The sequence below is a fragment of the Eublepharis macularius genome, chromosome 15 (assembly GCF_028583425.1).
Source record: "Eublepharis macularius isolate TG4126 chromosome 15, MPM_Emac_v1.0, whole genome shotgun sequence".
Lineage (NCBI taxonomy): Eukaryota > Metazoa > Chordata > Lepidosauria > Squamata > Eublepharidae > Eublepharis > Eublepharis macularius.
This window is the reverse complement of record NC_072804.1, coordinates 46,089,353-46,232,863: the sequence shown is the minus strand read 5'-3', so window position 1 is coordinate 46,232,863 and position 143,511 is coordinate 46,089,353. Positions and strand designations below refer to the sequence as shown.

Here is a 143,511-nt window from a genome sequence, read left to right as displayed (position 1 = left end):
TGTGAAAGAGCACCTGAACCACAGACACCCTCCCTCAAATTCCCCCACCACCTACAGAGATGGCTGGCCAGCCAGCCCCATTGTTCCCTATGATGGGAACCAACTGCACAACAAAGAATAAAACAAGAACAACACAAAATAAAGTTTTAAATTTTTTTCTCCCTTCCAAAGTACAAGTAGGCAAAGCATTATGACACATTACACCAGCAGTCCCCCATACAGAAAAATAACACAACTCACTTAACATCAGAGAATCACAAAGCATGATTCCTGTCAAAAACACTTTATTTCTTGAACAGCTTTAGGTTACACAGCAGGGGGAACACCAAAGGGCATGGCAGCACTATCTTACACAAAAATAACACAACTCACTTAACATCAGAGAATCACAAAAACACAATTCCTGGCAAAAACACTTTATTTCTTGAACAGCTTTAGGTTACACAGTAGGAGGGCACAACAGGGCATGATAGCAATGTACTACAAAAAATAATACAACCCACTTCACCGTTTTTGACAGCAATTGTGTTTGTGTGATTCTCTGAGGTGAAGTGAGTTGTATTATTTTTGTGTAGTACACTGCTTTCCTGCTCTGTGGTGCCTTCCTACTGTGTAACCTAAAGCAGTTACAGAAATAAAGTGCTTTTGACAGCAATTTTTTGGGGTGATTCTTTAATGTGAAGTGAGTTGTGTTATTTTTGTGTAAGATACTGCTTCCATGCCCTTTGGTGTTCCCCCCCCCTGCTGTGTAGCCTAAAGCTGTTCAAGAAATAAAGTGTTTTTGACAGGAATTGTGCTTTTGTGATTCTCTGATGTTAAGTGAGTTGTGTTATTTTTGTGTAAGATAGTGCTGCCATGCCCTTTGGTGTTCCCCCCTGCTGTGTAACCTAAAGCTGTTCAAGGAATAAAGTGTTTTTGACAGGAATCGTGTTTTGTGATTCTCTGATGTTAAGTGAGTTTTGTTTTAATTTTTCTGTGTGGGGGACTGCTGGTGTAATGTGTCATAATGCTTTGCCTACTTGTACTTTGGAAGGGAGAAAATAATTTTTTTAAAACTTTATTTTGTGTTGTTCTTGTTTTATTCTTTGTTGTGCAGTTGGTTCCCATCATAGGGAACAATGGGGCTGGCTGGCCAGCCATCTCTGTAGGTGGTGGGGGAATTTGAGGGAGGGTGTCTGTGGTTCAGGTGCTCTTTCACAGGGACCAGCTGGCACTCAGAAGTGTGCCCACCATTGTGGCACCCCTGGGCTGTGCAGAATTGCCCAGGGAAAGAGAGTTTAGAAGTTCCCAGCATAGGGAACAAAGGGAGAGGGCTGGCCTTTGCCAGCCTGTTCCTGGGCTTATGGGTGTGGGGCAGGTGGGGGTGGATTTGGGTCTGTGAGGGGCTAATGTGGGGATTTGGGTCTGTGTGTGGCAGCTGGGGGGGAATTGGGTTTGTGTGGGGCTGTAAGGGGTGGACTTTAGGGGCTGAGAGGACCTACTTGGGGAGGCCATGAAATGGCCCCCCCAAGTGGGAGCAGTCTGAGCCTGGGTGGGGGGTGGGGGGAAGGGTGGGAGAAGGGTCCCTGAGGGCTGGGGGGCATTTTGCATGCAAAATGCCACCCCTGGCAACACAAGCCTCCCCCAGCTGTCAGTGGTAGAGATTAGAGCACCTACTTGGGGAGGCCATGAAATGGCCCCCCCAAGTGGGAGCAGGCTGAGCCTTGGTGGGGGGTGGGAGGAGGGGTGGGAGAAGGGCCCCTGAGGGCTGGGGGGCATTTTGCATGCAAAATGCCACCCCTGGCAAAGGAAGCCTGCCTCTTCATTTTTTCCCCATAGGAAATAATGAAGAAGATGAGTAGCAGCATGCTAACAATATGCTGCTCCTTCGCTTTCTTATGGGAGGATGGGGGGACCTGCTTTGGGGGGCCATAACATGGCCCCCCAAAGTCCAATCTGTCTGAAACTTGGGTGGTTGTTAGAGAAGGGTTAGAGGAAGGTCTCCACCAATGTTGGGCTTATTCGGTGGGAAAATGCCTCCTCCAGGCGTCCTGGAAGACGGAGGCATTTTCCCATAGAAAAAAGCCGAAAGAATGCCGAAATAATGCCGAAAGAATCCCGAAAGCCGAAAGAGATTCTTGTTTCGGCTTTCGGCTTTAACGATAGAGAATCTTCTTTCGGCTTTCTACTTTCGGCTATAGCCGAAAATTTTTGGCTTGCACACCCCTACTCATGAATAATGTTTCAAGTTTTGTGTGATCTGCTATAGGGGAACAACTACTTTCTCCTCAATTTACGAGTGGGTTTTCTTTTTATGTATCATTTGAGAACTTTGGTAGCAAGCTGGGAAATCTCCAGTTCAAATCTTACCCCAGTAAATAACTTACCAAACGTCTTTCGTTAAGCCAACTGTTGCTTTGCGTTGGCGCACTGGGGTTGGCACGAGGAATCCGATATGGGCAAATTCCACCCCCTCTTCCAATATTTGAGAAACTTAATTCTGTTTATAATGGAAGGTGCATCTACAACATTTTGTCCAGATCTTAGGTTTGTTTACTCAGATCTTTTTGTACATTCCACCCAAGAACATGCTGTAAATTCTGTTTGTTTTTTTTGTGGTCCGGGAACCCTTATTCCCCAGGATTTTAAACTGATGCTCCATTTCTGTCTAGTTTCACTCACTTCACCTTTTAATATGTTATCTACTGGGGTGCATGTGTGTGCTCTTTTAAATTTTTTCACATCTAGGTCCAGGCATATTTTAGAAGAAGTCTTTTAGGCTACGAAGAGCCTGAGCCCTGACTAGGATAGCCCAGACTAGCCTGATCTCGTTAGATCTCATAAGCTAAGCAGGGTCAGACCTGGATAGTATTTGGCTAGGAGACCACCTAGGGTTGCTACGTAGAGGCAGGTAATGGCAAACCACCTCTGAACGTCCTTGCTTTGAAAACGAGGGTTGCCGTAAGTTAGCTGTGACATAAGAGCCAAACTACAAGTAATGCCTTACACAGGTTGGACACTTGTCAGCTTCCCTCAAGTTTTGATGGGAAATGTAGGCAGCTTGGTCTTGCAGCTGTAATGGAGAGCCAAGCTGTAAAACCAGGATGCCTACATTTCCCATCAAAACCTGAGGGAAGCTGACAAGTGTCCAACCTGTGTAAGGCGTCACTTGTAGCTTGGCTCTAAGTTGCCTTGGAAAGAATAAATAAAAACAAAGCCGGGAATATAATATATATCTCTATTCTATTAAAGTGCATATAAGTGCAAATAGCAAAAGTGTTATAAACAGTGTACAAAAGGCAATAAATATATCAATCACAATCCGTCAATATTCATATATATATTCCACAATGGGAGACCAGGATGCCTACATTTCCCATCAAAACCTGAGGGAAGCTGACAAGTGTCCAACCTGTGTAAGGCATCACTTGTAGCTTGGCTCTAAGTTGCCTTGGAAAGAATAAATAGCAAGGACAAGTAAACTGCTGTGAATCTGGGCCTTGTAGGAATAATCTCTTCCTGACTTATATCCTGCGCTCATCCCCTAAAGTTAGACCCATTCCAAGATTCCTGAGCATGTCTCAGTATTTTATGTGGAACAGGAGGCATCCTTTGAAGACTGGCGGTGTAAATATCTACTGCTTGGTTCAGAAAGTAATGAAGCTAATTCCCTGCTGTATGTCTATTATAAAATCGGAAGGGTGGGGGGGGAGTGCAAAGAGATTCCATAGAGGGATGCAATGAGTGTTGCTCTTAAGACATTTTATTACGGTAGTTATGATCACTACTAGTGTTTTTACTGTATGTTTTTATTATATGTATTTATTATGTTGTTTATCTGCTCTGAACCCACTTGTGAGGAAAGTGGACAACCAACCAACCAACCAACCAACCAACCAACCAACCAACCAACCAACCAACCAACCAACCAACCAACCAACCAACCAACCAACCAACCAACCAACCAACCAACCAACCAACCAACCAACCAACCAACCAACCAACCAACCAACCAACCAACCAACCAACCAACCAAGAGATGACTGACAGTTTGTCACCCAAACATTCATCCTTGAAGCTGCTATAGCAATCTAAACTACAAAAGCTTGAGGGCAGGGGCAGTCTTAGCCACAGGGCATCCAGGGCAGCTCTCTTGGATCCCAGGCTGGGATGTCTTGACTGCCTATAGCTCCCAGAAAGAAAAGGAAGAGCTGCTTACTAGGGCACCCCAGTGCCTGGGGCCCCAGTTAGCATTGGCACCGTGGTGCAGGGGGTGGGGGGGAGGTGATGGGGGTGGCTTCACCCTTCCCACTGTGCTATTTTCTTAACTGAAAATGGCCCATGGGAGAGATCAGCCCCATTGGGGGGACTCTACGTAGCCCATCAGTATGTACAAAACCCACAGTGGGGCAAATGGCACCCACCGTGCTCTTTCAGGTAGGGAAGCTTTCAAGGAGGAAGCTGAAGCCTCCTGGGTCACAGTTAGGGTTGCCAGCCTCCAGGTAGTGGCTGGAGATCTCCCAGAATTACAACCGGTCTCCAGGCCACAGAGATCAGTTCACCTGGAGAAAATGGCTACTTTGGGGGGGGGTGGACTTTATGGAATTATGCCATGCCAAGGTCCTTTCCCTCCCCAAACCACACTTTCTCCAGGTTTCTCCAGGGTTCACCCCTCAGATCTCCAGGAATTTCCTAACTTGGAGCTGGCAACCCTAGTCACAGTTCCAGTCTGTATCAGGGCACAGGCATTTGGCAAACAAGTTCCCTTGCTCCTGATATCCACCTGCCTGCATCAAAGTCCGGTCAAGGGAACCTTACAAATTGTCAGGTGTAGTTTTGGCTTTTGGCTCAGATTTCTTTATACTCGTTCGGGGGATTATGCAAACTGGTTAAACCAGCAAACATGGAAAGGACTGTGGATTGTAAGAGTAAAGGTAAACCCTATGCTGTGCTGTGTGAGACACTGCCAGCTATGAAATGCTGCCAAGAATGCAGAGCTGAGAATGTTATTGCTTGCAAGACGGGCCATTGATGGATGATTTGTACTGTTTTAGCAATACTTCCCCCCCATTTTATTATGTATACGTGTTTATCACCCATGACTCAGCAACAGAATAGATTCTGATTAAGCTTTGCCTGCTCTTATGCCCTTCAGAGAGAGAGACAGAGTGCACAAAGGCCATACAGGGAAAGGAACAAAGATCGGCAGCAGCTGGAAAGAGAGAGAGACTCCATATTCTAAAGTAAGTGGGAAATCCACTTTGGAGATTAATGTTAAATGTTTATTCTGGGATTTGGGGCAGTTAGAGGACCCTTATTTAGCAGGGTTGTTTTGTATTATCCAAACTTCCATAAAACCTGGGTGAGATCTAGATGATCAAACGAACAACTGCTTTGGCTATGGTGAAACTTTTGGGGAATAACTTTCTGACTCGTCGTGATTCAAAAGAAATAGTGTGACGTGTGTGCGTGTGGTATGCATCACAGGGAGAATAAATGTGGTTTTGCTGCGTTTTCATTTATTCTGATTCCCTCTCTCCATTTTACATGTGTTGATCCTGATCAATAGCAAGCGGGGATAAGCCCGTGGATCAGTGGCAGTCCCTGGGATCAGGAAGCAAGAGATGTGAAAGACCTTGACCTGAGACCCCGGAGACCTGTTACCATACAGAGTTTGCAATAGTGATCTTGATAACCAGTGGTGTTTTCTTGTTAAGGTCCTGGCTGAGCGGTAGAGCATCCACCTTGCTCACACAAGGTCCCTGGTTCTATCCACAGCATTTCCAGTTTTAAAAAAACTCGGATAGCAAGAGATGTGAATGACCTCTGTCTCTGACCCTGAAGAGCCCCTGCCAGGCAGAGAAGGCAATACTGACCTTGATAGACTGAGGATTTGACTCAGCGTAAGGCAGCCTCATGAGTTTTCAAGCTAGTTTGTGTTTCAGCCCCAAATGGAAAAAAGGGAATTGAAATTGCACTAGTAACAACACATCTCTTTGATTCCAGTAGGATGCTAAAGCCCAGTCTTATGCGTATTTTATTCAAAAGTCAGGTCAACCTATTCAGTGTGGGGCTTACTCCCTGGAAATGATTAGATGATGTTGTGTGTCTGCAAACATAATGATCAAAAAGACCTCCATTTTTGGACACAAAAATAGAACAAAATGCCAGTGTAGAATCACCTTGGGTTTATAATGATGGATTACTTCCTGCTATTTGCCAACCTCCACTCATTTATCCCTTCCGCTTGACCACTGCCTAAATGTTTAAGCAACAGGATACTTTAATGTTACTGCTCATACAGTTAATTCGGCTCCGAACAGTATCACAGTAGAATTAAAATAAGAAAATTTATTAATACATAGATCTATATAATATAGAAATTTAATAGATTTTAATCTTAATCAACTGAAAGAGGAACTTGACAACTGCCGATGTAATGTTAAAACCCACCCCTGCTAAAAGAAACGTCAAATTGTCCGCTACACAGCTAGAGTCCTGGATACACAGTTTTATCCAAATATCGCTTGCCACATTGAGCATGTCACAGCCAAATAGACAATATTGAAGAGTGTATATTTGGCCAGAGCCCCATTGGCACAGTTGCTCAGAATAAAGTACCTTATTTAGACAACGGGACATATTTCCCCATATCCTTTTTTTGAAGGAAAAAAGCGCCAAAATCTGCCTTAGCAAATTGCTGGAGAGAACGTGCAGAGGGAGGGGATTTAACCTTCTCTCCTTTGGGCTTTTTCAGTTAAAAAAAAATTACATGTCCCAAACTACCTTTTCTAGATTCCGTATATATTTTCTATTAAGCCCTGAGATTTAATGAGCATCTTTCTTATCTATTTCTCATTAAGCCCTGAGGCTTAAGCAGGTCTACTCAGAAGTGAGACCCATGTGACTCAGAGCTCAAGAGCCCAAGAGCAAATTAACATCTTTGTAATCAGCCTTAAGTCACAGTGAGATAGTTGGAGTATAAATGAATATTAATTATTAACAACAACAATAATAATAGCCTCTCTTTGCGAAATGCCATATGATCTTGAACCTATACACGTGCATTTTACATTGTGTATAAGAGCACACTCACTCCTCCAGGCAATGTATCCCAATAAATGGAAGAAATGGGAGAACCTGAAAGATTAACAGCTAGAAATGTTTGTTCAGAGGGAAGGAATGAGGGTGTACTAGGAGCCAAACCCTTTTCACCTACAACACAAGGCCATAATCATCTCGTTAACATACTACCCAACCTCTGAGAGGAAAAAGTGATAATTTTCACAGTGAACTTAAGAGAAGGAAGAAACATAGGCATAGGGTTAGGAGCGCATGTTCTTGTAAATCTCTGGATACAGTTAGCCCTACCCACCATACTGAGCAGGAAGGAAGAGCACATGGATTTTTGTTTTCAACCCTTTCTTCCACTGCCTTTTCCATCCCCAACTGAATCTTCTGAAGAGAGACAGGGGAAAAAAAAGGTTTCTCCCAATTTATTTATTTATTTATTTATTTATTATTAAATACAGAGATTAAAATCTCATTGAAGGGAAATTATATGAGAAGAAAAATGAGAGAAAAGAAGCAGGAAATAATAAGTAAAGAAGAGAAAATAATACTTATACAATAGATCATTTTCAGTTTTCTCTATGACAAGTATAACATCATTATACACAGTATAACCTTCTCTATGCCCCCCTTTTATTTAATTTCCCCAAATTTTCTTTTTAAAACTCAGATCCACAAATCATTAGCTCATTTTTTCCATTGCCTGCAAAAAGTCAATAAGGAGTTGCCAATTCATTATAACTGAAGATAGTGTTCAAGCTCTAATCAGCGCTGTCAGTTTAACCATCTCGGCTAATTCCATGGTTTTCACAACCCAGTCATCTATTGAAGGCAACGCTGTACTTTTCCATTTTTGTGCATATAAAAGCCTTGCTGCCGTAATATATAAAAACAAGATGCCATACTTGTTTTTCAACTGTTTGTCCATTAGCCCCAACAAAAATGCTTCTGGTTTAAGTTGTATATTAATCTTCAAAATTTTCTGAATTATATGAATTTGTGCCCCAATTTTCTTGATTTCTGACAAGTCTACCATATTTGGCTCTTGTTTGGCCCTAGTAGGGGATGGCAGTGATTCTAGGGCTACATCCCAGACTTTTACCCAGGGCCCCAGTACCACTAACACTACCCCTGGAAGAGAAAGGGTTACAAAGGTACCCTCTGGGATGCTGCGAGAGCCGAAAACCCACCTTCTGCAGAGCTCAGCTCCTGCTGGAGTTGTGTATTGCTCAGGTTGTCAGGTGCGCGGGTTGGGGGGAAACCAGTAAGTGGGACGCTGCAACAGAGAAAGAAGGTGAGGCTTCCTGCTGTTGGTCCAGAGCTGAAGACCTGCAGAGAGGAGAAGCTTTGGTACTGCCTCCTGTGGCTGAGTCCACCTGCCTCAAACAACCGGAGGCTGGAACATTGTGCCTGTGAAGCTGCACTATTCATTTGGGGGGTCCTCCGGTAAGTGGCTGGAGGCGGGCCCTTGGAGCTCTGCTCCAAAGGCTGCCCATAAACTAGGGTGGCCAAGTTCTTGGGGGAAAAAACAGTCCTGCCGCTTTAAGAGAGGCTTAATGGGTAGAAGCAGGCAATGGCAAACCAGCCTATGGCTGTGACTTGGTGGTATGTCACACACAGTGGCCTGTTATTTCCCAGGTGATGTTAATTGCCCATATTGTGATATTGTATTATAACAGAATGGTTCAGGAACGCACTTTCTAAAGGGAATAGGACGGTGGACTATATCACTGTGTATCTTATATACTAATAGAAAGTGATCCTGATCTGTGGATACTGAAATCTGGACACTGGAGTCATGAACAGACAAGACAGATCTTTCTACACACTTGAAAAATGCCACCGGTTTGCAGAAAAATCTGAAATCTAAACAAACCCATATAGGGGCGTTAAAAAAAAAAACCCAAAATGATTAAAGGAGCTCCTGTAGCTTTAACCAGATGCCCTCAGTGGCTGTTGCTAGGCAACCATGTAACAGTTAAAGCAGTATTCCAGGCTTGGTTTCTGACAGTAAAAAACAGGGGGAGGGGGCAGGGCCCTTTCCAGGGCTGTTTGGGCTTTTGAGGGTGCTTACTGGGACCAGGCCCAGAATCAACCACCTCACAACATGATTCCACATGACTTGCATGACTCACCCAGGCTTGGCTGCTTGCTACTGTTCAACAGCCACCCCCCGCCCCCAACCAGTGTTATGTAGTGGTTAAGAGTTTCAGAGTAGGATTGGGAGACCCAGGTTTGAATCACCACCCTGCTGTGGAAGCTCACTGGGTGACTTTGATACAGTCTCACACTCTCAGCCTAACCCACCTCTCAGGGTTGTTGTGAGGATAATATGGACGCAAGGAGAATGATGCAAGTTTCTTTGGCTCCCCCTTGTGGAGAAAGGTAGTATATAAATGAAGTAAATTGGTAAAAAGATGAAGATGGGGAACTGATAAAAGGTAAGTTGTTTAGTAGGTTTGAAAGAGAGAAGGACATGGGGAGAGGTGAGAATATGAGGGCTGCCAGGCGGAGGGAAGGAGGAAATTGTGCGGAAGGGGATATAGGGAGAAGTGAAGTACCCACTTCAAGTCTTTGCAGGTTTCCCACCATGCAACTGGGCCCCGGGGGAGACGCTGCCTGCCTGGAGTGGAAGGGGGAAAGGTGAAAAGGAAGGGACAGACAAAGGTGGGTGGGAATGAGAAAAGGAAGCAGGAAAAAGAGAGCGGTTAAGAGGACATGGTGCAAGAAGGGAACATGAGACCCCCCTGCAAGTTGTTGCAGGTCCCCCATTTGTAATACCTACTATTTGCTGTATTATTATCCTGCTTCCACGGCATTGTTTTCTTTTTATGTAATACCATTTTCCGCATTGTTTAACATGTCATGTCTAACGATCTGTGTTTTGTTTTGGATTTTTATAATCCTTTTCCTGCTTCGTTGCTCATTAGAGGCTTCATCCTCCCAATTGCATTGACTTACATTGTAGCCCTGTTCATGTTACAGTGAACACATGTACATAATGCATGTATGTGCCTGGACCTGTTTCTAAGAAAGAGTCAACATGCATTCACTTTACAAATGAAACGGGGGACCAGTACTTGGAGGAATGTGGGGTTTCAAGCTCACGTTCAGCTGCACTTGTGTGGAACGTAATGCTAGAATTACTCAATGCAAGTATAAAGAACAATCAAGTGTATATTGAACATGGATTGTACATGGATTCATTAGCCTGAGTCTCAGTGAGAAAGGTGGACTAGAAAGTAAATTAAATAATAAGAATTACGGCTGTGCACTGAAAAGTTTCGAGTTGCTCATTTCCCCAAATTAAGCTTCGCAGAAAGGGGAAAGACTACATGTTTATGCTGCCTTTTAGAGGGCAGAAAATGAGTTTTGCCTTGTTTCCCCCTTCTAGGCCTTTTAAGGGCTGAATGTCTCTGTATAAGAGACAAGTCTTACATCCAGGGCTTTTTTTCAGCTGGAACGCGGTGGAATGGAGTTCCGGAACCTCTTGAAAATGGTCACATGGCTGGTGGCCCTGCCCCCTGATCTCCAGACAGAGGGGGGGGGGCCACCAGCCATGTGACCAGTCCCTCTATCTGGATATCAGTGGGCGGGGCCACCAGCCATGTGACCATTTTCTCCTAGGGTAACCCACTGAGTTCCATCACCTCTTTTCCCAGAAAAAAAGCCCTGCTTACATCCCATCCCCACCCCTCGAGCTGCCACCTCCTCTCCTACTTGGGAGCCCTAGTTGTTTGCCACTGCTTGGTAAAGCAGCAGAGGGTGGAGGAAAAAGGTAAAGGTCATCCCCTGTGCAAGCACCGAGTAATTACTGACCCATAGGGGAATGTCACATCATGGCGTTTTCTTGGCAGTTTTTATGGGGTGGTTTGCCATTGGAAACTGCGTACTCATTTTACCAACCTCGGAAGGCTGGAAGGCTGAGTCATCCTTGAGCTGGCTACTTCAAGAGAGAGGTACCTCAAGAGAGAGAGCTGCTGTAGCACAGTGGTTAAGTGGTTCGGCTGCGAATCAGCACTCTGCTGGTTCGAATCCCACTACTGCCATGAGCTCAGTAGGTGGCCTTGGGTAAGCTACTCCTCTCAGCCCCAGCTCCTCAGCTGCATTGTGGGGATAAAAATAACACTAACTTGTTCACCGCTCTGGGTGAGGCACTAATCTGTCTAGAAGAGCGGTATATAAACACAGTTATCATCATCATCATTTGAACCTGGCTTCCGCCAGGATCGAACTCAGGTCATGAGCGGAGCTTGGGCTGCAGTACTGCAGCTTACCACTCTGTGCCACAGGGCTCCTGTGGGGGTGGGGAAAATGGGTGGAAAATAGGTGTAGCTCCAATGCCTTGATATCATTTCTGGCATGAACCTGGATGTCATTGAATCGGCTTGACGCTCTAGGATTTCCTTAAAACTTGTTGCAGTGATATAATGACATCACTTCCTAGTTCATGCCCAAAGTGATGTAGTATCCAGACCAGTATGGTGAAATATGGGTCCAACTTGCAGAGAACTTGTATAAAAATGACAGCTTTGAAAGAATAATGTTTAATTTGCACTCTGCCAGTACTCACATGTAAACCTAAAATAACTGTATTTGTTGGATCCAGGCAGCTGTTTCGTGCCAGTTCTGAGATCTGCAGCACAGACATTTGGTGGCCAAAGTGGGCCCCACTCTCCCTTTTTCTGTTGGGGATATTTATTAGTTTCTCTAGCAAAACTGAACAGCAGATTGAGGTCTTTTCTACACGGTCAGTTTCTGGTGATTGTGATCCAGTTATGCTTCTCTCAGGCTCCAGATTCCACATGAGAGAGTGACTCTGATTCCATTCTGCTTTTCTCGATCTGCAGATTTCCATATGCGGAAAGGAGGCGTGAGATGCAGAACCGATCTTTCCCTGGCCTTTCCCCCATGCACACACACACACCGTGACCTTTTTTAGAAGCCGCTGTTGTGTTGCCACTGATGCGTCCTATGTGCTCGTGGAATTATGAGTCCCTGACTGTGTCTCTCCCCCCCCCCCTTTTCCCTTCCCTGGGTGCTGATTGGTTAACTACCTGGTGGAAACCACTCCCATGCTGTGCACACACTTCCTCTTTTTTTTTTCTTAAGCCAGGTAAGGTTCTTAATGCCGTGCTCAGAAATGTTGTAAAATGCTCCCTTTGCTTTTTGTTCCTTCAAGCCAGGAAAGGATTGTAACGCCATGCTCTGAAATGGCTATTGCAAAATGCTCCCTTCCCCGGCTGTGCACACACTTCCTTTGTATTTTTTCCCCCCTTAAGCCAGGGAAGGACTGTAACGCTGCGCTCTAAAACACCTCTGGCGAAACTCTTCCTCTTCTTCTGATAAGAAAGCAGACCCCCCAAATCGCCTTGAGGTCGTGCAGTGCTGGCAGGAGCCCAAGTCGATTCAGCGCCAATTGACGTAAGTACACAGCAGGACCGGCTTAACGTGTGCTGCGTGAAAAAGGCCTGAGATGCGAGGCAAATATATTAGAAAAATATAAAACTTTTGTTTAAGTAGGTTCACATGCATTAGGAAGAGGAAGAAAAAAGCCTAATCTAGACAAGATTTTCTCTTAAAACATCCAGTTACTGTGTTTAGCACTGGGTAAATGCAAGTTTGATCCATTTAGGCAATTTTGATTTCAGACAAGTCCGGAGTTGCCTAGCATGACCTCTCACAGGAGAGACCCACAAAGACATCTTGCCTCTTGCAAGACCATGAAGAGAAGAGGAGAACACAAAGGGACTGGAAGGGGAGGAGGAGTCAGGGGAACTCCCAGTTTAGACAAGGAGAGGCACCCCGTTCAATAAAGAGATAGCTCACACCCAATCTGGTTCCAGTTCAAAAAGAAATATAGCAACACCCACTCCCAGTAGAGTTGCCAGCCTCCAGGTGTTGGCTGGAGATCTCCCGGAATTACAAGAGATCTCCAGGTGACAGAGATCAGTTCCCCTGGAGAAAATGGCTGCTTTGGATGTTGGATTCTATGGCATTATACCCTGTTGAGGCCCCTCCTTTTCCCAAAACCCACCCCCTCCAGGCTTCAACCCTAAAATCTCTAGTAATTTTGCATCCCAGATCTGGCAACCCTATCTCCCAGAGTCCAGGCAAGCTGACTTGTTTTACTCCAACATTTTAATGAGAGGAAAAACCGCTTGGATTCAGCCCGATGTTCTATGATATGCATAGAAACAAAATGGCAGCCCCTAACCAAACCATACAACAGAACAATCAAACAAAATCAGGAAAGACCCCCCCCCCAGGATGCGGCTGTGTAATTCTTCCTTTTTTGTCTCTGTTTCTCTCTCCCCCTGCCCCCTCCCCAGTTTTACAATGTCATCAGTGGAATATTTCACCTACGAAGGAATGCCGTTCCCAGCTACGATTTTTTCAGAGGAAACTTTTAATCATGTGGAAAAGGAGTTCCAAATTCTGGATGATGATGTAATTAACCTCACTTACCCCAAATCAGGTAGGAATTTATTTATTTATTTATTTTATCGTATTTATATTGCACCCTCCCCGCAAGCAGGCTCAGGGTGGATAACAACATTAAAACATTTAAAACATTTCATATAAAACATTTAAAAACATTGTACAAAGTTATTAAAATAATAAAATGAAAATGAATGGAATGAGCGTCACAATTAGAGATGGGCACGAACAGAAAAGAACCCCACAAACATGATGTTCGTTGTTCGTTGCCATCCACGAACAGGGACTCACGAACAACCACGAACACGTCCCAGTTCACCAACATGTTCGTGGTTGGCTGTTTGTAGGGGCCAGCAGGCTCTCTTCCAGCCATCATCCAAGTTTGGTTAAGATCCCTACCGCACCACTCCAGAAACCCTATCTGAGCAGGCACCAAGAAAGGTACCAATAGTAAATAATAGCTTGGCCCCAGAGCCTGGCAGCAGCCCTGGAACCTGAAGGGGTAGATCCCTATCCCACCACACACAAAGAAAATTCAAGCTCCAATGCACTCTCCCTGTCTCTCTCTCAAAATGCCAACAGCAGTTGTCTCTCCCTCTGCACTGTCTGCAAAGACTAGCCAGAGCTGGAAGCCCCCCTCCCCTATGGTCTTTGTTCTCTTGTAACAAATTTGGAGCTCCACACTTGGAAGGAAGGCCTGCCCATCAAGCTAAATTGGGCTTAGATTGGCGTTTCCAGGGCAACAGCAGGAGTTCAGACAATTTCTGCCTACATTGCCAAGGGAATTGATTGCAGGTGCCAGACTGTCTGGCTTGATGAACAGCAACGAACGAGGCTTGCAACGACCACCTGTTCGTTTAGAATGGGGCCTCACAAACAGCTTGTTCTTGAACAGCAGATTGGGCTGTTCGTGGCTTTTTTTTTTGTTCCTATTGCTGTTTGTGCCCATCTCTAGTCACGATGCTCGTCAATAGAAAGGAAATGCATGGCTACTGAAGTTGCATTTATAAAACTGAAAAATGCAACCCTGCCCTCAAGTCCTAGTTAACTTAGGCTCTTGCCTCTGTTGGGAGCAAGAGCCTAACAGAGGTGGTTTGTCACTGCCTGCCTCTACAACCCTGGTCTTCATTGGAGGTCTCCCATCCAATTACTAACCAAGGCTGACCTGCTTAGCTTCTGAGATCTGATGAGATCAGGCTCACCTGGACTTTCCAGGTTAGAGTATTACTGGTAGCAAAATGAGGGCAGGAGCTTTGTGCAAAACAGCAGTGCTTGTTCTTGATCTTTTCACAAAATTACATTACGATTTGTTTACTGGTACCATGGAAGAATAACTCTGGGTTGTTTGAACATGTTAATGATTGCAGGATTCCCTCTGGTGGGTGGCATACTCATTTCTCTAGAGAAAGTACTCCACTATGCTTATCAAGAAAACATACTTGAAACTCTGTAGAATTATTTTTGTCATTTTTACAGATATAATTTAATACATGTATTAATAAGACATACATATATAGGTCGGATCCAGACAAAACTGGCAGTGTGCATGATTCACCCTTCCCAGTGCAGATGCCCATCATGCCATTCCTTAGGGACCCTATCCCCCAGGAGCAACATTTCACAGACATCAGTGCGAAAGCGGGGCAGGAAATTCTGTTCCACTAATGGAAAATTTAGTCTGGATCCAATCCACTATTTACATAGTGAATAAAGTTTTGATTAGGCAGAATCAGGGTGAGATATTCAAAGGCACTGACCAGAATCCATAGGAGACTCCACATTGCCATCCATCTAACAGTGCATTATGGGTTTTGTAGTCTTCTAAGAAATAAGATGTTTGATTGTACTCTGTAGCAATAGCTGGTGTAAAAATCCCTTCCTATTGGAAAAAGGATCCCTGGCATGGAAGGAAAAGATACTAACTATATTAAATATAGATCAATATGGATTGAACGAGACGTAGGCAGCTTGTCTCATTAACACGGCTGATTTCTCCACATGTAATCGCCTGCTATTGTCATTCACTGGCGATTGTCATTTACCTGTTATTGTCATTCAGCTTCTGAAATCACACCACTTTCCAAGATATAAGGACAGATGGACTCACATTCTAGCTCTGGCTGATTCCACACACGTTGGATAATGCACTTTCAATGCACTTTATCAATAGTTTGAGGTGGATTTTTTGTTCCGCACACAAAAAAATCTGTTCCAAATGATCTATAAAGAGGATTGGAAGTGCATTATCCAATGTATGCGGAATCAGCCTCTGTCTGAAGCTGTGTTTCATGGAAGCTCATACCCTTCGATAAATTTTGTTAGTCTTATTGGTGCAACTGGCCTCTTGCTCTTTTCTATATCAAATATAGAAGAAGATAAATATTACTAAAAGGTAATGAGGACCAACAGTAGGACTTGCTACTATCTTGTAAAGGCAGAAATTTCACTTATGTTCTCCCACAAGTGACATTCTAAATGTTGGTGAACAAATTATGTGTTTTCTGGTGTGCTACAAACAACTGAAAATTGCAGAAATTTTTCAGCTCACTTCTTTGAGACGGTTTTTAGTGGTATTCTTAGATGTGGTGACTGTGACAGTATTGGCATAAAGAGTTTCGCCACCATGTCAAAACCATTCTCAGACGAAGGATAAATTCTGAGTGACTTCTGCATAGTGGACTGGCCTTCCAGGGACTCATGTTCTTGGATTATTTAGTTGTTCAAACTACACAATCTAGTTCTCATGAATCTGTCACTGAATGGGTGAGAAGTATCCCCAGCAGAAGAAAGACAGCTTGGGAAGAAGAGGCAATCTCACAACTGTGGTACTCTTTCCTAGGCACCCATTGGATGGCAGAGATTTTGGCCTTGATCTCGAAAGAAGGGGACCCTACATGGACTCAGAATGTGGTACTGTGGGACCGGTCTCCTTGGATTGATACCACTGATGGCTTGAAGAAAGCCTTGGAAAGTCCTCCACCTCGGCTCTTGAATATTCATGTTCCATTTCGGCTTTTCCCAAAGTCCTTTCTGCAAAGCAAAGCCAAGGTAAGAAATGGGAAATTTGCACTGAGCCCATTTCCTTATGCAGAGGATGTCTGGAATGCACAGCAGAACGAGGAAACACACACACACAAACAGAGAGAGAAAGAGAGAGATTGGAGATTACCCGGGCTGCCATCTGAATACACAGCGGACCTGAGATTGTGCATGCTGGATGAGAATCACAGGAAGTACCCTAAATGGTCACTGATTTTGAGTGAGCCAGAATTTGATCACTTTGTATGATCAGGGCAAGCTTTTCAGTGGTCCCCTCCCCCAATCTCTGATGCATTGTTTTATAGACTTTTTGCAACCATCACCAAAAAGTGGAAACATTTCAAAATGAGGAAAAATGTAAGCATTTAAACAGAGATTTGGACTATCTTAACAATGAGTCATTTTACTCCCTGCTTGCCTCCCCCAACATCAATGAATTAGAGTTGTGCTAGAAACTGAAACACCTATATATCTTATTATGAACATGCCCCAGAGTGCGGATCAAAACTTCTGTACAATCGGGCCATATATAGATCAAGGGGATTTATTTTGGGGAAGCATGGGGGACATTTAAATTTGAAAAAAAAAAGGAAAAAAAAGAAATCTAAAAAAGAAAAACAGAAGTGGAGTTTTTAAAAAGCTGCACAAGTTAAAAGAGAAAAAAAACCCTCTCCAGTTGCTGCAGCAGTCAGAAAAAAGGGAGTGGAAAATGAGGAAAGAGCGGCAGAAAAGCACTGGCAATTGGGAGGCAGTGAGAGGAAGAGGATGTTTGAGAAGAAAGAAGGAAAGAATGGAGGTGAGGGAGAACAGAGAAAATGGCAGGAGGTCAGCAAAGAGGATAGGATTTCCCCTCCCCTGTTAGTTATTTGCAAGGTCCCGCTTGTGACAATATTAACTTGTTTTTGTCAAATAAAGAAGAACTGGGAGGAGCTGTGGATTTCCTCCAACAAATTTGCTTCAATTCTAACTACCCCAGGGTCAAGAGTCCACGTTATATTGGGAGAGAGCAACGCAATTTCAGCAGGAGATAGTATGAATCACAGCAAGGGCTGAATAACTACTTAATATATTGATACTATATTGATAAACAGCCTATTTTAACATGTAGTTTTGAGACTGCTAGCGAGGGTTTTTTTTAAAAAAAAAATCTACATCCAGAACTTTCATTTTTTTGATATCTCACAATAACCTAAAATATAGGTGCTCCTAACGAAAAAATGAATATAGTTTGAGATTTGGTGTGTGTGTGTGTGTGTGAGATGTTGCCCCCCCCAAACAGTGTTCCTGCCTGTCCCACAGGTTATTTATACCTTGCGTAATCCTAAAGATGTGCTAGTCTCATACTACCATTTTTCTGTGGCCATGAAAATACTGAAGGACCCTGGAACCTTGCAAGAGTTCATGGAGGAGTTCCTCAGCGGGAATGGTATGGAAACTGGTATCTTGTTTCTCTGGGCTTTCAATGAACATACGACCACACACAAAACCATCCTTGAGTCAAGAACAAAAGCCAGCAGTTGTGATTCATAGTTCCTAGAAGATTATACTTATAGGGAATACTGTTTCAAAGTCAAACTTTCCCTCGGGGTTTGCTTTGAAAATGCCCTGTTAAGTTATGAATCAATCACGTTTGTATTCCATCACTCTTCTGAGGAGCTTAAGATAACGTCCCTCTTCTTAGAGCCAGAAGCTAGACAACAGTTATAGAGAATATTGCTTGACTGCCATGGCTTTTCTCAGGGAATCTTGGGAACTAGGGCGTTCCTGCCACCATTCTGAGAATGTCTTGTTTTTCTGTCACTAAAACTAATTCTCATGTGGCTACCTCATTCCATTCATGAAAGTAGCAAAACAAGACAGAGAGTTTGACCAGAGATTGTAGGAAGAAGATATGGAGGGACTCCAGATCTATTATTGTTATGTTAATTATATCATTAGTGGCAGACAGAGTAACCTCTTGTCTTCTCTTGGTCACCACATTTTCCTCATAATTGGTCCTTTGTCCCCCTGCTTTGCTCTCCTAGTGCCTTTTGGTTCCTGGTTTGACCATGTGAAGGGCTGGATGGAACTGAAAGACAAGCCCAACTTTTTCTTCATCACCTACGAAGAACTGCAGCAAGTATGGTTCCAACCTTGGCTGTCTTCACACATATACGGTTACGTTCACTTATGATGGTGACAACTTTTGTTTCCAGATATTCTGGCACCACGGGTGGAATGTCTCTGAGGATGGAAAAGTGAGAGTAAAAAGTCAAAATAAAATTAGGAAGGATCCAAGAAGGTGACACAAGCAGTTGCCCAGAAGCTATTCTTCCTCCGCCTGCAGCTATTAAACTGTTTATCTGTCACATATGGATAAGCTTTGATAATTTGAACATTAGAATATGCTAAAAAGAGTTCCAGAGCATCTGAGGCAGATTTATTGTTTTTCAGTCCCCTGCAGGTCAAACCACACAAGACAAAATACATTCGAATTACACTTGAATTACCCATGTAATTCGAGCGTATTTTGTCACGTGTGGTGAGAACCTATAACTCTCGTAAATCTCCTGAACTTCTCAATTTACACTTGCAAGAAACCAGAGAGAGGCCAGGTAGGTAGGGGAGAGGCAGGTGATGGACAGAGAAGCAGAGGGGGACAGACATTGAGCTCCTCTGACTTTACAACAGACAAGGAAGTGTTCTTTACTAGCCCTAGGGGGGTGCTGTGGAGCTCATAGGAAACTTTGTGCATGTTTGGTCAGAAACAGCTACAGAAGAGAGAAGGGAAAAATAGGTCTTGAGGAATCCTTCAGAGCTCTGGACTGACTTCTCCACTTTGAGTATCCTTCAACATATACTCTGTAGAAGGAAATAAATGCCTACCTTCTGACAACTTAAACTGAAGGTCCAGGAAGTCTGGTTTCTCCTAGCCAGGAGAAAGTGCTGAGAATCTTTTCTTAAGGGAGAGTGATATTTTCAGATGCCTACGGATGAGAGCCGGCATGGTCTAGGGGTTAGTGTGGTGGACTAGGATCTGAAGAGGCCCAAATTCAAATCCTCACTTCTACCATGGAAGCTTGCTGGTGACCTTGGCCCCATCACAAACTTTCAGCCCAGCCTACCTCACATTGGTGTTGTTGTGAGAAAGTGCAGGAGGGAAGAACGATGTTCCAAGCTGGTTTGCGGTCCCAACTGAGGAGAAAAGCAGGACTCAAACAAACAAACAAGCAAACAAGCAAACAAGCAAACAAGCAAACAAGCAAACAAGCAAACAAGCAAACAAGCAAACGCAAAACACAAATGATGTTAGAGATGAAATAATTTCTCCATTTTGGGCTACTATATTGTACCAGACGGTTGAGCAAGAAGATCTAATTATTATTTCTTGCTGGGAACAATGTATATATTACTGGGATAGTTGTTAATTTTTTTCCAGCTATAGTCATTGAGCCTGGATCTGGAATGTTGAAGGAATTTTGTTAGCCAAATATAAGCAAATCGTATGCTCATTGTTTGCCTGTTTGGTGTAATGGCTAAGAGCGGCAGGACTCTAATCTGGAGAGCCGGGTTTGATTCCCCACTCCTCCCCTTGAAGCCAGCTGGGTGACCTTGGGTCAGTCACAGCTCCCTCAGAGCTCTCTCAGCCCCACCCACCTCACAGGGTGATTGTTGTGGGGATAATAATAACACACTTTGTAAACCACTCTGAGTGGGCATTAAGTTGTCCTGAAGAGTGGTCTATAAATCGAATGTTGTTGTTATTATTATTGTTATTAATGACTATTGCATGATCAGTTGACCATCAGATAGAAAGACTGAAACATTCTGAAAAATGGCGCCAATCACTTCCGTGTGCCATTTGTTAGGGTGTCGATCTCCCATGGGATACTGCAGTACATGAGTTTACATTTGGAATCTCTGGCATCTGCCTTTGTCATCTCCAGGACCCGAAAGGCTGCGTGGAAAAGATCTGCCACTTCCTTGGAAAAGAGCTCAATAGGCAGCAAATTGACTCTGTGGTGAAGTATTCCTCTTTCAAGAAGATGAAGGAGAACAAGATGTCCAATTATTCCCAGGCAGATGATACATTAATGGACCACAAGAAAGGGCAGTTCATGAGGAAAGGTAAAAGAGGATCCTAAAAGGAAGTCTTGCCCTGAACAAAGACAGTCCAAGCTAGCCTGATCTCATCTCCTCAGAAGCTAAGCAGGTTTGGCCCTGGTTAGTAATTGGATGGGAGACCATCAAGGAAGACCACAGTTGCTATGCACAAGCAAGCAATGGCAAGAAAAGTGTTTCTTTAAACTGGCTTCCCACCCCGCTGCTTTTTGCAGCTGATGGGAGGGGGAAGAGGGAACCCCCTGCTCCCCCTCCCATCAAGTAAAAAAGGCAGTGGGGCAGGAAGCTTGAAAGCAACACTTTTCTTGCTATCTGCTAATGGCAAGAAAAGTGCTGCTTTGAGCTTCGGTGTGCTCTGTAAGAATTCCCGAATCTTTACGGAGCATACCGAAGTGTTTAAACACCCAAATCCTGAAGTGGCTTACCGCTTCAGGATTCGGGTTATTCCAAATTGTTTTCCTGCTTTGGTTAAACACGAAGCAGGAAACCTGAATATTTTTTGTGTGCTCATCCCTAGTGTGTTCCATTAAAAATCCCAGCAGAGGTTGCCATAAGTTGGCTGCGACTGGATAGCACTTCACACACACAAAGGAAGTGGGTCTAGTATGGCACACATGGCTCTGGGCCCAGGTGAGGCAGACGTCCATGGAGGCAGGAAACAGTATAAACAACATAGTCCATAGCAGAGACAGGAACAGCCCGGTGTAGGTAATCCGTAGCAAAGAGTGTAGGCAGGAAACAGACACGTGTAGTAGAGTCCAGACACGCAGGAAAGTCGATACAGGCATGGGCAATGCTGCCCAGAAAGAGAGTCTTTAGTGTAGCTTTAAATAGCGATGCAGAAAACAGACATAGTTCATTGTAGGCCTTATAGCAGGAGGGGGGGGGGCTCCTTGGCAACAGTCTGGCACCTGCAATCAATTCCCTTGGCAACTTAGGCAGGGATTGTCTGAACTCCTGCTATTGCCCTGGAAACCCCAATCTAAGCCCAATTTAGCTTGATAGGCAGGTCTTCCTTTCAAGTGTGGAGCTCCAAATTTGTTACAAGGGAGCAAAGAGCAGGGGGGAGGGGGGCTCCCAGCTCTGGCTTAGTTTGCAGACAGTGGAGAGGGAGAGAGTTGCTGTTGGCATTTTGATAGAGAGAGTGCATTGGAGCTTGAATTTTCTTTGTGTGCGGTGGGATACGGATCTACCCCTTCAAGTTCCAGGGCTGCTGCCATGCTTTGGGCAAAGCTATTATTTATTATTGGTACCTTTCCTGCTGCCTGCTCAGGTATACGTGTGTATTCATTTGCTGAGCTGAGATGGCAGTCATCCTGGTGGATGTGCAATCCTACAAGGGCCATAGATGCAAGGCTATGCTGAAAGGACCGTACCATCTCAGAATGATTAAATCAACTTTGGAGGGGCACTCAGATGGCAATGCATGTGAGCAGATTCTCAAGAAGGAGGATATAGATTGTTGTGCATTTGTATATTACTTGTGGTTTACCCTTGTGTGTTGTTTTTAGGGATCTCGGGGGACTGGAAGAACCACCTGACCGTGGCACAAAATGAGCATTTTGACCGTGTTTATCAGGAGAAGATGCAGGGAATGAGTATTACCTTCCCGTGGGACTGAAGAATGCCAGATTGTCATTTTGTTCTGAATCCTCCCAATAACCAAGAAACCAGGCCCTGTTAATGAGGAATCCTGAGTTCTTTGGATATATGCAGCAATAGCATGATCCGTACAGAACCTAGTAAAGTGTACCCAAATTTGAGAGTTGGAAATCGGCCCAGAGAGCTGAGGGATATAGGCAAACTTCTCATGTGTCCGGAGATGTACAGAGTTTAAACAGAATTCCTTTTCAAGGTATTGTCTTTCACGATGCTCACAGTACCACCATTCTTATTCTTTCACAGAGTACAGCAGCTCTTAGTAAGTCAACCAAAGCTCCATCTTTTCCAGTCCTCTTCTAATGGAGAGCTTCTTCAGGCAAGACCCAGGAGCCTTCCAACTGTGCCAGTTGAGCCTGGAATTCATCACGTTACTGTACATGTTCATCAAGGACACGATTCCAGATTATGATTATACTGTGCAATAAGTCAATATATGAGACCTGTAGTGTGCTACCCTCCCCACTAGAAACTGAGGTTGCAGAGAAAACATAAAATAAAATCAGAAAAAAAAGTATTGCTGATGTTTTATTGTATGGATCAATGAGGCCCAGTGGATGGAATGCAGGAGTGGGCTATTGTCTATTACAAAGGTATAGGTTTGCCAACCTCCAGGTAGAGGGTTCTCCTGGAGTTGCAACTGATCTGCAGAGTATAGAGATCCGTTCCCCAGGATAAAATGCCAGATTCAGATGTGTGTGTGTGTATGGCATCACTTTCTTTCTGAGCTCCCTCCCCTCCCCTGGCTCCACTGGCATATCTCCAGGAACTTCCAAACCCAAAGTTGGCAACCTGACAAGGGTCGGAAGCTCATGTGTTGACAGCAGATCATACCATTTTGCTTGGTGATCATGGCCAGATCTTGGCCCAAGCAACTGATGGAGACACAGCACTGCTGGGACTAGTGGTGAGGGAGAAGCCCACTGGCGTGCCCTTCACCACCTCCATGAACTTCAGAGTCGCCAGGGGTATAAGTGAAGTCAGTAATAAATAAACAAATGTATAAGGCTGCAGTTTTCTTTGGCAGCTCTGACTGGGCTTTCTTTTCACACACCGTGCCATCAGGTGTTGTGTGAGAATATGGCTGAAGAAGGTATAATAATCTAGTTCCTCTGTTCTGCCCTAGACAGAACTCTCTGTCTAGGGCAGCGATGCTCTGTATTCTTGGTGTTTGCGGGGGGCAATCAGTGGGAGGGCTTCTAGTGTCCCTTTCCCACTGGCAGACCTCCTGAGGACACCTGGTCTTTGGCCACTGTGTGACACAGAGTGTTGGACTGGATGGGCCACTGGCCTGATCCAACATGGCTTCTCTTATGTTCTTATGTTCAGTCCTGGTTTGGTTACCCCATCGATGAAAAAGTTAGACTTGGGTTTCTTTATCCTCTTCTGAGGGACTTGGCAAACTGCTCACACCTGAAAATTTGATTGGCCAGTAATAGTAAAAGTATGACAGATCCTATGGAAACGTTCACCCTGACATCTATGGAATGTCAGGGCAAAAATGTATCCGGAAAATGTTGTTTGTTGTATGGAGGTCCTCTGACATCTATACTATTTGGATATTTTGACCAGGTTGAGGAAGACTTGGCCCTTATGCTGTTGCTTTAAAAGATCACCCAGTTCTTTACAAATAGAGAGAATATTCTAAACAAATATGTTGATTCTGATAAGGCATTGTGGGTGTGTTTAAGTGGGGGCAAGAGTTCACCTCTGCTTTAGTCAGTACAGTGGACTCCGGTGAAGGAGTAAAGATCAGACGAGACCGGGAGACAGGCGGGAGGTGAGTGGGGAATCCGTCTTGGAGGCCAATTTTAAGTGTCTGCTCTGGGATCTAACATGCTGAACACCTCCTCCCAAAGCCGTTTCTTATTATCCAGAATGTAAAACTAGCATCTTACCTAATATTAAGCTTGAAACTGTCCTTTCCATTTGAAAGGTAGGAGCTTCATTTCACAATGTTAGGGTTGCCAAATCCAGGTTGGAAAATTCCAGGATATTTGGGGGTAGAGCCTCAGAGGAGTGGGGTTGGGTGGGGTGGGGGTTGGAGAGGGACCTCAGTGAAGTATAATGCCAAAGAATCTACCCTCCAAAGCAGCCATTTTTCCCAGGGACTAATCTCTGTAGTTTGGAGATTAATTGTAATCTCCAGGTGGAAAACCCAGAAGTTGCTAAGCCATTCAACCAACCTAGTATATCCTATTTATTTTTATTTATTTATGTCATTTATAGTCTGCCTTTCTCAATGAGACTCAAAGCGGATTACACAGTGTGAGATTAGTACAGTAGGTATCAAGGACATATCCATAAATAATGCGATAGGGTAAATAAATACAATTTTGCAATACATAGCATTAGCAAGAATCCAACACAGAGTTGAAGAAATGCTGAAACAGAACATAAGTAATTCTAGGACTGACTTCAGACAACATGAAGCACTGGTAGCACATAGGAGCACATATTTAAAGATTCACTCACCGTGAATTCACTGATCCCATTGCTTCCTTTGCATCTTTAAGTATGCAACTGAATTATCAAAGTGCATGGGAAGAAAAGAGACTACAGTTTTTGCAGTGTTGAAGGAAAGGCATTCTGTACCCGGCCAGAAGTATTTTTCTTCTGTAACTCAGTCCATGCTGAACACAAACTCTTGGACTAAACCCTAGTGAAATCTTGGCACAAATCATGTAATCAGAAGGGGCAAATTCGAGAGGGGTAGCCAGCTATGCTAGCCGGTCATGGCAAACCAAAAAGGAATCAAGTGCCTCCATAAACAATAACAGATGTGTTGTAGCCTTCAGTTTTCATGGTAATAATCTATTTCACCAAATGCACGAAGTGAATTCTGAAGTCGGCAGATACACTACACACATGGGGAAAATTTTGTTCGTAAGGAAGGAAGCAGGTGTCATTCCCAGTACAAGGCATGCTATGATACTTGGTCCTGAATTAATATTATATAATCAATTTTAAAAAAGCGAGGGAAACAATATTCTTGGAGTGAGCACCTCTGAATAAAATGGGACTTACTTCTAAAGAGACCTTCTTAGGATTGTTTCCAAAAGGTGTAATCAGTTCTGTGCCCTTTGATCTGCTAAGGAGCCATACCTTTAATCTGATCAGAAGCAGAGACAGGCTTCTCCGAAAATTATTTCCAGGGCATTTTTTCAGCTGGAATGCGGTGGAACAGAGTTCCGGAACCTCTCGAAAATGGTCACATGGCTGGTGGCCCCGCCCCCTGATCTTCAGACAGAGGGGAGTTGAGATTGCCCTCTGTGCCGCAGAGCAGCGCGGAGGGAAATCTAAACTCCTCTCTGTCTGGAGATCAGGGGGTGGGGCCACCAGCCATGTGACCATTTTCTCCTAGGGCAACCCACTAAGTTCCACCACCTCTTCTGCCAGACAAAAAGCCCTGATCATTTCAATCTTCCTTTGAACTCTCGCTTTCTTTATTTTTCTCCGCAAGGATGGAGGAGTGGGGTGAGTAGAAGAAGGGGGTGCTAGAAGTAGTTGGATTTCAGCATCTGGGGGCTAGAGTCACTTTCTAAATTTCATGCCAGTGCGGGAAGACACCACCATCCGGAGACGCAGCATTCAAAATTCTGTCGTTCCAAATGGTATAAAGTGTACCATTTGGATACACATATTCATTTGGCATCTGCCATTTGTCCAATATGCTTTTGCCCCACCTTTCTTCCAAGTGTGGCATTCATTATTCCCACATGGAGCTCTCTCGCAGTGAATCAGACTCTTGGTCCATCAAGGTCAGTGACTCTCCAGTAGAGGTCTTTCACATCCCCTACTACCTCTTTCTTTTAACTGGAGATTCTGGGGATTGAACCTGGGACTTTCTGTATGCCAATCAGATGCTCTACCACTGAGCCATGGCCCCTCCCTCATTCTCCCCCCCCATTTGATCATTACAGCAACCTTGTGAGGTAGGTTTATGCTGAGAGTGTAAGGCTGGTGGGCCAGAGTCATTCAGTAAGCTTCTTGCCGGAATTTGAACCCAAACCATATGCCAGCACACTCACCATTTATATCGTGCATCAGCCACTACACTGTAGCTGATAATTCAGCACCTACACATGTTTCAGATTAGAGATTCATCTGGACATCCAGAGACTTTAAAATGAGAAGGAAGGGAAGCATCAGAGATAATCAGGGTTTTTTTTCAGCTGGAATGCGGTGGAACGGAGTTCCAGAACCTCTTGAAAATGGTCACATGGCCTGTGGCCCCGCCCCCCTGATCTCCAGACAGAGGGGAGTTTAGATTGGCCTCCGCGCTGCTCCACCAGCGTGGAGGGCAATCTAAACTATTCTCTGTCTGGAGATCAGGGGGCGGGGCCACCAGCCATGTGACCATTTTTGCCAAGGGCACTGAGTTCCACCACTTTTCCCAGAAAAAAAACCCTGAAGATAACGGTTTACACAAATCATCCATAAGCAGCTTGCGTGATAATACCTGGTGAAATAGAGAACCCATGAAGGCCACTGGCTCTATAACATTGATGTGGCTTTGATAAAGGGAAACAAACAACTTTGCTTGGTTTTTACACAGCAGCTGTCCCTAGTTACATTTTAGCTACTAACAGGAAAACCAAATATAGGCATTCCAAATGTCTCCTATTGTGCAAATACCTCCTTTGGCACTTAATATACTAACTGCTATGGAATAATAATTTCTAGACTACAGTCCATTGAGCCTCTCTTGGGGAGGTACAAAAAAGCCTGCCAGTTTTGATACTGTTATGCCATTTATGACATTATTTGTTGTGTAAGGATATGGAATTCAGCTGATCAAATGTATCATTGCATCAATATACTAGAAAAGTTGAATAGTGTGTGTTTTTAAGAACTGACGGCTCCCAAGACTCATCTGGGAGCTTGAGTTGCAGGCGATGTGGGGGAGGCAAGGGGAAGATGGCATGGTGGCTGCCATGTTGTGGAGGGGTGGGGAGTGACCAGGGGCCAGGTGAGCATGCCCAGGCACATCCGATGTCTGAGAAGCTGGCCCACGCCCCTGGTCTGAGAAGCTGGCCCACGCCCCTGGTCTGAGAAGCTGGCCCATGCCCCTCGGCACTTGGCTTGTGGCGGCATCCCACCCAGCCCTCCCTTTTGTCACAACTTTGGCGCATGTAGGTAGCGGATTGGGGCATTGGGCACCAATCCATTTGGGGGAAACAGGACCCTCAGGCTCAGTTTCCCTATTATGGGGGTCCCCATAAGGGGTCTGGGGAGTGAGGGATGGCCGGTGCATGCCCAGATGGGGGCTGTCAGTCCGCCTCACTCCCAGGTGGCAGGGGATGATTCACACAGGGGTGTACACCCACCTGGCATCCCACTGACTGTCATCACATGGTTCCCCCCCCTCAGCAGGGGTCTGAGGGGGCGTGTGGGTCATCGGCTTGGCAGGCGGGTCAGCCGATGTTCGGATCCGTGCCCTATGCACACCTTTGCTTCCTGAGCGGTAATCTCAATAAAGTTGTGGCCTGTTTACCTCCAGCATTGTGTCCATGTGGTTTTTGTTGCCGTGCCCCCTCCCCACTCTCCTCCCCCACTCAGCACTCACCTGCAAATCCAGGGCGCACAGGCAAGAACAGCTAAATCCTGGTGCTTGAATATGCTTTTTCTTAGCACAGCTGAGAAACCAAACAAGCATGTTAAAGTAAGGCAGGGGGCAGGTTTTATCTGCTGTCTCCTGTGCACTCCTCTTTTGTTTAGAAACAGACCCTCACATGTATCTGAGGATCCCAGGAAAAGAGGAGAATCTCATTTATCAGTGAATGTTACTACACTTTTCTGGGTCCATGGTTGCCTGTTCCAGGGTGGAAATATGTGTTATGAAGTACTTAGGGGCGTTCAAGGGACCTTCATGTCACATGTCTCCCCTTCAACTTCTCATGCGCTTGCTTGCACAGTCACACTTCCATTTGCTCCACGTGAGTACATTCACACGTTTGATGTTAGTTTCTCCTCAACTGTTAAATATATCCAGGTTCCCTTGCTGATTTTTTGAAAAAAAAAATATTGTGAGGCGCCAATGTTTACCATTTTTCCCTTCCAATAACAATGTGGATGCAAACTGTTGCGTTACATTTCTATAAAGAAATAGCTCGGGCTATGCCCTTGTTTGCTACCCCTGCAGTTAATCTTTGACAAGGAAATTCTCTATTTACAACAGCCAGATTCCCAGTTCCCCCCACCTCCCGCCTCCATTCATTGAAATGCAGATCTTGACACTTTTTCACACCATAAAGAAATGCAGATTGGCAAATCAGAGGAGCCTACAATACTTTCTCTACAATGTCTATCCCTGAGAGTTCTTGCTGCAAAAACAGAGCTGAGACTCAGAGCCAAGCTACAAGTGATGATCAAGTGGAGCGCAAGTGAATGGCAAGTGAACAGGGAGGAATACACGTGAGTCTGTTCACTCGCCAGGCAAGTGTAACTTGTCACTTGTAGCTTGGCTCTTGGTGATGGCATTTGTACTCACTTGCAAAAGCAACCGCACAAAGGGAGCTCCTGTGAAAGTGGCATGCATGTGTGCCGAGCAAGAGACAGCCTGCATGTGAATTGAGGGCCATACATAACACCCTGCACTTGAGCATCCCCAAGTAATTTGCAATGTGTGGGTAAGGGCAGGGATACTTAGAGCCAAGCTACAAGTGACTTTTTTTACGTGCAGAACACTTGATCATTTTCGCAAGTTTTCCTGGGAACTGAAGTCCCCGTGTCCTTCCCCTCTCTGTTAGAATCGCTGCCTGAAGAGCCAGAGAAAGCCGGCGGCAGCAGCAACTTTTGCAAATCCAGAGCAGCTCTCCAGAAGCAAGACGCCCAGGGAAAAAATTGCAGTTGCCCGCCCCCAAAGATCGTTGAGAGCAGGCTTGTGACTGGAGGAATGATTTGCAAAAGCTGCTGCTGCCGCCGGCTTTCTCTGGCTCTTCAGGCAGCGATTCTAACAGAGAGGGGAAGGACACGGGGACTTCAGTTCCCAGGAAAACTCACGAGAACAATCAAGTGTTCTGCAGGTGAAAAAAGTCACTTGTAGCTTGACTCTTAGCAGCAGCCAGCACCATGGCCAGCTCACTGTGATGACGGGATGCAAGAGGGCAGGCAAGGAGGGAGCTCAGAATATTGTTCCAGCAGTAGTCTAGAGATAAAGGGGAACTTATACAGTGCTGTAGTTCAAGCCCCATCTCCCTGGGGGAATTAAACAGGCAACCTCTGATGACAGAGGTGTGCTCTTCCCTTAGACTGGAATGCATCCAGGTGTCAAGGTATGGGAGTGAAGAAAGGTCCTCTTGTGCTGCAGGTAGTTCTGGGGTTGAGCTGGAGTCCAAGGACAGAAGTATGGTTACCTGTCCAGGTGTGAGAGAAGTGTTTCTATCTGTGTTCTTTTAGGGATATGTCTCTACAGATGCCTTGACGACTGCCTCCTGAGCTGGTCAGTGGACCCAGCTGTCCTCCTCATCTAAATCTGCAGATCTTCCATCTGATGAGGAGAGCTGGGGTCCTGATCCACATCATGGGTGCAATTGAAAAATGTAAACTGGCATATGGGAGTAGGCAGTTCTGGCACCTTGCTTTGGGAGAGAGAAACACGTGGGTACCAGGAAACAGAGGAGAGGCAGCATGGAGTAATGGTTATAGTGTTGGTCTTGGGTTGAAGAGACACAGGTTCAAATTGCCACTTTGTCTTGGAAGCTTGCTAACCTACCCATTTGGCTTGTTGGGAGGATAAAATGGAGGAGGGGAGAACATTCTAAGCCACTTTGGGTCACCAAAGTGGGGTACAAATGCCTTACATAAACATGGCTGGGTGCCATGGTGCCCTTGGGGGAGATGATGGGTCTTCAGCATTGCTTTGCTCTTCTCTGATAAACTGAGTTGCTCCAGCAGTGATCGCACTGGGATCACCATATTTTTTTGCTCAACAAGTGCTATGCGCATGACTGCCCACAATTTAATAAGTTTTTGAAGTATTTGAGCATTCCAAATGGCCCGAGAGAGTCTATGGGGAAGTGAAGAAAATAAATTATGTTTTCCAGGGATAAAGCTTTGTGATTTATTGGTGGGGAAGGCTATTTCTCTAGAAGACAAGTGCTAAGTAGAGGAACTATGCTTGTGTTCCCCACAACAACTGTATGTTACAAGTTACTGCAGACGAACAAGACCCCAGCAAACAAGAACCAAATTTCGAAAGACCGTAGGGACAAAGTCTCGTATTCTCTATGCCCTTCTCTCTCTCTCTCTGTCCAGGTTTCCAATGTCATCAGTGACATATTTTACCTACAAGGGGATCCTTTTTCCCACAGTAGAGTACGCAGCAGAAGATCTCGCTTATCTGGAAAATGAATTTCAGGTGTTGGACGATGATACCATTACTCTCTCTTACCCCAAGTCAGGTAGGAAAGAAAACAAATGCAAAATGAAGCCCCATACAGTGTGCATACAAATGAAGGAAATGCCACTTGAATTTGCATTAACAGGGGGAAAAAAACACTGGCCAATTTTGGTGGAAATTGGACTGCTCAGACCTTTCAGGAAGCCTTGAAATAATCTAGAATTGTGGTTTTGGTGGATTTTCCAGGCTGTATAGCCATGGTCTTGGCATTGTAGTTCCTGGTGTTTCACCAGCAGCTGTGACTGGCATCTTCAGAGGTATAGCACCAAAAGGCAGAGATCTCTGAGAGTTCTCTGTCTTTTGATGCTACACCTCTGAGAGATCTCTGTCTTTTGGTGCTACACCTCTGAAGATGCCAGTCACAGCTGCTGGTGAAATGTCAGGAACTACAATGTCAAAACCACGGCTATACAGCCTGGAAAATCCACAAAAACCATCGTTCTCCGGCCATGAAAGCCTTCAACAATACATCAATCTAGAATTGGTTTATTTGCTCAAAGGCCAGTTGAAATGATCTGGAATAATGTGACAGACCCCTTGAAAAATATTAGGGATTTCTGAATTATTTGGGGTTATGTGGACAACTAAATCATGGCCAACTCTGATTGGTAGAGTTCGCATTTCCCTAGAGAAAGGTAGTGACCTGTAGATGACCCCAAGATAACCACTTGGAAGGTGTGAGTAAAATTACCATAGCATTCTTTAGTCATGCTACCTGTATATTATTGGCCGAATGTTTATTTTAAAAATATATGTATATACGGCGCTCTGACAAGAGTTCACTGTAGGGTGGCATCCAATATAACCAATATGTGTGCTTGCGTGCTGTCAAGTCACAACTGACTTATGGCGACTCCAGCAAGGGGCTTTCAAGGCAAGTGAGAAGCAGTGGTGGTTTGTCATTGCCTTTCTCTGCAGAGTCGTCCTTGGTGGTTGCCCATCCAGGTACAGACCCCATTTAGCTTCCGAGATCTGATGAGATTGGGCTATACCATGCCGCCTCTCCTCCTGTTGTACATTCAAAAATAAACCTATAAAAATTAAATCTCCAGTTAAAGAGTCTTATACCAGTAGGGTTCATTGATTGTGTTATACAGGACTGAGCAATGCATTTGTCAGGTGTATTTGCTAAATCCCTCTGCAAGTTGAACAACAATTCTGTGGGGAATGTCTGTTAAGGTGTTATACGGGGAGAGCCTGTGTGGTATACTGGTTCAAGTGCTGGACCAGGACTTGGGAGACCCGGCTTTGGATCCTACTTTGCCATAGAACCTCACTGATGATCTTGGGATAGCCACTTTCTTTCCGTCCAGCCTACCTCACAGGGTGGTTGATGTGAGGAGAAAACAGAGGAGGGGTAAAATAGGTCCCCATCGGGGAGAAAAGCAGGGTATAAATATCTAAATAAATAAATAAATATTATCTACCAATTCCAAAAGATCCGTAACAATTCAACATTTTGTAAGATTGTATCCTTCCATGACTTCGCAAGGAGTGGGAAACAATTACAGGGCAGTGCGATTCTCAGTTTCTGTTTGAATGCTTACATTTTAATCACCATCATAATAACATTCAGTTTATATACTGCCCTTCAGGACAACTTAACACCCACCCAGAGCGGTTTACATAGTGTGTTATTCTCCTCACAACATTCATCCTGTGAGGTTGGGAAGTGGGGGTGGGGGGGGAGGCTGAGAGAGCTCCGAGAAGCAGTGACTGAACAAAGGTCACCCAGCTGGCTTCAAGCGGAGGAGTGGGATGGAAGGCATTTGTTGTGGAACAAAGAGAGCCAGAGAAGAAGAGACAACTCCCTGGCTCTTTCCTAGGTACCCACTGGATGTTGGAGATATTGGGCTTAATCCAGCACAATGGGGACCCCACATGGGTACGTAGTTCACCGGTGGTAGAACGGTCACCGTGGATTGAGATTGTTCCTGGCCTGAAAACTGCCTTGAAATATCCTCCACCCAGGCTCCTGGCTTGTCACCTGCCAGTTCAGCTTTTCCCCAAGTCCTTTCTTCAATCTAAAGCCAAGGTAAGAAAACAGCTTCCCTTTATTGGTCCCAAACATAGCATTTTCACTATCTTTAGTGAAAGAATCTGGCAGTAGGTGACGGGAAAGACCTGCATCTGAGACCCTGGAGAAATCCTTCCAGTCTGAGTAGACACAGTACTGATCTTGCTAGACTTGGGATAAAGTAGCTTCAGGTGTTTATGGGCTTCTTCTGTTCTCAGGAGTTGTTCTCTTAGGTGGATTCCTGCAGACTTGGTTCATGCTTGAATATCTCCTGATAAGCATCACCCTTGGGGAGCTGCCCCAGGTATCACTAAACAGCCTCAGCAACATTTTACGCATATTCAAAACAAGCGTAAATGTCAAAACTGAAACTGACATTTAGAATTTCATGTCATGGATTGAGCTTGAAAAGAAAGCTAAGATTTGCAGAAACCCTTCTTGAAATTTGATAAAGTTGCATCCCTTTGGTTTTCCTCTAATGGTCCTAAAACCAACACAGGAAAAGTGGTGGTGGGGGGAATGAAAAATGAGGATTTGGGGCAAATAAATCGGAGCTAGAAGGTCTTGATTGTCTCCCCGGCAAATTAGCTTCAGCTCTAGTTGTCCTCAGAAATATCGTTTCAAGTTTTATGGGACAGGGACTGAAATTGCGAAGGAGGGGGATCCTCCCTCACAAATTTCAAAGATCTAATCAGAAAAGATAAATAGATGGACCAAGGGATAAACAATAGATCCACAAGATCTCCAGTTTAGGGAATTCCTGGAGATTTGCCTGGGGAAGGGGACCGGAGGCAGCGCAGCAGGGAGCACAAAAATCACAAACTCTAGTGACTCTGAGGAATAATTGTGTGAGATTTGAAATGCCGAGGAAAGGATGTCCTATCTAAATGCCCCCTCCCTTGTCCCACAGGTTATCTACGTCATTCGCAACCCCAAAGATGTACTCATCTCACTATTCTACTTCACCAGGATAATTAAAATATGGAAGGAGTCCGGGACCCTTGAGGAATACCTGCAGACATTCTTCAGTGGAAATTGTATGGAAACAGGCAAACCTATGACTTCCCTCAATCAGGTTCACAGCAGCACATGCCCATCCCTTGGACAGCACATGATAACCAGTGCACCCCAATCCTTTCCTAGAACCAGAAGCAGTTGTGACTCAGATTAGAATGAAATGGGTTGATTGTTACAGCTTCCCTCAAAAAAGCCTAGGAATAAAGACCTTGCTTCTGAAAAATGTCTTGTTACTTCATTCCAGGGTTCCCCAGTGTGGTACCCAGGGCTTTTTTTTTCAGCTGGAATGCGGTGGAACGGAGTTCTGGAACCTCTTGAAAATTATCACATGGCTGGTGGCCCCGCCCCCTGATCTCCAGACAGAGGGGAGTTTAGATTGCTCGGGCAATCTAAACTCCCCTCTCTCTAGAAATCAGGAGGCGGGGCCACCAGCCATGTGATCAGTTTTGCCAAGGGCGATTTAAACTTTTAAAAACTCTCCCCTTGTTCCAGCTGACCCAAAGTGACATCATTGGTCCTGGGAACGTGTGCTCACTTTCTGCGTGCACAGATGGTGCTGGGGTACAACCTCCCGCCAAGAGTTGCCCCCTGTGCTGCCAACCCACTGAGTTCTACCACCTCTTTTCCCAGAAAAAAAGCCCTGGTGGTACCCAAAGACACCATGGTGCCCACAGCCATCTCCTCAGGAACCTTCCATGTGCTTCAGGACAGTAGGCAGGATCTTTGATATAGCAGAAACACTAAGTACCTTCTAAGGAGAAAAATGGCACCATACCAGTGGTATGGTATCACTTCCAGCGAACACTAGGAAGTGCCATCACATTGCTGATGTGATGATGAGGAGGTGGTCTAGGATTTGGGCAAAACTTACAATAGAGTTTTGCCCAAATCTTACAGGGTGGTCTTGCTGTCATGCTGGCACCATGATGTCACTTCCAGTATTTGCTGGAAGTGACACTGCATTGTCAGCTATTGAAAACCTGGAAACCCTATTGCTTTCATATAAATAAAGGGCTTTCTGCTGGGAACCTCACCACTGGAGAAGGATACAGGATCCTGTAAAAAGGACCCCAAAACCAGCTGTTAGGGTTGGAGGAGGGCTAGGGAGCACCAGAGCAGCAAAGCACTCCTTCCCATCCTGTCATCTCCTCTCTTTCTGTGTTTTATCTTCCCTTTCTACTGCTGGATGTCCTGCGTGAGTGCTTATACTCCCTTTGGGGTCTTCTCTTTCTTTCTGTGTTTATATTCCCCATCCAACTTCATCTTCTGTGAATATGTGCCCATGTCCCAATCTCTCATGGAAGCCATTTTGTAGCAGTGCCCGCCTCCCTGCCTCAAAATTCCAAAGGGCCCAACAGGGTAGGCTGGAGATCAGTTGAAATTCTGGGAGACCTCCAGGCCTCACCTTGAGGTCAGTAACCTTAATTCACCCTTCTGGGGTCCATGGGAAGGCAAGAGAAAGGTACCCCTGGAGTTAATCTGGTTTATGTTTTGTCCTTCCTAATTCAAGAGATTCCTCTAAGAGGAAGGTGGTAATGGCCCAAATGCATATGGCAAGAGTATGGGGAGGTCTCAGGTCTGGTATGGTTGGTGGCATCAGACACTGAGGGCACAAAGGAGGAGTCTTTTTGTCACCTCTTGACCACCGTATCTTCCCCCCATCTGCATCTGCTTTGTTCTTCCAGTGCCTTATGGTTCCTGGTTTGACCATGTGAAGGGCTGGATGGCGTTAAAAGACAGGCCCAACTTCTTCTTCATCACCTATGAAGAAATGCATCAGGTAAGGGTTCTACCTTGGCTGAGCTCACACATACATTTTGCTCCATTTGCTTATCCTCCTATTAGCTTTTTAAAGAGCAAAAATGTTATATAGAGCATGTGCAGAATTCTGAGAGGGAGCAAGAGAGCAGCTAGTCAAAGATCACCCAATGACCAGTCTAACATTCTCCCCTGAATCACATGGGATCTCTGCTTTGGTTGTCCCTAGGACCTCAGAGGCTGCGTGGAGAAGGTCTGCCACTTCCTTGGCAAAGAACTCAATAAGCAGCAAATCGACTCTGTGGTGGAGAACGCCTCCTTCCAGAAGATGAGAGAGAACAAGATGTGCAATGGCTCTCTGTTACCACACCACATTCTAGATAAAAAGAAAGGCCAGCTGTTGAGGAAAGGTGAGAGCAAGCTTCCGGAGTGATGGCTTAGTGGAAGAGTATCTGCTTGGCATGCAGATGGTCCCAGGTTCGATCCCCAGCATATCCAGTTAAAAGAAGCAGGTAGTCGGTGATGGAAAAGATATCTAGTTGCAGCCCTGGAGAGCAGCTGCCAGTCAGAGTAAGGAATACCAACCTTGATAGGCCAATAGGCTGACTCATTATAAGGCAGCTTCCTACACTGGAGAGCTTCTGCCAGTCTGGGTAGACAATACTGACCTTGATAGACCAATGAGACTCAGAAGAATGCATCCTTGTGAGCCCATGTGTTCAGTCCTAAGGGGTGATGTGTATAACCTATGTGCTTGTAGCAAGTGTGTGTGTGTGTGCACATGCATTTGATGAACTTTGATGGCAGCAATTTGGCCAAATGTGCAATATTTGCCGGGTCCCGGATGCTGAGAGTTGATGGGTGGAAATCAGCCAAAGGGGAAGAGAAGGAAATGACTGAGCTGGGTTAGACGTGACCCAAAGCGGGGCAACCAAGGATGCTCTAGCAAGTACAGATTCTAGCCTCCCTCATACCACCAGCCCTTTAGAAACATTCAGGCTAGGTTTCAATGAATGAGTCCATGTGCATTTTTGTACAGCCTTACAGGAGGCCGTGGTCCATCCTCCTCCCCCATCATCATTTCATGACCTGACCTGGCAGTCTAGGGGAGGGGCCACGGCTCAGTGGTAGAACATCTGCTTGGCAAGCAGAAAGTCCCAGGTTCAAGTCCCAGCATCTCTAGTTAAAAGGATCAGGTGATGTGAAAAAACTCCTGAGACCCAGGGAATCCATTGCCAGTCTGAGTGGACAGTACTGACCTTGATAGACCGATGGCCTGGTTCAATATGAGGCAGCTTCATGGTCATCTATGACCCCGAGGGAGAATCAATTTCACATATTGTGCAGATTCAGAATTGTCCACAAGGCGCACACACTCTGATAAATACACTCTTGTGTTGTTTCAGGAATCTGTGAAGACTGGAAGAATCACCTGACGCCGAAGCAGGAAGAACTCTTTGACCGTGTCTATCAGGAGAAGATGCGGGATATGAGTGTTGCCTTCCCATGGGACTGAAAAATGCCCGAATGATCCTCACCATATTTAGCTTCGTCGTGCTTGCATGTCTCACTTGGCTGCAAATCCCTCCTGCAAAGAAACCATATCCTGTTAATATGAAATTCTTGATCTTGCAGATGGGATCAGACGATTGAGTAGCAATTACCTAGTCTACGCAACAGAGTGTGGTCAGAATTCTGGAGTTTGGATCACGCTGGACTCAAACCCATAGCATGGAATCCCTCTTGCTCTGAGAAGCAACTTCCAGAGGCTTTCACTTTGGCTTTCTTTGGTTCTTGTATACCTGTTTTTTATGAGAGCTGGCAGAAGTCTGCAGCATCCCCCCCCTCCGACACAAACCAGAAAGGGGGGCCATGACAGAGCACTAAATTGAGTAAAGGTATTTGACTTTAACATATAAATTATAACAAAGAGACAGTGAGGGTCCGAAGCCAAGATAAAGGGTTAAAAACCCTCTCTGGCCAAGTGGAGTGAGACATTCCATTAGGCCTTAGAATTAATGCTGACAGTGCACATTTTTAAGCTATAGCAGACATATAGTCAGCAGCGGATCTAGGGTTGCCCGCGCCCGGGGCAACCCTCGGCCGGCCACCTTGCGCGCGTGCTCCCTGCGCTGCGTGATGACGTCACTTCGGTGACATCATCACGCAGGGTGGAACAGAGGCAGCGTGCGGGGCTGGGAAGCCACCCGCGCCATTCGCCTCCCCGCAGATGAATGGCGCGGGAGGCCTCACAGCCCCCCGCGCTGCTTTCACCTGCCCCGCAGGACAGGGGGTGGCCGGCTTGCCACACCCCTGCCCTGCAGGGCAGGCAAAAGGCAGCACAGCCACCCGCGCCATTCGCCTGCCGCGCAGGACAGGGGGCGGCTGGCCGCCCCCTGTCCTGCGGGGCAGGCGAATGGTGGGGGCAGCCCCGCAGCCCCCCGCACTGCCTTTTGCCTGCCCTGCAGGACAGGGGGTGCACGGCAAGCCGGCCACCCCCTGTCCTGCGGGGCAGACGAAAGGCAGCGCGGGGGGCTGCGAGGCTGCCCGTGCCCTCTGGCAGCTGCTCCCGGCGCCCCCTCCCTGGTGATGCTGGGGGCAGACTACCCCCTGCCCCCCCTCGATCCAGCCCTGCATATAGTTCAAGTCAAGTGTGAAGAAAATGTTCCAAAACAATGCTATAGTAGGCACAAGGTTAAGGCCCACCTGAGAGCAAAAATAGAGTTAGGAACCATGTGACCATATACATCAAAGGGCCATGTGACCATACACATTAGGGTTGCCAGGCCCCCTCAGTCTTCCAGCGGGGGATTGGGGGCCTGGCTCTTACTTGTGTGCCTAGGGGTCTGCATGCGCGCGGAGCGCTCCTGGAAATTGCCATGATGTCCCTTCCAGGAAGTGATGTCATCATGCTGTGCACGCCTCCCCAGCGCGCCCCACGCTCCGCAGGGGCTTGCGTTGGGGGCTGCTGTGGAGCTCAGGAACGCTCCTACACCCCACAGTGGCCCAAAACGCACTTGCGGATCGGGTCCATTTTGAGGTGCTGCAGAGTGCAGGAGTGCTCCTGCGCTCTGCAGCACCTCAAAATGGGGCCGTTTTGGCCCGGACTGGGCCCATTTTGGGGTGCTGCAGCACGCAGGAGCGCTCCTGCATGCTGCAGCACCCCAAAATGGGGCTAATCCACGGGAGCGCGCAGCTCTGCATGGGAGCGTACACAGAGGGTGTGCCACCCCACTGGCCAGACGGGGTGTGGGGGGCAAGGGTGGGGGCAGGGGATCCCCCGCCCCTACCAGGGGTCTGGCACCCTAATACACATCAGAGGGCTGGCAAAACTCTCTATAAAAGGAGTACCCACGGGGTAGTCTTTGCCACTCCTTGGGAAGACACAAGGGCTTTGTGTTTGCCATCTGGTGGCCATTGTGCTTCCTCTGGGAACCCCTAAGGACCCACTTTGGTCCAGGGGCTTCCCAACAGGTAAGTCAAGACGTCCTGTGGGATTGAGATTTTTGCTATAGCATTTAAGGTTGCTTGCTTTTAGGTGTAAGGATTTATATTACATAGGTTAAGAATTTGTATTAATTAGAATTGCATAAGGATTTTGCCATAGAACTATTAAGGCTTTATAGGATTAAGGTTAAGTATTCTCTTTAGGTCTTTATAAGGGTTATAAGTTACAACACTATTAATTGCATGCTTCTATATCTGTGGTTTTTACCAGTCTTGCTAATCATCTGCAGTATCCAAGGGCAGACAGGCCTAGTGGCGCTGTTTCCTGTCATTTATTGTAACATTCTTCTCATTTCAAAAATAAACCTTGGTACTGGTTAAGCTGTTCTCTGTACAGAGGTATTTGTCTATGTCACTAGCACAGACCAGCAATAGGGAAAACGAGGTTAGGTTAAGGGTTGCACCACCCCACCCCACACAAGCCTTGGTAAGTGGCTCTCCAGAACAAACGAACCAAGGGGCTGTCAAAGGGGGACCCGGAGGCAGAAAAGGAGGGGTCCCTACCTCAAAATTCTCACAACACAATGCAGAGCTAAAAATTTGTCTAAGTTGAGTGCCAGAAATCACACTAAAAAGTATATCCTTATTTGCCTCTCAGGAGTCTTGTTGTATGTGTGCTTGAACATGTGTGTCTACACATTGAGGTGACAACTTCATTTAAAAGGCTATGGTGATTAGTTCTCTGTATCTCGCTGTTGTATGTTCCATATCACTCAAGATGAATATCCATCATGGAAATCATTTTTATGTAGAAACTTGTGCGCATATCATGTGCAATTCATCCCATTTGTATACATGACTATCAATGATCCTCTTCCAGAATATGTAGATTATAACTGTACTCAACAAAGAGATCTACTCCTGATTTCTCTAGGACCGATCACTTTCATTCTACAAACCACCTGAAGCATTTTATATCGCTGAGGTAAAAATATCCCAACACTGAAACTATACCCATTCTGCTGTGTATGATTTATAAAATTATGTATGAGGTGGAGAAACTGGGTAAAGGGAACTTTTTTTTCTCCCTCTAACCAATGTTGAAACTCAGGGGCACTTGCTGAAGTTGATGGACAATAGATTCAGGATAGACAAAAGGACTTCCCTTTTTATTCAAAGAGTAATTCAGTTGTGGAATTCACTGCCAGTGTACATAATTATTGCCATGAGCATAGATGGTTTTCAAAGGGCATTAGACAGATGCAGAGAACAGAAGCACATCAGCGGCTACTGATGCATAAGGGGAACCTCAGTTTCCAGAGAAAGTGTTCAGGAGTGGGCTTACCCCGTTGCCAGACCCCTCTCCTAGGGATTTCCCCTGGTGCTACTTATGTACTGATGGAAGCCCATGATACACCATGTGAGTCGATGAAGTCCAAAAGATGGAGTGAAGGATATGAACACAAACTGATCAAGAAGCTAACCAGATGCAGAGGAGATTCTATGCCTCTGTAGAAGAGGGAATTTTAGCAGGGGACGCTTTCCCCAGTGGTTCACCCTGACAAGAGGGACAACCCACACAGACCTTGTTCTTTATTTCTGACATTTCAGATTTTGCAGGATGTGAACTTCTGGTTATCAGAGTGTTCCGAAAACTCTGTTTTATTGTCTTTGGCACAGGTGCTGTCAATCAAGTCCAAGCATAAATCTGAGCATCACTGGTATGCCCACCAGTATCAGCTGCCTCATTAGGTAAAGTTCCCAGTTCCCAGTTCCCACTCCCTGCACAAACGAATTCCCAGTCAGAGCCAAACTACAAGTGACGTCTTACACAGGTTGGACACTAGTCGGCTTCCCTCAAGTTTTGATGGGAAATGTAGGCACTCTGGTTTTACAGCTTGGCTCTCCATTACAGCTGCAAGACCAGGATGCCTACATTTCCCATCAAAACTTGAGGGAAGCCGACTAGTGTCCAACCTGTGTAAGACGTCACTTTTAGTTTGGCTCTCAGTCTAAGCACACATGTGAACATGTGTGCAGTGATGTGGTTACAGATATGAGGATAAGTACCGGTGTTTCCCATCCTCCTGGTTTGGCCCCTGAGGTCCTGGTAGCTCTAAGACCTTTATCCTGTGAACTTTTAATTCCTCAGCCAAATTCCAGCTTGCCTCTCATACAGGCATTCTGGTTCATGGATTTCCATGTCACACGGGCAGCAGTGTTATGCCTCCTTGACCCAAAGAACTCCCATCCATCTCCCAGTGTATCTAGCCAAGTACAGGTGGGGCTTTTTTTCAGCAGGGACGCAGTGGAATGGAGTTCTGGAACCTCTTGAAAATGGTCACATGGTCAGTGGCCCCACCCCCTGATCTCCAGACAGAGGGGAGTTTAGATTGCTCTCCGCGCCACTCAGCAGTGTGGAGGGCAATCTAAACTCCCCTCTATCTGGAGATCAGGGGGTGGGGCCATCAGACATGTGACCATTTTCTCCGAGGGCAACCCACTGAGTTCCACAACCTCTTTTCCCAGAAAAAAGCCCTGAGTACAGGAATCACCTCTGGTCACCTTTGCTTTGTTTGTTGACTTACCAAAGTCTTCACAGGTTGTTTGGAGGGTTTTGGCAGACAGACTAAAAAAGTTGCCTGCTTCTGGTACAAAGTGTAAGCAAGCTTCAAGTCCTGCGTAAATAACAACAACGGAGTTTATATACCTCTCTTCTAGACAGAGTAATGCCCCTCTCTGAGCAGTGAACCAAGTCATTGTTGTTATTATCCCCACAATACAGCAGGGGAGGTGGGGTTGAGAGGAGTGGCTTATCCAGGGCCACCTACTGAGCTCACGGCAGGAGTGGAATTCGAACCAGCAGAGTGTTGATTCACAATCCAACCACTTAATCACTGTGCTACAGCAGAGATTTCAGTATTGTCTATGTGCACTGTTTCCCTCTGTAGGTGTTTTCCAGTTATTAGTGGTTCCCATTTTCAGAAGCATTAACAGGACTGGCTGGTTAAGCTAACCAAGTCTTAACTAGAGATGGGCACGAACCAGAAAAAAACCAAACCATGCGGTTTGTGGTTCGCCAAATTTCACGAACCATGAGTTTTCATGAACCTGCCCCTGGTTTGCAAACCGGTTCGTTTGGTTCATGAAAACGTCACATCCAGGTCAGAAAACGATCACTTCCGGGCCAGCAGAAGGTCACTTCTGGGTCAGCAGAAGGTCTGCAGGAAGTCCATCCCCTGTTTCCTAGGAAACTGATTGATTGGCACCAGGCTGTCTGCAGTCACAAACGAAAAAATGAGCCAATCGAACCAGCGTAAAGTTCATGGCAGTTTGTCAGAAATGGGATCTGACAAACCGTGGTTCGCGAACCATGAACCGGCCTGGTTCGTACTTAATTTTGGTTCGTATTTCGGTTTGTGCCCATGTCTAGTCTTAACTACATGCAGGGCTGACTGGCGCAGTGTAAATAGGATAGGTAAGTGCACTACCTCAGGAATTGCTGCAAAATGGCTGCTAAAAAGCTACCAGATCTATACAAAAACTATGGAGCCACTTTTAAGCAGCTGTCCTCAAACGGAGGGTTGCTGGCCTAGTTGCATCTTATTTCCCTCAGAGAGTGCCAGCATGGTGTACTACTTAGAGTGAACAATATGAGAGGGAAAAAACCAAATGAACCACTAATATGCCTTAGAAAATCTATTAGAAAATATCTCAAGCAACGTAATTATACAAGGATGATAAACCAGAAATATAAACACTAACGATTACACTGCAATGTATTCTCATGAGAAAGTGTGAAACAATGTGTGCTCGATAAGAAAGTTAAAAGGTCCCATTTCAAATTAATAATTAGTAACTAAAAGGCTGGAAAGACATTATGACAATTGGTACTATAATATTTTGACTACACCTTCCCCAGATACAACAATTTGTTTGTCTTCAAGCTGTGGAGTACATTTCAATTATTCTTCCTATTTAATTTAATTTATTTATTTGACTTATACACCACCCTTCCTGCAAGTGGGCTCAGGGTGGCTTCCCGCAATATTTCAACAAAATACAATAAAAGCATTAAAACCACTTAATCCAGATAAAAAAGCTCAGGCACTACTGATCAAACCAGGCTACTATAAAATCACTACAAGCCACAGGCACCACCATGGTGTAAATCTGGAGCAGCTGCAAAAGGAGGGCAAGGTGGTCCGAAAGGGGACACACAAAACTGGCCCCTAATCAAAGGCCCGGCAGAACATCGTCTTGCAGGCCCTGTGGAACTGTTATAGGTCCTGCAGGGCCTGGATCTCCAGGGGGAGAGTGTTCTACCAGGCCGGGGCCAGAGCAAAAAAGACCCTGTCCCTAGTCGAGGCCAGCCAAATGTCCCTTGGGCAGAGGGCAAGGTCCTGTGGGGGACATAATGGGAGAGGTGGTCTCACAGGTATGCAAGTCCCTGTCTGTGAAGGGCTTTAAATACTAGAACCAATACCTTGAACTGGATCCAGAACTCAACTGGGAGCCAGTACAGCTGGTATAACACAGAGTGGATGTGCACCCTAAATGGCTTCCCTGTAAGGACACGTGCCGCTGCTTTCTGGACCAGTTGTTCTGCCTGAAACAATTAAAAACACTTGCCAATAAAATGAGTTTCACACCACTAAAAAGTTAAATAACCAAAAATACAAATAGGCTGAATCCACACATCCCGGCGTCATGGTAAACGTTCGCTAAACTTCCGGAAGTATGGCATCTTTGTAGCGCGATTTCTGATTCATCAGAAAATTTACCATGATGCCGGGACACGCAGATTTGCCCATAGTATTAACAAGTCTACAACTAATACAATACAGACAAACCTATATACAAGGGATTACAAAGGCATATCAACACAAAACACATGTGAGTTACAGTTGGAAAAATGTCTCCTAGGTTTTTTTAGCTGTATAGTATGAGGGTAATTACCACATCTGAAGTATCCCATAGGGAATGCATTCTTCTCTTGTGTCCAGGGTTTTTTTTCTGGGAAAAGAGGTGGCAGAACTCTCAAGAGGGAAATGAGGAAGAAACACACGAGATTCTTTGAAATCATATTATTTTCAAGCACTATTGCCGAGTATTTTCAAGAGGTGCCGGAACTCCGTTCCCCTGCGTTCTCCCTGAAAAAAAGCCCTGCTTGTGTCATAAAATCTATATGGAACTGAGTATCCCTGGTTGAGTGGGTTCTGCAAAAACCTAATATAGGAGATCTTCCACATCCCAAAATGCCACTGACTAAATGGCACTGTTTCACAATAATATGTTTAGTATTGTATGCTAAGGGAGAAAATGCCATAGAAAAGAAAAACTTTCTTTCACCAATCCATTATTTTTAATTAATAGTTCTGATGTTATTTGATCATTACTCTAGTTTGGGCTCACAACCATGGTTCAGAAGTTGAGAAATTAAAAGATTAGATTCAGCCTAATATTCCTGTGGCAACAAAGTATTGCATTTAATGCACAAAAAGGCAAGTTTCTACCTAACTCTATGGATTCTACCTAAATCTATGGATGACTCTAACCTTTAGATGTTTATGTCAGATTTGGAGAACAGATATATATTTTGTTGCTTTAGTCCTTTTGCAGACAATATAGCGACTTATTTGTGCTTTATTGATGATGTTTTTGTTGTGTTTAGGGGAAAATCCAGTTTACAGGAATTTAATGAATGGATGATCAATCTTCAGCTTAACATAACATTTTCTTTTTTTTTCCCCAAAATTTTTTATTGGATGGGTTAACAAACATAAACATGATAATCATTATCATTTTCCACCCCATTACATTTCCCCCATCCTTTCCCCCTCCCTTATCTAGTGACTCCCAACAGCTTTCTATACCCAACTTAACCTAAAGAATATATATTATAAATTCTTAAAATCTATAATAATATGTATAATATATATCTATATAATACATTCTAATCTAGTCTATTTAATTGTATTAACTATATCAATATAATACTTATCTAACTTAAGAGTATACAAAATATATAAGTATATAATGGGTACATAAACTAACTAGAATATATATATATATATATATATATATATATATATATATATATATATATATATATATATATATAATATACTAATCCTTAAATACCTATTATCTATATTATAAATCTATTGCTTCTAATACATCACAAAAATATTATATATACTCCCTATTACCTATTCAACCTTATTATTCAACCTTATTACTTCCCATATGAATACACTATCTTACTCTTAACTTTATAATACTATAATACTATAACTCTAAACTAATCCAATAAGATACAGTAAAATATACCCCCTTTTAACTTTAAGTAAAGTTCTATCTCCCCCTTAACAACAATCCAAAGACCACAATTTCCCCTTCATGTCCCACTTTTTCTCCACATATTTCTTGAATTTTTCCCAACTTAATGTATATTCCAATACTTATTGTTCTTTCAATTTCCTCGTTAGTTTGTCCATTTCTGCCATATTCAGAACTTTCAAAATCCAATCTTCCATAGATGGTATCTCCTGAGTCTTCCACAACTGGGCATAACACATTCTGGCCGCCGTAATCATATAAAATACCATAACTCTGTCCTTTTTATCAAAGTCTTCTAGGTTCATACATAGTAACAACAATTCCGGGGTTTTAATTACATTCCTTTGTAAAATATCCGACATAACCTTAACTATATCCCCCCAGAACTGTTTTGCCTTATCACAAGACCACCACATATGATAAAATGAACCTTCATGTTGTTTACATTTCCAACATTTGTCAGACATCTGACTATTACAATTGGCCAGCTTCTTCGGTGTTAAATACCATCTATACATCATTTTATAAACATTTTCTCGCACCGTGGTACATGCTGAAATTTTAACTGTATTTTTCCATAACTTTTCCCAAGCTTCCATTGAAATTTCCCTCTTACAGTTTATTTCCCATTTAACCATCTGAACTTTAACAACCTCCTCCTCTGTGAACCATTTCAATAATATCTTGTATATCTTAGAAATCATTTTCTTCCCCCCCTGAAGCAAGCATTTCTCAATCTCAGAATTTTGTAGCCTAAAACCATTTTTTAACATAACGTTTTCTCACTGCTTTAGTGACACAGAACTGGCATATTTGTACACTGTTGTATATTTAGATGAGGGACATCTAAAGATTAGATTATATAAAAAATCTACAGACAGGAATTCCTTGTTGCATTACGACAGTGATCATCCTGCCCAATTACATCGAAACTTGTCTTATAGCTTCATTTTGAGTGTTAAATTGAAAAATTGCATAGTTTTCATTATCATTGTGATATTGATTGCACCAAAGGGAAGTCTTTTAGATATATATTCTGGGTACAATACGGCCTAGTGGGCTGAACGACTGGCTGGATTAATCTTCTTCCATATAAATTATCCCTGGCCCCTTTAAGATACCAGGAGCAATCATGTTGAGTCAGTGATTGTTTTACAGTTGTGAACTTGTACTGAATTCATTGGAAAAATCATTTGTTCTCAGCTCTGAACCCCACTCAAAACTTTGTGGCTCTTCTAAGTGAATATAGGTTTGTCTGTATTGTATTATTTCTAGACTTGTTAATACTATTTGCATTGTTGGTGATGTGAAACTCATTTTAACTTTTTGGTGATGTGAAACTCATTTTATTGGCAGGTGCTTTAATTGTTTCAGGGGGCACAAAATAGGAAAAACAACTGAAATGTATTTCACATGTTTGTAGACAAGCAAATTGTTGTATCTGGGGAAGATGTAATCCAAATGTTATGCTAGCGTTCTTCATAATTTCTTTCCAGTTTTATAGTTATAGGCTGTTAATTTGCAAACTGGCCTTTTGATCTTCTTATCAAAGTCATACATTGTTTCACACTTTCTCACAAGGATACGTTGCAGTGTAATCTTGTGTGTTTATATTTTTAGGCCGTTTCCAGACGGCCCCCTGCCTTGCGAAACGTCGCGCGTCGTCGTGCGTCGTTGCGCAGAAAACGCGAAAACTCGTGCGAGAAAACGCGATATTTCACATTTTCTGCGCAACGACGCGCGACGACGCGCGACGTTTCGCGAGGCGGGGGGCCGTCTGGAAACGGCCCTAGTTTATCACCATTGTAAAATTATATTGCTTGCGATATTTTTAATAGGTTCTCTATTTTTGGCATATTGGTGCTCAATAGCCAGCAAATCGACTCTGTGGTGGAAAATGCCTCCTTCCAGAAGATGAGAGACAAGATGTCCAGTTACAAAATACTACCAGATTCCTTCATGGTTCACCAGAAAGGGTAGATCCTGAGGAAAGGTAAAAAGAAATGTGGAACGGGCACCTTGATCCAGAATGTGATCTTGCATGAGTACATTTACTTACAGTCCTATGTGTCAACAAGATGATAGGAAACTAAAGTCTAAGGGCTTGTTTATGCTACAAAGTTTGCCTGGTGGTTGCTTGCATGGGAGACCCAGACAATTATGACTGGCAGCTCCTGAGTCTTTATCATCCATGAGATTCATACATTATGGATGGGGCATGGCTCAGTGGCAGGGCGTTTCCTGGGCATGCAGAAGGTGATGAGAAAGACCTCTGCTTGAACACCTTTAAGACTAACCAACTTTATTGTAGCATAAGCTTTTGAGAACTACAGCTCTGGTTGAGAACTACAGCTCTCTTTGTCAGATGCTGGGGGTTCTCAAAAGAGAGCTGTAGTTCTCAAAAGCTTGTGCTACAATAAAGTTGGTTAGTCTTAAAGGTGCTACTGGACTCTTTACTATTTTGCAACTACAGACTAACACGGCTAACTTCGCTGGATCCTGGAGAGCTGCTGCCACTGAGCATCGACAATGCTGACCTTGATAGACTCACGGTCTGACCCAATATAAGGGAGCTTTGTGTGTTCTCCTTAAGGGGAGAGGTCATGGCTTGGGCTGGAGCTTATGTTTTCCATGCAGAAGGTCTCCAGATCATTCCCCGATATTTCCTCATAAAAAGATCAAGTGGTAGGTGATATAAAAGACCTCTGCCTTAAACCACGGAGAGCTGCTGTCAGTCAGAGTAGATAATACTCTGAAAGACCAGTGGCCATTTCCACACACATTGAATAATGCAGTTTCAATGCACTTTAGTTATCCTTTAGAAGTGGATTTTTTGTTCCACACATGGAAAATCAGTTACAAATGTGCACTAAAGCGTATTGAAAGTGGATTATTTAACGTGTGTGGAAATGGCCATTGTTTTGATTCGATATAAGGTGGCTTCATGTGTTTTATGTGATCAGCCCTGAGTCCTATCAAACCTGGTATGTGTGGGGAGGTCTTAGTTCTTAGGTGCAAGGAGGCCTGATTCTTATTGGCCCCATGGCATTGCTCCAAGTTGTACCCCCTGTACCATTTTCCCAACCTGAAATGACTTTGGAGTGCCAATATTGATCCACTGGGGAAACATATATATAAGTTTTGCCAATAAGCCAAACTGCGGGTTGGATCCAGAGATTTACATATGCAAGAATAACATATTTTACACATCCCCCTCAAAATGTTGGCCATTTCCAATAATTCCTGAGGTTGGGGGAAACGTCAACTGGAGTGATGAGGAGGAAGAATTGTGCTGAGAGAAGAGTCCATGTGGGTCCCACAACGCCATGAATGAACTATTCTTGGGTCCCAAAGTACTGTCGGTTGTGGGGAGACATGGGAAAGATCTGAGACCATCAGCACATGTCTGCTGATAGATTGCTGGACCCAGTATGGTAACACCATGAGCAATTTAACATTGGGAAAACAGCAGCCAAAGGCTCTCTGGTTACTATAGTCCTGAACAGAATTGGCCTCCCACATGCCAGATAATTAAGTTTCAAAAATCACTGGGGGCTCCCAACATGTGGCACACCTAAAGCATATCTAGTTTGATGAAAGCCAGGGTGGCCCAAGAAACAGGATAAAGCACAGTTAGGTTCCCAAGGATGGCGATGTGGGGAAATAGATATTCAAGGAAGGAGTGTGTTGACTTCTGTGTAGCATTCTATTCCCTTGGTGGTTACCAGTTCCTCTTATGATGTTTCAGGGATCTCTGGGGACTGGAAGAATTACTTAACGGTGGCACAAAGCCAACGATTTGACCGTGTATATCAGAAGAACATTCATGGTTTCAGCCTGACCTTCCCATGGGAATGAAGAACACTGGATTGCTTCCCATGTGGTGTAGTGGGTATGGTGTTGGACTAGCATCTGGGAGACCTAGTTCCGAATCCCCGCTCTGTCACAGAAGCTCACTGTCACAAACTCTTGGCCCAACTTTCCTCTCAGAGTGGTTGTTGTGAGGATCAAATGAAGGATCTGAGAGGATATTGTAAACCACTTGGGGAGAAAAGCAGGGTAAATAAAGGTTGCTCCATATCACAACATATCTTATCTGAAGCTAGTTCCATGAAAACAGGGCCTATTATTGAAGGCCTACCTACATCACACATTGACTGTTCTGGGTACAGAACATTCAGTATTTTTTAAAACTCACTAGTCATGTGAGGGAGATTTAGATTGGGGCCACGTTGTGAGGGCTTTTAAAAGCTGCTTTCCTAATCAAAATATTGATACACTTGCATTTTTACATTGATACAACAGGATTTGAGTCCAGTGGCACGTTAGAGATTAACCAGCTTTTCAGGGTATAACTTCCAAGAGTCAAAGGTCCCTTCTTCAGACACCTGAAACAGTGGTGCAAATAGCTTTCCCCGCAGGCTGTTTATAATGGGAAAAATAGCCCCTCCCCATCATACCATGGTCCTGATCTGGTCAGGCCCCCATGAGTATCATGAGTTAAATAAAGTGCTAGGAGGCTCCATATATGAAATCAACAACTTCTTGTGCAGTTAGGCCATGTAGAATTCTTCAGAGCAGAGAAGATGGCTGAGCGGCAGTGGCAGAATTCATCCAGGTGAGGGCAGCTGTGGCTAAAACATACCGGTTACCATCATCAACTCCTTAAATTTACCTGTCACCGTGGTTGGAAGCCACTCAGTATAGTGTATTCCCAAAGTTAGCCTAGCTTGCCTATCGGGTGTCAGAGAGAGCCTGGCTTTTAAGACTTATTTTTATATGCTGTCTTTTACAGAGTCTATATTGGCTCTGTTTTTGGCTCTTCCTTTGGGGTGGGCAGGAAGTTCTCTGGGACTGATATCCTCCATGATACAACACCATGCCACATGGCTATCTTTGGAACTGCAGCTTAGGCCCGCCCAGCTGAGACAGGTGATCTGAGAGAACCAATCAGGGTGAGGCTGAGGTTATATAAGCTCTGTCTTTGAGTTGATTCTTCAGTACTAGTTGGGACTCATTGGACTTGGTTCCAGGCAGCGGAAATCCTGCCTAAAAACAGAAAAACATATCAAAGAGACAATTATTGAAATCAACAGATGATTGATACTTACCTGAAGATTGATACTTACCTGAAAGGGACATTGTGACAATTGACTAATAATGCGATTTCTCCAAAGGCTCTGGTTGTGATATGAACAAACCATTGCTCAATTGTAGTAGAAGGATATTACATTATTACATATGTTTTGACCAAAATATTGCTATACTTGGTTTGTTCTATAAATTGTATTTATTTATACTGAGACAATCTTCATTATTGTATTAGCGGTCTGTTATGAATTTCCTCCTTTGTTCAGCCTATAACAACAACCAACAACAACAACAACAACATTCAATTTATATATCACCCTTCAGGACAATTTAATGCCCACTCAGAGCGGGTTACAAAGTGTCTCATTATTATTCCCACAACAATAATCACCCTGTGAGGTGGGTGGGGCTGAGAGAGCTCTGAGAGAGCAGTGACTGACCCAAGGTCACCCAGCTGGCTTCAAACAGAGGAGTGGGGAATCAAACCCGGCTCTCCAGATTAGAGTCCTGTGCTCTTAACCACTACACCAAACTGGCTCTCCCTGCTTCCTAGTTATGAGGAAGGCACATACAAGGAGCAACTGAAGCTCCTACTTTTCTAGATCCCCTGATAATTTTGTGCTGTTTCATGTGAGTAAGATTTCCTACACAGCTGCTGCTTCTATGTAAAGGAAGTTTTTGTGAACCTGGCACGGAGCTCATCCCACTTAGGTACGTGATCTTCAATGACACCAATCCATAGCATGGGAATTATCACCACAGTACAAAGATATCCATGCATGAGTTCTCTGGGACTGATATCTAGACATGGGCACGATCGGAATTATGGACTGAAAATTGCCCCAATTTTGGCATTTGCACCATCGGGACCGGGCTGATCGGTTCCGTCCACGGCTCCCGGTTCAGCGCTCGGGTGGGGCACTCTATCGGGTCTCGATCGGATCGATCAGTTTACGTTCGGGATTGCAGTCTGCAGACAGTCTGGCGCCAGCCATCTGTTCCCGAGGGAACGGAGCCCCGTGGAAACAGAGCCTGGGGAATGCCGGAGCTGTTTGCCCTCCTTCTGTCGCCCTGGAAACGCGAATGGAAGCCCAGCTTTCCTTGATCAGCAGGGCTTCCTTCCAACCATGGAGCAGCCAGAAAAGCGCGCACCTGTCTCGTCCATTTGGGAGAAGAGAGGGGAGGGCGGGGGAAGGGGGTGTTCTTTTGTAGCCACGGGCACTCGAATCTCATTCCTGCAAAGCCTGAGAGGCAGCTCTTACGGCCAAACACAGCCCTCCTGCGTAGCAGACTCAGGCTTTATAAATAGCCATGTGCTGCGCAACAAAGTTTCACTTTCCGCTCGCGGGTGGAGTGGGACAGAGGCGAGCTCTTGCTTGCCGCTTTTGGAGAGAGAAAGCGCAAGAGAGAGAGGGAGGGAGGGAGGGAGGGAGGGAGCTTTAGCTTTGGGCTTCAGAGGATAGGGAATTAGGGAATAGGGAGCTATCTCCTCTGGTCCCCCCGCCCCCCGTGACAATACCAGCACACTCCTGTGGGGACAGACTCCCCCCCCGCCCCCTGAGGGGAGGCGGCTCGCTGCCACCTCCACGGGCCTGCCGGGCCCGGCGGCTGCCATCCTCCTCACCCACCATTCCTTTAGCGCTGGAAACTGCGGGGCGCCCTCCTGCATCGGCCTTCCTGATTCCCGATTCCCGATTCTGTATCGGAAACGGGACTTGATCGGTGAGGTTTGGGTACCTGGGTTCGGCGCCGCCGCGGAATCATGATCAGCTAAATTGGGATTAATTTTTGGATCGTGCCCATGTCTACTGATATTCTCCATGATACACATCTTGAATTTTTAACATGGTATATTTTTTTCAAATGTCAAATGGCCTAACACTAAAAACCTAACATTAAATATCAGCTTAAAAAAAAAAAGTATTGCGATATAGATATAAATGGTCTTCTAGACAGATTAGTGCCCCGATCAGAGCAGTGACAAAGTAAGTGTTATTATTCTCCCCACAGTACAGCTGGGGTGGCTGGGGCTGAGAGGAGTGGCTTATTTACTGAGCTCATGGCAGTAGCTGGATTTGAACCAGCAGAGTGCTGGTTTGCAGTCCAACCATTTACCCAAGGCCACCTGCGAAGCTCATGGCACTAGTGGGATTCAAACCAACAAAGTGCTGACTTGTAGCCCAACTGTTTCACTGCTATGCTATGCAATGGAAGGATAGAAATGGGGTTTTTTGTGCCCCCATTTCCAAATTGTAGGATCATGGACAAGTGCTACCACGGCACTTAAAATATGTCCTGCCGGTATCTGGGAATTTTTTTTCAAAAATATAGAAGAGGGGATCCTAGGAATTTTGCTCTTTGCAGTTTACAGATGCGGTCTCCAGGAGGAGAGAGGAATCAAATTCTAACATAGGATGCAGATGGGGGTGGGGGGGGGGGGTGTAATCCAGCCATCCTTATTGCCAGGGCTTTTTTTCTGGGAAAAGAGGTGGTGGAACTCAGTGGTGGAACATAGGAGGACCGCACAATGACATTACTTTGGGTCAACTGGAACAAGGGGGGAGTTTTTAAAAGTTTTTAAAAGTTTAAATCTCCCTCGACGAAAATGGTCACATGGCACGAACGGTCATCTAAACTCCCCTCTGTCTGGAGATCAGGGGCGGGGCCACCAGCCATGTGACCATTTTCAAGAGGTGCCGGAACTCCGTTCCACCGCATTCCAGCTGAAAAAAAGCCAAGGGTGCAGGAGTAAAAAAAAAAAAAAGGGGGGGGGGGAGTATAAGCTATTTTGGGTCCCTGTTTAGGCAGGGAGGTAGTTGTGAATTTCCTACACTGTGCAGGGGTTGGACTAGATGATCCTAGAGATACCTTCCAACCCTGTGATTCTATGATTCTATAAATGAAGTAAATAAATAAGCAGGTACTTGTGGATAGCTCTACAAGGGCCATGAGCCTGCCTGTCCCACCCTGGTTTGCATCTTCTTTGCTTTAAAGATCAAGTCACGCATTTAATGAAATATGTGTAGCAGATTCACTTCCTGGTGATAGGCAAACAACTTGAAAATGTGAGTACAGGGCATGGCCCGAGCTGAGGAATGTCCTATGGTCAGCAAATAGATCAGGGCTTGGATGAGACCCGGGATTTCGTATCCTGCCTTCCCCTGCGGTGAACTGGAACAAGCCCAGAAGATGGGTGGGACGCAGATGAGTCCTTGCAGCACAAAGTTCCTCTAGGCAAGAAGAGATTTTTATTTTGCATCCAAAAGGGGGTTTAAATGGAGTCAATGATTTCCTTTGACAATCAAAATTCAACTTCGTTGGCTTTTAATTTCCAGATCTGCTTGGGCAGGAACTCGGTACTCTGTGAAGTCATATGAACATACGCACACCTGAAGTTGCCTTTTCCTTGGTCCATCAGGGTCAGGACAGTCTTCTCTGACTAGCAGCAGCTCTCCAGGGTCTTGGGTAGAGGTTCTTCACATCACCTACCACCTGGGCTGCTTAACTGCCAGTGCTGGGAACTGAACCTGAGACCTTCTGTGTTGGATATATTATTGAAAAACTAATTTAAAAAAAAATGGAACTCATCTCTGGGTTTTATGTCTATTAGTGGTTAGAACTCCAAAGGAAGTCTTAAGTAGAGTCAGGAGGTACGTTCCCTGCACTAAGGCTGTAGGATGCAGGATTGAGGTCCATGCCAGAGAAGAGGTGATAGAGGTAGTGGTGGTGGAGATGTTGAGAAGAGAGGGATGTCCTCTGTGAGGAGCAGCCGCAATCCAGCCCTTGAAGTGGGAGGGGGGCAGATGTACCTTTCCAGCATCTGACCCAGGAAGAAGGGAGCATGAAGGTACCAGCACTGTTCCCCAAAATGACCCCTGAGTTGGGGAACATAAACTGTATCTTGCAAGTGTACCAAGTGACCAAGAGCTTATAATGGTGAGCATAAAAGCAGGCATAGAATAGAAAGTAAGTGCCCATAAGAAGGGAGATGCCAAGGTAGAAGGGGTTCCTGAGTGCTGAGTAAGAGGATGAGGATAGCCCACCATTTCCCATTCCAAGGCCTCAGGTGACTCATCGGGGCAGTCAGGAATGAAAGCCTTAGAGGGAACAGGTGGCAAAAGCTCTCTTCTGATCCTAGGCTCAAACTGTGAGAAGAGTTTTATTTATTTCTGAAGAATTCAATGACATCCATAGAAGGTCTGCTTCTTTACCTTCATGAAGACTTGGAGGGTATCTTGAGACAACAGCCTGGAATCTGGGCCATGCTGTCAAGAGCTAAGTGTCCTAAGAAACGGACATGCACACACATAGGAATCCCTGGTTGTGTTCTGGTTGCGTGCTGAATTTTAAGCATTGTAAGCAGCTTTGGGAACAATTCTGGAAAGCAGAGTGCAAAAATAGTGCATTCTTACACAGACATCCGATGTGAGGCTAGGTCTGCCGCATGGCGTGGGGGTGGGGGACGACGACAATATTCTGAGTGCCCATAGAACCGGGAAAATGGTGAAACTTGTTTCCATGTGAAGGTTGGGTTGTGCCTGGGCCATGTGAGGGTGGCTCGATTTTTCTAGGTGCCTCTAGTGGCTCTTGGAAACCCCAGGTGGCCACTTTAAAAGAAGCAGTCGGAAACTGGCAGGCTGTAACTAAGAAAGCAGTTAAGTGAGACTTAATAGGAGAAATCCAAGACCAATGCAAAGTTCTGTTCCTAATTCCATGCGAATAATGTCCATTCTGTTACACGCTCTACTCTGTTCCTGGTCTCTGCCTGTGGCGTGAAGACCCAATGCGGCCGTTAGAAGTGAGGCTGCAGCAAAGCTGAAGGGTGTGGCAAGATCCTGGTCTTAAACCCAGGTCTTCATCTGCAAACATCTCAGAGGTCAACAGAAGCAGCAATGGCCAAGGTACACAGAAGATAAGCCCTGTATGCTCAGCTAAGCCTTCTTGCGCAGCTTTATGCGCAGAAGCAAACTACGGAGGACCAGTGGCTAATCTCCCTCTAAACAGGATCTTCAGTAGCTTGAAGTGTTCTTAACGGGGATATTGTTGCATCCTTCATGTACGTGTATATAATCATTTTCTTCTTATCAGCGTACTGATGAGCTTCAGATGGTGCTTGTCCCTTCTCTGGGAAATACAGGGGGGATGGCTAATACTGACCCGGTGGAGCTGGAGAAAGAATATGCCCTTGGGCAGGGGCTGAGGAAGTTGTTGTTTGGAAGCAATGATGCCCCAATATAGAATCATAGAATCCTAGAGCCAGAAGGGGCCATCTAATCCAACCTCCTGCCCAATGCGGGAACAGCCTAAAGCATTCCTGACAAGTATTCATCCAACTGCTCCTTGAAGACTACCAATGGGGTGGGGGGAGACCACATCCCTGGGCAGCCGATTCCACTGCTGGCTTACTCTTAATGTGAAGAAGTTTTTTTCTAACGTGCAGCTGGTACCAACATGGTACTGACTGATGAGTTTCCTGGGGCCCACTTGCTTCTTCCCCAAAGGCCTTTCCTCCACCTCATCGGAGCAGGAAGTTTATCAGAAGTCCCCCAAAGAGGTCTCATCTTTATGTCAGCGGGCAGAATCCATTCAGAAATAGTTGCTTCCATTCCAGTAGGATCTTTATCTTGAATTCTCCTGACATTTTTAAATTGCCCTCCATGGCAGCCATTTTGGGATCGATCCTACGGCAGCCATTTTGGGATCGATTCCGGGGCATTCATTTTGGGGTGGTGTTTATTACTCTTTCTCAAGGTTCCAAATGTGCCCAAACAAGTCTGGGACTTGTGGCAATCTAGAAAAGCCCTCCATGACTCCTCCTCCACCTGCTATTACCTGTCCTTCAGTGTAATCCTCTACCTCACCCGTTATTTTCACCTGTCCATTTTGGTTCCCCTTTCTTAATTTCTTTTTTATATATGTGGTTTTGAGCGAGAATGAAAGTTTTAAAAAACAAACATTGCCCACCCCCTGCTTTGAATTGCTTTGGTTTACTAACGTATCATCCATTTTTGCTGTTGTTATAGAAGTGGCTTGAGTGGGACCATGGCTTAGAGGTAAAGCATCTGTTTTGCATGCAGAAGGTTGTGGGTTCGGTCCTTGACATCTCCAGTTGGGAGGATAAGATAGTGTTATCCATACATTACTAGGTCACTGGTATCCTACCTTTTAGTAATCCAGTCTAAAATTGGAAAAATTTTGTGATTGGAGTGAGATTCTTTTATCACAATTATTGATAATGGTAGTACTAGTATTTTTTGTTGTTGTTAATGTGGGATCAGGCTTAAGGCTATGGCCAAAAGAGCTGAACCAGGAAAGGAAAGGATAAGATAGTGGGTGATGTGAAGAAACCCTCCAGCCTGGAGAGCCACTGGTGGACAATGTAGACAAGGCTGACCTTGAAAGACCAGGCTAAGGCAGCTTCATGTGTTCTTGTTAAGTGGGTTGTGGCTCATTGATACAGCGGCCGCTAGGTGTACCAGTCCAATCCCCATCTTTTTTAGCGAAAAAGACCAGATAATAGGCAATGTGATATATAAGTCCTCTACCGACCAGTTGGAATAGACAATATGACCAGGATAATCCAGAGTTCTGGCTCGGTAGAAGGCAGCCTCAAAGGTCCTTGTTAAGGGAAGGGGCTGTAGAAAGACCCAAGTTCAATTCCCAACATCTCTAGTTGAAAAAACAGTAAGTCAGTGATGTGAAAGACCTGTATCTCAGAGCCAAGCTACAAGTGACGCCTGACAAAAGTTGGACACTTGTCAGCTTCCCTCAAGTTTTGATGGGAAATGTAGACATCCTGGTCTTGCAGCTGTAATGGAGAGCCAAGCTGTAAAACCAGGACACCTACATTTCCCATCAAAACTTGAGGGTAAGCTGACAAGTGTCCAACCTGTGTAAGGCATCACTTGTAGCTTGGCTCTCAGGGCCAAACTACAAGTGACGAATGACACTTGAACGGCAAGTGTATTCCTCCCTGTTCATTGCCCTCCACTTGCTCTCCACTCGATCCACTTGCCATTCAAGTGTCATTCATCACTTGTAGCTTGGCCATGAGATTCTGGAGAGCTGCTGCCAATAAGAGTAGGCAATGATGATATTGATAGGCCAAGAGTCTAACTCAATAGAAACCATCTTTATGTGTTCGTAATGGAATTGGGGATATACCACCACACCGAATGCCCTGCAAAACAGTGACTGGCCTACTCTAGCTGACTGCAGACAATTAGTACCTCAACTGTGCCAAAATAACTTGGTGTGGTAGGAGACCTAGAAGTCTTATCTATTTGCTCTTCTGTCCTCCCTGGAGCTCTCTTTTGAATAAAGCTTCGAAGCAGTGACTGAGTGCTCTCCAAAAGAAAGATACACAAAGGATTAACGGCAAATCTCCATGCTTGCCACTGGGCTAACTATTTATCTCTGAGGCAGGTGGCCAGATCTGTAATCCAGAGGGAGGACAAGGGAAGAAAGGTGGGGTGATTCTTGCAGGGTGTGGAAAGGCTAATGGTCTGCATATAAAGTCAGGCAGAAACTTGGTGACATTCTATGTCTGGGCAACAGAAACGCTGAAGCAGAGAAGAACTGAGAGGTAAGTGAGGCAAAGGTGGGAGGAAACTGGCCATGGAATCCACGCTTCTTCAAGACATTTATAACATATATCGCAATCAAGATTTGAGACCAGTTGCAGCTTAGAGACCAACTAGATTTCCAGGGTATGAGCTTTTGAGAGTCAAAACACCCATGGAGCTTTGATTCTCCTTTGGGAGCTTTTTGAGATTCAAAGCCCTTGGGAGCTTTGATTCTCAAAAGATCATGGACTTGAATCTTGATCTTCTATTGCAGTTGCAACACAGCTCTCATTCCTACAATCATAAACTCAGCATGTAGAAAACCAGTGTAGTAGAATGGTTAGAGAGTAGTAACAGGATTGGCGAGACCTACATTTAAATCTCTACTTTGCGGCATTTGAGGTGAGGGAGTGAAACTGAAGGGGGGGGGGATTCCAGAAAAAATGAGTGAGGACAGCCTCATTCCCATATAGTCGCAGCGCTCTAATCCGATCTTGTCTTCCTCTTCTTTTTTGTTCCATGGAATGCTATTGATCAATGACTTCTGAAGGGAGGGGCCAGTATGAAGATGTCTTTCTGCTTCTTGATGCTTTTGCTGGGTAAGTTGAGCTGATAGACTGGTCTGGGCCCTATCTCTGAAAGTTATTAGGAAATGTCAAGTAATGAAAAACTTCAGAGGGTCTTTTCTCATGAGGGTGGAGGGAAGTTTCTCCCATTCGCCAGCAGGCTGCTGCTGTTGAAGTATCTGGAGTGCAGATAGACTGTGTGTAAGCCTACCCTCAGAATCCATTGGATCAGGTCCCTCCAAAGCTGTCCTGGGAAACTGAGTAAATTTCAATTTTACTTCTGCTGGGCATGCTCAGAGTTCATGTGTGATCGATTGGATGTACTGAACAGAGCAGTCATAATGGGTTGTTTGGAGAGTGGAGGTTTGTTTGTGGTGTGCAGTTTCATTTATTTTCTTTACACCGGAGACACATACCAAATTCAGACACAGGGCACGTAGGATTGCCAACCTCCAGGAGGTGGCTGTAGATCTCCCAAAATTATATCTGGTCTCCAGGCCACAGAGATCAGTTTCCCTGGAGAAAATGGCTGCTTTGGAGGTTGGACTCCATGGCATTAGACCCTGATGAGGTCCCTCACCTTCCCAAACCCCTCCATCTCCAGGATCCACTCCCAAAATGTCCAGGGATTTCCCAACTTGGGGCTGGCAACCCTAAGACATAGATTTGAAATTCAACCCACTGTCTCCTTTCTTCTGCAGGTTCAGCCTTGGCTTCCCCAGTGCCAGAAACAAAGGAAATCAACGGTAAAATCTGATGCACAAAAGGATGGGAAGTGGGGTGGGAAGACATTTCTAGGAAACCAGGTTGTTGAACACTGATTGCCTACAGAAAAACTCTTTTGCATAATCCTAGAAGACTGTATAAAATCATTGCTGAGGATATTGCCCCAAGTAGTTGTACAATGTGATCAGGGCTGTTTCCACACTACTCACCTTCAATTGGAACGCCGCAGAACGTTGCGAACAAAACCCAGAAGATAGCATTTTCTTGCACAAATTTTGCGCGATGTCACACAAAACTCGTGCGAGAAAATGCTATCTTCCGTGGTTTTTTTGCAGCGTTCTGTGGCGTTCCAATTGAAGGTGAGAAGTGTGGAAATGGCCCTGGTTGTGCCTGCTCTGATTGGTTAGCAACAGGTTGCTTTTAAGCAAGGGAGTTAAGAATAGGATAGACTATCATTCTACAGTTGTTTCTTCCAACATCCCCGACATAAAGCAGAGAACCACAATTTTTAAAAAAATGATTAAAAACAGGTTGCAGAGAAGAACTGCCTGACAGTTGCGCAGCTTCTCTCACAAGGCAGACACTTACACAGAAACCATTCAGCTTTAAACCAAGGGGGCATATTTCCTTATTAATACATTTAGGAGGAGCCCCAAGGGAGGTGAGATTGCAAAGAATGGCAGCAGGGGAAGGAAGCCATACCTCATGAGCCTCACATAACTTTTGTGGCTATGAGTCAAGCTACAAGTGACGCCTGACACAGGTTGGACACTTGTCCGCTTCCCTCAAGTTTTGATGGGAAATGTAGGCATCCTGGTTTTACATCTTGGCTCTCCATTACAGCTGCAAGACCAGGACGCCTACATTTCCCATCAAAACTTGAGAGAAGCGGACAAGTGTCCAACACGTGTCAGGCTTCACTTGTAGTTTGGCTCTGAGTCAGTACAGGGTTACATCAGTGTTTAGTTCTTGTGGCCCCTTCTTACATGCCCAGGGTAATGCCGATCGCCACATTGGGGCCAGGTAGAAATTTCCCCCAGACCAGTTTGGCTAGGGATCCTGATGGTATTTTGTCATCTTCTGGACATGTAGCAGGGGGCACTGGGGGTGTGGGGAGGGAAGGTAGTTGTGAATTTCCTGCAATATGCAGGAGGTTGGACTAGATGACCCTAGAGGCCCCGTCCAACCCTATGATTCTATGAAATTGGACTTAATGCTATTATAGATTCTTGTATCGTCAGGATCAGGCCTCCCAGATTGTAGCAGGAAGTAGAACAAGAACAGCCAATTTAAAACCGAATTGATCTCCAAGGTAACCTACTTTTCAAGTGTGCTTGATTACTCGTTCGAACAGAAAGGGGGTGTATGCTTCATCTCTTGATTGGCTGGGCTGGTTCACATGCGTTCGATACACCTATCTGAATACAGGATGCTGCCTTATATGTTGAAACAAACAAAAATGAAAAATGCAATAGGGAGAGGATTACAGGATGAGGGCACAATGCAAGTAATAAACTATTTAAAACAAGGTATGCTATAGATAATACAGAAGGTGGAGAGTGCCGTCAAGTCATAGCTCACTTATGGCGCCCCCTGGTGGGGTTTTCATGGCTAGAGACTAACAGAGGTGGTTTGCCATTGCCTGCCTCTACAATGCTGCTCTTTGTTGGAGGTCTCCCATCCAATTACTAACCAAGGCCAACCCTGCTTAACTTCTGAGATCTGATGAGATCAGGCTCACCTGGGCTATCCAGATCAGGGCACAAAGTGTAAGGCAATGCAATAAATTGTCATAGATTCCGATCTTATTCCATTCTAATGGTGCCCTCAAGGGCTGTTCCATTCAACTACAGTTCCAGCTTTTACTCGAAAATACTCTCTTGAACATTATGGTTTTGCACATTATGATCTGTAATCTGCCTTGGGTCTCCATGAGAAAGGCAGACTATACATAAAGTAAATAAAATATACAGCTGGTTCATGAAAAGTTGCAGTAAAGGGGATGCTCCTCTACTAAAGGTAAAGCATCATTGTCCTGCCCTGGAACCCTCCTTTTCCATCTGACCTTTGCCTTAGCTCAGAAGTAGGCAACATTTTCATTTTTTTGGCAGGAGGGTTCAAGGTGGAAAAGGTCACTGGTTCAATCCCCAGCACCTGTAATTAAAAGGCTCAGGTAGGACATGATGCAAAAGACTTCTACCTGAGCTCCTGGAGAATGAACTACACAAGACATGTGGGTGCGTGTCAGGTCCCGCAAGGTTCTCTGGGAAGTGTAGTTTTTTTTTTAAAACCCAGCTACTCAATGTGATTCTCAGCTGGGAAGAATATCAAATGGAGGGACTCTCTCTCTTTCTCTTTCTCTCTCTTTCAAAAAATCTCCAGGAGCTCAGGATGGGTGTAGGGGGTGGGGAACAACGTAACAGGAGGCAGGAAAAAAGTTGAGGTATTTTGTGCACAAGAGAGAACTCTAGTCCCTTCCATTGTTCTTCTCCTGGCATGGAATTGCTGCCTCCTGTTACACCCCCCCCCCTGCCCGATCTCCTGAAGGAAAACTGAGCCGAGTGGATTTTCTTACAAAGAACAGCTGTTCAACTTGAGAGATTCTCTCTTCCAAAAATCTTCTCAGCTCGGTTTTCCTTCAGGAGCTAAGATGGGGAGGCAGGAAAAAAGCCTGAGAGAGAAAGAAAATCAGTACTGGGAGAAGAACAATGGGAGGGACTGGGTTTCTCTCTCACATACAAAACACCTTGGCTTTTTTCCTGCCTCCTGTTACATTGTTCCCCTCTCCCATCTTGAGCTCCTGGAGGATTTTTGAAAGAGAGAGCGAGAGAGGCCCTTTGGTTGTGATTCTCCCCAGCTGAGAATTGCATCAAGCTGAGTGGCTGTTTTTTTTTTTTTAAGACTATGCCTCCCAGGTAAGCTTGCAAGACCCGACATGTAAAGAACACATTTCTGCCATCTCGTGTATTTTGGCCTCAGTCAGAGCAGATGATACTTACCTGGATACAGAAAATCTCTGACCCAATATAAGGCAGCTTCATATGTTTGCACCCATGCCAGTTTTTCACAGTGCTGGACAACATCGTGCCTTCTTTTGTAAACCCATGCCTGGATTTGAGACATTATCTTACCATGACTCTCTCTCCTTTTTGTCCAGCACATGAATTGTTTCCCTATGGGATAGCTGAAGGAGACATGGAGAACCCCAAGGAAGATGATGGGATATCTCCAAAGATTCACATTTCAAAACCCTTCACATTTTATGGCAAATCGTACCACGATCTTTATGTACGTAAGACCACAGTTAGCCATAAAGCTAGACAGAAAGAAAAGAACATGCTTTCTATCCCAGGATTAGCTTGGAAAGTGCACTGTCAGCTTGGGGTGACTGATATCCTCAGCGCACTTTGTATTCTCATAGATTATTGTCCTCTGTATGTTTGACCATATATACACTACAGTTCCTATCTCCTCGCAGTAACCTAAGGAAGCCAAGTCTTCATAAAAGTTCCTGAATGGGTGCAAGTTCAAAATGGGTTTGGGGAGTTTGGAATCTAGGAGTCAACACAATATTCCCGTAAATGCAGAAAAAGAGCCTTGCTGAATGGTTTGATTCTCTCCCCTTGTTGGTTAAAGTGGATTTGATGGTTTTTCTGATATTTCAAAACCCTGCAAAGCCAGTTTGACCAGAGTCAGTGTCTGAGAGCTGATGATGAAAGATCAGAAGTATCTGAAGAAGGGAGCTTTGACTCTTGAAAACTTACACCCTGAAGATCTTCTTGGTCTTTAAGGCATCACTGGACTCATATCCTGCTACCCACCTGAGACGATCAGAAGCTTGATATTCTTAACTGGGAGAATAAAGTAGCTCTCCATGCAACTCATTTAGGAGTAGAAGAATTTTTCAGTTTGGGTAGCATAGTGGCTAAGAGAACATGTTGGGGTCTGTGAGAAGTCCCTGGTTCTGATTTCTTTTCTAAGTGGCCTTAGACAAACCCCTTTCATCCTGATCTCCCTACCCCATAGTGTGTGTGTGTTATGTGCCGCCAAGTTGTCTCCGACCTATAGTGACCCTATGAAGGAAAGACCTCCAAAACGTTCTATCTTTAACAGACTTGCTCAGATCCTACAAACTGGAGGACGTGAGTTCTTTTATTGAGTCAAGCCATCTCCTTTTAGGTCTTCCTCTTTTCCTGCTGCCTTCAACTTTTACTAGCATTATTGACTTTTCCATTGAATCTTGTCTTCTCATGATGTGACCAAAGTATGATAACTTTAGTCTTCTCATTTTAACTTCTAGGGAGAATTCAGGGTTGACTTGATCTAGTACCCACTTATTTGTCTTTTTGGCTGTCCATGGTATCCACAAAACTCTCCTCCAGCACCACATTTCAAATGAATCAATTTTCTTCCTGTCAGCTTTCTTTACCGTCCAACTTTCCCATCCATACATGGCTATGGGGAATGCCATCGTTTGGATTATCTTGAACTTGGTTCCCAGAGAGACATCTTTATCTTTATGGATGGAGGTAATACTCCTGCTCTACCTTGTAGAGCTGTTCCTACAACAAGAGGTAGAACATTGAATATTGACAGAGCTCTGTTTATAAATGTAATACAAGGTTTACTACTGCTATTATGTTTACACTCCTGTGTTCTGCCCCATCACAGGTGAACAACAATGGTGTAATTTCTATGGCTGTGCCTGTCCCCGAATACACCCCCGAAGCTATCCCCATAACGAATGGAAAATGCTTTGTCGCCCCCTTCTGGGGGGATGTCAATATTCAATTGGGTGGTAATGTTTTCTATCGGGAGGTAAACAACCACCCAGAAATACTGGAAAATATCACCAAATCCATCAATAAATACTTCCCTGATATCCCTTTCAGTGCTACCTGGGCCTTTATAGCCACCTGGGATCATGTGGCCTTTTTTGGATCTCTCTCCAAAAAGGTAAGGCACTCATTGTACAAACAAGGGCTGTATTTTAAAGCTGGAGTCGATTCCTTACCTGTCCTCCTTTCTGACTACTTTGATACAATTTTTTCTTTAATTAAAGCAAAACATTAATTGCTATTTTTACAAACTTTGATAAAATGTAACAGACTGCAGACCATTTAAGTCACACAACTTTTAAAATAAAGAAAAACAGTTATGCAGTTTGATCTGCAAATCAAGTGTACATTTCCAGAATTCTATCAGTGGTTCCCAAGGGGTAACAAACATTACTTTAAGTTGTCTCCCATCTATTAAAATGTATACATTCAACCTTTTAAGTTTTACAGTTTGCCAAACTTTTAAAATTCATTCCTCAATTGAAAGGTTTTTCATTTTTTTTTTTGCTATTATCATATTTGCAACTGTAAATGTATCTGCAGTCATTGGATATCTATGAAATAGAAGAGTATTCTGCAAATATTCTAACAGCACAATTTTAGGGTTCTTTGGTGGTAATGTCCTTCAGCCTATTTCATTTAAAACTGCTGTCCAAAAATCAGACATTACTGAGCACAGCCGTCACATATGACACAATAATCTGCAGATTTAACTCAAAACACTAAGGTGCCAAACTCTGAAAAGGAGAGTAATAGTGAACAGAGAGAAAACCAGAGTCTGGGGATGGCATGGTGAAATGCAGGGCTCATTTCGAGGGGGAATGCACAGGAATGCAGTTCTAGCAGTTCCCCAAAGAGGTCACATGTCAAGTGGCCCCACCCACCTGACTCTCGGCCATTTTGGGCCCGTTTCAGCCTGGATTGGGGCTGAAATGGCCCGGATTGTTCCTCTGACGGGTGGTGGATCACTCTCCCACTCAGCAGCGGCCTGATCCTGACCATTTTGGGCCCCTTTTCAGCCATTTTCTGCCACTTTTGGCCATTTTGGGCCCAATTTTGGCCCTGAATGGCCAGGATTGGGTCCAAAACAGCCAGGATAGGTGATGTCAGGGGGTGTGGCATATGCAAATCAGTTATGCTAATGACACACTTCCAGTGATGGCATGGGGCATGGCATATGCTGATGAGTTATGCTAATGAGTTTTGCTAATGAGTCCCTTCAGCTCTTTTCCTATGAAATGACCCCTGGTGAAATGGATGCTGTGCCTTAACTTAATTCTTTTTGCTCATCTTTACGACAGACCAACACTTTCCAGGCTATCTTGACATCTGATCACCAAACATCCTTTACAATGTTCATTTATAAAGACATCCAATGGACAACGGGTGCAGCAAGCGGTGGAAACCGCAGAACTGGACTAGGGGGAATCCCAGCGCAAGTAGGTCAACTCCATGCACAAATCAGTAACAGCAGACCCTTGGAGATTGTTTTCTCTGAAACAGCTGATTTTCTCTCTCCCTTGCCACTTGCAAGAGAACTGGGTGGAATGCTCTCCAGTGATTCAAAGCAAGTTTAATTAATAAGGTGTTTTCCTGGTGCCATTTTGTGCTATCCAGATTCTCCATTTTATATTAGTTGCTGCTGCAAATAGTATATGGAGTTATTTGCAGTGGTACATCCGCCCAGGAGTTTTCTGCATAACTTCTATCAGTCAATTTTCCCCTGCTTTCCCCCTGCCCTGGGGTCATCAAAGAACTTTAAAAAAAATCAGTAATTAATGATATATTGTTATAGCAATTGCCATTTTTTAAAAAGTCAAAAAGCTCTCTGATGGTGCTGCAAGAAAAATGGTCATGCAAGGTTGACTGAAAAAGACTCTGATGTGGGCAGAACCTTGGAAACTAGGCTCTTTCCCATGCAGCTACTCGATAATGTGCTTGGAAAGTGCTCCCCCCCCCACAAAAAAAAATCTGTGCAAAGCAAGCTTTAGGAAAGAGTGAACCAGGGATAGGGAAAGAAAAGTCAGTGCCTAATTGTTAGAGTGAGTGTAAAACAACGCTGCGGAATAAACGCTGAGCTGGCAAAAGCTTTATTTGACGAAGTTACATACTTGAGGGAAAGAGGGAGAGAGAGATCCTAGCTATCTGACTACATCTTGCAGAGAGAGAGAAGAAGGTGTGGCAGGAGAGAGAAGAAGCAGGATTAACCCAATAAGAGACAAGACAAGGAAATGACCCCCAGGAAACAAGAGAGGTGCTATTCTCACTGTCCTAACTAAGTGATCCTTGCTGCCCCCTGCATGGTAGGCTCTTCTTCCTTCTTGCTGCTGCAGTACACCAGACATTGCTATTTCTAACACTAATTACAGACTGAGACCAATGTCCCATAAATAGCCAGCTTCAGGGCTTTTTTTCAGCTGGAACAGGGTGGAACGGAGTTCCGGCACCTCTTGAAAATGGTCACATGGCTGGTGGCCCCGCCCCCTGATCTCCAGACAGAGGGGAGTTCAGATTGCTGATTGCTGAGTGGCGCGGAGGGCAATCTCAACTCCCCTCTGTCTGGAAATCAGGGGACGGGGCCACCAGCCATATGACCATTTTCACCGAGGGTGATATAAATTTAAAAAAAACTCTCCCCTTGTTCCAACTGACCCATTGTGTGGTCCTGGGAGCATGCACGCACTTTGCGCATGCGCTTGCGGTACTAGGGACACCACCTCGCACCAGGAGTTGCCCCCTGGGCTGGCAACCCACTGAGTTCCACCACCTCTTTCCCCAGAAAAAAAGCCCTGGCCAGCGTAGTGTAGTGTAGTGGCTGGTGTGTTGGACTAGGATATGGAAGGCCCGGAGTTGAATTCCTACTCCGCTATGGAAGCTCACTGGGTGACCTCAATTCAGTGACACACTCTTAGCCTGATCTCCCTCCCAGGGCTGTGATGATACAATGGAGGGGAGAAGAACAGTATAACCTGCCTGGGGGTCTTCACTGTGGAGAAAGGTGGGGCATCAATAAAGTGAATAAATAGATGCTCCCCCCTACCTGAAAGCTGTACCAAAGTAGATACATCTGGTGTTATTTTTCTGATGGTAGATGGTCCTGACTGCTCAAGGTTTTAGTATTTGTTTCAGCTTTGGCTATTATGTGGGGCAGACTTTTTTAAATTTGTGTTTGTGTTGCTATTCTGATAGGTTGAATTCCAGTGGAACATAAACCTTTTCTTATATGATAGTTTTCTTCTTCTTGCTACTTTTGCTGTAATTGCCAAGTTTTTTTTTTAATGTTGATTTTTTAAAAAATCCTTTCTGCATGTTTTGGTGGAAAGGTAGAATAATTTTTAAAAAATCAAAGCATGAATTGTCACCATAAAACAGAGCTTAGTCATTGTTCATACATGGATTATATTATGCTTCTTTCAGGCTGGCTTTAACAGTGGGGATGACAAAAATTACTTCAGCATCCCTGGCTCCCGCACATCTCATATTGTCAACATTACGCAAACTAGCAATGTCAATGTCTCAGGACACTGGGTGTTTCAAGTGGATGAATTCAAAGTGACTGGAATCTCCGAAGAGCTACTTAACTCTGTAAAAGAAGAAGAACCAGCAAAGAGCAATGAAGAACAGGGACAACAAGACAATCAGGCTGAGCTACCTGAAGGAGAAGGTTCACAGGTCAGCCAAGGCAGTGAAGCCACCCCTGCAGCTGAAGGACAGCAAGAAGAACAAGAAACAGAACCGGTTCCTTCAGAGAATGTACCTGAGGAGGAAGAACCACAGGTTAGCCAAAATGATGAATTCAAGCCTGAGGTAGAAGGACAACAGGAGCAGGAAGAAACGGAACCCATTCCTTCAGAGAACGTACCTGAGGAGGAAGAACCACAGGTTAGCCAAAATGATGAATTGAAGCCTGAGGTAGAAGGACAACAGGAGCAGGAAGAAACGGAACCCGTTCCTTCAGAGAATGTACCTGAGGATGAAGAACCACAGGTTAGCCAAAATGATGAATTCAAGCCTGAGGAAGAAGGACAACAGGAGCAGGAAGAAACGGAACCCGTTCCTTCAGAGAATCTAGAGAAGGAAGAAGAATCACAGGTCAGTCAAGGCCATGAAGAACCTGAAGAAGGACCACAGGAGGAGGAAGGAAATGGAAATGAACTACCTGAGATTCCACAAAAACCAACACCAGTAATTGATGATTATGATGAGAGTGAAGACTGTGAGGAGTGGTAAGTGTGTGAAAGGTGGGAGTCAGTTGGGTTGTACGGGGAGTATATGGGGTGGTCATGTGCCTTGTCCACTCACATCATGCAACTAGAAGTCTCATCTGCCATACCTTTTCTGTTCCTGTTTTTGGGGGACAAAACAGGAACGTTATCATTTCCATTTTCCTCAAACACCCCCCCCCCACACACACATCTGACGAAGGGAGCTCTGACTCTTGAAAACTCATACCTTGGACTTCTAAGTAGTCTTTAAGGCGCTACTGGACCCAGATCTTGCCCTCTCACCCCACACTAATTCTACAGTATCTGCTTTCCCCTTTACCTCACTTTTTCAAGATGGTGGGAGACCACTTCCAAATATTACCTTGGGTCACTCTTTAGCAGTCCCACCCACAGCAAAAAAGATTTCCTTTATCTTTTATAATCTGATCTGGAGAAGGCCTCAACCAAACCAAAGTCTTTGACCCATGAACTTATCAATTAGCTTCTACCTGGCATCTCTTCCTTGCTCCTTCTCCATGGTCCAGCCCCACAACTGTGGATAGTTGCATCATAGGGAGCATGTCAACCTGGCTCAGTTTGTTGTACATATCTATCATCTACCTACCTACCTATCAACCAACAACCTGGGGCTGGGAGATGGGTTCCAAATAAGTATCAGTGCTAGCTTGTAAAAACTCTTTCTCTCTTGCCAAGATGAGGTTACGGCCAATAGCTTAGATGGGTTTTAAGAGGGACTAGCCAAACTCACAGAGGGTAAGTCCCTCTATAGCTGGAACGTGGTGGAATGGAGTTCTGGAACCTCATGAAAATGGACACATGGCTGATGACCCCGCCCCCTAATCTCCAGACAGCGATCAGGGCAATCTAAACTCCCCTTTGTCTGGAAATTGGGGGGATGGAGCCACCAGCCATGTGACCATTTTCGCCAAGGGCAATTTAAACTTTTAAAAACTCCCCCCCTTGTTCCAGCTGATCCAAAGTGACGTCATTGGCCCTGGGAGCGTCGCACACTTTGTGGGCGCACATGTGGTACCAGGGGCACCACCTCCCACCAAGAGTTGCCCCCTGTGCTGGCAACCCACTGAGTTCCACCACCTCTTTTCCCAGAAAAAAGTCCTGTCAAAATTGCTAAGCAGGACCTCCACATTCAGAGGCAGTGCACTCAACTGCAGGCAAAGCAATAACTAAGAAAGGCAGTTTGCCTTGCTTGCCACTTTCTAGAAGCATTTGGTTGACCAGTGTGAGAAACAGGATGCTTTCCTAGACTGACTTGTGCTCTGAACTACCATTGGGAAGGTCCTGGAATAGACCAAATCTTTCTGCCAATGTAAACCCTGTGTTTTCCCCGCTTGTCTAGATATTGCCACCCCGAGTTTGCAAGATTATCTCAGGAATGGATCCATCAGAACAGAGCTATCCAGGATGTGGAAAGAGCCTTCTGTTGACACAATCCAAATGCAGTACATTAATAAAAGAGAACTTCAACAATAATAGCTGTGTTGTGTCTCTCTCGAGAAGAAATCAGGAGACATTATGGAGATGGGTGGAGGAAAGGAAATGGGTATACATATATAAGAAGAGCAGTGGTTCATTGGAAGAGCATCTGCTTGGCATGCAGAAAGTCCCAGGTTCGATCTCCAGTGTCTCTAGTTTAAAAGATCAGGTTGTAGGTGATGTGAAAGACCTCCAGCGGAGACCCTGGAGAGCAGACGGTACTGACCTTGATGGATCAATCGACTGATTCAGTATAAGGTAAATTCATATGCACGTAATATCAGTGCTTAATTTCTTTTTTTTTAAAGGCACCAGGGGACTCCTTGGCTTATTTTATGAGCTTCAGGGAGACAACATGTGGCTTTGTAAATCCAAAGGGTCTGCCATATTTGTTTGCTGCAGTCAAATTAGAGGGAGAAGTCCAGTGGCACCTCAAAGCCTCGATGCAAGTTGCGTCTGATGAACTGAGCTCAGACTCGGAAAAAAGGTCCTGCTGGAATATGGTCAAATCATTGACTCCCTTGAACAGTGTTGCCAGCTCCAGGTTGGGAAATTCCTGAAGGTTTCGGGGTGGATCCTGGAGAAGTTGGAGTTTGGGGAGGGGAGGGAGCCCCAGCAGGGTATAATGCCAGAGTCCACCCTCGAAAGCAGCCATTTTCTCCAGAGGACCTGATCTCCAGGCGATCTCCAGGCCCCACCAGGAGGTTAGCAACCCTACCTGTGTGTATCTTCCCACCCCTGCCAGACATTTGGCTTGCAGTAGCAACTGAGCTAGAGCCAGTCTCCTTGGTTATGGCATCTCAGTCTGCCTTTGCATAATAGAGGCAGTCCTAAAAGACCATTATTAAAAACACCCCTTCCTTATTTAGAACAAATTCCTTGATGAAGATGCACTTCTTTGCAAGACCCATAAACACACTACATTCACAAATGGCTCATTGGGGGTCAATGGAAAAGAGAATGGTAAGCAGTGCACTCCCTAGCTGGGAAGATTTGTGCCTCCACTTCACTGGTGGTCCAAGTCCCAGGGAGGCCCGGTTGGCCTCAACCAGGGTCAGGACATTTTCAGTCCGGTACTGAACCAAGCCCCTCTGCCTGACACTTTAAACTGAAGTTAGATCAACAACAATGAGAAGGAGATCACCCCATGAAAAATCTTCTACACACTGCTGCAGCTCAGACCTCCATTAAAGGGATGGAAGAGGGCAGACTGTTTCCCCCCACCCCAGCCATTGGGCAGTTCCTGCCTGCTAGTGCTGAAGGAAGAATTTGCGCTTCACATCTGCTTCTTCATGGATGAAGAGGTCACTGCATCCCGTAAAAGAGCTGGCTGCTGGTGACAAATTGGTCCGGTTCTCTTTACCTGAAGGGCCAGAAGAATGGGACTTGGAGTGTTCCGAGGCAAGAACAATAGCATGGCTGGAGGAGACAGATTGTACATCCGCCTGGAACCACTGGGCAAAGCCCTGCTTGTTAATGGTTAACCGTCATCTAGATCCCTGCTGGGTGGCCAGGGGAAAAAAACAAGCATCTCACCTTCTTCTGTCCTTTTATCAAAGGTGTGAGTGGCAAATGAAGCAGGGTTGCCAATTCCAGCTTGCCAAATCCTGGAGATTTAGGGCAGTGACTGCGGAGGGTAGAGTTTTGTCAACCTCTCTACAAATAAATAAAAATCCCAGCTCATAGTTTAGAAGGAAAGGGATGCCAGCCTCCAAGTAGGACCAGGAGTGCTCCAGGGATTACAACAGATCTCCAGGCTACATAGATCAGTTCCCTTGGAGAAAATGGCAGCTTTGGAGAGCGGGCTTTATGGCATTACTGCCCTGCCAAACTCCCTCCCCAAATTTTGCCCTCCTTAAACTCTTCCCCCAAATCTCCAGGAATTTCCCAAGCTGGAGTTGGCAACCCTGTGTCAATGCACCTCCAAGAAGAAGTAGCGTCCATTCTTGCAAACCTTAAGTAATAGGAGGGTATGAAATTAATATTCAACTCTATATGAGGGAAGGGATTTGGCTCAGTGGTAGAGCCTGAGCCTGTGCTTGGCATGTAGAAGGTCCCAGGTTCAATCCCCGGCATCTCCAGTTGAAAGGACCAGGTAGTCGGTGATGGGAAAGACCTCCATCTGAGACCCCGGAGAGTCAGTGCCAGTCTGAAGATGCAATACTGACCTTAAAGGACCAATGGTCTGATTTGGTACAAGCAGGGCTTTTTTCTGGGAAAAGAGGTGGTGGAACTCAGTGGGTTGCCAGCACAGGACCACACGATGATGTCACTTTGGGTCATCTGGAACAAGGAGGGACTTTTTGAAAGTTTAATTTGCCCTTGGCGAAAATGGTCACTACTAGGCTGGTGGCCCCGCCCCTGATCTCCAGACAGAGGGGAGTTTAGATTGCCCTCGGTGTGGAGGGCAATCTCAACTTCCCTCTGTCTAGAGATCAGGGGGTTGTGCCACCAGCCATGTGACCATTTTCAAGAGGTGCCGGAAATCCGTTCCACCGCGTTCCAGCTGAAAAAAAGCCCTGGGTACAAGGCAGTTTCATGCACTGCTGCCCATCTCTGCCTTTCCTGTTACAATGTTAATGCTTCCCCCTCTTCCTTATCAAGAATGTCTTTTTAAAAAAACTTCCCAATTTCAATATTTGTGCCCAGAATTTGCAAGGGATTGGGCTGAGAGAAAAACATTGAGAAAAGCAGGTCAAAATATATGTGTCAAAGTCTCTTAACGCAGGTTGAGCTGATAAATGACTCTATCGAGTATCACAAACATGTCCAAGATTCGTGCAGAGTCTCACCACCCAAGGAAAGGTATAAAAACCCACAGCGGTGCATGAGCAGATCACATGAGCAATTGGGGCTGGTGATTTGAGTATTCCGAAGAGTTGCTCTATAGTTGTCAATGGGAGGCTGGTAAGGGCTTTTGAGCCAAAATGAAATTCTCAAATGCTGCTTACAATAATTTAAGTGTATATTCTCCTGCTTTGAAATGGACTTTCCAGTGTTTCCAGTTAGGGAGGCTGTTTTAAGAGAGGGTATGGGGGAAAGGGGGAAGTGCATAAATATTGAAGTTAGCAGATTAACACTTATTAATGCTTTAAAGTTCATGAACAAGATTTAAGGTTAGAGTTATGTAATGTTTGTTTTTTCCCTTAATTTATTCCTCACCTTTGTCTCCAATGTGGGGACCCAAACGAACTTATATTATTCCTCCCTTTTATCCTCACCCTGTGAGAGGGTGGGATTAGCCCAAGGTTACCAGCGAGCTTCCATGGAAGAGAAGGATTCGAACACAGAGTTTCCCAGATTCTAGTCCAATACTCTAACACGACACTGGCTCTCAGTAGAAGATAGAATTCCTGCAGCTTTAATATTTGTGTAAAAGGGAGAACTTGGGTAGAACTAGTATTTCTCAATCCCTGTTCAGCTGGTCAGGTTTCCTCCATCACAGCACATGCTTATGAAGAAGTCTGCAGAATTATTGCTTGACATACAATTGTTAAAGACACATCTTTACCTGGAGATGGCATGCCCGTCTTTTGGATTGGAATGCAATCTTTTTCTAGCACCAATCTTGTGACAATCAACTAGTACAGATATAATCATTTTGGGGCGAATCCTTTTGAAGCAATGAATCTCTGACAGTGAGCTTTCTCCCTCTCTTTCTATTGCTGGGTCTAAAAAAACATGATAGCTCAGAGCCAAGCTACAAGTGACGAATGACACTTGAATGGCAAGTGGATTGAGTGGAGGGCAAGTGAACAGGGAGAAATACACTTGCCATTCAAGTGTCATTCGTCACTTGTAGCTTGGCCCTTACGTGTATTCCTCCCTGTCCACTTGCCGTTCACTTGCGCTCCACTTGATGAAGTGGAGAGCAAGTGGAGCGCAAGTGAATGGCAAGTGAACACGGAAGAATACACGTGAGTCTGTTCACTTGCCAGGCAAGTGTAATTCATCACTTGTAGCTTGGCTCTCAGACTCGGATTTGGGAGACCTGAGTTCAAATCCCCACTCTGCCATGGAAGCTTGCTGGATGACCTTGTGCCAGTCGTGCACATTTCACCTAACCTACCTCACAGGGTTGTTGTGAAGCTAAAATGGAGAAGGAAGAAATATTATGAGCCATGCGGGGTTCCCATGAGCGAGAAAAGTGGAGTATAAACATAGCGAAATAAAAACAAAAGCATCAAAACAATTTTTATCCTCTGAATCCATGAGTGAGAGCATTAACATCGTCAGTGAAGCCCTGATTTGGGTATCATCACTTGTGAATGGTAGGGTTAACAAGTCTGATTAGTTTTCAGGTCTCCAACACCCTTTCTGCTACAAGAAGTGAAGGAGAGGGTAAACAGTCATAATGAGAGCTTGCCTTCCTCTGTTCAGAGAGATTTTTGTGTTTGGTATGTACACTGCAAAGCAGTCTCAAACCATTTCTCTTTCTTTTAAATTAGAGGCATGAAAAAGAATGAAAGAATGTTGATCTTTTCCTAGCTTGTCTTGTTGGGCTAGGGTTGCCAACCTCCAGGTGGGGCCTGAAGATCTCCTGGAATCCCTAGACAGAAATTGGTTCTGGAGAAAACAACGGCTTTGGGGGGTGGACTTTCTGGCATTATACCCTGTGGAGGTCCTTCCCCTCTCCAAATCCTGCCCTTCCCAGTCTCCACCTCTCAAAAATTTCACAACCAGAGTTGACAACCCTATGTTGGGCTGTTTTGTGAACTAGTTACTGAGTTGGGCACAAACCGGGAAAATACTGAACGGTGCAGTTCTTGGTTTGCTGTGTTTCATGAACCACAAACTTTCACGAACTTGCCCTGGTTCGCAAACCAGTTTATTTGGTTTGTGAAAATGTCACTTCTGGGGCAGCAGAAGGTCTGCAGAAAGCCCATCCCCCCATTGCCTAGGAAACTGATTTATCGGCGCCAGGCTGTCTGCAGTGACAACCAAAAAACAAACCAAATGAACCAGCCTAAAGTTTGTGGCGGTTTGTCAAAATGGGCTCTGACAAACTGCTGGTTCGTGAACTGCAAACTGGCCTAGTTCGTGATGAACTTTGTTTCGTGCCCATCTCTATTTATAACACTTTTTTTGGAGGGGAGGTGTATTTTATTTTCTTGTAATATTTTTATTGTTCTTTGAGCATAGTTAGGTTGAGTTAAAATACCTCATTTTTTAAATGAAAACAAATCTGTGCTCTTCCGGTTCTTTCCAGTTACCTCTTCCCTGGCTTTAGTGATGCAAGTACCGTCCTTGGGAGAAGCCACTGAGGCAGGTAGGATGAATGTAAATATAGTTAAACCTGAAGGAAGACATCTTGGGAATGAGGTGTCTTTGGAAAATAATAGGAATGTATGTTGGTGAAGAGCGATGTTCATTGTGTTTTAGAGAATTCTTCCATATTTATCGGCTGTGTTCCCATGAATAAACACACAACTCAGATGGCTTACAGAATGAAGCACATATAAAATAATCGTAATGGTTTCATAATAATGTCTACGCAGGGCTTTTTTCTGGGAAAAGAGGTGGTGGAACTCAGTGGGTTGCCCTTGGAGAAAATGGTCACATGGCTGGTGGCCCCGCCCTCTGATTTCCAGACAGAGGGGAGTTGAGATTGCTCTCCACGCCGCCTGGCAGCATGAAGGGCAATCTAAACTCCCTCTGTCTGGAGATCAGGGGGCGGGGCCTCCAGCCATGTGACCATTTTCAAGAGGTTCCGGAACTCCATTCCACCACGTTCCTGCTGAAAAAAAGCCCTGTGTCTACATAATTTTGAACTGAAGAACTCACCACAGGCAGTTTATTCCTCAAAATGGGGATGTGCGGGCAACATGCAAATGAGAGTGTATATGTGTAAATAGACATATCCCCTGCTCTCCCTCATGTACTATACCTGCCCTGTGACCTGAGTGAGTTCTAGAACAAGGCTTAGAGAAAGCAGCTGAGAAAAAGATACAGAACTCTGAGTTTGGAGCTGGGTGGAAGCTCCAAGTATCCAGTTGGATGCTCTAAAAACCATTTTTGTGTAGTGGTTAAGAGCAGCAGGTCTCTAATCTGGAGAGCCAGGTTTGATTCCCCACTTCTCCATTTGAAGCCAGCTGGGTGGCCATGGGTCAGTCATAGCTCTCTTAAAGCTCTCTCAGCCCCACCCACCTCACAGGGTGATTGTCATGAGGATAATAATAACACACTTTGAAAACCACTCTGAGTGGGCATTAAGTTGTCCTGAAGGGTGGTATATAAATTGAATGTTGTTGTTAATATTATTATACTGTTTTCTTTGGGGTGGTGGAAAAGTGGCCCCAATTTAAAGGCCAGCAAGGCAGCTGATTTAGGGCCAAGTGACAAGTGATGAATAACACTTGAACGGCAAGTGGATCGAGTGGAGCACAAGTGGAGGGCAAGTGAACGGGGAGAAATACACTTGCAGTTCAAGTGTCATTCGTCACTTGTAGTTTGGCCCTCAGTGCACTTGGAACTTTCTACCCCTGGAAAATAACTGGAGGAACTTGTGTAAGGAAGTACAATAGTGATGCTGTACTTAGGCAGACTGATAGGTCGTATAACTTATTAACTGAAAAATTTAAAAAATGCCATTTTTTCTAGATGTTGTGACGCTGCCTCCGTATCTTCCAAACTATCTTTCTCACGATTACTCATAATTTCTTCTCTGAACTTTTCAGACATGCTGCTCTACCCATATGGACCCAAACATCAGGACGGAAGAACCCCCAAGGCAGATGATGGGGCATCGCCTCAAATCCCCATCTCTGAGAACTTCTACTTCTTTGCCCAGAGATTTCGGTCTCTTTATGTAAGTCTTATCCCGACTTTCCCACTCTGTGCTTTTGCATCACCTGTATGTCAGAGTATGGGAGAGAGGACTTCTTTCCCCCTTGGTTTGCCTGGGAGAATTATTTGCTTCCAGAATTTTGCTGAAGTGCCAAAGCTCCTCGGAAGAATGGTGGAGCAAAAATGCGATTCACAGCAATGGGGAATCTTTTCATTTTTGTCTGCTGCTTGTGCTAACTAAGCTCAAATAAAAGACTCATTTCCACCTTCCTCATTCATTCCCACAGGTGAACAATAATGGGGTGGTGTCATTTGACAACCCTGTTAGCCAGTACACCCCTGATCCCTTTCCACTGACTGATGGCCGGGCATTTGTGGCCCCGTTCTGGGCTGATGTTGATAACCGCATCACAGGCGAGGTGTACTACAGGCAGAGCCAAGACGAGCAACTATTGCAAAGAGTCACAGCTGACATCAACACTTACTTCCCCCATGAAAAGTTTATGGCGACCTGGGTCTTTGTGGCCACCTGGGACCAAGTGGCTTTCTATGGATCCCTGTCCTCCAAGGTTGGACTCTTTGACCTGCTCTTGTTCGTTGATTGTTTAAAATATTCTATAGTATTTAGATAAGGACTGTTTTTGACCAAAGTTACTGGAAACAGTCCATAGGATTCTGATCAGCAAAGCTGAGTGTGGGTAGCAGTGTTAGTCTGCCGTGCTAGAACAAAATTCAAGTCAAGTAGCACCTTAAAGACTAACAAAATTGTCCACGGTATAAACTTTTATGAGTCAAAGCTCACTTTGTTAGATTTCACAAAGTGAGGCTTGACTTATGAAAGCTTATACTTTGGGAAATTTTGTTGGTCTTTAAGGTGCTAATGGACTCAGATTTTGACCAGTAATAGTACCATACACGCATTGCAAACTCTTTTTGAAGACTGTCGTAGGAATTATGCAGAGGAGTTAGCCATGTTAGTCTGTGGTAGCAAAATCAAAAAGAGTCCAGTAGCACCTTTAAGAATAACCAATTTTATTGTAGCATAAGCTTTCGAGAATCAAGTTCTCTTCGTCAGATGCATGGTACAGAAACTGGAATAAAAGTTTCTGTACCATGCATCTGACGAAGAGAACTTGATTCTCGAAAGCTTATGTAGGAATTATGGAGTTTGGTTCTGAAAATCCCAGGCCGTTAACAGCATTCAATCCAGGCCTATGAGAAAAAGGCCTTTAAAACTCCTAAAGCAGAGGTTTTTCACCTCTGCCCTCCCTTTCTCTTAACTTTCGTTTCTGTCCAACTCCCCCACAAGCAAGCTAGTGAAAGAATGTAGCACACAAGGGCAAGGACCTCGTGACACCCCAAGGTCCTTTTGCCTTTTGCCCGCAGAGCACATCAGGTTCCTTTAGCCTGAAGTTCCTTGCTTTTTGCTGAGCACGCTGAAACAAGTGCCAAAGGCCTCTGCTCCGCAAAGGAAAACTGACAAGCAAGAAGGTAGGATTCATGAAATCCTTGGCTCGAGAACACTCTGCCAGTGAAGACACACCTACTGAAAAACACCTTTAAAAGAAGGTGACTGCCATTAGAACCTCGCTGATGCCCTGCCCAAGTGGCTAGAGAGGTTTCCAGCCTGGAAGCCTTAGCCCGGCTAAGCTCAGTCCAAGGGACCCTTGCTTTTGTCATGTCTTTGGTTAAGTATTATAGCGTTAAGTGTGCCTTATATCCATAAGTTCAAAGTGTTAAGTTGTATTCTGACTTAGAGCATAATGTTAAGTGTTCATCTTTGTACAGATGCAGAGGAGTTAGCTGTGTTAGTTTGTAGTAGCAAAATCAAAAAGAGTCCAGTAGCACCTTTAAGACTAACCAACTTTATTGTAGCATAAGCTTTCGAGAATCACAGTTCTCTTCGTCAGATGCATGGAGGGCAAGAAGAAACTGGTCAGATATATAGGTGGAGAGGGGAGGGAGGAGTAGATGCAAACAGTAGCTTCTGATATGGAGATCAGTTTGTATAGAAGATCATCTTTGTATAGAATTGCTTTGTTGTCTTAGCCTCTGTAGAGAATAAAACTCTGTCCTTTAAACACTATATTAAGTGTGTAGCCTTAACTTTCTTAAGGGAAGGAGGGTGAAGTGCACCCGTCCTAGGGTCACCCATGCTGGGGAGCCATGGAATGAGCCAAGAAACAACAGGATGTTGTTGGGAAATAGGCTATGTCCGCTTGCCCAACAGCGGTGTGGGAATCAACACTTGCCCCCAATAAAATTCATCACAACCAAGCGGCAAAGCCTATAAAAAATCATGCCACAAAGACCTGTAGTAAAACCCATTTGTAAAAAATTTCAATATGGAATAAAGCAAATTACTAAGTATCTTTAAAAGTATCTGAGATCATTGATGTAAAAACCTCAAGTGAGTGGCAGTTCCCATGGACAGATACTACCCATTCCTTTTGGTACTTGTTCTATACAGGTGAACACGTTCCAGGCTGTGTTAACCTCCAATGGCGACCGATCTTTTGTGATGCTTCATTACCGGGACATCCAGTGGATATCAGGAAAAGCAAGTGGTGGAGATGCATTCACTGGCTTAGGAGGCACACCTGCCCAGGTAGTTCCTACCTGTGATAAATTTCTCACCTAGTCCTCTCTATTTCAATACCTTTTTTGGTAAAATCATTGTGAGTTCTGTACTGACTGCTTAGATTTGAGCAGTATGTTGTCCTTATATTTGAATAGTTACTTAATATTGTTATCCAAGTATTCTGGCTGATTCTCAACCTAAACAGCTGGAAAGGGTTAAGTGGAGAGATATTTGTGGAAATAAAGGAGATCCAAGCCCGATGGGAAATTCTCCACCGATTTCCTGCCCTCAAAATATTGAGAGGCGAGAGAAAATATGGGCCCCATAGTGACACTCTAGGGATTTCCCAGTGTCTTTATGGTTTTTACCAAGAGATTAGGGGAAATTCCTAGAGCCTCATCAACAAGTGACATCACATCCTTCCCAAACTCCACCACCCCTAAACACTACACATCAAGTCTCCAGACATTTTCCTAGGCAATTCTAGATCCAGAACAAATGACTTTGGGACCCATAGTCCAAGGTCAGTGCGTAACTGGCACAACAGTCCCTCTGGTATGAAAAAAAAATCATTAAAATATCCTCCTGAAGGACCTGAACCCAGAGAGCAATCCTAATCAAATCTGCTTTGGCAATGTGTTGTCTTAATCAATGGTGTTTATTCCCAGGTAAGTGGTTTTAGGTCTGCAGCCCTAGCTATATAACAGTATAGTTCTGAGCAGTTACACCCTTCTAAGTTCATTGGAGTCAATGGGCTTGGAAGGGTTACCTCTGATTCAGACTGCTCTAAATATTTCAGAATTAGCCACTTTTCCATTTGGGATAGTGAAGGGAGATTATATACTTCAATGACTCTCTTTTTTGAGCGTGAATGTATTTTGTTTTGCTATTATTAACACTCCCCATTGCCCTTTGGGCAGTTTGCCCAGCTAAATATACTTCCAGACCACAATCTGGAACACAAAAGCAGTTCATGAGAAGACAGAAGCTGGCCGTTCCTTATCTGTGGAAAGAAGACATTCTCTCATCTGACTGAAGTCTTCTATTAGCTTAGTTATTGGATTTGCTGGCGTATATGCAGAATAACATAAGGTGGTTATCTTCAGGCAGTAAATGGGATTTTCCTCCTTTATTATGTTCCTTTCCTCTTTTTTTTCTCAGGCTGGATTTAACACTGGAGATGCCAAAAACTACTTCAACATCCCTGGGTCTTGGACGCCAAGCATTGTTAATGTCAGCTCAACAAGTAATGTCATGGACCCTGGGCGCTGGGTTTTTCAAGTGGACGTCTTTGCGGTGCCCAACGGCTGTGTGTATAAAGGTATGTTGAATGCTAATCACCAGGAACGTACGATCGATGAAGGATCATGCTAAAGGTCCATCAAGTTCAGCAATCAGTTTCCATTCCATCAGCTGTCTGCCAGATGTCTCTGGGAGCTTCTTAACCAGGGTGTAAAGACAATAGAACCTGTTGTTTGTGCTCTGTATATGGTGTTCAGAGAGAAAAAGGTTGGATATAGCAATGTAGTTTGCTTTCACGTAAATAGGCCCAGAGGACGATTAAGTTTTCAGGCTCCCTCCTAAACCTCCCTCCAAAACTCGCGCGAGGAAACGCGATATTTCGCATTTTCCCCGTCGCGATCCGGAAGAGGGCGGCATGAAGCGACTTAAGGTTAGTCATCTGGAATCGGCCCTGCAGGCTCCTACCTTGGCAGAATTAACAAATTCTGTTTTCTCTGCAAACCATCATTAATCCTTATGCCTATTTTTACTTTACTTTTATCATGCCAAGAAAACGTCATGATGCGACGCCCCCTGTGGGTCAGTAATGACTTGGTGCTTGCACAGGGGACTACCTTTACCTTTATCACGAAATCTGTTGCAGGCTCTCTTTGCCACCGAAATCAACAGTGAACATTTTCTCCCATATGAGTTTTACAGCACTTCTTGCTTCAGTAAAGTTTGCAGTGCACATATAATACGTGTATTGGTCAGAACTGCATGGATTGTTTTAAGCTAGTGGCACGAGCCCTTTGTAGTCATGATGTTTGCTCTTTATCTTTTACTAGCTCACTTTCTGTCATTTGGTGCCATCTTCTGGAGCGACGAGACCTGTGAAAACAAATGCCAGTGCAATTCTGATGGCCACAGGGTGGTGTGCCAGGCTGGAGGGTGTGAAGCAGATGAAATCTGCCAGTCCGCTTCTTTATACCATCTGTGCCGGCCAGTCCATAGGGCAACCTGCCAAGTCCTGAGTGGATGGCATTACACCACCTTTGATGGGCATCTGTATAATTTCCAAGGCTCCTGTACTTATGTGCTGTCTCAGATGTGTACGCCTTTACCCAGCCACAACCTGGAATATTATCGGATAGAGGCAAGTATCCTGATACCAGAGACAGACACGGGCACACCGCGCATGGAAGGCTTGCGCATGATGGTTTATGGTCAGGAGGTGGTCATCACTACAGGCACCGCTGGGCATGTCATGGTAAGTCCTCTGAAATCTGGTTCTCTTCCACATGTCATCTTTTCCGGTCATTTACAGTTACTTCTTTGTTCTCCTCTTTCTTCTTGAGTTCATTTGGAAATTCAATATTTTTACCCCGAGGTTATCAAGGAAAGAAGCAGATTTACAGCACAGAAACTACAATATGGAGTCAGTGTAGTTAGTGTTCGACTAGGATCTAGGAGACCCAGGTTCAAATCCCTAGTCTTCTGTGGAAAGTTGCTGGGTAACTTCAAGGCAGTCACTGTCTTTCAACCAAACCTGCCTCACAGGGTTGTTGTGAGGATAAAATGAAGAACGCTGTTGTAAACTGCTCTGAATCGGTGCTAGGAAGAAAAGCAGGATATAAATATCTAAATAAACCAAATAATACATTCAATCGAAGTGACAACTAAGCAATTATAGTTAACCTGTAACTCCAATTCTGCTTTATTTTCACAAACTTACCATACTAGATCAATGGGATGAAGACCCTGCTCCCGGCAGCCCTTCTTGGTGGCAAAATCCGAGTGCATCAGAGCGGATTCTCGACAAAGATAACCACTGATTTGGGGGTGGAAGTTTCCTACAATGGGAATCAACACGTGCAAGTGGCGGTTCCTGCTAGTTACCGCAATGCCACCTGTGCCCTTTGTGGAACTTTGAATGGGAACATTGCCGATGAGTTCTTGATGCCGAGTGGCTCCTTAGCAACATCCGCTGCTCAGTTTGCTGCAAGCTGGCAGGTGAAGGATGGGGAACACCCGTGCGGGGACATCCAAGAGCTGTCTCCTTGTCTTCCCGCTGAACTGGCTCGTTATTACGGTCCCAACTACTGCGGCATCCTGAAGAAGTCCCCTGGCCCATTTGCCGCCTGCTCACAGGCCCTGCCTTCCTCCGGCTTCATGGAGAGCTGCGCTTACAATCTTTGCATGTCCAAGGGCAACCAAACAGTGCTGTGTGAAATTCTGCGTGTTTATGCCGAAGGGTGTCAAGCAGCCAATATAACAGTGGGGCTGTGGAGATCCAACCACTTCTGCGGTGGGTAGAGGGCTCTTTGGATCAGGTTTAGAAGAATTACTTGTTGTAACCCTACTGGCACTGCCATTGTAGAATGCAGATGTCAGAGCCTATCACTGAATTCTGCCCCACGTCCAGGGCTTTTTTTCAGTGGGAATGCGGTGGAATGGAGTTCCGGCACCTCTTGAAAATACTCGGCAATGGTGTGTGAAAATAATATTATTTCAAAGAATCCCATGTGTTTCTTCCTCATTTCCCTCTTGAGGGTTCCACCACCTCTTTTTCCAGAAAAAAACCCTGCCCGCATCAAAAGCTCCCTGAATGTAGAAAACATGTTAGAAGCATTAAGATGCGTAGCTGTGTTACTCTGTCTGTAGCAGAAGAAAAGAGTGAGAGTCCAGTAGCACCTATAAGGCTAACAAAATTTGTGGTAGGGTATGAGCTTTTGTGAGTCACAGCTCGCTTCTTCAGATGTTAGAAGGCTAGATTATTTGTTTAGAGAATGGACCAGGATTATCCCGGTGATAAGCAACAGTTGAAAAAAACACAAGAAAAAAGACACAACCAGAACCACCTCTGTTAATCTCTTGCATTAAAAACCCTGCCAGGGGTTGCCATATGCCAGCTATGACTTGAGGGCACTTCCCACCACCACCATTCCAAATAAATGTGCACAGGACTGGGATGAATGCCTTTGAAGCTCATTTACATGAGTCAAGATCCAGAATTTGTTAACAGCTTCAGATAGCTGGATCCATAATCTGAGGGTCACTACCCAAGACCATCTGTTTTTTAAGGATCAACTACCTAATAGAGGGTGGAATTGCCAATTGGAACACTTCCCCGACATGCTAATTTTCTATGTGCAGGGAGCGCATTCCATTGTACACACAAGTGAGCGTTCAGCTGAGCAGTTATCTTCTTGTAGGAAAAAAAGTCGCTTTGTCCCTTTAGCTCCCACCTTACCCTCTCAAACCCCTTGTATGATTGGGATTACATTCAGGTAAGCCATTCAACAAGGAGGGAGCCACAACAGAGAATGTTCAGGTCTGGGCAGCTGTTGATCTTATCCATTTTCAGGACAGCAGTTTCAAATGAGCAAAGCTTTGACAACAGAGCCCACTGGGAGAGGTGGTCCTACAGACAGGTGGGTCCTAGGCCATGAAAGACTTTCTAGGTAATAATCAGCATCTTGAATTGAACCCAGAAACCAACTGTTAAGTAACTGAGCAATTGCATGCTATGTGAACAACCTGATGCCCTTTTAATGTAATCCGGGAACCTAATGATTCCTCCTTCTTGTATACCGTTTCTCCATCAGGAATCACGTGTCCCAAGAACAGCCATTATGAACCTTGCTCAACTGCTTGCCCAGCCAGCTGCATGGATTCCATTGCCCCTCTGTACTGCCTCGAGCCGTGTAAGGAAGGCTGCTTTTGTGACAAGGGTTACATTCTGAGCGGAGGAACGTGCGTGCCCCTGAATCGCTGTGGCTGTGTGTCGAATGGCCAGTACTACCAAGTGGGCGATGAGGTCGTCCTGACGGATACCTGTAGCAAGCAATGTTCCTGTCGGCATCCTTCTCACCCCATGGAGTGCCGGGACCATGCCTGTGAGGCTCTGGAGATATGCAGAGTTGTGGGCGGGATCCTGGGATGTCACCCCGTGAAATTCGGCAACAGCTGGGTCTTTGGAGATCCCCATTATGTCACCTTTGATGGGGTTGCATTTGATTATGAAGGAGACTGCAGATATACTCTGAGCACCTACTGTGGACCTTTTGGCAAGCTCCCGAGCTTCACCATCAAAGCAGAGAATGAACGTCGAGGATTCACTGTAGCTTCCTGGGTACGGCTGGTGGAGCTGGAGATATACGGAGAGAGCATTGCTGTAGCAGCAGGGCAGTTTGGCAAAGTGCAGGTAAGACACTTTGTCATGCCATTCGCACAATAACAATAGAAGCAGCAGCGACAACAGCAATAACGGAAGGCATGTTTAGGTGGGCAGCTGTGTGGGTCTGCAGTAGAACAGCAGGATTTGAGTCTGGTGGCACCTTAGGAGACCAACAAGTTTTCAGAGTGTAAGCTTTCAAGAGTCAGAGCACCCTTCTTCAGGCATGTGGCTGTTGGTTAAAACCGAACAGCAATTATTATCCAGTAGACCCCTGATAGCTCTTTGTGGTTTAACCACTAATGTTCTGTTGAAAGCTGCTCACTGGAAGTGGTGGGTAAATATTAATCGTTGTAACGAAAGTAATTTGCTCAAGAAGAGTGGCTTTGACAGGGGTCATCAATAATTTTTCTGGGTTCTTGAAACAGAGAAATGGGCAGGAAAAGTTTGCGAACACCTCAAAGCATCTCTTGAAGAAGATAATTTGCCTAAGCCAGCCACCTGTTGGGTGTATGGCTCAGGGGGGCATGGGGAGCACTCCCTCTGGGCAGGAGGCATTCAAGTGAACCCTAGTTGGGGGTTCAGTGGGGTTTAGTACCATCCGGCACAATTCTGTGCAGAAAATACATAAAGTGCTATTAAGAAAGGTGTTGTTCCTTGGCAATCTCAATTAAAAAAAAACTAGTACATGTCTCACCCCATGGTGGTGAGGAACTTGGCTTTTCAATTGGAACAGCAAGGCAGGGCATCAGCTAATTAAAAAATCATTTACTTGGGATAAGTTCCCACTGAACCAAGAGGCCCAGTCCTATTCATGTTTATTCATAAGAAAGTCACTCTGAGCTTACTCTCATAGGCCGTTTCCACACACGTTGAATAATCCACTTTCAATACACTTTAGTGAACATTTGTAACTGATTTTCCATGTGTGGAACAAAAAATCCACTTCTAAAGGATAACTAAAGTGCATTGAAAGTGCATTATTCAACGTGTGTGGAAACAGCCACTAAAGAGAGAAAAAAACCATTCAGCTGCTTCTCCCACAAGCTTTCTGCATTCTGGAAAACTGATTCAATAACGAATTGTCCCTTGGCCTGGTTAAGAAAGGATTTTTTCAGGCCTTTCTTTTCATTTTAGGTGAACGGCAGCCTGGTCAACCTCCCCATTGTCCTTGCTGCTGGGAAGGTCTATGCCTATTTCAGTGGTTCCTCTGTAGTCCTCCAGGCCGATTTTGGCCTCTCCGTCTCCTATGACTGGTCGTATCATGTGTCCATTTCTGTTCCTGAGACCTATTCTGGTCTCCTCTGTGGCCTTGGTGGAAATTTCAATGGCAACCGGAACGATGACTTCAGGTCTCCCAACGGCTCGGTGGTTCGGGATGCAGTCGCTTTCGCCGAAAGCTGGAAAGACGCCTCCTGCCTTTCTCACAGCACAGCCGTCGGACTCTTGCCCACATGCAACGAAACAGAACTATCCCGGTACAGATCCCGGAACTACTGTGGAGTTATTAGTGATGTGAATGGGCCATTTAAAGAGTGCCACAACTCTGCAGGTACTCAGTTCCACGTGGAAAGCTGTGTGAAGGATATGTGCATTTCTCAGGGGAGCCACCAGATGCTGTGTGAAGTCTTGCAGAGTTACGCTCAACAGTGTCAAATTCGCGGCATCACTATTCATCCGTGGAGGGAGATCACTGGGTGTGGTAAGCTGTTCCTGTCTTACATAATAAAAATATATTAACATTTTTATAGCACATTATGGTAGGGTTGCTGACATTCAGGTGGGGCCTGGATTTCCCCCAGAATTACAACTGATCTTCAGGCTCGAGAACTCAATTTCCCTGGAGAAATGGGCATTTTTTTAGACTTTATGGCATCACACCCCTTCTAAGTTCTGCCTCCTCTTCAAATTCCTCCTTCGCAGGCTCTGCTCCCACGTTGCCAAGAATTTCCTAACCCAGAAATGGCATCCCTTACAATGTGCAGAGCAACTTCATAGATGTTATTTCATCCATCTTTACAACCACCTTGTAAGTTAGGTCACTATTTCCCCCATATTTTTGCCTTCTACCAATACATCTATCCTTGAATAATGTTGCCAGCTTCTATGAAGTTAGACATTTCTGCCATTCTTAGATTCCCCCTGTTTCTGGGTCATGGTAAAAGGTAAAGGTAAAGGTAGTCCCCTGTGCAAGCACCGAGTCATTACTGACCCATGGGGGGACGTCGCATCACGATATTTTCTTGGCAGACTTTTTACGGGGTGGTTTGCCATTGCCTTCCCCAGTCATCTACACTTTACCCCCAGGAAACTGGGTACTCATTTTACCAACCTCGGAAGGATGGAAGGCTGAGTCAGCTTCGAGCCGGCTACCTGAACCCGCCTTCCACCAGGATCGAACTCAGGTCGTGTGAGCAGAGCTTGGGCTGCAGTACTGCAGCTCACCACTCAGCACCATGGGGCTCTTGGTACATTGTATATATTGATATGAGTTAGACAACTCTTCTAATCTACACATGGCAATACAATTGTGTAACTCTATTGTTTTATGCCCCTCTCCAAGGTTGTTCTGTTCTAGGCCTCTAGACTCCCTTTGTGTCCTGTCTAGTTATGGGGGTGGGCTAACCCTGTTATTATGGGCGGAGGTATCATGAATGACTTTCTTGGTCATATCCAGCAACTGTTCCCCTACAGTTCTAGCTATGTCCATGACCATGGTATATCTGACTCCTCAGATTTCACCTCCTACCAGGAAAGTACCCACTTGAAACTGGTGATGATCTACAGTACAGACTAGGATTGCCGAGTGCCAACTCTGGGCTGGGAAATTCCTTGAGATTTGGGAGTAGGGCCTGGGGAGAGGTTTAGGAAAAGAAGAGACCTCAGTGGGGTATAATGCCATGGAGTCCACTCCTTAAAGCTGCCATTTTCTCCATCAGAACTGTTCTCAGTCATTGGAGCTGAGTAATAGTTAAGGGAGATATCCAGCCCCCACCTGGAGGCTGGCAACCCAAGTACAGACACATCTAGTGTTTTATTCCCATTGAATTTTTTTTCTGTTTGCCTCCTATCTCCTTCTTGCTTCTGCATTATTGAAACTTTGGGGCCTGTTTTTTTGTTTCAGAATTGAACTGCCGTAACAACAGCCGGTATATGCTGTGCGGGTCTTCCTGTCCCACGACGTGTGCTGGCCCAGCAATGGCACACCCCTGCAAGACTAAGTGCATCGAAGGGTGTCAGTGCAAGCCCGGATATGTGCTGAGTGGCATCCATTGTGTGCCTCGGGAGCAGTGTGGCTGCACTCACAACGGAAGATACTACCGGTCTGGGGAAACCTTCTGGCAAGGAGGAAGTTGCCAGAACTTCTGCAGATGTAACGGTTCCACCCATGCGGTTGAATGTGCTAACTCCTCCTGCGGTCCTAGAGGATTCTGTGGAACAGAGAAGAATGTTTATGGGTGCCACGCACTGCCACAGGGAATCTGTCGGGTTTCAGGGCTTCTCCATTATACCACATTTGATGGTCATCGTTATGGTTTCCAGGGCACCTGCAAATACATCTTTGCTGAACTGTGTGGGGTACTACTGACATCTTTACCCTTCTTTAGGATTGAGGTTACGAACAAAAAGATGCCCAATGGGCCTTTGCCTGTGACATCAGAAGTGTTTGTCCAAGTGAAGTCACATCAGATACATCTGCAGAGAGGACTCCGAGGGACTGCCAAGGTAAAGAACTTGTCACACCAAGCAAGCCTCCCCAGAACTACAAACTGGAACCTAAAGTGGAAACTCATAATCCAGGGAAAGGAACAATAAATATACAATAGTTAACAATATAAATTTCTATTACATTTAAAGTATAGAAGTGCTCACAACGTTTAGTCACAATAAATAGTATTATTCAAGAGCTTGGCTCTTGGTGCACTGGGACAGACACACAGGAGCATATCACGTGTGTCTGCTTATCCGGGGTGGAATGGATAGAGGAACCCTGAGGAAATAATATTACATGAAACAAATGGATATTAGCTGGCCACTTGTCGGGTTCTCTGAAGGACTAAGTCCTCACACTTCTGGATACACCCGTACAAAGAGAAAGAGATTGAGGGCCAAGCTACACATGACGAATGACACTTGAACGGCAAGTGGATTGAGTGGAGGGCAAGTGAACAGGGAGAAATACACTTGCCGTTCAAGTGTCATTCGTCATGTGTAGCTTGGCCCACAGTGAATCTTCAGTTTGGATATGAGTCTTTGACCTATTCTTTACTTACCTGTGGAATTATACATACCTTCCCTGGAGCACCTTGTATCCACGCACCTATAAGTGAACAGAACAATTACCGTTAGGTGTTGTTGGACTTCTTTTACGTGACTGTCTGGCCGTTGCATACAGTTTATTGGACTACAGCACTGAGATATTTTTGTATGGGGATATTGCCTTTATTTATTGTGCAAGATACTATTTATTGTGACTAAACTCTTTGAGCGCTTGTACACTTTAAATGTAATAGAAGTTTATATCGTTAACTATTGTATATTTATTGTTCCTTTCCTTTTGTGGGTTTCCACTTTTGGTTCCAAGGTAAAGAACTTGGGCATGAACCTTTAGAGGGAGGACCTTTAGAGGTGCTCTGGTTGGAATCCCAGCTTGGATTAGACCAGGTAAAGAATAGTTGATACCCAGTGAGTCACAGACCCCCAAACCAAATCATGGGGCCAGAAGAGAAACAGAGCAAAACCATCACAGAACAGGCATCCTAGGCAGGAGGAGATGGGAAGCTAAGGAGATATCAGGATTGGCTAATGACTGGTTGCTATGATACACAGTGTAGATAAAACCTGTAGATAAAACCAAGCTGTTCTTGGAGTCAAGGAGGCCTTGGTGAAGCAGAACTGTGGCTAGGGATCTAGGCCAGGAGCTTCCTTGGGAGGAAGGAAGGAACCATGAGCAGATTTACCCATGGCAAAGCCAGATTTTCACAGCACCACTTGACCAAAGCTCCCCCTTTCCAAAGCAGAGTCATAGAATCATAGGGTTGGAAGGGACATCCTGGGTCATCTAGTCCACCCCCCCAATGCAGGAAATTCACAACGACTTCTCCCTCCTCACACCCCCAGTGACCCCCGCTTCATGCCCAGAAGATGGCAAAACACCGTCAGGATCCCTAGCCAAACTGGCCTGCGGAAAATTGCTTCCTGACTCCGAACTGGTGATCAGCATTACCCTGGGCATGTAAGAAGGGGCTTCGAGAACTAAGCACTGATGTAACCCTTCCTGCCTCCCTCTCATGATCTGCCTAGGTTCTGTGGAGGTGAGCAAGTGGTGCTGATTGGCTGCCCCTTGTGTCAAGGCTATCTTCCCTTCCTTTCTTGGAGCAGTATTTCGAGATGCAAAAGACTTTTTCAATAACCTAAGCATTAATACATAGGAAACAAATGTTTGATCAGATAAGGCTGTGCGGCTCTAAAAATGCAAAGAAGAGGAAAGAGGCATTCAGTGTGGAAGTGGTGTGTGTTTTCCTTGAAGAACGAGGTATGGGGAGGTGGGGGGGCGGGATCAGAACTCAACCAACACCTGTTTGCATGAGTGTAGATATCTATGCATTGCAGACTAAAGATCTTTGCTTCTGAAATGTTAAGACAGCCAGATCTGATGCTGGACCTTGGCTTGACACTCCTGCAAATCTGTTTTATTTACTTAAGTATTTATATACCCTCATCTCCCCCAGGCATTCCAGGAACCAAGGTGGGTAACAGCAATGTGAAAGCAATTTGATAAAACAATAAACATTAAAACTACAGATTTTTTTTAAAGCAATTAAAAACCAAACTGAACGTGAATTGATCTCTCTGGTTTTGTTTCTTCCAATCAGGTTGATGGCGTAACTGTGAACCTCCCAGTAAATCTGGGTACAGGTGAAATAGTTATTTATCCACATGGAATATACACCATCCTGAAAACAGAGTTTGGTCTGACTGTGAGCTTTGACCTGGACCACAGCCTGTTTGTCACCATTCCCCCTGAATACAAAGGCAAAACCTGTGGGCTGTGTGGGAATTTCAACGGTGTTGCCGATGATGACTTGGTGATGAGAAACGGCTCCCGAGAGAAGGATGTCTTCATTGTTGCCAGTGGCTGGATGTCAGAGACTGTCCCCAGCTGTGACAATGGCACCTCTGACTCTTATCCTGTGTGCCCAGAAGGGGAACGGCTTCTCCAGGCAAAATCCAAATGCCGGATCCTCCAGGACCTCAACGGACCATTTGGCTCTTGTCACTTGCAAATTAACCCGGAGCATTACTTGTCCAATTGCATTCTTGATGTCTGCATCTCCCCAGGGGACAGCCATGTCCTGTGCCAGTCTATTCAAGCGTATGCTGCAGCCTGCCAGAGAAGGAACATAACGATCTCTGCCTGGAGAAGCAAAGATTTCTGTGGCACGTATCTCAAGGTTGCATGACACCTGTCATTTTTGCTATGTGGGTGTAAGGAAAAAAAACCCTCCTCCATTTATGTGGGACAAATGGGCCTCCTGGCAACATCCGTGTTGCATTTTACTTTCTTCTGGACATCTGGCAGCTCTGCTCTCAGAGCCACAAAGGCATCTCAGGTGGTTGATGGCCCATGACTCCAGAGAACAATCGCCTCCTTTAATTGATTGCTCTGGTTTCATATTGCGGGGATTTGCCATTGGTTTCATGGCATATCCTTAGATTTTGATAAATTGGTTTCCAGTCTAGGGGAAGGGCTGTGGCTCGGTGGTAGAACATCTGCTTTGCATACAGAAAGATCTACGTTCAGTCCATAGCATCTCTAGTTAGCCTTCAAAACACACACAAAAGCAAATTTTAAAGTATTGGTGCTCAGACCTGCCCAGTTAATCATGGGACATTCTTCACCTAGTACTCTATTTAATAAATCCCTCAGCTGTGCAAGGAACAGAGGAACAACTCACTGGATTGGATTCAACCAACCTTTCCACTCAATCTCATCCAGTTCTCCCCTTCTTGTATTATAGCTCCATGGCTTTTGTCCATACAGGTCCAATAATCTCCAGTACAAACCTTTTCATGGTCAAAGAGGACCTCTTCCTCCCTTTTTTTTCACCAGTGGAAAAACTGATTAGATCCAACCTATTATCTTCCTTTTCTTATAGCTCTTGCATGTCCAGCATACAGTCACTATGAACTTTGTAACAAACTGGCACATGGCCTTTGTTCCGGAAGTTGGCTCCAGAACTTCAGTGTACCCGTCTGTTCTGAAGGATGTTCTTGTGATGACAGCTACTTCCAAAGTGGCAACAAGTGCGTTCTTCAGGAGGAGTGTGGCTGTGAGCATGACGGGCGCTACTACAATGTGAGTTAGTTCCCCAATCCTTTCTAAGCCAAAATTGCATCAAGAATAGCCTCTAGTTTAATATCAATATACACAGCCGTCACCTAGATAGCCTAGGCAAGCCCGATCTTGTCAGATCTCAGAAGCTAAGCAGGGCCAACCTTGGTTAGTAATTGGATGGGAGACCTCCAACGAAGACCAGGGTTGCAGAGGCAGGCAATGGTAACCACCTCTGTTAGTCTTTTGCCCTGAAAAGCCCATCATGGGTCGCCATAAGTCAGCTATGACATGACAGAATTCTCTACCTACTACTACATAGAGAGATAATCCCAGAAATTAATGTTGTCTGTGTGAAGGGAGGGGCTGAGGAGAAACAGCATCCCACGCAGTGGGCACCACCACCTAGGAAAAGCCATACCCTAGGCCTTTCTGCTGATCAAATAGGAGAAAAAGAGGGGACTGGAATAGAGAAAGCCTCTCGTCAACCAGGGAATGGGAAGGAATGTTTGAGTGGTTTGATCCTTGGTTTGACTGAATGGAGAACTCATAATGCTGATGGCCATCTTCCCTTTGCCTTACATGTACAGGTTGGGGACCACATCTGGCTCTCAGATTGTGCTAAAAAATGCACTTGTGAATCCAGTGGTGTCTTCCGTTGCTTCAGAGCTAAATGTAACCTGGACCAGCAGTGCATCCTGAAAGATGGACGGTTCGGCTGCCGCAGTCCACTGACCACCTGTGTCATAACGGGGGATCCCCACTACTTCACATTTGATGGTGCCGTGGTTCATTTTCAGGGCACCTGCGACTACAAGGTGTCTCACACCTGTAACTCCTCTCAGGATTTCTCCTTCCAGGTTGTGACTGCAAACAGACATTTCCGGAACCCGCGCGTATCCTTTGTTTACCGGGTGGAAATCTGGCTTCATACCAACCGTTCGAGTTCTCATATTGTCCTAGAGAGAGGCAAAGCAGTTCATGTGAGTTGATGATGCTGAAAGCGAATTATTGGTTTCATTGTTAGTCTAATCATCTGGAGTTTTAGTTTATTAAATTGCAATTAAATTGCAAATTTTAATCCATACTGCTCAAAACTGAGATAGGAAGTAGGGTAAAAAAATGCAGGAATGCAAAAGAAAATGTTTTATTTTCAAATTATAACAAACCATTTGACACGTTTCTGACAAGTTGTTCTTTAGAAGCCATGTCAGTCCTAAAGTATCTTATTAGTTACCTGTAAAGAACCAAGGGGAAAAAGATATATCGTCTTCAACTTTTCAGTAGGTCTTAGAGGATATTTGTACATATAGAAACAGAGCTAGCCTGGCATCTCAGCAAAATAATGCCAAAAAGGAGTTTAGAGACACGGAATACAATGGCCTTGGAGATATGCAAGAAACCAAGAGGTAACCCAATTAATATGGCCTAGTGTAGATAGGAATCTAATCCATATCAATAGATATTATTTGTTGAGGCCCAGGTGCAAGGAGAACAGCACAAATGTCCAACTTCACAGAACTGAAGATACAGTTCAAAGATGACGTACATTGGTACAAGGTCAAAAGATATTCATATGTATGAGAAACTAGTAAGCACTGTTTTTAAATAGACTTTGTTAAGAAAAAGTAGCAGGAATGAAATAACAGTTTTTATATGTATTTTAAGAAGACATTTCAAGTATAGGTAAAATTGTATGGTGTTTGAAGATATAAGACAAATAGTTAGTCAAGAATGTGCGCCCTTATCAAGTGGGACAGCTAGCTATTGTTAGGAGATGATTTTAAAAACTAATGCATACGGGAAACTGAATTCTCAGAAGGGGTTCCTTGCTTGTGACCTGCTTATTTGGGGGGTGAGATATTTTTATGGACTCATGTAATTGTTCTCTTTAATTATCTATGTAACAGTAATGGATGGCATGGTTTTATGATGATTTAGACAATGTTAAAACATTATAGTTATGTTTTAATAAAAAATTAAATTGGGAGCAGAAATTCTCTAAGAGCATTACTTGTGTACTGTACCTGTAACGAGCCTAAGACATTACTGAGGTGTACCTCTTGCCAGGAATTCAAGGATCTGATATAGGAAGGCTGACTACATGCCTAGGGCTTCTTAAGTGCACGCCTGTATCTAAATCAGGCCTGAACAGAGTCATCCAGCTCTCCTTAGTCTTAACTAGAGATGGGCATGAACTGGAAAAAAACCCCAACTATGCGGTTTGTGGTTCGTCGCATTTCACGAACCACGAACTTTCACAAACCTGCCCCAGTTCATGAACTGGTTCGTTTGGTTCGTGAAAACGTCACATCCAGGTCAGCAAATCGTCACTTCTGGGTCAGCAGAAGGTTTGCAGGAAGTCCATCCCCTATTGCATAGGAAACTGATTGATCAGTGCCAGACTGTCTGCAGTGATGAACCAAAAAATGAACCAAACAAACCAGCCTAAAGTTTGTGGCGGTTCATCAGAAATAGGCTCTGACAAACTGCTGGTTTGTAAACCGCAAACTGGCCTAGTTCATGACAAACATTGGTTCGTATTTCGGTTTGTGCCCATCTCTAGTCTTAACTGAGAGTCCAAGGCCTAAAAGACAGGAAGGGAACATAGTTACATACAGAATCCTGATGAATCAGATGTGTGGCCTACCAAGTCCAGCATTCTTCTTCAGACAAGTGGCCAACCAGCTGCCCCAGTGGGCCAACAAACAGGGCATTGAACCCATGGCCCTCACCTAGAGTTGCCAGGCTCCAGGTGGTGGCTGGAGATCTCCTGGATTTACAATTGATCTCCAGGCCACAGAGATGAGTTCCCCTGGAGAAAATGGCTGCCTTGGAGGATGGATTCTATGGCAACATACCTTGCTGAGGCCCCTCCCCTCCACAAACCATGCTCTCTCCAGGCTCCACCCATAAAATCTCCAGGAATTTCCCAACCTAGAGCTGGCAGCCTTACCCTCACCTGATGTTGCCTCTTAGCACTGGCATTCAGATGCTTACTACCTCTGAATATAGAGTCTCTCTTTAGTCATCTGGAAAGTTGCCTCTGATAGACCTTTCTTCAAGAGAAGCATTATTTGAAAGAGCAGGAGACATTTTGGACTGCTAAGGATGCTGGAGGTGGAAGAGAGAAGATGACAGGCAGGGTTATATAGTGACATGAGAGCAGTGAAATAAGGGGAAGGGGTTCAAAGCTATGGAGATCTTTCAGGTGAGGAGTTTGCTGGAATCTGGGAGGGGGCAGGAAGCCTGTGCAGAAATTCCAGGAAGGATGTCACCAGGTCAGAGCACTGAAAGAGGTGAATTATTTTGGCATCCGAATGCTGGATCTAGTTGCGGGGGCTGCCGTGTGACGGAGGACAAATAACAGACATTATTTCACTATTTTGTATCTCAAAAAGGTTGTCTATATTGCATTTGGGGTGATGTGCAGCTTTGTTTAAAGGCAATTGATGGGATCGAAGGCAAGCCCCTTAAATGGTAGTTGGTCCTTATTATGGTTTAGATGAATGCTGTTTAGGCAGAATGACCAACCTACTTTCTTCAGGAGACAAATGTTCATTGTTTGTAATGATGACATAAATTCTCAGGATGCTACCAGCTGGCCTGGTTGTGTGCAAAATGCAGTTGTTTGAAGCAACCAGGCAGCCAGATTGATATAATCCAAGGGCAACCCCGTTGGTGAGAAGCTTAATTCCAAGAAGCCTAGAAGGCCAAAGCAGTGCTCAGGAAACCACATTTCTTTTTCTTTCTTTTCTGTTTTTTTGTTGGTCCAGGTCAACGGCAGAAGGACTCATTTACCAGCTCAGATTGGAACCACTGCTGCGATCTTCAGATTGAGGAACAGGTTGACTGTGAGGACAAACGCCAGTGTGGAGATCCAGTTCAACGGGGCCAGCAGCTTGTTCATACGTGTGGGCCCAGAATATCAGAGCCGGCTTTGTGGGATATGTGGAAATTTCAATGGTGATCCTACAGATGATAAAGTCCTACCCAGTGGAGTACAAGCTCTGAATGATACAGACTTGGGGAATGCTTGGATAGCAGACTCAGTCCCAGCAGGGTAGGATTTTTTTGGGACTTTTGATAGATTTCTAAGTGATATTTCTGTTGTGGCTGTGATCCTACGGATCCTCTGGCTTGAGGGAAGCACATGTCTATCCAAGACTGACGATAGGAGTGAAGGAGATAGTTATTACATCCTCTAGCCTGTAGATATACATAGAAGTCTGTGCTTGGTTGAGCTTGAGTGGCCAATGTCTCAGTGCAATCTGATACAGAGAAACGATGTTTGCACAACTGAGACAAAATTGGGCTGATTCCAATGAAATAAATTCCAATGAATACAGGCAGATCCAGCAGGATGCAAAAATGCTGAGCTGTGGCTGGATTGTGCCTTTGTGTGTCAGACTAGTTAGCTTTATGAATCCCAGCTGTACTATTGCAGCAGCATGCTATTAGAAATGGTGATATTTCATTTGGTAGCAGAGTGGTAGGAGAGTTACTCAATCGGAGGTGTTTCCTCCAACATGCAGTAATTAATCCTCAGACAATCAAATTGTAGAAAAGGTAAACCTTACAATTTATTGAAGTAGATTCCATTCAAGGCAATATCTTGGATAGGGTTGCCAGGTCCCCTTACCCTCCCAATGGGAGGGGTGGGACCTGGCACTCACTGATTTGAAAATCTTCATCTGTGCATGCTCCCAGCGCCAATGCAATGACGTCACTTCCAGGAGTGACATCATCACACCGGCTGTGGAAGACTGTGAGGCAAGAAAAAAGAATCTCCCTAAGAGAAACAGAGAGCAAGAGGAGGAATCAGGAAGTTCCCACTTTAGACAAAGAGAAGCAGCGTATTGTCAAGAGAGTTACACATACACACAGAGAGACCTGCAGCACCTCCCAATGTCAGAGGCATGCTGAGTCGCCTATTCCACCTCATGCAAAACCAGAAATGATGTCAATGCATTGGAGCAATGCTCTAGGATTCATGCAAAACTCTATAGGCATGGTTTGGGGAGGGGCCTCAGAGGGGTATAATGCCATAGAGTCCACCTTCCAAAGCAGCCATTTTCTCCAGGGGAATTGATCTCTGTTGTGTAGAGATCAATTGTAATTCCAGGAGATCCCCAGGAGATCCTGCCTGGAGGCTGGCAACCTAGGTGCATCCTACTTGTCTAGCAACTCCTTGTCCAGCAATTGGAAACTATCTGCTATTCAAATGATTCTTTCAGATGCAGGAATGATGCTGGCGATCTCGTCCCTTGTCCGAAACAACAGGAGTTTGAGCAAATGTGCGCTATTCTAATGAACCACTCAGGGCTTTTTTCTGAGTGCCACTGGCATGAAAAACCAGATCCCTACTACAAGTCCTGTGTTTATGACCTCTGCCAATACGGCCTGAGCAATCGCATGCTGTGTGCAGCCATCGAAGCCTATGACGAGATGTGCACCATCGTTGGTGTGAATTTGCCAGACTGGCGACAGGAAATGGGATGCAGTAAGTCAACAAGGGTGTTTTGCCTTCCTTCTGAAATACCTACCAGCTACCTTGAGTCTTGTAACACACCTTGCCTATGGTCAATGCTTACTGCAGAAAGTGGTGTCAGAATCCAGATACAGGGTAGCCATCTCCAGGTGGGAAAATTCCTGGAGATTTGAGAATGGCGCTTAGAGAAGGTGGATTTGAGGAAGGGGAAAGGAGCTCATATTGGGTTTAGTTAAGGCACGTTAACTAAACAAACTGCATGTAGAAAGCTCTCATTTAAGTTAGAGAACCAATAAGTGTTTATTTATCTAAAGAAATATATTTACATAATTTTAGTGGAGAGAAAGAACTAATAACTGATCTAACTAGCTAGGATGGCTTTAGATAGAAACTAGGCCTTATCTCTCAGGAGGAGACACCATGCTGCCTCTCCTGGTGCATGCAGGGAAGAAGAGAGAGAGGAGGGGGAGAGAAGGGAAGGAAGTTCCCCTGGTAGGAAGCAGACTGATAGTCTATCTGTCTAACTGACTCTATGGTTGTTGCCTTCCTTCCTCTCTGCTGGCAGTCCTAAAGGCCTGAGCAAAAGACATCACCAGTCCCTTCTTCTAACAGCTCAGTGTGGATGTGATGCCACAGAGTCTGCCCTCTGAAGCTGCCATTTTCTCCAGGGGAACTGATCTGTGCAGTTGGTGTTGACCTATAAAGCCCTATGCGGACTGGGCCCAGCATACCTTCGGGACCGCCTCTCCCCATATGTTCCCCGGAGGTCGCTTCAATCAGCCACTAAGAACTTGCTGATGGCCCCTGGCCCCAGGGAGGTCTGCCTGGCCTCTACCAGAGCCAGGGCCTTCTCAGTTCTGGCTCCGACCTGGTGGAACTCTCTGTCTGAGGAAACTAGGGCCCGGCAGGATTTGTTATCTTTCCGCCGGGCCTGCAAGACGGAGATGTTCCACCAGGCATTTGGTGGGGGCTGGGCTGTCCTCTCGCCGGCCATACCGCTGAAGACCTTCCACCACCCATGCAGGACAATGCTGTATTTTAATATTTTATACCTGCCAATTTTAACTGTTTTGATATGTTTTAATGTTTTTATAAAGTTTTTACTGTTTTAAACTGTTGTTAAACTGCCCTGAGCCCATCTGACGGGGAGGACGGTCTAGAAATGTGATTAAATAAATAAATAAATAAATAAATAGTCTGGAGACTGGCTGTAATTTCAGGAGAATGCCAAGAGTTCGGCAGGAATCGTCCAGAACCCCCTTCATCTTGTCCTTTTCCATTCCAGCCTGTTGACTATGAACTCCGTAGTCATCCTTACCAAGCATGGGATTGGGGATACTTTCTCTGCTAGGGGTCAACAAGAGTGAACATGCAACCCCCATGAGCTAATTGGTTTAGCCCAATAGGATGGAGTCAGTATCTGGACCTAGGAAGCTGAGGAAGAGGCTGGTTGTTGGGGTCTCTGCCCTACTGGGCTAAACCAATTAGCTCATGGGGGTTACAAATGACCGGCATCGATTTTTCTATTTCTCTTGACTTTTGTGCGCTACTCCAAAAGGGTATGTATGCACGCAGCATACCATTGCACTACCAAGTCTGCACCGCCAATCACTTCTGTTGCCTGCAACTTACCATATCTTGCCATTTTTTTTTGCCTGCTCATAACTGGGATAGCTCAAATCAAACTAGAAAGCAAGGTGTGTATGTGTGTGTTCTGTGCTGCCAAGTCACCTCCGAACTATGGCGACCCTATGAATGAAAGACCTCCAAAATGTCCTCTAATTAACAGACTTGCTCAGATCCAGCAAACTGGAGGACGTGGCTACTTCTATTGAGTCAAGCCACCTTGTTTTAGGTCTTCCTCTTTTCATGCTACCTTCCACTTTTCCTAGCATTATTGACTTTTTTAAGAAAATCTACAAAAGCAAGGTGTATCTATCTCTATATGCTTATTTCCCACACTCTGCATACAACTCCTGCCCTGACCCTCAAAGTCATTTCTAATTGGCCACGCCAGTAAATGGGGATGCTAGTATTTCCTTCCAACATGCAAGGCTGGCCCTAAGGGCTTGTGTGCCCTACGCTGGTCAGAATGAAGGGTTTGGGTGTGTGCCCAAGTTGCTGGTTGCCCTGTCTGCTTTTGGTGCACTGTTGTCCCCTGCCCTCTAGCACCTTAGGCAATCACTTAGGGTCACTCAGTGGGCGAGCAACCCTGGAGCTACAATGCTGCCAGACAGGTAGGGTTGCTAACTCCAGGTTGGGAAATTCCTGGAGATCTGAGGGTGAACTTGAGGAGGGTGGGATTTGGGGAAGGAAGGGACCTCAGTGGGCTATAATGCCATACAGTCTACCCCCAAAAGCAGCCACTTTCTTCAAGGGAACTGATGTTTGTCATCTGGAGATCTGTTGTAATTCCAAGAGATCTCCCGACTCCACCTAGAGGTTGGCAACCTTGTGCTCCAGTACCAACTTTAGCAGTCATGCTGTGTTCATGCCCTTATGTGGCTCTTTTTGGTAAGGAGGTTGTCAAAACACAGACTGGGCATTCCAAGACAGGGATTGGCTATCGTCTCCTGTGACTCGTGATTGCAAACACACTTTTTTTAAAAATTATGTTCTCTCCTGCACACTAAATCTCCCAGGCAGTTGCTGGGCAGAAGAAACTAGCGACGAGGCCTTCATGCAGCGTAGAGAGGCAGCAGGAATGGAACGGAATGGTGCATTCGCTAAAACGGCCCTTCTGCTGCTGCCGGCTCCTGCAAAATCAAGCCTAATTTCCACCATGCGCGTTGCACATAATTTCCCAAATGGCACATCAAGGGAAACAGAGAACTTTTTGTTTCAATTAGTAGTTGCTGCCTGGGAAACAAGGGAAGGATTATACTGGCAAATTAGATACATGGCATTTGCCGACCCAGATTGAAATGACAGTCACATCTTAGCCTTGCCCTGAGGCTACTGCTGTGAGTCATGCACCCCCAGGCAGCTTCTTTCCTTGGTAATTCTGGAAGAAACAAGTTCTCTCCGAGCAAGGCTGTGTGTGTATGAATGAATAGTCCTTGTAATAGTGGTTTTTGCACTGCAGATGGGACTTCTTGCAATGAGAATCTTGTAGGGTGTCTCTAGAAAAGCCAGTTCTCAAGCTTCCTGGACCCTGTACTCTAGAACCAAGATGGGGCTATGCAGGTTGGTCCAGAAGGGCTGTTGCTTGCAGGCAACCAGTGTACCTGCTTTGCATGCCAGGGATCCCAGGTTGAATCTCCAGCATCTCTCATTGAAGGATCAGGTGGGAGATGATGGGAAAGAAGTCTTCTGCCTGAGACCCAGGAGAACCAACTGCAAATGAGAGACTCAGAGCAGATAGACCAGTGGGCTTAACTGGCCAAAGGAAGCTTCATATTTTCCTGTAGATAGTCTCAATGGTTTGGAAAATAGTAAAGAGTCCAGTAGCTCCTTTAAGTCTAACCAACTTTATTGTAGCATAAGCTTTCAAGAGCCACAGCTCCCTTCAGAGATCTCCCATCCAATTACTAACCAAAGCTGACCCTGCTTAGCTTCTGAGATCTGTCAAGATCAGGTCAGGCCTGCCTTTAGCTTACATGGGGAAAAGTCCGGTGATTGTTCTTGGGAATGGTGGTGTGGTGAGGACTGCAAAGCCTGATTTTGGGCATCCCGGTGGTCGCTGGCACGAACATACCCTTAGGAAGACTGCTTTATACAGAGTCAGACCATTGGTCTTTCAAGGTCAGTATTGTCCAATTTGATTGATAGTGGATCTTTAGGGTCTTGGATAGAGGTATTTCACACCATCTGCAAGCAACAGTACTAGGATTGAACCTGAGACCTTCTGCATGGAAAGCAGGTGCTCTGCCATTGAGCCACAGCTGCTGCACGGATATGGATCCTTCAGGTGGCTGTAATATGCTGCTTAGCCATGGCCCTTCCCTTGAATGAAAACACATGAAGCTGCCTTCTATTGACTCAGACCACAGTTCATTCAAGGTCAGTAATGTCTAATTTGATGGGCAACTACTCTGTAGGTTCTCAGAGATATTTGAAGCCATCTACAACCTGATCCTTTTGACTGAAGATGCCTGGGATTGAACTTGGGACATTTGGCATGCAAAGCGGATGCTCTACCATTAAGCTACAGCTGCTGCATAGACATGGGCTCTGCAGGGGGCTGTGATATGTCTCTGTACTTGCAATGTACAATCTCTTCCTCCCAATGTGTCACAATTATCGATGAGCGGATTCCTCCTTTGACACAAATGCGAAGATCATTAGAGTTTTGGTGGTGGAGAGAGCGCTCAAGTCATAGTTGACTTATAGCAACCACTGGTGGGTTTTCCTGGGAAGAGACTAACAGGTGGCTTGCCGTTGCCTGCCTTTGCAACCTTGGCCTTTGTTGGAGGTCTCCCATCCAATTACTAAGCAAAGTTGACCCTGCTTAGCTTCTGAAATCTGACGAGATCAGGCTCTCCTGAGCTATCCAGGTCAGAGTCATTAGGTCTTTAAAATGAAGCATTCCCCTCTACCGTCAATGAGTTCCCAGCAATCTGTACCTTTTATTTCTTTTTTCAGGCTTCACTTGTCCAGCCAACAGCTACTATGACTTCTGTGGCACTGCCTGCCCGGCCACTTGTGACAACCTCAACGCACCTACCCAGTGCACCAAGCCGTGTATTCCGGGCTGCTTCTGCCGTGAAGGGTACGTACTGAACTCTGGAGTCTGCGTCTCCCTGAGTAAGTGCGGTTGCATGCTGGATGGACACTATTACCCGCTAGGAGACCAGGCCATCCTGACAGACACATGCAGCCAAAAATGTCACTGCCGTCAGCCTGCACACGCCATGGAATGCCATCCTCATACCTGTGGATCTCTGGAGATATGCAAGACTGTAAATAGTGTACAGGGCTGTTACCCAATGAAATTCGGCAAGATGTGGGTCTACGGCCACCCTCACTATGTCACGTTTGATGGCGTCGCTTTTGATTATCAAGGAGCTTGTAAATATACCCTGACGAAGTACTGCGGCCCTCTGGGCAAGCTTCCCAGTTTTACTGTCAAAGCACTGACTGAACATGGAGGCTTCATTTCAGTGGCTTGGATAAGGCAGGTGGAGGTGGAGGTCCATGGACAACATATCATGATGGCAGCAGGACAGTACGGGAAAATACAGGTAAGAATGTTGTCCGATTTCTACGGCTTCTGTTACCCAACAGCCCCAAGTCCCCCTCTGCTCCCATACGTGGAACACCCAGGCGAGCTGCGCTGAGTTGTTGGAAGAAGCATTCGAAGCACCTTGCAATGTTGTCCTGAGCAGAGTTGCATCCTTCAAAGCCTATTGACTTTAATGGACTTAGAAGGGTATACGTTTGATTAGGATGGCGTTGTTTCAATCAGGGCTCATTTTGAGGGGGAACGCAGTTCCCCAAAGAGGTCACATGTCAGGTGGCCCCGCCCTCCTGACTCTCGGCCATTTTGGGCCCGTTTCGGCCTGCATTGGGGCCAAAACGGCCCGGATCGGGCCTCTGACAGGTGGTGGATCACTCTCCCACTCAGCAGCGGCCCGATCCTGGCCATTTTGGGCCCCTTTTCAGCCATTTTCAGCCCCTTTTTGCCATTTCGGGCCCAATTTCAGCCCTGTATGGCCAGGATTGTGTCCAAAACAGCCAGAATAGATGATGTCAGGGGGTGTGGCATATGCAAATCAGTTATGCTAATGAGTTATGCTAATGAGTTCCTCCAGCTCTTTTTCTACGAAATGACCCCTGGTTTCAATGCTTAACCCCATACATAGGAAACCGCAAGGCATCTTTCCCTCACAATCAACAGGGTGTACCATAAAGGCTTCATCATGAGATTGGTAGTGGATGGGCCTAAGTGGAAGGCCATTCACTCAAGAGCATGCAAGGAAGCCTTTCCCACTGAACACGATTCTTTGTTTTAGTATATTTCTGCACTGACACTTAAAAACATAAGACTGAAAGAAGAGCCCTGCTGGATCAGACCAAATGGGCCATCTAGTCAGCATCCTGTCCCACACATTGGCTAACCAGTTACAAAGGGCAGAGAGGCTGAGGCCTTCCCCTGATGTTGCCTCCCGGCACTGGTATTCAGAGGTTTACTGTCTCTGAATGTGGAACTTTCTTGTCTATTGCATATAAGTGAAATTTCTTCTCTACATTTTTTCCCCTAGGTGAATGAAGTTTTGGTCAACTTACCCTTCATCTTTGCATCGGGCAAAATCTCTGCCTATTACAGTGGTTCCTCTGTCATCATCCAGACCGATTTTGGCCTCTCCATTGCCTATGGGTGGGCAACCTATGTGTCAGTGTCTGTTCCAGAGACCTATTCTGGCTCCCTGTGTGGCCTTGGTGGAAACTTCAATGGTAACCAGGGTGATGACTTCAGGACCTCCAACGGCTCAGTGGTTCAGGATGCGATCACCTTTGGCGACAGCTGGAAGGATCTCCATTCCCCTTTTCACTGCACAGCCAGTGGACCCTCTGCCACTTGTAACGACACAGAACATGCTCGGTACAGATCTCAGCATTACTGTGGAGTCATTAGTGACGAGAATGGGCCATTTAAAGGCTGTCGCAGCTCCACAGATGTTCAGGTTCACTTGGAGAACTGTGTGAGGGACATGTGCGCCACACATGGCAGCTGGAATGCCCTCTGTGAGCTCCTGACCAGTTTTGCCCAGCAGTGCCAGTCTGATGGTGTTAACATCCAGCCGTGGAGAGAGATCACCAGATGCGGTAGGCAGTTTTCTATGGGAAATTCATATTCCTTGGCCTAGCAAGGGTTCCCGTGCCCAGCACTGATCCAATCCAGGCTGTTTCGGCCCCAATCCAGGCCAAAACGGGCCCAAAATGGCCGAAAGTCAGGTGGGCAGGGCCACCTAACGTGACCTCTTTGGAGAACTGCCAGAACTGCGTTCCTGCACGTTCCCCCTTGAAATGAGCCCTGGGTAGAGGTGTTTCACCTCACCAATGACTTGATCTTTTTTTAACGAGATGCCTGGGATTGAACTGGGGGAATTGCTGTGCATCGTCAGGCAATCACCATAATGGGGTTTAGTGCCCTGGGTAGTTAGTAACTCTGACCCATGACTTGCGGAGCCATATGAGGCATGCAGATTGATAATAAAATGCAGAATAAAATATGGAAAATAATTACCAAACAAAGGATGCCAAATAAGAGAAATTATGCACAGTTGGTCACTTGTAGGCTTTATCTTGGTTATAGGATTCAAGTTACCTTGGCATAGATTTTTTACTTATTTTAACCCAGAGTCCACCCGTCTTCTCCCGGTATTGTTCAGCTGGCACTGAGCACACTTAGAAGGACAGCATGAGGTGTGTACTGGGCATTTCCGGGAATGGCTATTGCCTGGTTTCCGGGATTATCCGGGTGCATTTTTAGAAAAAAAAGAAGAGGGTTCTATCTTTGGTGTTCCTAATGTTCCACATTTGGAACAAGTGAGCCTTTCTGACTAAAAAAAGAACAGCTTTAATTCTCATCTTCTATTTTTACGTAGCAAGTGCCACAAGATGTGGAGAACTCACAGTATCCATTACCCAGATGGTGCTGCTTATGTCTTTGCAAATCTGCATCACAGACTTCATTGTCTTTACCCTCAAATCAACCTTCTAGGGTCAAAGCAGCCAGTGAGAGTGAAATCTTACAAAGAGAATGCGTGTCTGAGTCTCTAGTATTTAGCAGACATTTGCAGAAGTCTTGGCAGTATAGGATAGTAAAAAAAAAATTGTAATTATTGATTTTACTCTTTTTGTAAGCCGTTTCGGGTGCTAATATTGGTAGATAAGCAGGGTCTAATTGCTCTGTTGCTCACATAGTCTAGAACTGTATCACAGCTGTATTTTTCATATAATAATGATTTCTAACATTCCTATCCCCCTTATGTATTTACTCATAAGTCTATCTATGCCGGTAACTAAAGATGTATGTATTGCGTGTCTTTGTCTCTTGAAGATTGGATTTGTCTGCCAAACAGCCGTTATGTACTCTGTGGATCTTCTTGCCCTGCCTCTTGTGCTCAGCCAGGTGGGCCCCCAAATTGCCAGTCCGCCTGCTTAGAAGGGTGCCAGTGTAAACCCGGGTTTGTGCTGAGTGGCATTAACTGCGTGCCTCAAGAATGGTGTGGTTGTAGCGACAGTGGCCGCTACTATTTGCCTGGAGAAACCTTCTTCTGGGAAGGAGAAAGTTGCCAGAAAATGTACCAGTGCAACAGAGCCACCAAACTCATTGATGCTGCTGTCTCCTCGTGCAGTTCTGGAGAAATCTGTGGGACTCGAAAAGGAGTGTACGGGTGTCACACACAGTCAGATGCCACCTGCCAGGCTTCTGGGTTTCTCCACTACACCACATTTGATGGGCGACATTATGATTTTCCAGGCACCTCCAGATACATCTTAGCTGAAACGTGCAAGGTGTCACAGTCTTTACCATTCTTTAGGGTTGAGGTGAAGAATAAGAAGCTGGCAAACAATCTTTTATCGGTAACAACAGAGGTACTGGTGTTGGTGAACGATACTCGGATACATCTGCGGAGAGGACACCAGGGGACTGTCAAGGTAAAAACACTACAACAAATAGAATGAATCATTCGTTCAGGTCGCGTTTGGCATATGCTGCTGAACTCTCAGCATTATTTACAAACACATATGCCGACTTATAAATTAAAGATATACATTGAAATACCCGTGGTTCATACTCTGAACTGCAATCCTAAGAAAAATTAAAGGCTAAGTTTGCCGTCTCTAGTTTGGGAAATTGCTGGAGATTTGAGGGTGGTGCCCAGAGAAGGTGGAGTTCGAAGAGCAGAGATCATAGTAGGCAGCAGAGGAGGCCAAAAACTGCCTCCCTGCCCCTCAAATGGCTGCAGTGGCGGCCATTTGAGGGGTGAGAAGGCTGTTTTTGGCCTCCTCCGCCAACCTACGTGCCCATAGGGTGGTGGAGGAGGCCGAAAACAGCCTTATCACCCCCTCAAAGCTAGTGACACTGTTGTGTCAAGGCTCCTGACCTTGTTTCTCTTCTTTACACAGATTGATGGTGTTGTTACAATCCTGCCCTTAAAAACCCAAGGGATTGTTGTTTATCAGCATGGGTTTCAGACAGTTTTGCAAACAGACATTGGTCTAACTGTGAGCTACGGTACGACCCACGGTCTCTTTGTCACAATTTCTCCGAAATACCATGGCCATATGTGTGGGCTATGTGGGAATTTCAATGGAGTTATCGACGATGACTTTGTAATACGGAATGGGTCCGTGTTGAAGGATGCCTCGATCTTTGCAATGGACTGGAAGTTAGACACCGCCCCGGATGGTGTAGATGACTTCAGTACTTCTTACGCTGGGTTTATGGACAGGGATCATCTCATCCGCTCAAAATCCATGTGCTGGATTATCCAGAACCCCAGTGGACCTTTTGCTTCTTGTCACTCCCAAGTTGATCCAGAACCTTATTTGACTGATTGTATATATGACGTGTACATCTCTGCTGGGGACATCAGTGCCATGTGCCAGTCTATTCAGACTTATGTATCAGCCTGCCAGAGAGCCGATGTCCCCCTCTTGCCTTGGAGAAAAGAATTCTTCTGTGGTAAGTCTAATCTCTGCAGCCGATGTCTTTGGTAGTTCCCGCATCAGCATGCCTCCGTTACAGTCCTAAGGAATATTCGCCCATCCTTAATTTGCTTGAACTTTGCCCGCCGTAAATAGCATGCAGAATGGAGGTGATTTTGCCTTCACTGATTCCTCCCCTGTTGGTCTCTTTTGATGTGGAGGCTCAATTATGTTTTAATGGGGCAAAATGGTGTATATTCATGGAACTTATTGTTAATATAAACAGTTATATAATGATTTTCTTCCCTGTGGGAGAAAGAGGCTCTTGAATGCGATTGCACTGTTCACAGGTCAAAAACTACTTTTACGTTGGTTTACAGTTTTTCAAAGCAAATGTTTGCACTATTTTGATAAGAAGCACATTGATTCAAATTTATGCTACCTGATTTTTAGGAACAAAAACGCTCATTTGTGGGATGTGTGTGTCTATTCTGCTGGTGGTGTGTTGGGATAATTTTCTTAAAAGACAGCCTGGATGAACCCTATGAAAATTTCCAGGTGCATACATGGGGTAATTTAAAATGTTGTATCGTTATTGTTTGAAGGGATTTGAGTTTGTGGATGGGCAAGTGGGAAGAAATTTAAACATTTCTATTCTGCCTTATGTCCTGATACTTAACGCAGCTGCAATATGCTTTGGGGGAAATTACAATTCAAATGACAAAAATAAAAAAAGTCTGACTGTTATTTATGATCTGATCTGGGTAGCCTGGGTGAGCCTGATCTCATCAGATCTCAGGGGCAAACTACAAGTGATGAATTATGCTTGAACGGCAAGTGTATTCCTCCCTGTTCACTTGCCCTCCACTTGCTCTCCACTTGATCCACTTGCTGTTCAAGTGTCATTCATCACTTGTAGCTTGGCCCTCAGAAGCTATGCAGGGTCAGACTTGGTTAGTACTTGGTGGGAGACCTCCAACGAAGACTGGGGTTGCAGAGGCAGGCAATAGCAAATCACCTCTGTTAGTTTCTTGCCATGAAAACCCCACCAGGGGTCGCCATAAGTCAGCTATGACTTGAGGGCACTCCACATTATTTATATTGTGTTATTTGCCTTGAATCTCAGTAAGGAAGGCAAGCTATAAATGAAGTAAATGCAAAAATTGTCCATGTCATTTGATATATGTTTGTTATGGATTGATAAAAAGGAGCATTGATGGCAGTCACTTTAGAGCAACTAGTAAAAGGGTGATTTTCCATCTTTAATTGTGCCCAGAGGAAGTGTGCAATACACGAAACGGGAATTGTATAGGATGCCTGCATAATCCCGTCGGCACATTCTTGGATATTACTGTAACTTGGATTGGACTGGAATCACCTCTTCCCTTAGCTCTGTGACTTTTAAGAGTGAGCCCACTGCGGCGTTTACTACAGTTTTGATGGATACAAGTGTTTACCATGACGACTTGGACATAGGAACAGGACTTTGATTAATTGTATTTATTGAAATTGTATATTTATTAAGACACTTTTTGCACTTTTGCACTTTGCACTTATTTAAAAAAGAATATTATACAATTTATTTGCTGGCTAACGGTTTATTCCCGGACTTGTTGTTTCTTGTATCTCAGTAAGGAAGGCAAGCTATAAATGAAGTAAATGCAAAAATTGTCCCAAGTATTGTAAAAGCCAGTTCTTGTAGTGTTCAAATCACACAATTTTTTGCATTCTTTCTCTCCTCTCCCACAACGCTTCCTTGTAGCTGTGGATTGCCCAGCGAACAGTCACTATGAACTGTGCCATCTTCCCTGCCAGAACCTGTGCATGAGCGCTACGGTTAAAAACCTTTGCCATCCCATTTGCTCAGAAGGGTGCATCTGCGATGATGGATACTTGTGGGACGGAGTCCAATGCATTCGGCCTGATCAATGTGGCTGTGAGTACGACGGGCGGTACTACCCCGTGAGTAGACGAAGCTCTAATCTGACACTGCTATTAATTTGCACCCACGATGCCATATTTGATAAGCATTAAGATTTGCTGCACAGATGCACTTTGATTTTATTAGTATTCATTATACATGGTACCGACGCTACCCACAGTGTACAATGAATAATAATGAAGTTCAAGTGCATTTTCTGCTTTTAGCAGGTTTGAAATCTGGCAGGATGGGTATCATTATCACTCACTCACTCATGCAACAGAATTATCCATCCTTGAGAGGAAACAGCCCAATGTGTCTCTATCTGACTCACTGCTTCAAATAGATGGCCATGCCCAGAACAGTGACTCACGCAGAGACATAGAGGATGAGCTGGCTGAGTCATTCTTACTTTTTATGCATTCCAAAAATAAACTTTGGAGCAGGTAAAAAAGTGAAGTGTGCTTCCTATTTTAGTTTGAAAAGTGGGCTTTTCATTTAAAAAGTGGCGGACACTGATCTAGTCTATTACGTACACTGTTCAATAGTGGTTTTCCAAAATCTCAGGCAGAGTAGTTTCCCAGCCCTGCTACCTGAGATCCTTTAGTCAGGGACTTTATATGATCAATGTGTGCGCGCTGCTATTTTGCTATCCAGGGAGATTTTAAAATAATACTAGTAGACTGAAAAAAACAGGGCCAGGGGATGATTTAATTCCATCATACCTTGCTTTTGTGCTTCTAGGGGCATGGTTTAGTTTGGACTGAGCATTGATGAAGGCAGAATACTGGACTAGTTGAACATTTGCTGTGACCCAGCAATTCTTATGTCCTTATCTTTCTAAGTGCTTTGGAAAAGGGCCAGCAGAGGCTACAACGCACACATACCTTTCCTCTGCTTTGATTTCTCTAGTTTCCTCTCTAGATAGGCAGACCTAGAGCTGATGAGAACTGATTTATGAGATGTCCTTAAATGTTTAAGTTTCCTGATCTATTTTCCTAACCTTCTATCTTCACTGCCACTCTTTCTATCAGGTTGGGGACCTTCTCTGGCTTCCTGATTGTACGCAGAGATGCAGTTGTGATGCTCCTTCTACTTTCCGCTGCATTCCGACAAGCTGTTACCCTGGCCAGCGATGCGCAGTCAAAGATGGGAAACTGGGCTGCCAGAACTTGCTGGCCACCTGCACCATATCGGGTGACCCACATTACTTCACTTTTGATGGGGCCGTGGCACACTTCCAGGGCACCTGTGCCTATGAGATATCAAAGACTCGCCACTCCTCTTCTGACCTCTCATTCCGGGTCGTGGCTGCAAACAAAAATTTCCAGAACCGCCGGGTGTCCTTTGTTTACAAAGTGGAAATATGGCTCAGTTCCAAGCATTTCAGTTCCCATGTTGTCCTGGAGCAAGGCAGAGATGTGCTGGTGAGTAGACCTCTTTGAGATAACGGGGTGCAAGAGCCAGCCTGGTACAGTGGTTACAGTGCTGAAAGACCGAAGATCTAGGAAGGCCAGATTGGAATCCCCACTCTGTCATGGAAGATTGCTGGGTGAACTTTGGGCCACAGCCTCTCAGCCTAACCTACTTCACAGTTTTGGTTGTCAACCTTCATGTGGGGCCTGGAGATCTCCCAAAATTACAACAGAGCTCCAGGCTACAGTGATCAGTTCCCCTGGAGAAAATGGCTGCTTTGGGGGGAGAACTCTATGGCATTATACCCTGCTATGGCCACTTTCCTCCCCAAACCTCACCCTCCCGGACTCTACCCCATCAATCTCCAGGAATCCCCCAATCTGCAGTCTGCATCCCTACTCTCAGGGTGATGGTTGTGAGGATAAAATGGAAGATGGATGTTGTAAGCTGCTTTGGGTCCTCTTTGGGGAGAAAGGCGGGGTATAAATATCTTAAAAATTGATTGGGTAGGACTAGACTTCTTTGCAAAAGAGCTTCTTGGCTCCAGGCAGGAGCAGATCTACTATGAAACTAATGAAGCTTACGCTTCAGGGCCCTTAATCCTGGAGGTGCCCTGAAGCAACATTTTTTTTTTAAGCAACATTTTTTTAATGAGTGAATTTTTCAACAAAATTGATGGAGTTTTTTAAAGTGTTCGTTATTAAAATAAGGCTATTTTAGTGACAGAATCATAAGCCAATGGGTTGATGTTCTAAATATTGACCTTAGAATATGCTCTAATACTCGTTTCATATGGCCTCAAAATGTCCCTGTAATGGGTCAAATTTCAACATTTTCTTGGGGGCTTGCAGCACCCGAACCCCCCAGATGTAGGGGCTCGCCGAGCTCGCCAGAATCTATTCATATCCTACATTTTGGCAGCTGGATCCTTGAATCCTTCCTAAGTGCATGGCTGAATAGTTCTAAGGGGCTCACTGAATGGCCCATTTTCAAGGGCTGCACACCACTACCCCGTTCTCCACCACTGGGGCCTCGAGGTCCTCCTTGCAAGGGCAGCAAGGCCCTTTGGACCTTGTTGGATGTTGCCCTATTGTTGCTGGTTGAGAAGGGGCCCCCATAACAGTTCAAGCTTCAGGGTCCCAAAAATGTAGGTCCGCCACTGGCTCCAGGTGTGATCCTAGTTTATGGAACTACATTGGATGGAGGTCGGGGGTGAACTGGAGCCCGAGAACACTCTTTGGTGACTGGGATTTGCAACGTTAGCTCTTGCACTGTAAGCTGGTAGGTACGATACCTCTGAATTGCCAGGCCTGGAATAAACATTAAGGGCTTTGCCTTCTGCTCTTGCATGATCAGAGCATCACCCTTTGCTGTATGTTTGGCTCAAATCCTCACCCTTGCCCTGGGTTCAACTCCAGAACCCTGGGCCAGATAACACACACTACACTTCTGGATTTAGACACTGTTCTGGCTACAGAACTTTTCATATGTTATATCCACACATCTGTTTCTGGCAACTGCACAAATAGGAAGCGCAATGCTCCCAGTGTGTGAAATCGCCACGCAGTTTGAACAGGAGCAGTGTATGCTTTTTTGCATTTTGGGGACATGGAAACAAAGAGTCGTGGGTGGCAAGCACCAGGGAAAGGGAAATGAAAGAGAAAAAGGTTACTCTTAACAGATTTAGCATACAGCAGATCTTTCTGTCTTGCTAGAGTAATTGTAACTAGGACCATGTTTCTGGACTCAGAAGCCAGATGTTTTATTTGCCATTTGCCCATCAAGGTGAGTCAAACCCTACCCTCAACTCCAATGCCCCTCCCTCAAGAAGTTTCATAACAGGATAAAAAATGGCCAGAAAAATGGCCTCCATAGTGACTCACTAGGTATTTCTCATGTCTCTATGGTCTTTACCATAGAGATTAGGGGAACTCCTAGAGCGATACCTGGAAGTGATGTCACATCCTCCTCAAATTCCACACTCCACAGGTACCATCCTCAAAATCTCCTGGCATTAGCTGAGGCAACACTGCCAACTCAACAGCTCTGTTTCCAGCTGAGACTTCTGTTCCCTTTCAGGTTGATGGGACTCCAACCCTTTTACCAGCCCAGCTGAAGGAAGTGGCCAACATCACACGAAAAAGGAACATGGTGACACTGAGAGCGCATCCTAATCTGGAGATCCAGTACAACGGCCGCCATACCCTATTTGTCCGTGTAGGGCCAGAATACCAGGGGAAGCTGTGTGGGATGTGTGGGAACTTCAACGGCATTCGAAAAGATGACAAAGTTCTCCCTGATGGGAAGAGGGCCAAGAATGACTTGGAGTTTGGAAATGCTTGGATTTCAGACACCAGCCCCTCAAGGTGTGTCTATTTAAACGTTGTCTTTATTTTACATTAATAATGCTCTAAGAATTTGACACATGAAACTGCCTTATTTATACCGAGTCGGACCATCAGTTTGTCAAAGTCCATATCGTTTGCTGATACAGGTAGGTGGAGGCCTTTCACATCATCTACTGCCTGGTCCTTTTAACTGGAGATGCTGGGGATTGAACTTGAGACCTTCTGCATGTCAAAAAGATGTTCTGCCACTGAGCCATTGCTGTGGCATTTGAGGGTGCTTCTGGGAAGCATTGAGTGACAATATTGGCAGTGAGGCAGGGTATGAATGCTCCTAACTGATATGCAAACAGAGAAATGTGGACTTGAGCATGTGTTATGTGCCAGTGGTTGGATCAGGATGGAGAATACCCAAGTTCAAATCATACTCAACCATTACCTCAATAACCTGAGCAAGTTAATATCTTATAGCTGGGGTCCCTCCATCTACAGAATAAGATTTATGCCAGTCAGTTGGTTCCCAAGGGATGGTTGAAGGGGTGAAGTAAAAAAAAAAGACTAAAAAGCATATAGTACATAGGAACGATTAACAACAATAGATGAATCGACTTCTTTAATCCAGTTGTACCAGTTAACTGTTGCTGATATTTTGACTTCCTGTTTGGGATCCATGGAGGTCTAACGCAGCTCCACTTGCGGAGCTGACCGGACTGCCGTTTTAACCGGCCGGCGGGGTGAAAATAGCCCGCGGCCGACTGCTCTCAGGCGGGGAGCAGGCAAAGAACGCTCAAGACCCTAGGGTGAGCTAGATCTCGGACGAGGGGGGGCTCTACACAGCGAGTCTCCCCCCGATCCTTGAGGTCCCACCTTGCGACGGGTCGGCTATAATCTCTGCGGCAGTTTTGGGGCCAATTCGGCTGGCATAAGACCTACATACCCAAGCATCGATTGGGGGAAGAAGCTGAGAGGAGAACTTAAAATCGAAACAGCGATTACAACCCGAGAAAAGTGAAGAGAAGGTAAAGATCATTATCTTCTGAGACGGGACAGATTGATAAAAACAGAGAGGAAAAAAAGTAGATTTTTAAACTGCAACAGACTAGTGAAAAGGAGGGGAAGACTCGGCAGGAATCGAATTTAAAAAGAGACTAAGTTTAAAGAAGTTATTAAAGAAATGGGACTATTGTTTTGAATACCTGTGGCTTTGGAGCTGTGAGAAAAAGACACCATCGCGAGATCTGCTGTGGGAAGACGGGAGACAGGAAGTGCGTAATAACAATAGAGTGGCTGGAGAGAAGCGGCCCTTGCTGGAGGGCAGGAAGTAGGGAATCGCCATTTTTGAAAGGGGAAGGGTCGCGGCTTCAGCGGAAGAGGAAGTAGGCCATCTTGGATTACAAAATCATAGAGAAACCATAGAGAAAAGACGCCCGACATTTTGGACTCTTTAAAACTTAATTTCTATAAGAAGACCGGGACATTTAAAATAGAAAAACGTTAAATTTTACGCCACGGAGTTAAGGAAGAGAGCGGATTCGTGGGAGCGAGCTAGAGCAAGCCCCACGATGTCAAAAAAAGAGTGGCAATCGGCAATAGAAAACCTGGATAAAAACCTGGACAAAAAACTTTTAGATATGATTAAAGAACTTAAGGACACGAAATTGGAGCTGATAAAAGAGGTTAAAGAGGTTACACAGACAGTAAAATCGGAGCTGTCAGAAGTGAAAAAAGGTATGGAAACAATACGAAGTGAATTACAAGGAACGCAGCAGAGAGTTAAAACAGTAGAAGACGCGATGGAGAATTTAGCAGACACGCAACAAACAGAGATGAGATTGGTGAAGGGGAGAATGTCAGTTGCAGAAACTAAACATATGGAGAAGCAGCTACGTTTTCGTGGCTTGCCAGAAGTGGAAGGAAAGTCAGCGCAAGAACAGATGACTGAGGTGTTGGCTGAGTACCTGGGGAAGGAGGAGGAGGAAGTTGTGGCTATCCTAGATGTGGCATACCGTGTGAATTCGAGAATAGCAACCCAGAGGAAACTACCAAGAGATGTGATTGTGCAGTCTACAACACGAAATATGAAAGAGAGGATTGTGACAAAACAGTTTCAAGATCCATTGGAGATTGATGGCAAGACGATTATTATAATGAAGGAACTGCCCAGATCAGTGTTACTGGACCGGAAAAAATATAAAGTGCTAATTCAGATTTTGAAGGACATGAAAATCAGGTACAGATGGGAGTTACCGGAAGGAGTGTCCTTTGAGTTTGGAGGGGCCAAAAAACGCATCAGATCTGAGCGAGAGATGGAGCGATTTATTAAGGACAATGAAAAAGACTTACCAACAAGATCATGAGTATGGAGTGTAAAGTATTATCTTGGAATGTAAATGGACTAAACTCACCGAATAAGAGGAAAAATACTTTTCACTGGCTACTAAAACAAAAATGTGACATTGTTTGTTTGCAAGAGACCCATATCAGAAAGCAGGATGTAAAATATTTAAAATCTGGAAAATTGGGCAAAGAATATGTAGCGGCCTCCAACAAGAAAAAAAGAGGAGTGGTGTTGTACATAAAAGAGGAGCTACAGCCAAAATTTGTTATGAGAGATGTGGAAGCTAGATTTGTAGCAGTGGAATGTATTTGGAATTTAAAGAGAGTGTTGGTAGTCGGACTTTATGCACCTAACGGTGCAAAAGAAAGCTTCTTTGAGGATTTAAGGAAGCATTTAGACGATCTTGCATACGACCAGATAATTCTTGCTGGAGACTTCAATGGAGTGACAGACTTGGAACTAGACAAAAAGACTACAACAGCACAAAAGAAAAGAGGACTATTACCAAAGCTTTTTTTTGAGTTGATTCAACAAGAGACTCTTGAAGATGTATGGAGGAGAGAATATCCTAAAAGCAGACAGTTTACTTTTTATTCTGCAAGGCATTCTACATTATCAAGAATTGATATGATCTGGGCCTCAAAAGACTTAGCATTATGGACTAAGGAGGTAGAAATAATGCCTATGGTAGGCTCAGATCACAACCCAATTATGTGGAAATTTGGAAAAAAGAGAAAAAGGAAAGCATGGAGAATAAATGAGGACTTGTTACAGGAAAGAGAGAATATGGAAATACTGAGAAGAGAGACAAAGTTTTTTATACAATACAACGTGAATAAAGAAGTACCAACCAATAAAGTTTGGGATGCTTACAAGGCGGTTGTAAGGGGCATACTAATGGACTTAAATGGTAGAGCAAGAAAGAAGAAAGAGGAGAAAAGACAAGAGATTGAGGAGAAAATAAAAGCCAAAGAAACACAGCTAAAAAAGAGACCAGGGAAAAAGAAGGTATACCAGGAAATTAAAATACTTCAAGAACAGCTAACAGCAATGAGCAATAAAGAATTGGAGTGGAATCTCAAAAGACTGAATCAAAAAGCGTTTGAGGGTGCTAATAAACCTGGGAAGTACCTGGCATGGCAATTGAAGAAGAAAAGGGAAAAGAAGATAATAAATAAAATTTGCGAAGATAACAAAACGTATTTGGAGCAGGCTACCATTAGTAGAGCCTTTTATAAATTTTACGCTAAGCTGTATAATAAAAAAGAAGTAAACAAAGAATCAATAGCGTCATATTTGGAGAAAACCAAACTTCCAGAAATCTCGGAAGCTTGGAGAAATAAGTTGAATAGTGAAGTAACTGACGAGGAAATAAGTAAGGCAATACAATCTGCAAATCTAGGAAAGGCGCCAGGGCCAGATGGACTTACGGCTAAATTCTATAAGACAATGGCTAATGAACTGGCACCATTCCTAAAAGAGGTGATGAATGGGGTTTTAAGGGATCAAAGGATTCCAGAAACTTGGAGTGAAGCGAATATATCATTGATCCCAAAAGAGGGCCAAGACCTGACTAATGTGAAAAATTATAGACCTATATCGCTACTCAACAATGACTACAAAATTTTTGCGAAGATATTGGCGGAGAGATTGAAGGGGTGGCTCTCGGAAGTCATAGAGGAGGAACAAGCAGGCTTTTTGCCAGACAGACAAATAAGAGACAACTTAAGGACAGTGATCAATGCTATTGAATATTATGACAAGCGTTGTGACAAAGAGGTTGGTTTCTTCTTTGTTGACGCTGAAAAAGCGTTTGACAATTTAAACTGGGACTTTATGTTTGCCACTATGGAAAAGCTACAATTGGGAGAAAGATTCATCAGAGCAATTAAGGAAATTTATAGAGACCAGACTGCAGCAATTGTGGTGAATGATGAATTGACCAAGAAATTGACGATAAGTAAAGGAACAAGACAAGGTTGCCCGTTATCTCCATTGTTGTTCATTTTAGTATTGGAGATTCTGATGATACAAATACGTCAAGATGATGAAATTCGTGGAATAAAAATAAAGGACTATTCATACAAGGTCAGAGCATTTGCGGATGACATAATGTTAATTGTAGAGGACCCATTGGAGAACATGCCAAGAGTGATAGATAAGATCAAGGAGTTTGGAGACTTGGCAGGTTTCTTCATTAACAAAAAGAAGTCAAAGATATTATGCAAAAATATGACTAAGCAGAAACAACAATTGTTAATGGAAACAACGGATTGTGAAGTAACAAGTAAAGTGAAATATTTGGGAGTCGAATTAACTGCAAAGAACATAGATCTATTCAAAAACAATTATGAAAAACTATGGACTCAGATAGAGAGAGACTTGATTAAATGGAATAGATTGAATTTGTCATGGTTGGGTAGGATTGCAGCAGTTAAGATGAATGTGTTACCAAGAGTAATGTTTTTGCTACAGACAATACCAATCATCAGAGACTCCAAACAATTTGAAAAATGGCAGAGGAAAATATCAGATTTTGTTTGGGCAGGCAAGAAGCCTCGAGTGAAAGTGAAAGTTTTACAAGATGCAAAGGAAAGAGGCGGAATGCAACTGCCCAATCTGAGACTTTATCATGATGCAATCTGCCTAGTTTGGTTGAAAGAATGGATGACATTAAAGAACAAGAAACTATTAGCCCTAGAGGGATATAAAAAAATATTTGGATGGCACGCATATTTATGGCATGACAAAGTAAAGGTCAACTCGATGTTCCTGCATCACTTTGTTCGGAGAAGTCTATACATAATCTGGAAGAAGTACAGAATTTATCTACAAGAAGGAACCCCTTTGTGGGTGGTTCCATATGAGGTGATAGACCCGAGAGCTGTTGATAATGAACAACAATGTTTAACGTATAAAGAAATAACTAAAACTGAAGCATCCAAACTTAGAATAAAGACACAAGAGGAACTATCACCTAACTACGATTGGTTCCAGTATAGACAGATCAGAGACTTATATAATTCGGACTCTGTAAAGGGAGGTATACGAATAGAGAATTTGGAACTAGAGCAGACCCTTCTTAAAGAAGATAAGAAAAGAATATCCAAGGTATACCAAGTATTGTTGAAGTGGTATACCGAGGATGAGATAGTTAAAACACAAATGGTGAAATGGGCTATAAACTTTAATAAAGAAATAACAATGGAGGCATGGGAATACTTGTGGAAAACTACAATGAAGACAACGACATGTATTAATATCAAAGAGAACATTCATAAAATGATCTATCGTTGGTACATGACACCAAAGAAGATTGCGCTAGGGAATTTGAATACTTCTAATAAATGCTGGAAATGTAAGAAGCATGAGGGCTCCCTCTATCATATGTGGTGGTCGTGTGAGGTAGCCAGGCAGTACTGGGGGGAAATAATAAGAGAAATGAGTGAAATTTTACAATTTCAAATTAATAAGAACCCAGAACTCCTGCTACTGAACTTGGGAATGGAGGGAATTCCAGCCCAACACAGGACGTTGATATTTTATATGACAGCAGCAGCTAGACTTTTGTATGCGCAAAAATGGAAAGTACAAGAAGTGCCAACTATTGAAGATTGGACTTACAAATTGCTGTATATGGCTGAAATGGACAAGATGACAAGAAAATTGAGAGATCTGGACTCAGGGCAGTTCAACACAGACTGGGAGAAGCTGAAACAATACCTGGAGAAGAAATGGGAGGTGGGAGGAAAACTGTGGCAGTTTGAGAACTACTGAAGTATTGAAGTAGAGGGGGGAGACTTTACCGGGGGGAGAAGAGATAAATGTGAATTAATAAGCAGTCAGATTAATAGATTGACATATATATAGATATATATAGGTTAACAAACAGAACATAGAGAAAATAATTAATTATAAGGACTAAATATAAGGAGCAATTAACTAACAATATTTTCTTTTTTTTCTGACAAGATTTGTACCAAACTGAATGTCTGAAGATATAGATGGGTCAAATTGATTGACTACGTGAGGAGAGATATATAGAACTATTATAAAAAGATAGAATGAGTAATATATATAGAGAATAAGTCAAATTGTTTGACATAAACGAATGTATGATCTATATGGTTTATGATATATAGAAATACCTGAAATTGAAAAATTGAGATAAATTGTTTATCTAAGATAGAAACAAAGGCTTACAGTTTGGGCATATAATGTTAAAAATAGTTAAGGATGTACTGCTTAGAATAATGGAGAATATATATTTGTTTTAGATAGAGGAAGCTAATAAAATTAAGGGAAAGGGGACAAAGGGTTGGAAAGCTGTTGGAAGTCAACAAAAAGGGGGGGGAAAGGGAGGGGGTTAGAGATGAAAAAATTGGGGAAAATTGAATGTAAATGTGGAAATAATGGATTCTAACCCAATAAAAATTTTTCAAAAAAAAAAAAAAAACTGTTGCTGATATTTTTAGGTGTGTAAAGGACCCTGGTAAATCTGAGCCATGCCTAGAACTGCCTGCATTTGAGCGAATGTGTGCGATCCTCAGAAATGCTTCGGGGCCTTTCTCCGAGTGTCATTGGCACGAGAGCCCAGATCCTTACTATGAGTCTTGCATTTACGACCTCTGCCACTATGGCCTGGGCAACCGCATGCTCTGCGCAGCCATTGAAGCCTACGATGAAATCTGCACCGTGGTTGGGGTGAAGTTGCCAGACTGGAGGCGAGCGCTTGGATGTGGTGAGCAAGGAACATGTTTTCTAGGACATAATTGCTTGTTGTGTGCTTAGTCGTTGTCTGATGCATAATTCACCCGAAAAGTTCAATGCCACATTGTATGGATAGCCACTAGATTCGTGCAAGAAAAAAAAAATCAGCATTCATTAACATTGGCAATTGCCTATGGCGTCAGAGTGCAGGGAGTGACAGAAGCACGTAAGCAGACAGCTCCTTGGCATCCCTGGCTCCAGCACCACTGCCAAGTCACCAGACTGGCTGGCAGCTCGGGGTATGTCCAGGCTGGCTGGCCTAAGGTGCAAAAAGCTCCTTTGGCTGGACCTATTCATGAAAGACTATCAGCAGTTTATTTACCATGAAAGCTAAACGAATCCTCCATGTTTAGAGGCAGTGTATCTTTCATCATCACTGTCAGTCCCTGGCAGTCAGATCCCTCAAGCCCTCCACAGTTAACACGCAGATGTTCCAGCTGAAGTAGCTTTATTGAGATCCATACAGTACAGATGTTCACCTGAAGGTGTCGATTGGCAGAAGTGATAATTCAAACAAAGGCATTACTGTTTATAGGGAAACTTCCCACCCTCCCGGAGTCCGTAGACATTCTGGCGCGAAACCCCAAAGAGGTTGCATGGGAACATATTAGTTTAGACTACATGAAGTACAAAGGAAAATATCCCAGTCTCTGGGAGAAGATACAATGTGCACTGCTAGCAGCTCTCCTCCAAGGCCACTTGCTGGTAGAAATGAAAGTACATATTTCCAACAGATAACAGAGAGGCCCACTGGCTCTCCTGCAATTAATATTAGCAATTAAGACACTCTCAGAGGATCTACACAGATCTACACAGAATACTTCATATAATTCTGGCAAACAGCATTGACCAGTACAAAACAGCACTGACCATTATAAAATGCAGAATACAATCATGGCAGGTATGCTGGCATACATGACAATCACATTCTGGAATGATACTTCATGGTGGACTTCCAGAAAGATAACAACAACATTTAATTTATATACCGCCCTTCAGGACAACTTAACGCCCACTCAGAGCGGTTTACAAAGTACGTTATAATTATCCCCACAACAATAATCACCCTGTGAGGTGGGTGGGGCTGAGAGAGCTCAAAGAGAGCTGTGACTGACCCATCTGTCACCCATCTGGCTTCAAGTAGAGGAGTGGGAAATCAAACCTGGTTCTCCAGATTAGAGTCCCACGCTCTTAACCGCTACACCAAACTGGGTCTCCAGATTCTGGTTGGCTGCTGTTAGGAAACGGATTGCTAGATTAGAAATACTTTGGTCTCCTCCAGCAAACTGATTCTCATGTGCTCCATAGTATGTGCCCAGTAACAGAGTTCCATGTACAGTTAGAGCAGAACCACAAGTGACAAAAGGCACAGATTGGACACTTGTCTGCTTCCCTCAAGTTTTGATGGGAAATGTAGGCAGCTTGGCAGAATGTTGGACAAGTGACAGTTGAAAAGTCCATTGGACAGCAGTCGGAGAGCGAAGCTGCGAGACCAGGATGCCTACATTTCCCATCAAAACTTGAGGGAAGCTGACAAGTGTCCAATCTGTGCCTTTTGTCACTTGTGGTTCTGCTGGGGTGGGGGAGGCATGGTATAGCCCGATCTTGTCAGATCTCAGAAGCTAAGAGGGACAGTACTTGGATGAGGGAAACCAAGGTAGACTCTGCAGAGGAAGGCAATGGCAAACTATCTCTGCTTCTCACTTGCCACTGAAGATAAAAGTGGGGTTATAAATTAAGTAAAATAAATAAATATTACAAGCTGCTTCTTCTTAGAAAGAGGGTTTAAACTTTCAGCCAGGATTGTAGAATAACTTGGTGTTATGTTGCTCTTTCTAGCATCATCTAGGCCTACTGACTGTAAGACATTGGTACAGTGGCTTTCTGGTGATATTTTTCTTTGACCCTAGATATCACCTGCCCGGCCAACTCTTACTATGACTTCTGTGGCACAGCCTGTGCTGCCACCTGTGCCAATCTGACTGCTCCTGCTAACTGCACTGAGCCCTGTGTGGCTGGATGCTTCTGTCAGGAGGGATATGTCCTGAATGCTAGCATCTGTGTGCTCCGGGATAAATGTGGCTGTGTACTAGATGGGCAGTTTTACCAGCCGGGAGATTCAGTGATCCTGACAGACACCTGTAGCAAGAAATGCTCCTGTGTGGCATCTGGCTGGGCCATGGAGTGCCAGGACTACAAGTGTGGGGCTCTGGAGACCTGCAAACTTGTGAACGGCATGCGGGGCTGCCACCCTGTGCAATACGGCACCATGTTGGCATTGGGCTACCTGCACTATATCACGATGGATGGTGTGATGTTCAGCTATCAAGGAGTTTGCAGGTACCCTCTGAGCAAGTACTGTGGCCCTCCCGGGCAGCTTCCTGCTTTCTCTGTCTATGCAAGCAACGGGCACAAGAGCTCTATCGGAGCATCCTGGACCAGACTAATAGAGCTCAGTGTCTACGGGGAACGCATCGCTGTGGCAGGAGGGAAGGAGAAGAAGGTACAGGTAAGAGCACGTCACAAGACTTGGATGACTTGAAGCCCGTCAACAGAATGTACACGAGATTGGCTGAGAAACCAGAAAGGTCTGTCAGTGATTACTGGCCATGAAGATCGAAGGGAACCTCCCCATTCAGACGCAATAAGCCTCTGATTGCCAGTGCTAGGAGGCAACGTCAGGGGAAAGCCTCGGCCTCTCTGCCTTGTTTGTTGCCTCTCCAGAGCAGCTGGTTGACCACAGTGTGAAAAAGGATGCTGGACTAGCTGGACCGCTGTTCTGATCCAGCGCAGCGCTTCAGTTCTTAATGAATCACTTGTTCAGGATGACTCTGGTCAAGCCTGATTCAGATAGAGGCATGCACTGAACAAGCCCTGAGCGTCTAGTTAGCTTTCCTGTAGCAAATCATTTAACTCCTGGAAAAAGTAGAAAAGAGCAAGAGTCCAGTTGTACCTAGAAGATTAACAGAATTTGTGGTAGGGGCTTTTATGAGTTACAGCTCACTTCAGATACAGCTAGAATGTGAGTCCATCTGTCCTTATATCTTGGAGAGTGGAGTGATTACAGAAGCCGAATGGTAATAGCCAGTGAATGACAATGGCAAACATGATTGGATAAGGTGGGGTATGCAGAGGAGTGGTGGGTGTGGAGAAATCAGCCCTGGTAATGAGACAGAAAGCCTAGGTCTCGATCCAATCCAGATGGGTGCATTGCCTTGAGCTTTGTTATCAGTTGCCGTTCAGCAGTCTCTCTTTCTAATCTCCCTTTGAAATTCCTTTGCAGGATAATTGCTACTTTTAGGTCAGAAACTGAATGTCCTGGAAGGTTAAAATGTTCCCCCATGGCTTCCTGTCTCATTACCAGTGTTGGTTTCTCCACCCCCACTACCCCTCTGCATATTCTACCCTATCCAATTACGCCTGCTATTGTCATTCAGCTTTGGAAATCACTCCACTCTCCAAGCTGTAAGGACAGATGGACTCACATTCTAGCTATATCTGAAGAAGTGAGCTGTGACTTACAAAAGCTCATACCCTACCACAAATTTTGTTAGTCTTATAGGTGCTACTGGACTCTTGCTCTTTTCTACTGCTACAGACAGACTCACACGGCTACCCATCTTGATCTATCTTCCTGTAAGAGAGATGCCACAGATAACGTCATAGATTCGTTACTGGGTATTGTACACAAATAATACAATTATGGAGTCTCTGCTTCCATTTTAAGCCTTTATTATTTGTCCAAAAAGTATCTTACCCAAAGATATGAAGGTCACAAGCAAGGAGCTGCTCCAAAGAAGAAACTTGCGATTTTAGCTTGTCATATTTATAAGTTTTCAGAACCTTAACAACAGCTACTTCAAAGACTCAAATTCTTCACTAACTTATTATCTCTATGATTTCATATACCAAATAAGATTATCCGTATTTGAAACATCTTCTTGAAACATATAACAATAACTAGTTCATTCTTGCTACTTTTTGTATTAACAAAGTCTATGGGGAATTAGTGAGTATAATTTTCTCATACATCTGAATATCTTTTGGCCCTCTACCAATGTAACTATCTTTGAATAATGTTATACATTATTCATTATTATACATTATATATCCTCAAATAAAGTTATTCTTTCCTGCCATTCTCAAATACTCCCTGCACCTGGGCCTTGGTACGTTGTATGCATTAGTATGAGTTGGATGGCTCTTCTAATCTACACATGGCAATACAACTGTGTAACTCTATTGTTTTATACCCTTCTTCAAGGTTTTATGCCCTTATTTTGGGCCTATAGACTCCCTTAGAGGCCTACTTAGAGCGGGACCACAAGTGACGCCTGACACAGGTTGGACACTAGTCAGCTTCCCTCTTTTGATGGGAAATGTAGGCATCCTGGTCTTGCAGCTTGACTCTCTGACTGCTGTCCAATGGACTTTTCAACTGTCACTTGTCCAACATTCTGCCAAGCTGCCTACATTTCCCATCAAAACTTGAGGGAAGCTGGCAAGTGTCGAACCTGTGTCAGGTGTCACTTGTGGTCCCGCTCTTAGTTACGGGGCCAGACTAGCCCTGTTTCTGTGTACAGAAATGTCTTGAACAACTTTCTTTATCATAGGCAGCAATTATTCCCCTATCGTTCTAGCCATATTCATGACACACTGGAGAGAGGCACGAGGAGCGCGTATATGTGCGAGCACACATGCATACATACTATATTCTTCCAGGTATCTGTTTTGCATGACTTCAGGCATGTCCAGGGAATCATTACCACCTACATTTAGCAAAGATGTCCTCCTACCCCAGGGGTAGGCCACCTCTTTGTTATAACATTTGTGGACTTAAGCCTTACATTTGTTTAAATATAGAATTCCAAACTCTTGGGACTGTGGAATGAGAACTTTTCATGTACCCTGGTGCCCACACTGTGGGATTCCTGACCACAGAAGTTCCTCCAAGTTGCCACCAATATGTGACAACATGCTCCTGATATCACTTCCCATGTGATGTGGATGGTGTTTCAAACCCTTGCAGTCGCTTTCTGTTTTATTCTAAATATATTTTATCATTCCCGTTTTGTACTGAATGTTTTAAATTGATTTGTATTGCTATGAGTCACTTGGAGTAGAAATGAATAATTATAGAATAAAAAAGAAGAGTAGACATGGAAACAGGTGTGTGAATGTTCTCAAGATCGCCCTTTTGTTCCAGGTGAACGGCATCTTGGTTAACCTGCCCGTTGTCCTTGCCGCAGGGAAGGTCTATGCCTATTTTAGTGGCTCCGCTGTCATCCTCCAGACAGATTTTGGCCTCTCTGTATCCTATGACAGGTCATACTACGTGTCCGTTTCTATTCCCGAGACCTACTCTGGTCTCCTCTGTGGCCTTGGTGGAAATTTCAATGGGAACCAGAGCGATGACTTCAAAACTCCAAATGGTTCGGTGGTTCAGGATGCAGCAGCTTTTGCCGATAGCTGGAAAGACACCCCCTGCCTTTCTCCCGTCACAGCTGTCAGACTCCTGCCCACATGCAACGAGATGGAACTAGCCCAGTACAGATCCCGGAACGACTGTGGAGTTATTAGTGATGTGAATGGGCCATTTAAAGAGTGCCACAACACCGCATATCTTCAGATCCACGTGGAGATCTGTGCGAGGGATATGTGTACCACACAGGGCAATCACAAGACACTCTGCAAAGCTCTGCAGAGTTACGCTTGGCAGTGCCAGGTTCGTGGCATTACCATACAGCCATGGAGAGAGATTGTTGGGTGTGGTAAGTGTGCCCCAATCTATTTTAGAACTCACTGTTTATTATCACAACAGAAGTAGAAGTTTTTGACAACCTTTGCCCATCTCAGTCTGTATTTCTTAAAAAGTTGTTCTACCTATTTTTTTTCAGAATTAAATTGCCCTCCGAAGAGCCGTTATATATTCTGTGGATCTTCTTGTCCTGCTTCTTGTGCCCAACCAGCCGGGCCCCCAAACTGCCCGTCTGCCTGTTTAGAAGGATGCCAGTGTGAACTTGGGTTTGTGCTGAGCGGCACTGCCTGCGTACCTCAGGAGCAGTGTGGCTGCACCTATAACAGTCGCTACTACCTGCCTGGAGAAACCTTCTTCTGGGAAGGAGAAAATTGCCAGAAAACGTACCAATGCAATGGATCCACCTATGCTGTTGATGCTGCTGTCTCCTCGTGTGGTTCTGGAGAACATTGTGGGGTTCAGAAGGGGGTGTACAGGTGTCATACACAGTCAGATGCCACCTGCCAGGCTTCTGGGTTTCTCCACTACACCACATTTGATGGGCGACATTATGGTTTTCTGAGCATCTCCAGATACATCTTTGCTGAAGTGTGCAGGGGGTCACAGTCTTTACCATTCTTTAGAGTTGAGGTGAAGAACGAGAAGCTGCCAAACAGTCCTTTGCCGGTAACATCAGAGGTGCTGGTGGTGGTGAACCATACTCAGATACAGCTGCAGAGAGGACACCAGGGGACTGTCAAGGTAATTTAGCATTCATTTTTCTAGAGAGCTGGTAGAATTACAAGGGAGGGCTGTGGCTCAGAGGCAGAGCATCTGCTTAGCATGCAAAAGGTCCCAAGTTCAATCTCTATCTTCTCCAGTTAAAAGGATCAGGTAGTAGATGGTTAACTTCTCTGTCATTTTCTCTCATTTCCCCAAATGTATGCGTGCCACGTCAAATGTAGCTAAGGGCATTGCTTTGTTTGTGCTCACACGCTTGCAATAGAAAAGTGGGGTAGAGGAGGTTAAGTACCCTGTTACTGCTCTATAGCAAATGCCCCCCACCCGAGCTTTGCAGTGGGGAAGCCCTGGTTCAGGGTCCCTGGACCCATTTGTGCTATGTAGTTTGGCCTTTTGAGTTTCCTTCTCGCAAGGACCACCTACTTTTTTGTCTTTCCTTTCCTACAGGTTGATGGGGTGATTGTGAACCTCCCGGTGAACATTCAAGCACTAGGAATCACCCTTTATATGCATGGGATGCTTACAATTTTACAGACAAACTTTGGTTTAACCGTCAGCTATGATCTGGCCCACAGTCTCTTTGTCACGCTTTCTCCAAAATACCTCGGCCAAACATGTGGGCTGTGCGGGAACTTCAATGGGGTGACTGATGATGACTTTATGATGCGAAACGGGTCTACGGCAAAGTTTGTCTCGGACTTTGCTATGGATTGGAAGTCAGAAACTGGCCCTGGTGGCCTTGATAACTTCAGTTATTCTTATCCTGAGTTTGTGGAAGAGGAACGTCTCATCCAGTTAAAATCCATGTGCTGGATCATCCAGAATCCCCTTGGGCCTTTTGCCTCTTGCCACTCCCAGGTGGATCCAGAAGATTATTTGACAGATTGTGTGTTTGACCTGTACGTTTCGTCTGGAGACACTGTCGTTTTGTGCCAGTCTGTTCAGACATATGCAGCAGCTTGCCAGAGGGCGAATGTCACTATCTCTCCTTGGAGGAAAGATATTTTCTGCAGTAAGTAGAACTCATTACATGCTTTGGACTTCTGCGTGACCTACAATGTCATCCGAAGAAGTTATACCCTTCTATTGCCTTTAATAGCCTTAGAAAAGTGTAACTCTCTTGGCATGTTACTGCTGGTCTCTGGAGTTTAGAAACTGTAACCGATTAGACTAAACTATCTTCCAGAAGTCATTTGTTTTGGTGGAAACACAACCTGGCAGGTTTGTTCCTCAGCATTTTAGCTAACACTCTCTTCCAACCGTTTCTATTTTATTTATGTATTTATTTTTCAAATTTTTATACCACCTCTCCCTTGAACGAGAACCAAAGAGGATTCTAGACAATGTTCGCTGTGATTTTCTTTTGTCAGCTTTCCTTTGAATATTTTAGGCACTTCATTCTTTGTGCCAATTTTTTAAAACTTTAAATCCTTTGCTCGTTTTTGTATTCATTTTCATTAGTGTTCATTCATTGGGAAACATTTCTGGCTGTGACTTCTTTGCTTTCCATCCAATCTGAATAAAACTTTGAAGGTGTCTGTCCCTTATCCTAAAGGATTCCCCTTGCCATATTTCAGACTGATCGCAGGAAGGGTCCTTATTTTATAGGCATTTAAAGACAACAAACACACAACTGAACTGAAGAAACAGACAAATCCATTTGTTTCATTTATCTTCATAACCGTAACAAATCAGGTTTTGGAGGGTTGTTTTTCATTCATATAAAAGTGAATGCATATTCCTCTCTCTAGGTTTTTCATTTCCCTTCTCCTTCCCCGTGTACAGATGCAGACTGCCAGGCCAACAGCCACTACGAGTTCTCTGGGGCTTCCTGTCAGGACTCCTGTTTTAATGCTTTGATTCAGCCCCATTGCCTTCTCATGGGCTTGGAAGGGTGTTTCTGTGACAGAGGGTACCTGCAGAGTGGAGATAGCTGCATCCCACAGGAGGAGTGTGGCTGCGTGCATAATGGGCTACATTATAAGGTGAGGATCTCATGTCCTTTTCCTGACTTAAATGATCCCATTCTCCAAGCCTGCTCTTTTCCTCCATATGACAAATACTGATAAGCTAAAGTCCCTCTCCCTTAGTGCTCAAATCAGGTATCCCATACAGGCCACTATTAGCCCAGACAAAATATTATGGAAAGACACATGGTTAATCTCCTCCATATCCCTGGAAAAATAAGTGTGGCGCATCACCACTGAGTTGGATTATCCCATCTCTACTCTGTCTCATTGTTTGTCACGTGTCAGGGAAGCACTCATGCACTCATGTCATGTTTTATATATTTTTCAGCTGTGCATCATTGGCAACATGTGGGAGGACAGACAAGTTGACGTGGCCTATGTGTCTCCCATAACATGTCATTTGGGGTCCCCAAACTTCTTGATTCTGTGGGAACATTTGGAATTTTAAGAAAGAGTAGAGGACAAATCCACAAAATTCCTTGCATGAGGAGGTGGAATCAGGCACAAGATGTTAGGAGATTGGAAGCCAAACATCCTCTTATTATTTATTATTTCATTTGATTTGATTACACCCTGCCCTCCTCACAAGTGAGCTCAGGGCAGCTCACATCATCCATAAAATACAATAAATTAATAATCAACTATAAAATCAATAGCAATCTTAAAACAGTCATTAAAATAATCCAGGCGCCTTATACAGAGGCTAATTTAGATAAATAATCAGAAATCTGCATATAGTCCATAGCATATGAGCAGGACACATGGCCGAGGGCAGTCACAGAAGAGGTGGTGGTCGTAGACGGAGTGGTCCTCAACCAAAGTTCTGGTGGAACATCTCCATTTTACTGTAGTAAGTCCTGCAGGGCCCAAATCTCCAGCGGGAGAGCGTTCCACCAGGCTGAGGCCAGGGCAGAAAAAGGCCTGGCCCTGGTTGAGGCCAGACGGATGTCCCTCGGGATGGGGACCACCAGGAGTTGCTTGTCTGCCGAGCTTAAAGCCCTGCAGGGGACATAATGGGAGATGGAGACAACTCAATCCAAATGGGCACTTCCTGCCAATCCTTTCCCAGTCTACTGCGCTGGAAGTGGAGGCCTTTATGCTGTCTCCTAGTCTCAAGTTTCAGAGGAGGACTATGAGATAGTGAGACAGAGAGGTCAAGGATCTGCCATCCTTCCTTTCTACTATCCTGGTATTATCCTTTGGAAGTGCACATTGGTACTCCTTCCTTCTTTCCAGCTTCACCTCCCCTTCTCCTCACTCTCCCTTCTCCATCTTGCAGCCATAAGAGCAGGACATGCCTCCTGCATCTCTCAGCATCCTACCTGAGATTAGAATGCTGTCTCTACTCTTTCCTATCCTAAGTGGAGTTCCTTAAAGTAAAAGATGCTTGTTTCTTTGCTAAAGCTAAAGCAGGCTCCATGAAAGCTTGGTTCATTTACCAGTTCTGGCCCCATACCACTTTGGGTTTGTTTGTTTTTTTGCTGAATTTTGCACGCTTATCTCCCTCTTCAGAATTCCATGTGGTACTTTTGAGGTTTCTGTAAGACTTTTCTGAGTTCCACAACAGCATGCATGAACACAGCTGTACCCACTAGGCTATTCTGCCTTCCTATTGAAGCACCTCTTGCTCTACAGGGCCGATTCCAGACGGCCCTCTGCATTCCGAAACGTTGCACGTCGTCGCGCGGAAAACGCGAAATACCGCGTTTTCTCGCACGAGTTTTGTGTGACCTTGCGCAAAACTCGCACGAGAAAACGCGATATTTCACGTTTTCCGCGTGACGATGCGCGACGACACACGACGTTTCGGAATGCAGAGGGCCGTCTGGAATCGGCCCAGATGTGGTGGATTACCACTGGCCCTTTAATTTAGAAAGAGATGTTTTTCAGAAGAAGCTTGTGGGTGCCAAGAAACTCATGAGTGCATGCCACAATGGGGGGACTGCCCTAGTATGTTAATGTCTTTCTGTTTTTCCTGCAGATTGGAGAGCATGTATGGCTCAGTCGTTGCCATGAGAGGTGCCGCTGTAATGGCCCCTCCAAATTCCACTGCATCCCAGCTAGCTGTGGCCCCGGCCAAAAGTGTGCCATAAAGAACGGGAAACTGGGATGTCAGAATCGTCTGGCTACCTGCACGGTGACCGGGGACCCCCATTACATCACTTTTGATGGGGCCATGGCACATTTCCAGGGCACTTGTGCCTATGAGATCTCCAGGGTTTGCCACACGGCTCGTCAGTTCTTCCGGGTTGTTGCCGAGAACCGGAATCGCGGGAACCCTCGTGTGTCTTTTGTGACCCGAGTGGAAGTCTGGCTGCAGAGCGGAGCGCTGAGCTCTCACATTGTTCTAGGGAACAGTCAAATAGTGGAGGTATGTTAGTTCATGAAAATGTGCACTTGCCCATTGATTTTCCTTGAGCAGGAACCTCATTTTGGCCCGTCCAACAAGGTCAAGATGAAGGATAATTTCATGTTTACTAGATGCTTCACATGGCTTCATGCTGCTCTGATAACAGGCATATGAAAGACCCACCTGAGCTAGCCCAATGATATGTTTCCATTCCATGCAAACATGGTCTATGCAAGAAAGAAGTTGCCCATTGCGTGAGAAAGAACCACAGTGTTGGCCCACTTACATAGTTTCATCATGCACCTGTCTCCAGAACCGCCTGGAAAGAAACCCTAGGGAAGTGTCCTCCACTAAGACTCAAACGGGACCATAGACTTCACCACTGTGTTGCCTTACAAACTACCTGTTGTCTTAAATATGAGCTCCTACGTGCTTCATGGGGTCTAATGTCAGCCCTAGAATTGCTTAGGTTCTATTTCAGCATTTCTTCAACTCCATATTGGAACTTTATAAACTTGTGTTTATTCATTTAATATCCTATGGCATTGTTCATGGAAATGTCCTTGAAATTGACTGTACTAATCTCACAGTGTGTAATCCGCCTTGAGTCTCACTGAGAAAGATGGACTATAAATGACATAAAACAAATAAATAATTAACTAGGCTAATATTTATTCCAATGTGAGCTTGGTGCCCCCGGACTTTTCTTTTGCTACAGTAGACTAACATGGCTGCCGCTCAGGAAGTATCTAAACTAGACCTTACCAATTTATCCCAGGGTATATATGTCTTGAGTGATGTGATTCAGGCTTCAATTGTAGCCAGAAAAGGTTAAGTGAAACACTAGAAAGGTTGTCCCGAAAACTGTATTTCTCATGGTCAATGCAGGCACACGCCAGGACATTCATGCAGAAGCAAAGCAGGTTTGGGGTTTGACCGCTGCCTACTTAGAAGACTTTTGGGGAACCCAGAGTATGTCCCCTTGTGTTCCATTTTGCAAGAGAAAGAATTTGGCCATTTTCACACGCACCCCAGGAGATCACGCAAACTCACAGCATGAAGCGTCTTCCTAGCACGATTTCCCAGCACAATCCCCTTTAATGGCCCGATGACATCAGAAAAAGGGCCATTAAACGGGATTGTGCCAGGAAATCACGCTAGGAAGATGCTTTTATGCCATGAGTTTCATGCGATCTTCTGGGCGCCTCACCATGTGAAAACGGCCGTAGATTGATTTAGATACTTACACCTCACTTTTCTCTCTGATGGGGACACAAAGCGGCTTACATCATTCACCTGTGTTTCATTGCATGCTCCAAACAACACCACTGTGAGACAGGTTAGTCTAAGGGAGAGGGGGTGGCCCAAGATCACCCAGTAAGCAGGGGTTTGAACCTGCCTCTCCCAGATCCTAGTCTGGCACTCGAACCACTACACCACACTGGTTCTCCTGGGAGATCCAGATATCTCCCCTCAAGCAGTGCCGTTACTGCAGGAATTATACAAAAAACGTAAGAGGCACCTTCACCTATAACCACTATATGCACAAGTAGAACTCGACACGTGAAGGAATTTAGTGAGATCTATATAAATACAATTCTGACAAATACACTAGATAAAGAATGAATATCCAAAATCAAGACTAATTAATTAATTCGTATTTCAATGTAATCAATCAGAAAATTCATACTCCCATAAAAATGGTCATAATCGATACACAAACAAGTCACCCTTACCATGAGTTAATTGGACTTATATAGCCAGGGCTTTTTTTCTGGGAAAAGAGGTGGTGGAACTCAGTGGTGGAACGCAGGACTGCACAATGACATCACTTTGGGTCAGCTGGATCAAGGGGGGGGTGAGTTTTTTAAAGTTTAAATCGACCTTGGTGAAAATGGTAACATGGCTGTCTGATCTCCAGACAGAGGGGAGTTTAGATTGCCCTCCACACTGCTGGAGCAGCGCAGAGGGCAATCTAAACTCCCCTCTGTCTGGAGATCAGGGGGTGGGGCCACCAGCCATGTGACCATTTTCAAGAGGTGCCAGAACTCCGTTCCACTGTGTTCCTGCTGAAAAAAAGCCCTGCTTATAGCAAAGGGGAGAGAGTGCACGGCTTGTACATGATTCATTTGCTATTTGTATACCGATATATGATTATGGACTTGTTTGTATATCGATTATGACCATTTTTATGGGAGTATGAATTTTCTGATCGATTACATTGAAATACGAATTAATTAATTAGTCTTGATTTTGGATATTCATTGTTTATCTAGTGTTACTGCAGGGATAGCATGTATTTTCCGATGCTCAATCAGTGCCCAGTCATTGGGAAGCTAGCACATCTACTACTGGTGCCTTTGCAAAGTGAGTGATGTACTCAGTTGTGAAATTGTTGCACATCATCAGGACTCTCAGGTTTGGTCCGTTGGTGGTGCTTGCTGGCCCTGATCTCTCTTCATTTCCCCCCCAGGTCAACCAGGATAAAGTGCACCTGCCCCACTCCCTGGGGGCCCTGGGCAACATTTCCAAGATCAAAAACATGCTGACGATCAAGACAGCATTCAATACGGAGATCCAGTATAACAGCCGCCACACTTTGTTTATCCGTGTGGGACCAGAATACCAGGGGAAGTTGTGCGGGATGTGCGGGAATTTCAATGGCATCCGTGAAGACGACAAAGTCCTGCCCAATGGGAACAAGGCCCAGAACGACTCACAGTTTGGCAATGCCTGGAAAACCGAGACAAGCCCAGTAGGGTAAAAAGAGAACATATCGCATCGGTTTAATACTATGCTGTATAAAGCATTGTGCGTGTTTTGTAGGGTCAAGCCTAGAGAAAAATAAATGAGATGTATAAAGAGGAGGGGAAAGAAGATCGTTTCCATTTATTTTGTTTTCTTTCTGTCCTGCAGGAAAGTGTGTAAGTGTGTATATCAAATGGTGGTGGTGGGTGGCACGGAAAAAGGCCACAAAGGGCTGGGGCAAGCAAGGCGCAGTGGAAAACCATCAGGTGGATTTTCCATTGTGGTGGCAGCTCTGTGAAAGCTGCTGTGGACAGGGGGAGACAGGGCAAAAGTAGCTATCAGCCATGATTAGATGGCACATCTTTCCATACCAATTGTTGGGGGGGGGGGGCAACAGCAGGGAAGAGCAAATGAATTGTTAGTCTCCTTATGGGCTTTCCAGAGGCATCCAGCTAGCCACAGGGGAAAACAGGATGCTGTAATAAGTTAGAGTTCACTCATATAATACGTGCACCAAAGTAAAAGTAAATGGAATAATTTATTGCCAAGCACACAAGGTTCTCCCAGCTTCCCTGAATGCTCTGACCTCCAGTGCTTGCAGCTTCTCCCTCTTAGCCAGCAAGCGTCCTCTGTAAAATCCCATCCTCTGTGTTCCTATAAGGATATCTCTTGAAATTACAATCGCTACAGATGCTATACAAGGTAGATCTTTAGTCAGACGCAGCAGGGCTCAGCGTTTTGTTCTTGTAATAAAGACACACTGCAGTGCAAACCAGCAGGCTCTCTTCCCAGGCCAGCAAACAGCAATCAAGTTCCATACCGGGGGACAGTCGTGTCCTGTGCTTTGGCACCCCATCATCTCTGGATATACCGAGGCGTCCTTTATTTTAAACGTCTAGCCTTCTGGATCCCTAAGACCAGGAGAAAAAGAACCATGTTAAATATTTATTGAGCCTTTTGAAGTGTATAAAAGTGTGAAAATTCCACCCCTTGTTTATTTAACACTGGAGCTAGACAGAAGAGTCACATGAAGCTGCTGCCTTCCGAGACCGTCAAGGTCAGTATTGTCTACTCTGACTGGTAGCGGCTCTCCAGGATCTCAGGTTGAGATCTTTTATATCGGTTCCCGCCAGGTCATTTTAATGAGAGATGCCGGGGATTGAACATGGCAGATGCTTTGCTTACGGGCTCTATCCTCAGTCTGCATGGAGTAAGGTCTTTTGCCTTCTCTTTTCAGGTGCTTAGATGATGCTGCAGCACTAGAACCCTGCAAAGGTCCCCCGGAACATGAAGAGCTCTGTGGGGCCCTGCGTAGCCATCCAGGACCTTTTTCTGAGTGCCACTGGCACGTGGACCCTTCTCCTTTTTATTCCGCCTGCCTGTATGACTTATGCCTCTATGGGATGGCCCATGGGATGCTCTGCATGGCCTTCAGTGCTTATGAGGAAATGTGCCTCCTTCATGGGGTCTTCGTCAGCAGCTGGAGAGCAGCCATCCAGTGCCGTGAGTATCAAGACGGGCAGCCGGGCCCATCTTCTGAACCACTGGAACATTCGTGTACTAAATCTTATAGCTTGCCTTATAGCTTGCTACCTGCTGCCCTGAGTGAGATCCCCCCCCCCACAAGACAAAGTGACTTTCACATCCCTCCCAGAGATTGCAGTGTTTGTCAATATCCCGTGACTTGCCTAAATCATTGCTTAGAAGTAGAGAGGATGTGCAACAGAGAGATGGCTGCAATTTTTCGAGATTCCAGTCCAGTAGCACCTTAAAGATCAACAAGGGTATTAACTTTCAAGATAAACGTTCCCTTCATCAGATTGTTCTGAATTCAAATCTCTTCTCTGCTGGGTAGGCTTTGTGCAGTTTCCTTTCACAACCTTCTTTGTTTCCTTGCTCTTTGTTAAGATGACCCATCTGTGCAACTGCAGATTGGTTGGAATACCATCCAAGTTCCCAGACGTTCCTGATCTAACCCTGACAAAAGGTATCTGATGAAGGGAACTGTGACTCACAAAAGAGCATACCCTACCACAAATTTTGTTAGTTGTATAGGTGCTACTTAACTCTTGCACTTTCCTACTGCAAAGGGAGCTTTGACTCTCAAAAGCTTATACCCTGGACTCAAATCTTGCCCTTCTTCTGCAGACCAACATGGCTACCCCCGATGCCATTTTTCAATCATACAATCATATGATATTTTATTTGATGATAGACTGGCAATGCCATCTTAAACAGAATTACCCCTTTTCTAACTCTAATGAGATCTATGGTGTAACTCTATTTAGAATTGCCACTATCAATATCTTTTCTATTTAAACTTCTTTGGGAAAAAAATTTAATCCATGTTTTGCAAAGACATCCTAACAGAACACCTTTCTTCCCAGATCCTACAATGCAACCCCACCCCTTCTTTGATCCCGTATTCGATACAGACATATAAGAATTGTGCGCATCATTGAAACTAACTTTCTGCCTCGTTCTGTAGCTGCTGCCGACCCCTGCATTGACGTAGCATGCGGAGCGAATGAGTGGTGCGGAGAACAGAAAGAGACCTGGGGCTGCTTCTGCCACAAAGATTACAGCCCCGCCCAATTGGCTGATTATGGTAAGCAAAGCACAAACAAAGCTTGGGTACTCTAAATACAAACTAACGGGCTAAAATACCGCAAGCTGGCTGTCTAGCAATCTCTGAGTTGGTTTCATGGCTGACGGTTCTTACCAAAGGCTTTAGTAAAGGAGTCCAGTCCATGCCATGTGGTTCTTGTCATGCTGGAAAGCAGGAGGCATGGAGGCAAAGCCTCTCTCACACATATACTGGGAGAGGAATACTAACAGTTCCTGCCAGGTAGATCCCTCAGCCCCTCTCCAGCGAACACACATTGGTTCCAGTAGAAAAGCTTTATTTGGGATTTTACAGTTCAGGTCTGCACTCCATCATGGAGCTTGGTAGCAGTGACAAGGCAAAACAAGCAATCTATGTTATACTTGATTTTTCCCATGCTCAAATAACTGTTAAGGTTTTGGCGCACAAGTTGACACGGGTCCCGTGAGAACCCTTTTTAGTTCTGGCTAGATATTCAGTACACAATAATATATTCCCAGCGTCTGGGCAAAGTAGCAAAAGCTGGCATCTGGACGCTCCAAGGTCAGTGGTAGCTTAGAGGTGCATATTTCTATAAAGTAACAGGAGAGGCCTAGTCTGGGTTTCAAAAAGCAGGGCTTTTATTCAATGGGAATGCGGTGGAATGGAGTTCTGGCACCTCTTGAAGATGGTCACATGGTCAGTGGCCCCGCCCCCTGATCTCCAGACAGAGTGGAGTTTAGATCGCCCTCCACGCTGTGGATGCTACCAAATATGCAGGGCACAGAATCTTGTCTAACCTGAGCCGGAAAACTGTGACAAATGGTTCATAAGATTATCAAGGCTCATGAACAGGGCGCACTCACCCCTGCGAAACAGGTGATATACAAATATCAGCATCTAATGAGATTTTTCTCCATAGATTATCAGCTGACCTGTCACGGCAGCAACAGCTTTGTCTCCTTCTCCCGCTGCCTTCTGTTCACCGATGGTTTCCCCTCAGAAAGGGTGCAACTAGCTGATCCCACTTGCACTGGCACGCTTGTGGGAGACAGGCTGTTCTTCCACTTTGACGTTGTGCGGAAGACCTGTGGGACGACAGTGGAGGTAAGGAGAAGATGAGAACACTTTGACGTGGCAACCCTTCTGTGTAGCAGCAACTGACAGTCGCATACAGTTGTGCCCCAGCCATGGTGCTTTACCTCCACATGTCATTCTGGGGATGATGTGGTTGGATTCCACACCTCTTTAAAGCCCCTCCTACTGAGGGGACTGCTAATACTTGGAATTCTGGAAATCTGCAAGGTTGTAATTGGTCAGGAGAATATAACTCCTGAAAAGCAAGTTTCTAGATCTCATGGAAGCAGAGAAAGCCTTCAAATTACGGAAAGTATGGTGAAAGCATAGAAAACGCAGACAGGCTAATTGAATAGTCAAATAGCACTGAAATACATTTTGGGAGGATTCTCAAGCAAAATCCTAGCTAAGCTTTGGTTGCAAAAATTCAGATTTAGATTTGCCTAGTTTGGTGCTGACTTTTAAACTGAAGTGAAATTCCAGTTTCAACAAAAATGGGGTAACTCCTCAACTCTCCTGCCCCACTTGTAAACTACTGAAGAACTATACATCTTACATGAAGTATGTATGGGAAATACATTCCTGACAGTTTGCCCCATTTCCCATAATTTGGTCCACAACATGCAAATTTTCAATTTTGTAGGAGTTTGATTTTTAGCATGCAGCTTGGAAACTTCTAGCTTAAGGGGATGTTCCTACTAAGGCCATATATATTCTGCAGCTACAAGGACAGAAACTGGTACAGGGCATCAAATCTGACTTTCATTTTTTAAAAACAAGTTTCTAATTCTTAAGGCTGAAAATAGGCTTGACAATAAGGGGATAAAATCTAAGATCGTTAGTGCAATGGGTCTTCTAAACCCATTGAGTTCAATGGGTTTAGATGGGTGTAACCTGCTTAGGATTGCACTACATATCAAAGTCAGGTTCACCACCCAAGCACCTGCATGAAGTGCCGTAAAGTCCAAAGGGCCACCAGAACAGACAGTATGGGAGAAGGCGGTGGTCATGGCTTGTGCCTAGAATCTAGTATTCTATGGAGTTTGCCCTCTTAAGCTGCCATTTTCTCGCTTGCTGTGGTCCAGAGATCAGTTGCAATTCTGGGAAAACTCCAGTTTCCACCCAGAGGTTGGCATCCCTACTTCAATATGAGTTTGTCTGCTACGAGGGGAAGATGAAAAATATTTCCTGCCTCAACTGGTGGATGCTTGGAGGAAGGAGCCTGCCAAATCAAAAGACCCAAAGTCCGGCTCTCCACAAAACTATTCTGGTGGACACTAGGAGAAGGGAATGAACCAAAGGGAGAGTCCAAAGTCCTTCTCCCCATGACAGCCTGTCCTTCAGAAGATCTCACCAACTCTCTTCTGCCCCTCCCAGGTCAACGCAACCCATGCCGTCTACTCCAACGTGGTACAGGGTCATGTGGAGAACACCTACGGAGGGGTGATCAGCAGAGACAGATTCCTCTTCCTGCGTTTCTCCTGCACCTTCCCACTGAACATGAACCTTACCATGGCTTCTGTCGTTCATCCGATCCAGGAGTGAGTTCAGCTGTGGAGGGAGAAGTTAAATTTCATTAAGGAACATTTCCCACCCCTGGAGTCTTTGTATTCCTCCGTGATCAGGCTCTAGCATCTGACCTGAGATCTCTGCATCTCCTTCTGTGATTCTGTTACTCAACTCTGTCCTGTTTTTTTTTCTGGTAACCTTTTTGACAGCATTGTTAATGCGACTCTCGCCTCTGGACAAGGGAGCTATCAAGCTATCATGGCCTTGTACGAAGACCCGCAGTACAGCAAGCCCTTCACCCAGAGCCCCGTCCCACTCACGGTCAACCGCAGAGTCTACGTGGGCATCAGTATTTCGGGGGCAGACCCCACCCGGTTTGTGATGACCTTGTCGTCCTGCTGGGCCACACCGGACGGGGACCCCTCTTCCAGCATTCAGTGGGATCTCATCACCAACCAGTGAGTGGATTATTCTTCCCCTTCACATTTCCAGGTTGAAAGGGAATAGGGAGGGAGGGAGGTAAATTTATTGTATATGGTGATTGGCCTTTACAAAACAAAATGTATATAGCAAATCTACGACCATAAACATTTAAAAATTCTAAGATAACAGACAGCATTAAAATTATTCAAATCACAAGCAAGACCCAAATTTATTGCTCAGAATTGTGAGATGCTTTCTTAGATTCTGCGCTTGCTCTTCTTTTCCTAGCGGCCGAGGCGAAAAGTGCCACTGTATAGGACACAGAAACGTTCACGTCAGATAGCGTATTAATTAATTTATCAGAGTCAGAGAAGGAATGTATAGTATTTAAAACCTTGGACAGGAATTTCTTTCTGGGTTCCGCCTATAAAGGACAAGCCAAAACATAATGAAGAAGATCCTCTCCCGAACTGCTGCATAAACAAATTCATTGCTCCTTTGGTTTTTTGGAGTACCGACCTAATAATAACTCCTGTTGGCATTACTTGGAAATGTAATGAAGTGAATGCCATTCCAAGACTACGTGCAGTAATATCGAGGTTCTGAGATGGTCTTTTAAAAAATAAATGTGTACCTTTGTCTGGGTAATTGACATATTGTCCATCGCCACCTATATAAACCCACACCAAAAGACAATAGAGTTTGCTCACCTGAGAGACACAGGAGCCTTATAGTTTGGTCTGGGAGCCAAGAGAATCCAGAGTACAGGACAGCAGGAACTGAGAGTCCAGTGGGCAAATGTATTCTATTTTATTCTCTGCGGAGGAAGTAACCTTTCATAGAGCAAGGACTAGAAGGGCAGACTCTTGAGTCTTCTCCTTGTCCCAGGCATGAAAGGCCAAATATTAGAAAAGTAGCAAGTCGCCCAGGTGTGATAAAAGGAGACAAAACCCATCTCATAAATTCTGTTGACTTAGGGTGGAGACAGATAGACAGCCATTCTAAGCGTGGTTTTGAAATACTGTCATGTCTGTGTATAGCCATGTCATGATTGTCTGGTTGTTATAAGGCTTGTGCCACAAAATGTTGAAGCTTCAGCTATGCTGCTTTGTTACTGAATTGCTGTGTAACTCTGGCTGTTTCCACACTACTCACCTTAATCCGGAATGCTGTGGAACGTCGTGAAAAAAATGCGAACGATAGCGTCTTCTTGCGCAAGTTTTGCGCGCTGTCGCGCAAAACTTGCACAAGAAGACGCTATCGTCCGCATTTTTTTCACGACGTTCCACAGCGTTCCGGATTAAGGTGAGTAGTGTGGAAACGGCCCATCTCTCTGATCCTCTGTAACCATATTGCAGACGTTACTTCCTTAGGTCCCAGAAAGGGCCTTTCTTGTTATCTTAAGAGAACCATGTGAGTCTCGGCAAGCTGTGACCTTGATGTGTCTAGATTACAGTTTTCTTTCCTGTTCCCAGATGTGTACCGAATACAAAGTCATAACTGAATAGGTTCTCATAGAACTCTGGTAGGCTTGCGTGCCAAAACCTAACATTTGGAGTGCGGGAAAAATCAACTTTAACATAGATTGCTTGATTTGAATTGTCACTTCTGTCAAGCTCCGTGATGGAGAACAGACCTGAACTGTATAATAAAGCTGATTCTTCTGGAACCAATGTGTGTTCACTGTGGATGGGCTGGAGGGGTTTACCTGCCAGGGACCGACAAATACAGTCTCGCCCAAAATCAAATGCTGCAGAATACATCCAAGTTCCTTTTGCCCATTTTTAGAATGTTAGCCTTCCTTCACCCTGGACTAAGGACTGGTTTGGAGATATGCCATGTTATTTCTGCAGAGGTTCATTCACATGGGGGTTGCGGCGATCCAGTGAGGAAGAGGCACGTGTGGATAAGTGCAATGCCACTGCTCCTTATGTGCTTAGTCAACTCTTGCTGAGTCATGGCGAACTCTGTTGTAAATCGTGTTCACTCTAGATGGACCTGAAAGTTCAGTTTTTGGTGATGAACCTGTGATGGGTCTCCTAATACTTCAGCCAACAAGTTGTCAACAACTACTAGTTGTGTCACAACACTAGTTGTGAACTAGTGCTTGGCCTTACCTGCACTAAACCCTCTGCGTTGTGCTACTTCACTAATGTAGGTGCCCCGTGCTACAAGATGGCACAGTGGTAGTTGAAGAAGATGGCATCTCCCTCCTGGGCCGCTTCTCCTTCAGCATCTTTTCATTCATCCCAGACTTGGAAGAGATGTACGTGCACTGCCGCATCCGCCTTTGCAGCTTCCGCACAGCCAACTGCACTGTGGTGAGTTAGGAATAGCTATATTCAGAATTCTCTGCCTATATTCATAACTCCCTGCCTATATTCAGAACTGAGTTTGGAAAACAGCATTTTAAAAAACCAATCAGATTTTTTTCCCCGAGCCCAAATGTCCAAACTTTGACATCCCCCATAACAACAGCAAGGAAACAAGGGGTTCCAAATTTTCCCCTCCAAATTCCCATTTGCCAGAAGCCAACTGGGTTAAAAATTGGCTGACCATGTGTACACCATGCTACTGAGGTTGTGCTTTCAGCCAGTTGCCCCCTTGGGCCACTCACCTTCATACTCAGGGTTGCCAGGGCCAGGTTGGGAAATTCCTGGAGATTTTTTTGGGGGGGGGTGGAGCCTGGAGAGAGCAAGGCTTGGGGAGGGGAAGCACCTCAGTGGGGTATAATGCCATAGAGTTCACCCTTCAGAGCAGCCATTTTTCTCCAGGGGAACTGATCTCTGTTAGCTGGAGTTCAGTTGAAATTCCGGGAGATCTCCAGCCACCACCTGGAGGCTGGCAACCCTGTCACAGAAACATCTGGACTCCAGAATTCCATAGAACACGTTGTTTATGAATTTCCACATTCCCCCCATTCCCAGAACTGCGAGAAGCCAGGCCCTGCGATTGCTGGAAGGAAGCCTCCATCGGGCATCATTTCAGCCGGCCCTGTCTCAAGATACAGAGAGTCTCTTCACCGAGGCAAGTTGCCCTTCTCCCAATTCTAATGCCAGGGCAGGTGGGCAATACTTGGGAGTGGCATGCAAAAAAAAATGCTTCAGCCAGTTTCATTTTCAGGTTTGTCTGTCCTGCTTCTCCACTTGAACAGTGATTTATTCTTTTTTTCTTTCTTTTTCTTTCTTTTTTTATTACATTGATTTCAATTTTTTCTTTAAATTAAAATTTCTTTTATTTATTTATTTATATTTTATTTGACTTATACCCCGCCCTTCCCGCAAGCCAGCTCAGGGCGGCTTCCAACAAATATATTATTAAAATACAATAAAACATTATTACAAACGGCATAAAAACCAATATTAATACACAATTATACCAACAGCATAAAAATCCAGGTACCACCAAGCAAATCTGACCACTACAAAGTCACCATGACCAAGGTCACCACCAGGGCTTTTTTTCAGCTGGTACGCGGGGGAACGGAGTTCCGCCACCTCTTGAAAATGGTCACATGGCCGGTGGCCCCGCCCCCTGATCTCCAGAGAGAGGGGAGTTTAGAATCTAAACTCCCCTCTGTCTGGAGATCAGGGGGCGGAGCCACCGGCCATGTGACCATTTTCACCAAGGGCAATTTAAACTTTAAAAAACTCCCCCCTTGTTCCAGCTGACCCAAAGTGACGTCATTGTGTGGTCCTGAGTTCCACCACCTCTTTTCCCAGAAAAAAAGCCCTGGTCACCGCTATGATGTAACTCCAGGGCAGCTGCAAAAGGAGGGTGTGGCGGTTAGAAGAGGTGACCAAAAGCTGGCCCCTAGTCAAAGACCCAGTGGAAGAGCTCCATCTTGCAGGCCCTGTGGAACTGTAAAAAATCCCGAAGGGCCTGGATCTCCATTGGGAGAGTGTTCCACCACGCCGGGGCCAGGGCAGAAAAGGCCCTGGCCCTAGTTGAGGCCAGCTAAATGTACCTCGGTCCAGGGACCACCAGAAGCTGTTTATCCGCAGAGCACAAGGCTCTGCAGGGGGCATAATGGGAGTGTCGAGGCTTTGCTTACCCTAAAGCGCTTGATAAATGTGAAATATTATTAGTAGTACCCCTTGATGAAGCCAGCTTCATATTTATGGCTGACAAGCAGGGAGGATGAGTGCTGTGCATTTCTTCTGTCGCAGGGCTACGGCTGGCCGGTGGAAGCTGCAGTGCCTCCCTCACCGCTGTCCTGCTTCTGCTGATGTGCACCATTTCTTCTTGCCTGACGGGCAGCTGATGCTGTTGGGAGTCCTTTTAGGCTCGCCAGCCGCAGTGAGTTCCTGTAAAAGAAAATGCCCCACTTGGAACCCTTAGGGTCAAAGGCTGAGCTTGCTGTTAGAAAGAGAACATTGCTGTGGTTCACCCCAAAACACTTATCCACAGGTGAAAAGGAGCAAAGTCGGGAGCTGCTGATCTTTTTGGAATCATAGAATCATAAGGTTGGAAGGTATCTCCAGGGTCATCTAGTCCAGCCCCCTACATAATACAAGAAATTCGCAACTGCCTTCCACCCCACACCACCCCCAGTGACCTCTGCTCCATGTCCAGATGGCAAATCACCGCTCTTCGCTTGGATCTTTTT

The 143,511-nt window shown here is 44.9% G+C and overlaps 4 protein-coding genes across 5 annotated transcripts; all 4 read left to right on the top strand.

The window, feature by feature from the left end:
- The first annotated feature begins 5,122 nt into the window (after positions 1-5,122).
- Positions 5,123-22,807, top strand: LOC129343341 (sulfotransferase 2B1-like). Its single transcript, XM_054999508.1, has 8 exons — positions 5,123-5,222; positions 12,333-12,474; positions 13,383-13,528; positions 16,331-16,539; positions 17,830-17,956; positions 18,555-18,649; positions 20,457-20,637; positions 22,143-22,807. The coding sequence occupies exons 3-8, from the start codon at positions 13,390-13,392 to the stop codon at positions 22,250-22,252; spliced, it is 861 nt and encodes a 286-aa protein (XP_054855483.1). The 5' UTR covers positions 5,123-5,222; positions 12,333-12,474; positions 13,383-13,389; the 3' UTR covers positions 22,253-22,807.
- Positions 22,808-23,969: 1,162 nt separating this feature from the next.
- On the top strand, positions 23,970-39,314 carry LOC129343340 (sulfotransferase 2B1-like). Its single transcript, XM_054999507.1, has 8 exons — positions 23,970-24,070; positions 30,550-30,695; positions 32,521-32,729; positions 33,622-33,748; positions 35,414-35,508; positions 35,716-35,896; positions 36,893-37,962; positions 38,009-39,314. The coding sequence occupies exons 2-7, from the start codon at positions 30,557-30,559 to the stop codon at positions 37,000-37,002; spliced, it is 861 nt and encodes a 286-aa protein (XP_054855482.1). The 5' UTR covers positions 23,970-24,070; positions 30,550-30,556; the 3' UTR covers positions 37,003-37,962; positions 38,009-39,314.
- A 7,145-nt stretch (positions 39,315-46,459) lies between these two features.
- On the top strand, positions 46,460-69,778 carry LOC129343339 (nidogen-1-like). 2 transcript variants are annotated; one of them, XM_054999504.1, is made up of 10 exons: positions 46,460-46,524; positions 47,114-47,268; positions 49,024-49,893; positions 58,482-58,530; positions 59,199-59,243; positions 62,381-62,511; positions 63,895-64,179; positions 65,363-65,500; positions 67,479-68,287; positions 69,645-69,778. In XM_054999504.1, coding segments are annotated over exons 4-10 (1,446 nt in total). In that variant the 5' UTR covers positions 46,460-46,524; positions 47,114-47,268; positions 49,024-49,893; positions 58,482-58,493; the 3' UTR covers positions 69,646-69,778. The 2 variants fall into 2 exon arrangements, with proteins under 2 accessions (XP_054855479.1, XP_054855480.1); XM_054999505.1 differs by lacking the exon at positions 49,024-49,893.
- Positions 69,779-75,002: 5,224 nt separating this feature from the next.
- On the top strand, positions 75,003-143,166 carry LOC129342939 (IgGFc-binding protein-like). Its single transcript, XM_054998896.1, has 38 exons — positions 75,003-75,050; positions 76,459-76,589; positions 76,855-77,136; positions 79,038-79,175; positions 80,310-80,469; positions 81,218-81,639; positions 82,113-82,677; positions 83,978-84,576; positions 85,684-86,248; positions 87,671-88,272; positions 90,423-90,987; positions 91,707-91,906; positions 92,473-92,865; positions 95,659-95,945; positions 97,120-97,385; positions 101,958-102,556; positions 103,577-104,141; positions 105,379-105,980; positions 106,452-107,010; positions 108,736-108,935; positions 109,929-110,321; positions 112,390-112,676; positions 119,469-119,734; positions 121,674-122,272; positions 124,970-125,534; positions 125,661-126,262; positions 126,689-127,253; positions 128,027-128,226; positions 130,193-130,582; positions 133,035-133,321; positions 134,547-134,812; positions 135,798-135,917; positions 136,816-137,000; positions 138,348-138,511; positions 138,689-138,937; positions 141,061-141,223; positions 141,830-141,929; positions 143,072-143,166. The coding sequence occupies exons 1-38, from the start codon at positions 75,014-75,016 to the stop codon at positions 143,164-143,166; spliced, it is 13,233 nt and encodes a 4,410-aa protein (XP_054854871.1). The 5' UTR covers positions 75,003-75,013.
- The last annotated feature ends 345 nt before the right edge of the window (positions 143,167-143,511 follow it).

Excerpts from the sequence above, each read along its gene's own strand:
- LOC129343339 (XM_054999505.1), top strand. The coding sequence starts at position 58,494 with ATGAAGATGTCTTTCTGCTTCTTGATGCTTTTGCTGG. Across the intron at positions 59,244-62,380 it reads AGAAACAAAGGAAATCAACG|CACATGAATTGTTTCCCTAT; the intron begins GTAAAATCTGAT and ends CTTTTTGTCCAG. Across the intron at positions 62,512-63,894 it reads AATCGTACCACGATCTTTAT|GTGAACAACAATGGTGTAAT; the intron begins GTACGTAAGACC and ends GCCCCATCACAG.
- LOC129343340 (XM_054999507.1), top strand. The coding sequence starts at position 30,557 with ATGTCATCAGTGACATATTTTACCTACAAGGGGATCCTTTTTCCCACA. Across the intron at positions 30,696-32,520 it reads TCTCTCTTACCCCAAGTCAG|GTACCCACTGGATGTTGGAG; the intron begins GTAGGAAAGAAA and ends GCTCTTTCCTAG. Across the intron at positions 32,730-33,621 it reads TTCTTCAATCTAAAGCCAAG|GTTATCTACGTCATTCGCAA; the intron begins GTAAGAAAACAG and ends CTTGTCCCACAG.
- LOC129343341 (XM_054999508.1), top strand. The coding sequence starts at position 13,390 with ATGTCATCAGTGGAATATTTCACCTACGAAGGAATGCCGTTCCCAGCT. Across the intron at positions 17,957-18,554 it reads GGAGTTCCTCAGCGGGAATG|TGCCTTTTGGTTCCTGGTTT; the intron begins GTATGGAAACTG and ends TTGCTCTCCTAG. Across the intron at positions 20,638-22,142 it reads AGGGCAGTTCATGAGGAAAG|GGATCTCGGGGGACTGGAAG; the intron begins GTAAAAGAGGAT and ends TGTTGTTTTTAG.
- LOC129342939 (XM_054998896.1), top strand. The coding sequence starts at position 75,014 with ATGCAAGTACCGTCCTTGGGAGAAGCCACTGAGGCAG. Across the intron at positions 91,907-92,472 it reads ATGACGGGCGCTACTACAAT|GTTGGGGACCACATCTGGCT; the intron begins GTGAGTTAGTTC and ends TTACATGTACAG. Across the intron at positions 125,535-125,660 it reads GAGAGAGATTGTTGGGTGTG|AATTAAATTGCCCTCCGAAG; the intron begins GTAAGTGTGCCC and ends ATTTTTTTTCAG.